This window comes from Microplitis demolitor, chromosome 10 (assembly GCF_026212275.2).
Source record: "Microplitis demolitor isolate Queensland-Clemson2020A chromosome 10, iyMicDemo2.1a, whole genome shotgun sequence".
Classification (NCBI taxonomy): Eukaryota; Metazoa; Arthropoda; class Insecta; order Hymenoptera; family Braconidae; genus Microplitis; species Microplitis demolitor.
Genome location: NC_068554.1, coordinates 7,523,399 through 7,667,577, shown reverse-complemented (window position 1 = coordinate 7,667,577; position 144,179 = coordinate 7,523,399). Strand labels below are relative to the sequence as shown.

Below are 144,179 nucleotides of genomic sequence, written 5' to 3'. Positions count from 1 at the left end.
CATTTTGAGGCGACTTTTTTTTTTCAACAAAAAAACAGGCTAAAAACTCGCAGGAAGGTGAGAAAACAAGCCTGTTAAAAGCGGGGCTCTTAATATTGACATTTAGAGGTGCCTATTTCTAATTTTCCATTTCCTATTTAAATAACATAGGAAAAAAAATATTTTATTTTTTTATTTTCTAGCTTGGCATTTGCACCTCAAATAAAGAAGTCCATAGCACAACCTTATAGAGAATTTTACGCTCTACAATAAAGGTCTCTTATCATTTTTTGATGAATCCATCCATTCAAAAGTTATTAGAGCTGAAATTCAAATCTGTAATAAATTTCCAGATCTTTTTTACTTTTCCAGCAAAACTATCAGACTTATTAAAAAATGTCATAGAATCGTTTTTATAGACAATTTTATTTCCTACAAATTATTTTCAATGAAGTTTTTTGAAATTCCGCATTGTTTTCTAGTTATTTTTATATTAAAGCCAAGCTCGTAAAAATAATAGCCTTCTAATCTATTCTGAGAACTCAACATGAAAATGAAAATAACTTATTTGAGGTGCGAATGCCGAGCTAGAAAAATAAAAAAATAAAATATTTTTTTTCCCATGTTATTTAAATGGGAAATGGAAAATTAGAAATAGGCACCTCTAAATATTAATATTAAGAGCTCCGCTTTTAACAGGTTTCTTTTCTCACCTTCCTGCGAGTTTTCAGCCTGTATTTTTGTTGTAAAAAAAAGTCGCCTCAAAATGGTACCCCCTAATATATATTCAAACAACCAGTTTATTTCAACCACCAGTTAATTTCAACTACTAAATGGTGAATGTTCAACCTATACAAATTATTATTTATAATTATACGTAAGTTTTCATTACGTCTATTTTAAATCGACCGCTCAAGTACCCCAGCGTCAAATCATCAACCAGGACGTAACAGCTGCACTGAAAGCGCTATATATAAGCTATAAATTTGAATTCAGAAAATTAAAAAAGAACTTCATACTTCCATTTAAAGAAAAAATTGATCACTATTCTATTAATCGCAAGATAATTTACTGAAAATAATAGGAATGAATAGAGTTCAATACACTGATAGAAGGATTTATTAATATGAAATAAGCCTTATTAATTATTAATAAATGATTTTTTAACATGAGATGATTTAATAAATATTTATTAACAGTTAATAAATCATTTATTAAATGCGATTTGTTAACAGTTAATAATTATTTATTAATATTTAACAAATATTTATTAACTGTTAATAAATTATTTATTAAGACAGTTGAAGAAAAAGTGAGCATAAAAGCTTTACTTTGACACTTTTTGTAACCTCAGAACTTCAATAAATAATAGCATTTAATTAGATGAGATAGATTTATAGTTTTCTTATAGAAAAAATAAAGAAAATGAAATGAATCATAAAAGAATAGTTGTAATAAATTACAGTTTTTTTTTGCGGTGGAAATTATTAGCGTAATATAAATCGAAAGAATTCAAAATGTAAATTAAAAATATTTATAATTAATATTCGTTTCATTAAAATTTCTTTATTTTTTTTCAACACTAAATATGCAAAAAATATAACATGTATGATAGTAAATTAATATTTACATCAATATATCTTAAATTAAGTCACGACGAGAAACAACATGAACTCTGCTTGATGTAACATGAATTTCATTTCATCTCTATTATTTTCTATGATTCTTTCGGAGTATCTAAATCAGTTATATCATGCTCTACAGAAAAATAAGAAAAACTATTTAACTCAAATGATAATTATTTTTATATTAATAAGTTTAAAGGTTTCCGATATGTTTGAAGACTTTAATCTTATTCGTTTGATTGTACTGACTCATCAACATTGGATATAGTTCACGTAGACCCCATGAATTTACCAACACATCCATTTTAGTCAATTTATAAAAAACTTGATGGGCCACTTTAAACTTTTTTTAATTAAAATTCGACACAAAAATATGTGTTAATATTCAGTATTCAGTATCATATTTTTATTAAGAAGGGTTATAGCGTTATTTGTTTATGAATGATCTTCACGGCGCACCGTAAAAAAAGACACATTCACTCCAACAATAATTTATTAACTGTTAATAAATGTACTTTTATTCCGAAGAAATATTTATTAAATGTTAACAAATATTTATTTGTATGTAATAAAAGAAATTATTGCATCCAAACAAATAAATTTATTGATACTTAATAAATTCTTCTATCAGTGTAAGACTTACTGTTTATGAAAAGTGATTCGGGGGCATCAAGATGTACAGGTTTATTGTATTATTCTTGATATTGGCAACGTGCTGTTGCTATTTCGGAATGCAATATCACAGAGAAATGTGTTGATGATTTTTAATACCAAAATACTTCTCGACTCTGTCCAGTGGATTAAAGAAAACTTTCTTGAGATTGTAATAGCAATTTTATTACTTCAATTAAATATTATAAATATTCGATCAAGACATCTAAAAAATACAGCTGTCAAATTATTATTAACTGCCGACATTTTTAAACAAAAGACACTAACTAAATAGTAAACAGAACATAAACTCTGGAACTTAGAATATTTTTTCTATACATAAATAAAATTATTACAAGTCCTTCTGTCCCAATAAAAAAAGATTTTATCTGATTATATATAAGTATATATGAGTATATATAAGATCGTATATAATTATATATAATCATACATGGAATTATATATGATTATACATGGTCATCCATGGAATTATATATAATCATATATGAACCTATATATAATTAGGCCTGATCAGACCTGGCTGATGAAGGCTAGGTATAATCATATATAAGCCTATATATGATCAAGTCTAATTATATGTAAGTCTATATATAATTAGATCTGATCAGATCTAACTGATGAAAGCAAGGTATAATCATACATAAGCCTATATATGATCAGGTCTAATTATATATAAGTCTATATATGATTAGATCTGATCAGGCTTCAATGACATGAAACCTATAAATATTTAATTACATAGGGGTAGGGAGGGGGGCAAAGCGGGGTACTTAAGGTAATACTATGGTTCCAAGGATTCAAATACGCTAAATCTTTTTGTTTTTAATGATATGCGAAGTAAATAAACAAAAATTTCAGTTGCCGTTGAGACAAAAAATTTTCACTTTGGCGGGCGAAATAGGGTATCTCCTAAAAAAGGTCCAAAAAAAAATTTTTGCATATTAAAAAAAATTGATCAACTTAAATTTTTTTGTGAGCAATTTCCATAACAAAACATTACATCTTACACGATTACTGGATGCAAGCAGAAAAAAAAACTTTTTACTGGTTTTTATCATAAATCAAAAGCCATCAACATTTTTTGACTGAAAGTCGATTTTTGAAAAAGTTTAACAAAAATATTTAAAATATTACTCAATTAGGTTTACAAAAGTGATTTTGGAATAATTAAAAAATAAAATGTTCTCTTATGAAATTTTGGGGGTACCCCGTTTTATCTACCCTACCCCTTTTGCGCCCCCTTTCTCTACATTGGTATATATATATATATATATATATATATATATATATATATATATATATATATATATATAACATAATGTGACAATTTTAATATTAAGGTTATTAAAGTTTTATTTTGTCAACTATCAATCAAACTTAAATCCCCATTACTTGAAAAATATTCAAAGGTTTCGGCAGCAATTCAAAAGTATAAATCGATATCGATTTATATATGGATGTTTATAAGTTTATAGATAAAAAGATTTGATTATATCTACCTGATGAATTCTATCGTAATTTATATACAAAACTAAATTCATCATTAGGTGCATTATTTAAGTAGGATGTATCAATTTGATTATTTGAGTTAAGTTATACCACAAACTCTTCTTTATTGTAAGTTCATAACAGACTAGAGGATCAGACGACCATCCAGCGATTCCCAAAGTTAAGCAGCATTGACGTGAATCAATAATTGGATGGGCGACCCTTTAGTACAAAAATAGTTAACCGATAGTAATTTTTTTTTTTTTTTTTCAATTTAAATTTAACCAACTTTATATTAATGAAGACAATAAATCCTAATTTAATTACTTCATTAATAATTTTCAGATATTTTCAATGAGCTTTTAGAAATGATTATATTCGTTCATGAATGATTATACCTAATCATATATGATTATATATGATCAGATATGACCAATTTTCAGATCTGATTATATATGGACTCATATATAATTATATATAATTATACAAAATCTTTTTTTATCGGGGTATTGCAATTGTTTTTTTAAAATAGCAGATCAAAAACAGCTTGAAATTTTTATAAAAGATTAAAAACAGATTAATTAGTTCAAATACAGACCAATTAGTCCAAATGCAGTCTAGTTAGACTAAAATCAGATCAAATTTTTCGACCCGGGATTTTTGACTCATATGATTTAATAAAAAGATGTGGCAACAGCGCGTTTTAACTTTTTCAACATCGATATTCAAATTAAAGCGGGAAAAGTTTATTTCTAATCTCGTCTCTTTTTTTAATGTATTTTTATCTTTGTTTTTTCTCTTAGCTGCTTCCGCGACGTTGCCAAACCCTCAATAATATGTATCTCTGTCGATGAACGAGATTAAAAAATAAAGTTTAACTTCAATTATTTAAATAACTACAACGGTAACACTATATTTCTCTAGATTTGCGAAAATCGAAATTCCAAAGGATGTCGAAGTTTTGAGCTCCTAGGAAGCTATCCTGACTAAATTCACGATGATGTCCGAGTGTATGTATGTATGTATGTATATATGTACGTACGTATGTAAATATTCTGTAACTTTTGGACGGATGAACCGATTTTGATCATCGAGGTGTCATTCGACGCGGCTTTTTATTTACTATAAGCACTGAAAATTTGAGCTTAATCGGTAAAGTAAGTTCAGAGATATTTCAAAAATAAAATTTTTTCAAAAATGTTTTTTTTGAATGACTTTTAATTAGCTCAATGGATTGATTCCAAAATCTAATCAGCTCTAAAACTTTATAAGCCACGTTGAATGCCACCTCAACCATCGAAATCGGTTCATTCGTTCAAGAGAAACAGTTAACGAAAGAATTTTAAAAAAAGTTTTTTTTTCAGTTTTTTTAAAATTTCTCAATCGGTGAATTTGTTCGAGAGATATCGTTGTAGAAAAAATGGTAACAAACGTTGTAAAGTGAGCGAATAATTCAGTCGGATCTGGTTTAGGCGAGGTGAATTAAACAATTAAAAATTACTCAAATTTTATCAATAAATAAATTATAGATTTATTTACACTTATTTACACTTAAAAATTATGAGAACTTATATTAAAGTGAATGCGACTAGAAAGTAATACGCGATAGCGAATGCAAACTCAGATATTTTAGTCACGTATAAATTGACACGTGGTCAGTAGCAGTTTTCACGGAAATTAATTCACAATTAATTACTAGCGAAAGAACAATTTATATATTCTCAATAAATAGCAGCCTTGATATACTGACTAAATATTGAGAATAATTCAGCGTAGCGGTTTAGTTTAATATCACAAAAGATTTAATTACTGAAGCGGTTTCAAGCACGAAGTTGCAAGTAGCGAAGCACGTTGTAGAATAATAATTGGTAGCGTCGTTGAGTTGTCGAGAAGCTTGGTGTCGACGTGGCAGCCTTGCTGCATATAACGAATTTTCCCATTTGCTTAAATGCGCGCCAACAGGTAGCAGTTGATAGCAAACTCTCTCATTGGCTGACCAATATAAAACGAATTATGTGATTGGCCAGCTTGTAGCGGGTTCTCAGGACTCTTGAAACGGTCCTGAGCTAGAAATTGTATGTGCCGGGCCCAACTAGCGAGTGACCCGGCACTATTCTGACCTTCAGTCAGTAGCGAGCTCGGCAACTCCCGAACCGAGCGGAAATGCACGAAGCTTGATTCAAATTAATCAAGCTCGTGACCGAACAAACGTTATATTTCAAAAACAAAGGCATACAAAACTATTTTCAAGCTCGAAGAGCTCAAAAATGTATTCTCAACAATTATTTTGAGCCCAAGGAGCTCGAAAGCAGCGGGAAGTTTTGGGGCTGGCCCGCAGGGTCAACTGACAGACCGATTTTTTTCTAAGAATCTAAACGGTGGATTATATTCAAAAGTTGAGAATACATAGATAAAGTATTTATTTATCTATATTCTAAGTTTCAAATCTTAAAGTTGGAAAATTCTTTTTACATTAGAACTCGAACTTCCTTAAGGCTAGACCGTGCTAACCGAATTTTCGAATTTGACTTATCTTTTAAGTTATCAATCAATTGTTATTATAGCAATTTTGATAGCTTCCGAAAAAATGGGTAAGACAAACTTTTTCGGAAGATTTTCATCATTCAAGTGACGTAATTATTCAAAACGCAATAAAAAAAGTAGAATTCAAAAATTCGGTTAGTACTGTCCACCCTTAAACATGATATTTTTTTTTTTTTTTTATTGAAAAAATAAATTAAAAAAATGTACAATATAGGCCTTAGAGATTCCAATCTAGCCAAAAACATAATAAAATTTTGGAGTATTAAAGTAACGACATCTAATGTATGTAACGAAATTGAAAACCTGTTTATTACTATGGGTATTAAAAATTGCTGGAAAATTGCCCTGATAGCCAAGTTGACGAGAAACTGGAGCCAAACTTACAGCTGCAACTAGACGCCAAGTTGGCTGCAAAAGCTGGTACTTCCAAAGTTGATAGACACTTTCTGAGAAAGTTGGTGGCAAAAGTTGGAAATCCAATAAGTTGACAGTCACTTTCTGAGAAAGTTGATGGCAAAAGTTGGTAATCTATAAGTTGACGGAAAGTTGTTTTCAATTTTCTCAGAAACCTGCTTTCATATTGCGGCTCTTCCCTGTCGTCAACTTTCTCAGAAAGTTGGCGGGGTAACTTGTAGCCAAAATTTGCAAAATCCAGAGTTGTCGACAATTTGTCGTCAAGTTACCGTGATAGCCACCCTAACCATAAGTTAACTACCAGCTACTGCCGTAATCTAAAGGTAACTTAAAAGATAGTGTTGGAGAGCAAGCAATTACCTTTAAGTTGACAGTAAATTGTCTGTAATTTGAATTTAAATTTGACCACAAGTGTTACTGTCAGATAATGACGTTAAGTTGATTGAAAGTTTCACTTCAAATTGACGGCAAGTTTTTCTGTCAAGTTACATTCAAGCTACTGCCGTATTCTGAAGCCAATTTAAAGGAAAGTATTATTAAGCCAGGCTTGCCAGAAATTTTCTCGTTAAGTTAGCCGAAAATATTTCACGACAGAACTTGTAGAGCAAGGTCTGGCTATCAGGGTAGTCGCAAGCTAATGAATACTTTTTGACGCGCAAATAGCGCTATCAGGGCACACTTCAAATATAATTGCTCAGCAAGTTCTACAGTGAAACATTTTTGGCTAATTCAACGACAAGTTTCTGGTAAGCTTTGGCTGGACAATACTTGCGTGCATATTGATGCAAATCAATTGCCGTCATGTGAAAGTAATTTGACAGAAAAACTTACCGTCAGATTGAAGTGAAACTTTCAATCAACTTAACGTTATTGGCTGACAGTAACATTTGTAGTCAAATTGAATTCGAGTTACAAACAATTTACTGTCAAATTAAAAGTAACTGCTGATAAATTGACATAAAATTTGCGTGTAAATTAAAGACAATTTTTTTCTAGTTAACTTTTGGAGTAAATTTGCATTCTAATTCGGGCAGTAAATTTACTTCAAATTCAATAGCAAGTTGCATACAAATTGTCGTAAAAATTGGAAAAGTCCGAAGTGAACGGAAATTTGACGAAACATTCAACGAAACTTTTGTACAGTAAACTTTTGCTCAAGCAAACTGTGCTACTACGGTGCTTACTCTCCCACACTTTCCTTTAAATTGGCTTCCGAATATGACCGTAGCTTGAAGTTAACTTACGGTTAAAATGGCTATCAGGGTAACTATCGCTCTGAAATGCTACAGAATATTATCATTCTATCCACTATCTGTTCTTTGTAGCCTTTTAAAAAATTATTCATTTTGTTACGGTACAGATTTACTTACCTTCTCAATAAATAGGCGTCGAATTTCGAGTTGTGTACAGCTATTCACTTATTGTACTATAATAATTTTTTTAATTACAACAGTGAATTAATAAAAAAAAAAATGATTCTAAATTCAAATTCATTCCATAAAATAAATTTACTACCAAAACGTTTTTTTTTTCGATGGTTAATTCCTGTTTTCAATAAGTAATTGATTTATTATATAAAACCGAATTAAAATTAACGCATAAATTATTTAAATAAATATTTGTAAAAACAGTAAAATAAAATTACTGCTCAAAATATTATTTAAATTTTTCATGTATTTATCTGTAAATAAATATTTTTCTTAGTGTATCAAAAAAAAAAATAGATGAATTGGGCTCTGACTTAGCATGCGCTGAGTGGCTGGTAAGAAATGGCGCTGCTGTAAAATGGAAAAAAATTTATAATAATACTGATCAAATTGACAACAATTACTCAAATAATTATGACAAATTACCATCGACATCTAGTGGAATGAAATATGTTATCTATGGTGTTGATGCAACTGATTCAGCAATAAGTCATGAGGGATTTCCTCATTTTGGTATATAATACTATTGATTAATTATTTAAAAAAAAAAAAGAAAACAGTAAAAAAATTATCCGATATTATTCTATCTTCATACCTTATATTTTTATTTTAATATATCTAATGATTACTAGTGATCACGCATGTTATCTATACATCAAAACATATTTTGAAAATGAATGAAAAATCGAGAAAAGTGTTTTATTTTTCTACCTTGGAATAATGCATTTTAAAAATATTCTCAATGAAGTACATTTATTAAAAAAAAAAAAATGTTTCTTTGATTACATTCATACATTATTTACTTTTTACTTTCATTACGACTACTAAAAAATTTATTTGTATAATTGACATTCTAATGATAATTGATAATTATTATATTTTTTTCAGATGGTTGTAAATATATAGCTGAAATGAAATTAATTAATTGTCTTTATGTTGGTAACCAAGCATTGAACTATTTAAATTTATTAAAAGATTCATTAGAATATTTAGAAATTAAAAATTGTGTCTTGATAACTGATGAAGGACTTGGCCATTTAACTCAATTAACGTAAATAATCATCAAATCTTTATTTTGTTGTGAAAATGAAACCCATGTAGGGTTTTTTTCAAGTTACTGCCTTCCAACAATCGTTCAAAAAGTTTTTAATTTTTTTGCTCTCGGATTCTTCATGAGTATATACTTATATATACTTATGTATTAGACTGGGCAAAAAAAATCGAGTATTTTTTTTAAAGTATGTCGAAAACATTATTTGGGATGACAAAAAATAATTATTGTGAAAATTTGAGCCCTTAATATTAATAGTAAGAGATTTATCATCGCAATTTTTTATATTTTTTACTGAGCGGGTCTCTGTCTCATAACTCCGAAGCCATCGAGATAAACGAAATTGACTTGAATGCATTGCTTGAAGGAAATTAAATACTCTACAAAATAGTTTTGATAGAAGTTTTTCGTCAGATGAACCATTTCCTTATAATCATGCCTTGAACAGTATCCGGAAAAAAGCCAATGAATGTCCTTAAAGAAAATTAAATACTCTGCAAAAAGAAGTCTCTTAACAATTTTGGCTAAATTCACTCCTACAAAAGTCATTCAAGGTTGAAGTTAAAGTTAAAACGACTTCAATATACTTATTTTTACAATTTTTATTCATTTCTGCCGCATTATAAGTTGAAATTTTTAATATACTTTTTAAAAAATCTACCTTTCATTCTAGCTATTAGATAGTGTTATTTATCAGATAATATAAGAACATTGACCCTCTAGAATCTTATGTGATTATATGTTATTATATATTGTCTTGTATGTTCATATATTGCTTAATATAATCATATATAATTTTATCATATTGTTTATGATCATATTTTTTTCCGGGTTGAGATAATTAAATTATAGGTTATTAGTTGTGATTAATTCATAATTTTTGTTTCAGAAATTTAAAAACTTTAGAGCTTGAAAATCTACCAGCAATTAAAAATAAAAATTTAATGAAGAAAACACTCAATAATGAATTAAAAAATTGTGCAATTATTTATAAATGATAATAAATATTTTTTTATTTCAATTCCCTTTTTAATTATTGAAATTATTAATGAAACATTAGTTTTGATTTTAATTTTTAACACATTCGCGCCTTGATTAAGCAAGGTGTATGTTTAACTGTTAAATTATACTCACTCGAAATATTTTACATTTTTATAAAATATCCCAATAAACACAGCTGCGTAACAGAGGCGTAACATTTATAGAACCAAAAACATTAGGTTACGTAAAACGTACGTATCATGTGAGTCACATATGTATATGGTTGCATGCAGTCATATAGAAAAGTGCACGATCGATTTTTTTCATCTTAGATACCATCTATAGCCATATTCGCTCCGTGCGCAACAACAGGGCTTATAGTCTAGTCAAAAAGTTGAAAAAACACGAAAAATAGATATAAAAATATGAGCGATAGCTTATTTGATTAAGAATGACATCTATAGAAAAATGTATGTCGAGGGTTCATTAGCATATAGAAAATTGTAATTGTTATTAACAAATTAAGAAAACAAAAAAATCGCATTTAGTTTTTCGTTAATAACTTAAAATCTATTAATTTTTTTTGAAATTTTGCAAAAACTTCCTTCAAAAGGAGGAAATTTCCAATAAAAAAGTCCTTACTCCCCGAATTCTACCTCTATTATTTATCGTTTTAATTTAACGCCGAAAATAGGGCTTTGCGCGGCCATTACCGTATGGGCGCACTGCCGCTAGAGACAGGGTACCACATAAAATAATTTTTTTATAGTAAAAATTATAAAGCGGCTGATGCAGCCGTTCGGCACGCGCGTGGCTCGGGCGATCACCGAAGTTATGCATCGAGCATGATCACTAGTTGGCTGGGTGACCGTTTAGCCACACGTCGGGTTCGAACGTAGGTCTCTGATCATTAGGCGCGGGATGAAGATCCAGTGATCGGTAAAATGGGAATTTTATCGATCACTGGAGCTTCACCCAAATCGAAACTGCACTGGCTACGTGTTCTCTATGGTTTTCCTAGCCAATGCACCTCCATTGCACAAGGAAGGTAGTAGGACATCACCGTAATTATCTAGTACAGTATATAAGCACAAGTCGAGCCACAGCCGCACAATGAAAAGCAGGAAAAAGTAAAACAGTTGCGATATAAAGGCAAAAAGTGTAAAAGGCCGTAATTGCGGCTATACAGTATACACTAGTAAACAATTAAAATTAAAAATTAGTATCAATTATAAATTTAAAAATTTTAATAAATTATGGTATTATCTAGACACTTGAAAGAATAAATCCCCGTTTTAGCCTTTCTTATAAATGTACTGAACAAGATCACGCGATAGAAGTTTATTCCGGAAGTACATAAGTTATCCGGAATTAAAACTATTTTTTTAATTCTATCCAAACTTTCAAGACTATCAAATTATTGGAAGAAATAGTCAAAACATAAAGTTTAAGGTCAAAAATTGAAACCTACTAAGCAAGTTTTAAGATATTTTTTACGGAAATTGTCTATGAGTATTAGTTTTAAAGTTTTATCAATTTTAACAGTAAATAAAAACTGATTTTTTGCGAAAAATCGTAAAAATTTCAATAGTAGTTACGCCCAGAAGCACAATAACTACTAAGGAGTCTAAAACATCTGAAAAATCTTCGACCTAGAGGAAGCAACCCCGTAACTACTGAAAACGAGCTAAGCATTGTGAGTGATAGAAGTCTGAGCATCTATAACAAAGCCGCAGAAGCTTCTAACACTCCAGATCACAGAAGGGAGACGGATCAATCGCTAAATACACAAAATAGAGGGCATGAACAGGTACGAGAAAGAATGAGACGTTCTTATGAAAAAAAACCCACTAGCAATTCCTTGGTGGTCCTGATTCACCGTGATATAGGGTGAATTACGGTGAATCACGGTAAATTACGCTAATAGGGTGAAATTACGGTGATTCACCGTGAATGTGTGCGTTATATCACGGTGAGCTTTCACGGTGATTCGGGGTAAAATCACGATGTTTTACGTCTATTCACGGTGAATCATGATGATATTCTATAATCGAACTATGGAGATTTACCGTGATTCACGGTGAATTTTTGTAAAATTCTGCTGCCCCATCGAGGTTTCATAATGTATTGCCTTTTTTTTTATACAATAACTGATTTTCGCGGAATCAACGTGACCTACGAAATCGCGGTAAGATCTCGCGTCGATTCACTGTGATTCACCGCAACATCATGGCGAACTCTCACGGTAAATCACCGTGATCCACCGTAATACACAGTGATTCAGGACCGCCAGGGAAATCCGTCGCACAGAAGAAGGTTTGGGACAATCAATATCAACGGACAAGTTGATAGACCAGGTAAGCTCAGGTCTGATGAACTAGAAAGTGAGAAAAAGATCAGACAGTCAAGGAGAAACAACATCGTAGTCAGTGGTCAACTAGACGAAGGCTGGAAGAATCCAACCTCATCCAACAGAGCTCAAGAGAATTCTTGGCACTCTTGAGAACTCTGTAACCGTGCGTTCTGATTTTTCGACTTGAAAATCGAGCGCAAAATCTAACTGATTCTACGGCCATCTATTAGAACAATTCTATGTTAATTAATACTCCTCAGTCATTCGGGGCTATGTCAGAGGCCCTCTAGATCGAATTCTATTCGAACTCTAGACGACAGTGGGGTAGTTCCACCCCTCGAAAATTAACATACAAAAGGGCCAGATACACTTGCTCGAGGACTTAGGCCCTGGCCAACACCTAGAGTGGACTGAGGACGCTTAGCGAGGTCTTTACTCTAGCATCAGGACTCATTACAATTTATTTGAGTCGGTCTAACGATAAGTTCGTAATATTTAGTCATTTAGTCCAGCACTCAGTTCTATTTCGGTCAGTCTGATACCTGAATACAGTCGAGTCTCGTTATGAACCCGCATAAAGGGGTGTAGGAGAATATAATTCTAAGAATGTGTACCCCCACTCTGTCAGCGCAGGTGACAGTCGTGAGTTGAACTTCCTCTACTTTTTAAGCGTGTGAGTGTGTACGTGATTGTTTCCAGTATCTCGTTATGAGTCCGTTTGACTTGAGTGTTATGTTTCTTATATGTAAATAGGACTAATATGATAAATAAACTCTTAATTTCTTTTCATGATTATACGGACTCATATCGAGACTCTGAAATTAATTTTTTTTTCACGTTGTGGAGGGGGAAGGTCTTCCGTGGAAATCCTGGTTCACGGACTCATAACGAGCGGACTCATAACGAGACTCGACTGTAATTTTATTTATTGAGACTTTTCTTTTTATATTAAACTAAATTATTAATTTTATTATAAGTGATATTTGCTTTATTCGGATTAATTAAATAAGGAGATTTTGCGACTCCTTCGTCTGGTTAAAGAAAAACCAAATTTGATTATTAAGTGAGTGTGGTGGTTTGGTGTACAACGTCTGCCCGTGAGGATTTCACGAAGAGAATCGACATCGAATCCAAGGAGCCCGTGAGGATTCACTGAAAAGGATCGACATCGAGTTCAAGGAACCTGTGATGAACCAGAGACCAGTATCACCAGTAAGCTCACGTACAACCAGATAAGTTTCGACAAATTATTCACAAACCTTTTCTCTCTCTCTTCAGCGTACCGTAATTTTTATTACAAATTTTACTTTCCATATCCAGTAATTCTCACGCATTTAAATAATCAATTAATTTTATCCTGGACGCTAAATCTTAATTAATAAAGTATAAAATAAAACTAATACAAGGGGAAATTATTGTGTAAATAAAATTCGGATTTGGTTAAATAAAATTAATAATTGAGTCTCTTTGATCAAATTTTCTTATTACCAGCGTCACTTAGAATAAGTTATATTTCAGCCGCGTGTCCGGTCAGAACGAGTCTACCTATTCCTGAGATCTATTTTCCCGTTTTCCGAACCAGCAACAGAAAATCTAACTTTATATTTACAATAAATAACTAATAATTTATCAAATTTGAATTTATTTGGGAAAATTTAGTTAACTGTGGTTCGTGGTTATTGGACACGCAATAGCCAGGGCCCACCGTTATAACTCCAAAGCTGCTGGAAAAGACAGTATAGTTGCAAAATTTATCAAGAACATACCACGAGAAAGACAACCAGAGCTCCTAAACATAATAAATCAAATATGGTTAACAGGTGACATACAGGAAGGCGGGAACACAGCAGTCATTATCCCAATATATAAAACAGGAGACGCTAATAACCCAGTAAATTACAGGCATATCTCTACTAGACGCTGGATATAAGATTCTTACGATCATGATAGGAAAAAGACTCAGTGCTTGGTTAGAAAATGAAGAAAGGATGAGAGAAAGCCAAGCAGGGTACAGAAGGAATAGAGGCACTAGAGATCATGTCTTTATACTTAACTCACTAATACATAACTAGATAAAAAAGAAAAGTGGTAAGCTATATGTGTGCTTTGTAGACTACAAAAATGCCTTTGACAGTGTAAACAGGAAGACCTTGATGGAAAAGATATATAAACTTGGAATATCAAGAGGGATGTACCAGATAATCGGTAAAATCTACAATAATACACTAACCCAGGTACGAGTAGGTACAAAGCTCACGGAGAAGTTTGAATCTACAAGTGGAGCGCGACAAGGATGTACTCTTAGCGCCATTCTTTACAATGTGTACACCGATGACGTCGACGAAATCCAGGGTAGGCATAATATTGATGACACCATCATGGGGAAGAGAAGGTTCCATGTGATTAAGTACGCAGATGATATGGAAATAGTTTCTGATACACCAGAAGGTCTCCAAAAAATGTTAAACACATTAGAAACATAAACTTTAAAGAATGACCTGGTGGTAAATAAGAAGAAGACAGTGATGATGATAGTTAAGAAAGGGCGCCGAGATAATGAGACCATGAAGTGGACCTATGGAACTTGTGTATTAGATACAGTAAGTGAGTTCAAATACCTAGGGTATTGGTTTACCTGCGGAGGAAGTTTCAAGAAACATACCAGGTAGCTAACAGACAAAACCCAAAAAGCCTTAAACACAACCTGGGGTATAGTCAAGAGGTCTAAACGATTAACACTAATAGAGCACTTCTATCTCTATAACTCACTGTCGAATGCAGGTGCTATGTATGGTGTGGAAATCTGGGGGTAGGCTCCTAATGATATATACAGGAGACTATGCTAAAGCTCACAGGCAGGCTCTGAGGGCTGCTAAAAACAAACCGGAATACTTGTGGAGCACAGAAGCCTCTTTGAGCTCGAAAATTTGTTAGGTCAGTAAAACATACTTTCACTGAAAAATTATAATTTTTGTCCGACGATATCTTTGGATGGAATGAACCGATTTAAACGTTTTTGGTAGCAATCGAAAGAGCTCAACAAGACTTAAAACTGATTACATTTCAAGGCGAATCGGGCAAGTAGTTAATAAGTTATACGTAAAAAAGAAAACAAAAAAAAATTTGAATTCTTATTCTTCGTATAAGTCGTAAACTACATGACCGGCCTACCCCAAAATCTAATCAATTCTAAGTTTTAGTGAGCCGTTTCGATTGTCACCAAGTACGTTCAAATCGATTGATTCGTTCCAAAGATATCGTCGGACAAAAAAAGTTTGCACACACACACACACACACACACACACACACACACACACACACACACACACACACACACACACACACACACACACACACACAGAGGGACGGGCGGACGGACGTCTATCCGGAAATAGTCAGAATAGCTTCTTAGGGTCTCAAAACGTCGACATCTGATGAAAACTCGATTTTCGAGATCGAGACCAAAACCAAAAACTTCCTTTTTTTTTTTAAATTTTCAATTTTCTTAGCGGAACGTTAAAATAAATATTTTTGAAAAAATTTTATTTTTGAAATATTTCCAAACGTGCCGTACTGATTATGCTTAATTTCTCAAAAATTGATGGAATTAATGAGCCGCTTTAAACACCACTTCAAAAAACCAAATCGGTTCATCCGTTCAAAAAGTTACAGAATATTTACCTTAATGCGTTCGTGCATACGTACGTACATACACACATACATACATACACTCGAACATCATCTTGAAAGTAGTCGAAATAGCTTCCTAGAGTCCCAAAACGTCAAGATCTGTTAGAAATTCGAATTTCGAAAATCAGACCGAAACCAATAACTTCTTTTTTTTGGACAATTTTCAATTTTCTTAGCGGGAAGTTAAAAAGCAAATTATATCTGAATAAATTTGCTAACTCTGAGCTTTACATTGCTTTTCTTCAGAAATTTTCTCAAGCCCGTGTGGACCTAAAAAACAAAACAAAAAAATTTAGAAAATTTTTGTCTTAAGCTACTTCCTATGATTACGCAAAAACCGTAGCTCAAAAAAATTTTTACTATGTCTCTAACACTGATTAAACAAAACGATTTGTGACGATTAAAACTGTTTTAATCGTTTTAAATCGTCAATTGATGATTAAAAACGATAAAATTTTTCAAATGAAGATTAAAGACGATTCATAACGATTTGAAATTTTAATCGTCATTAATCGTTTTTAATCGTAAAATAATAAATCGTTTTTTGATATTTTGGGATGATTAAATCTGAAAATTCATGACGATTAATAATGATTTAATTTTTAATCGCTTTTAATCGTCACAAATTGTTTTGTTTAATCAGGGAAATATCGAGCCAAACCTTTTCAAAATTTAATTGTAAACTTTTTTATAAATTTTTTTTCTCACCCTGTTTAGAAAATCTCATAGAATCAAATAGATTCTCATAAATTCCCTTAGAGATTTGATAAGAATGAATGAGTTCTTATATATTATATACAATTTCCATACACAGAAAAAAAAAATCTTGACTCGAGAAAATTTTTCTTCAACCAAGAAATTTTTCAGCGGGTGGAATGAAAACTGGAAATTTCTTGAACGAAGTAAAATAATTTCTTGAATTTTAAATCTTGAATTAAGAAAAAAAATTCTTAAGCCAATACATATTTCATACTTGGTCCAATAATAGAATTACTTGTTTTAAAAACTTGCTTTTCTTATTATAATAAATATTTTTCTTAACCTAAGTATGTTACTTACTTAAACCAAGAAATAAAAATATTTAGTTCAAGAAAGTTATACACTTAATTAAAGAACTATGATGTTTTGAAACAATAAACGGTACGAACTCGATCTAAAAATAAAGGGAGTTGGTTTAAAAAATTTAAACTCTTGGTTTGAGTATTGTGTACTTTCTTCGACCAATCACACGAAATCTCAAACCAAGATTACTAGAGTCTCAAGCCAAGAAAGTTTCTCTTGGATTCACTCGTAGGTGCTTCCTCCTTCGCACCCCAAGGAATGAATACTCCCCACTCTCTCTCTTTCTCATACTAGCACAGCAAATGGATTTTGAGTCCACATTTTTATTTTAAATAAATTAAAAATTAAATAGCTAAATTACATTATTATAATAAATTAATTAATTAATGTAATTAAACAATATCGAATAATTTCTCAATTTTTTTTGTAATTAATTTTTTTTTTTTAAACTTTTTTATTTTAATATTGAAATTCATTTATGAACGATTCATACGATCCGTTCAGTATTTCGGTAAAATGTCGGAACTAACATTTTTCTACATTATTGGCGATAATATTTGTAATATTAATTCTGTGTTTAGGATTTAAAAATGTGACTGACCATAAGGCCAGTGTGGCTCAGTATATGTGGGCAAAGTAAACGTAACCTGTCAAAGGCTGAGATGGCTTAGTTGGTAAAGCTCTCGCGTGACACTGAATCGATCTGGGTTCGATTCCGTCGTGAAGCGATAATTGTTTTTTCTCAAGTTGGTTTAAGTATTTAACTCATTGCGAAACTTGCCTATCCCTTATAAATGCTTCTGATTGTAACGTTTCAACTTAACTTACTGATAAACTTAAAATACACCCTTAATCCTAGTTATGGATCGGCTCGTCGGATGCCAGGCTTCTAGGATAGGATAAGGATGGTGACGTTACTAGTTATGATTAAAATTGACCAGAAGACCTTTTGTTCATTGAGATATGAATATATATGCGTGGTACCGTCCGTTCCTTCGTAGCACCGTCTATAGATACTTTTATGTTGCAGCAACCTCCACTGAAGAATATCTTTCAGACCGTAGCCCCGGGAATGTAGTGAGTGTGCAATATCGCAACCACCTCGCTGCTCTTTGATTCTTCTGTCTCTCGCTTCACCCAAATCTTCCCTCCGCAGTGGAACTGCCTTCGGGCTGCTTGGTCTGGAATGCACTCTCCGCCTGTTAACTGTAACATATGCTGACCGTGATACCCCACTGATTGTGAATAGGGCTGTAGGCTGCCTCTGTGACCAATATACCCCTTACATTGTCAGTTTACCCGTACACTGCTGCTGTGACCAATATACCCCGTATATTGTCAGTATACCCGTACACTGCCGCTGCTATCGTATGCTGCCGTTCCTAGTATACTTCGTGTATGGCACTGCCCTCTGCTCTCACTGCGAGTATCCTTCGTATCCTGTGTATCTCAGCTCCGCTTCACTTGGCTCCCGCTGCTAGTATATCTTGCAGGTCGCACACCTTGGCTCCACTATGCTTGGCTCCAGCTGCTAGTAGCTATTGTATGTTGCACGTCTGTCCTCACTGCGAGTATACCTCGTATACTGCGTATCTCTGCTCCCCCACTCCTGGCTCCAGCCGCCGCTGCCAGTATGTCTTGTACGTCACTGCTCTCTACTTTGACTGCAAGTATACCCCGTAGGCTGCGCCTCTCAGCTCCACTTCTCTTGGCTCCGGCTGCCACTGCTAGTACCCCCTGTATACTGTACGTTGCTGTTCTCTGCTCTCCTGTAGTGTTGATAGTGTACCCCATATGTTTTTCGTAGTACTGCCGTTCGACTAGTATACCCCGTATACTGTGGACTGCTCTGCTGGTATACCTCGTATGCTGTGGACTGCTCTGCTTTCGCTCTCTGCTACTGCTGCTAGCTAGGATTTCTCCTAGCTTCAATGCTTTCAATTGCCAGCTCCTGAGTATTTTCCCTGAAGGTACTTTTACTCTCTACTAGATATTCTCGAGTAGTGAGCTGATCTGATTTTGTGTGCATTTGAGTTGGTTTTTAACCCTTCTACTATAACCATCCTCGAACGAACACTGATCAGCGTCCTTTTCCGCCTGGCGGTGGCGCTTGGTACTAAGATTGCTTTTGCAAGCAATTGCGCCCATCTTCTCTCTCCCTCTCACGCTTCCTTTCTCTCTCTTCTTCTTCAACGTTTTCGCTTCCGAGAATTTATTGATTTTATTTCGTTTCCACGAAAATTTTTTCTCTTTTTTTTTCACTCGCACTTATATATATATATATATATATATATATAGTGGATTACCAATTTAATATAGTGGAAACCTAAAACATGCAAACCTTCTCAATAAGACAATTTATAGATAAATTGAGAAAAATATAGATAGCCCGAACTGGGAATCGAACCCAGACCATGTCGGTATCGCGCCGAGTGCTCTACCAGTTGAGCTATCCGGCACTATACTATATTCCGTTCAATTTGATCTATAACTTATTGAGCCACACCGTCCATCGTACGGTATTAACACCAATTTAATATAGTGGAAACCTAAAACAAAACTTATATACATATATATATATGCTTGGAAATTATTATTTATTTTTTTTCTTCTAAAAGTAATAAAGTAAAAAAAATTATATTTAATTATTTATTTTATTTAAAATTTAAAATTTTGTGACTCGTCACATGATAAAGTATTTATTTGTTTCACGGCATTGTTTGTAATATTTAAACAAAAAAACAATTGTTCAAAAAAAAAAAAAAAAAATTTTTTAGCTCGATAAATTTATTTGCTCAATTAAAGAAATTAATTTCTTAGCTGAAAAAATTTTTTTTGTTTGCGACAAAAAAAAAATTTCGTGGCCCAAGAAAGTTTGTTCTTGGTTTAAAATATTATTTTTCATGGCTTAAAAACTTTTTTGTTTTAGCTTAAGATATTTTTTTTTGACTCAAAAATGTAACAATCTTTAGCCAAGAAAAAAATTTGTTGAATTGAAAAAAAAATCTTCTTGAACTAAAAAAAAAAATTTGTGGGACCAAGAAAGTTTTTTCTTGCTTTAAAGAATTCATGTTTCAGACTAAGAAAATTATGTCTTCCGCGAAGGAAATAATTTCTTGATCCAAATAATTTTTTACTTCAGTAAAGTAAGAAATTTCGGTTTGGTTCAAGAAAAAAATTTCGAAGACATTTTATTTCTTGGTTCAAGATTTCCTTTTTTTCTGTGTAGAAGCGGCTAATAGTTGTATTAACGTCAGAAAGAAAACAGAAAAAAATTACTTCAATTTCATCACTACAAATCAACAAAGTAAAAAACATCAGCCTCTAAACAGATTCTACCTGTAAAAAAGGACGCCAATGATGCATCTATTGTAGTTAAATTATTAAAATCCAAATAACCACCAAATACCTAAACGACGCACAAAAATGTCATTTTGTTCCATTCAAATCATCAATTGATATTTTATTTTGGTATCTTATTCGATAAATTTAAATGAAAAGTTACAAATTTATTCTGATTGATACAGAAAAAAGTATTTCTTAGTGCAAGAAATATTTTGCACTATGAATAGAAGAAAAAAATTTTCTTAGGACTGGAAAAAAATTCAAGGCGTAAGAATTTTTTTCTCTCCTCAAAAAATTTTTTCTTGTTCCGAAAAAGTTTTTCTCATGCTACGGAAATTTTTGTTTTAAATTTATAATGCGAAAATTTCTTAGAGCAAGTAAAAATTTTCTCGGGACGAGTAAAATTTTTTTGCATCAAGAAATTCTTTTTTCTGTGTATTTTTTATGCAATATAAACAAACAAACAAAATTAGTAATATATAAACTTGGCGAATCAGTATCAGCTTCAATAAGTCATAAATTAATTTTTTTGACTCGCCAAGTTCATCCGTATTATTCAATAATTTTTTTGGCTGTTTTTGATTGTTGATGTTGTTACGTTTTGGGAAATTACCCAAAATTAATTGAAAATAAAAATAATTTTTAATTATTTAATTTTATCCAGGTTTGGCCTCGTTAGAGTGTCTATAGACCCCTGGTGGGCCGTGGTCGTCGATTATTTTATTAGTTATTAATTTTAATTGTTTTTCGCCATTTAAAGTATTTCCGTTGCCGGTTCCAACTCCATATAATTATTTTTACAATAACAGGTGAATGGTAGGAAAATTGGCAGGAAATTTGAGGGAAACCCGAACTGCTGTTGAGCGCTCAGGGTTATAGGACAGGGTGGAACAGCTGATAAGCGCTCGCCCCTGGGTGGTAATAATGTTATGGACAGGCCATGGTGTAGGTGAAAATATTGGGGTGCCAATTGGCACCCCACAATAAGGTTAAATTAATTTAGGATTAATTATAATTTATTAATTATGGCTGGAGAGCAGAGGTTTGAGCTCCATGAGCTCTCTCGTAAGACTGACTATTTAGTCGTTATAAAAATATAATAAAGCCAACAGAGTTGACAAAATGTTGACGCTGCATCTCAGGTTCCCAGTGAGAGAATCGTCGTGTCCCGGGTCTCATGCATCGTCATCTGTTTTGACTACCCGCGAGCCACGGCGACTCTCTTATCGTAACCGATTTCCGTTATATTGCGTAAAATTAATTTAATAAAAATAATAAATTTAATTTAATCAATAAAATATTACGGGAACGTAACAATGTTAGTAGATTTATTAGCTACTACGAAAAAAAATTTACAAAAAAGTTTGAAATTAAATTTTGAAAAAATTTCGCTCGATATTTTGTCGGAATTTTAATGTACCTGAAGATCGAAAAGTTTTTCGCGAAACGAAAATAAAAAAACAAAATAAAAAGTAAAAAATCTGCTGGATCTAAATTTCTGAAATGTTTCGCATAAGTGCTAGTATGTCAGTCAAAAATTGAGCCACCTCCAATCACCCTTTAAGTCACCTTTAAACAGTTAAATTACATAAAATTTTTTCTTATTCGTTGTGCGAAAAACGTTCCGATCTTCAGGTACATGAGTTTTAAATCAACAAATACTAAAAGCTCAATTCCACAAGAACTATCAGTCTAAGAGATTTGGCCAAGAGAACCTTATTTGTAAGGTAATTTTTTTCCTGCAAAGTTTGTCATTAACAATTTTGTTAGTTTAGTCATTCTTGAAAAAGTCGTGAAAATACAAGAATTACGTACAAAAATTAACTTAGGTGGGCTCTACAAATCCGACGCAATTAGAAAATTTCGTGTGGTATTCAATATTCGGTAAATGCGAGTTTAAACGTACGGATAGCATACTATGCATCTTAGTTATAGGAATTGAAAATGAAATGATCAAGATGAAGAGTTACGTGAACTTTGAATGAAGCCAGCGAGTCAATATATGAAACATCCGGAAAAAAATGTTAGAGCTAGTGATCTTTCGCAATTTTTGATGATAATATTTAAACTAATGAACCGACTGCAATAATTTATGTAACGATCATTAAACACTATGAACCCAAAAGGCCGATATAAGTTTTGAAATATATGAGGAAATACGATATATGCGTTATCCGAAAAATTGAGGCGGCATTCGAGGTAGTTTTTCAATCTTTAACGCTAAAAGAGTATTTGAATCAGTCAGTTTTGTGATTTTTGAGTTTATCAGAAAAAAAAAAAAAAAAAAAACACTTTTTGAAATTTTTTCGACGAAATCTCTTGAACAATTAATTCGATTTCGATGGTTGAGGCGGCATTCGACGCGGTTTATAGAGCTTCAGAGTTGATTAGATTTTGAAACCAATCCATCAGTATTCTAAAAGCTATTCAAAGAATTCATTTTTCAAAAAATTTTATTTTTAGAATAACTCAACACGTACTGTACCGATCAAGCTCAATTTCTTACAGCATCCAGGAATTAATAAGATGCTTCGAATGCAACATTAAAGATCTAAATCGGTTCATTTATTCAAAAGTTATATAATATTTACAGTCGTACATACACACATACATACATTCATTTAACACGGCATGTAAGCTTCTGGAAATTATTTTTATTGTAATCATTTTATTCGCTAATTTAAGAATAATTTTTGATATTCCTTTTTAAATGACGTCTGGAGATAAACAAATTTCAAAATTAGTGAAAATATTATATTACGCGTTGAGGAAGAACAGTAAGACATTTCAATCTGCGTGCAGAATTGCCTACCCAAGCTGAAGGCGAGGATATCAAACACGCAGATTTGGATGTCTTACTTTTATCAATGATTTGTATATTATTTTCACCAGATCTGTAACTGAAAGTTTAAATTTTTGCCTCTGTTTGTGGAAGAATGGCCCCCCTATTCAAAAATTTCCATAGAATCCACTCAAATGCGACAAAAACCGCATAGCATCCTATAGACTGTATTGGTTTCTATGCGGTTTTTATCGCATTTGATTGGATTCTATGGGAATTTTTGAATAGAGCCATGCGCTAATTTTCATCGTTTGATTTCTCATAGAAACGAATTACTCTCTTCCATCTAAACCGGGCAGGAATTGAAACTTAAATAAACTTTCCATGCAGGTATAATGCAAAAATTTTTTTGTAGCTACCCGAGTCGAAAAGTTTGATCTGTTTTTAATCAACTAAAAATTTTAAGTTATTTTTATTCAATTTTATTTTTTATTTATATTTAATTAATATGTGAATTTTAAGCTAGTTTTGCTCTTACTATTCCTTATTTAGACTATTTTCAGACTTATTTTCAATAATTTTTAGTCTGTTTTTGTTCTTATCTAGATCAAAATCCGACTTTTTCTGTTTATTTTTTTTTTAGTCTGATTTTGATCTATATTCGATCAAAAACAGATTACATTTTTTTTTTTATAATTATAATGATAAATAATAAAAACAAAAAATTAATGAAAGTTTGATATTTTTTTACACATTGGTATAAAATAATATTTATTTAATAAATAAATTAGCCTCAATTAACATATAGACATTACTTAAAAAAAATTTAACTTCATCCTCCTTCTTTCCTTCTGATAGTGCATCCTAGTAACTGAGACTTTCTTTGAACATACATTCTGAGAAAAATCAACTATTTTCCTCTGGCTTTTTCAACCTCCAACTCATTCAGTTCCGTATCATCATCTATTAGATATTTTTATAAATACAGAAATTTATTACTATAAGTTTATATTCACTATGAAAGAGAATCTTAATTTATAGAATAATTGGTGAAAAACCTTGCCACTAAAAAATAAATTATTCTAAGAAACTCAAAGATTGTGCGACACTGAGTAATCTTAATTTAAAAAAAAAAATTACGTGACAAAATTTTTTTTTTAATTCTTTGCTTCATTAAAAGCGTTATATAAAAGCAATAAATTTGAATTTAAAAAAAAATTAATATTTCCATTTATGAACAAAATTAATTACTACATGATTTATTAAAAATAACAAGAATGAATAAAGTTCAATTAAACTTACTGCTTATGGAAAGTGATTCGGGAACATCTAGATATAGAGGATTATTTAAATTTTCTTGATATTTAAAACGTGCTGTTACTATTTCATATTTCAATGTCACAGAGGAATATTTTGATATGGTTTTTAATGTCAGAATATTTTTCGACTTTATTCAGTGAATTGAAGAAATTTTTGTTGGGAATTTAACGGCAACTTTACTACTTTCGTTAAATATTATTAATATTCTATCAAGACAACTAAAAAATATAGCTGTCAGATAATCATTAACTGCCGACATTTTTAAACAAAAGATACTAAGAAAATAGTAAACAAAAAAAAATCCATTCTAGATCTTAGAATACTTTTTATAAATTTTTTCTAGACATAAATGAAATTATTATAAGTCCACGATTTAATCTAGTTTTGTCCTTGCACAATTTCAGAACCAAAATTTTTTTAAGTTCCAGAATTAATCTAGTTTTGTCCTTCTGTATCGCAATTGTTTTTTAAAACAGCAGATCTAAAACAGCTTAAAATTTTTATAAAAGATCAAAAACAGATCAACTAGTTCAAATACAGATCAATTAGTCCAAATGCAGTGCAGTTAGACTAAAATCCCCTCGCAAATTTGAATCACGGTGGAAACAGCGTGGAAGTGTGAACACAGTGGATCCACCGTAGTTACACGGTGGGTTTATTCCATTTTACCACCGTGTATACACAGTGTATCCACTGTGACTACGCTGTGTACCCACCGTGATTCCACGGTGGCTTTACCACCGTGTATACATCGTGTTTCCACTGTGATTACGCGAAGTATCTACCGTGATTCCACAATTACTCTGTGCGATTTCACCACCGTGGTTCCACGGTGTATCCACTGCCTAATCACAGTGGAAACCGTGTACACACGGTGGTAAAGCCACCGTGAAATCACGGTGGATACACCGCGTAATCACAGTGGTAAAATGGAACAAACCTACGGTGTTTCCACCGTGATTCAAATCTGCGAGGGTCAGACCAAATTTTTCGACCTGGGTAGAAGTGGTTTTGAGCTCATAAAATTTGTCCTTCTGAGAAAAAAGATATTGGTAAGAGTTTTTTTTGTCACATACCTCGTACGTTATAGCCCTTTCACAAATTAATTTTTTTGGAATAACTAAAAAACTAGTAAGAGAATAAGTTTCGAAATGGAGAGTTTAGTTACAAGGTAATTCTCTATTTGATGTAATGCGTATTAAAATCATAAACATTTAAAAACTATTACGGCATAGTTAATAAAGTTGATGCTCGAGATCAATGATCTCAAAAATTTTTATAAAATTATGAAAAAAAAAAAAAAAATGCAATAAAGAAATATTATTGTACATATTTCACGCTTCATAACGCGAAGCATTTGAGGTCGTGCATTACCCTCAACATGTCTAAGTCAAGCAATTTTCCGGGCTTTAATTGCCCGTGTTTCATTTATTTTTTTAGTATTTATGATTATTCAGAATTTACTCGGTTACTTAGCTTCAAAATCACATTAGTTACCAGCCTTGATAAAAATTTTCAATTGCACAGCCATCAAAATTAACTAATTTGTTAAAAAATTATCGTGGAACAAAATTTAGTTTTTCAATACATATAACATAGATCATAAATATTTCCCAAAATAATACCAATAAGATTTTTTACTTCAAAATGTACAAATTCGTTGAAGATATGATATTCGACAATTGAAATGATCGTTACTTCCCTTTCTGTGAAAATTAATAATTTTCTAAGCGGTAAGTTAGAAATTAAACACATTAATTTTTGTTAATTTATATTTATTTACCGTTTTTATTTAATTATTTTTTTTCAATATTAAATAATAGAGGACTGTGTGAAAGTCATTACTTATTAATTAATCCACTCATTATGGTTTTTTTTATCACTTCATTTTTCTTCTCAAGTCAATAATTTATATAATATATATTACATATATATTATGATTAGTTACTCATTTAATTTATGATTATTAGTAATTATCATTATTTTAATAATTATTAATATTTTAATGAATTCAATTATGACCGTAACCACCGACGAGACACGATTAACGATGGTAATTATTTAATTCATAAAATCATTGATTCCATGAATGATTATATTACCTTTTTATTTTTTAAATTTAATTTTCAAATTTAAAATTGAATAATTTTTTACGTTAAATTTTGTTGTGTAATTTAGTTGTTTCGACACGCACTAAATCACTAAATTTCAAAAGTTATCTATTTTATTTTATATTTTTTCTTTTAATTAAAGTGTTTTATTGTTAGAAGTAATGAAATCACGAAAGAAATTTTAATTATTTATTCAAAAATTTTTTTCTCGGAAAATTTCTAAGAAAAATATTTTCTTTCGTTTAATTTGAAAATTTTTTATTTTATTTTGATATTGCATAAAAAACATTTTTTCCCGAAATCCACAAAAACTTTTTTTCTTTTGAAAAAAAGTTTGATTAAAGAATAAAATTTTAATGGAAAATGAAAATAAAAATTTTTCGTAGCATTTTGTTAGTTCATGATTGGTTATAAATTTTTATTTCAATAATTAAATTTATTAATTGTAATGAAAAGTCAATTTCTTGGTACTATTTTTTTTCCATTCTTTAAACAGGACAAAAAGGGGAATGTAAAAAGGATTAATTTATTATCCATATTTTTGTTGTTAAATATTAAATATATCAATTAATTAATTTATTTAGTGTATTAAGACATTGATAGCGAGCTGCAAACGCTCATTTTATTTCATTTGTTTATTTTCAATTAATCACCTGAACTTCATGATTTATTCACTTTTTTTAGTATTTATTCATAATCTTTATTGAATAATTATTCTCACCCAACAATGAAGACCAAAAAATGTTTTTTTTTTTTCCAAATTATTTAATGCACTGTTTACAATGCAACTAATCAATAAACATTTTGATTAATAATTAGTTATAAAGAAAAAAAATAAACGAGTAAATATCGAAATTAAAAAAAAGCCAATTTAAATCTTAGGAAACTAATGTGGAAAAAATTCCACATGTATATATATATATATATATATATATATATATATATATATATATATATATATAATAGCTTTAAAAATCTAACTAATTTTAATTAAATTTTTTTTTTGTTTGTAATTTTTGCTATGTTATTAATTTTATTTCGTTCGCTATTGATTTTCTCAATTGACCCACAACTTTATTTCGTTGGATCAATTATTAAACGAAATGTTTATTTGTTAGTTAATTTATATTTATCTTTCTTTATGTTTACTTCCATTAATTTATTTAGTTTATTACTATTAATAGTTTTAATTAATTTTTTATTCTAGATAATAATTAATTTTGTTGATTAATTAATTGTAGTTAAAATTTAATTGTTTTATATCGAAATGCGTGTATTTAAGTTTATCTGATAATTTATTTCATCAAGTAATAAATGAAAAACAACATTTTAAATTCAAAGAAAAAATTTTTTCGTTAAGTATAAAAAAAAAAAAAATATGAATTAAATTGTTTATTTCTATTCGTGCAAATTTATTTATTTATAATTATCACCAATATCATGAAAAACGTGAGAAAATTATTCGAAATTAGACAGAAAAATAAATCAGATTATGAAAAAAAATCCGTTCAACTATTTATAGAAAAGCAAAATTCTTTCCGCATTTTTTTCCCGATAAATAATTCCATTTCCCTAACAGTTGAAACCCCACTGAATTACATATAAAAGAGTAGTCATAATAATTACAATTTAAAAAACTAAATTATCTATTGTAAACTAACGAAAAAAGTTCTTAATTAATATTGTATGTTTATTTACTAAATAATAATAATTAATAATTTAAATGGAAAAAAATTTTTTTATCTTTATGAGATAAGTAATAAAGGCTCCTTTTTTGATTAAGAATAGAATTATTATTAATTATTAGATTGTTTATGAACATAACTTTAAATAGTGTAGAAGAAAACAAAAAAAAAAACTTATTTCTGTTTCATCATTTTTTTATACTTAAAATTAATAATTATTAATTAATAATATTATTTATTTATTTTTTTTTTCAACTTTTATTTATTTCAATTTTTATTTTATTTGAATTTTTTTTATTTTTAATTATTATTAAACTTTTTCTGCCAACAGACAGACTTTTCATTTCATTAAAATCCTATTTCTTTTGTTACTTTTACTGTAGTTGTAGCTGTAGTTTTAGTTACTGCTAGATTTCTGCTTCATAACAATTCGCACCTGTAGATGTTCTTTTTTTTTAATATAATAATAATTATTCATTATTTATCTGTTTTAGTTTAATTATTTAAATTTTATTTTATTTTTTTGAATTCTCTTAATATGTCAATACCACTTTAAGTTGAAAATTATTCATACACGTAAGTTGTATTCACTTTGATGTCATCATTGTGACGAATTCTGTAGGAGAAAAACCAAATCATTATTAATAATTAAATTTTCTAAAAATAAATTGATGATGATAATTACCTTCATAATTAACTTGACCATCGCCATCGATATCTGCTTCTCTTATCATTTCATCGACTTCTTCATCAGTTAATTTCTCACCAAGATTTGTCATAACGTGTCTCAACTCAGCAGCTGATATGAAACCGTTTCCATCTTTATCAAATACCCTAAATGCCTCTCTAATTTCTTCTTCACTATCTGTATCCTTCATTTTACGTGCCATCATTGTTAAAAATTCCGGAAAATCAATCGTTCCATTACCTATTAAAATTAACATATCAATCAATTCAATTATATAAAAAATTTATTATTGAAAAAATTTCATCAATTTCAAAATAAAATAACTTAATTTTTGACTAAGTCGGGACACAATTATTATCTTGATTTATATAGTCTATTTTTTTTAAAAAGACTAATGGAAGAGCAGAATTTTTAAATCAGTGATGTGTTTGTTGGCAAAAATATTGTACATCTATAACAGCAAAATTTTAAGTTCGGACAGTAACAGCGATTCATTAGTCATGCAATCAATATTTTTATGTCTTGACGGTAGTAATTAACACTTATTTAGACTAAAAAGTTAAAAATTCATACGAGTTCAAATTTGACCAAAAAGTCATTATTATATAAAAACCACGACTAACAATTGAGATTATTAGTATGACAAAGAAAAATGAATAATACAAGCAGATAATTGTTTGGTAAAAATTACCAAAGAGTTGGGTACTGGAGGATGTCTAGTCTACATCGAAATTTTGGTTGTGAGCATTGAAAACTATACCATTTCATAAAACGCATGTAAATTGTCATTTTTTGTAAGCACATGGATAAACTTAAATATTGGCTATAGGTTCTCATAAAATCAAACTTCTAGGCAATTTTTACTTAGAAATTTCCTGTGTAAAGGTCTCAGGTAATGGTGCAACATTTTAATTATTTTTAGTTATTATTTAGTAGTTATTTTATGATAGAAATGTTATTAAGTACAGTTTTCATATGGTTATGATTTTTTGTTCGAAAGAGCTTATAATTTAGTTGAATCGTTTACATAATGCTAGTTATGATGGAGTCGAGTCGGGTTACTTATACGTAATTTAGTTCAACGGGTTCAGAATTTGATAACGGAATGGTTATTCTTATTTTTATTTGGTCATATGCATATAAGTTTTTTACTGCCAGTGTATTCAATTGTTATTTTAATTGACGCATGTTTATATACCATAATTTGTCGAGTTTTTATTTAATTTCGGCCCACAGGTCATATCGGTTTTTTTTTTTTTTTTTTTTCGTTTACTTAAAAAAGAAGAAATTCTATACATTCAATAAAAATCAATTAATTTAATGAAAACAACAATAAAAATAACCGCTGAAAAAATAATTTTCGCATTCAAAATAAACTTTTGATTTGTAATTATTTTTTCTATAACACAATGCCTAAATTGAATATTTTTATAACAAATTTACTACATTCTAATAAACTCAGATTTAATAAAACAATGAGAAATATAATTACCGTCGGCATCAACTTCATTAATCATATCTTGCAACTCAGCTTCCGTTGGATTTTGTCCCAACGAACGCATAACAGTACCCAATTCTTTTGTTGTAATAGTACCATCACCGTCTTTATCGAACAGCGAAAATGCCTCTTTAAATTCAGCAATCTGTTCTTCTGTTAATTGATCAGCCTTTAACATAAAAACAAGTCAAAAGATTAATAATTACATATCTTATTATTTTTCGTAAAAAATAAATAAATAAAAGAACATATATCCTTTGTAAAAATATTTTACCCAGATATCTAGGGTCTTGTTAACTATCTGACCTCGACCTCAATTTCTTTGCCCTCATCCCTTAAAAAAAATAACTTTTCCTCATTGAAAAGAAAGAAAAAAAAAAAAGGAATTGTATAAAATGTAAGTATCTACATCTTATGGGATCAAAATATTTTTGAAGTAGACCAGGATAAATTATAAAAAAAGAAATAAGAAACATAAAATAAAGAGGTGTTAGGTGTACGACGGGTGAACCGAACCGTTGAGCAGAAAGTATGTGAAGAGGGGAGGCAACGGTGATAAGAGGATAGGGGAGAAGTTGAAGAAAATCAATAGCTTGGTATATAGCACAATGGCTGATCGGCGAATGCCGCAACGCGCTAGTATCCCTTCCACCCTCTTTCAAACCCTCGTTTATTTTTTTTAAATTTTCCTTTCCTCTCTCTCTCTCTCTCTCTCTCTTTTGCGTTATAACAATTCCAACCCTCGGTTATGTTATACTAGAGTTTACAAAACATACAAATTCTTGTGGATCGTCTAACAAGACATTAATCGATTGACATACTTCTCACAAGTTGTCTAGTTTATTATTATTCTTCTTCTTCTTATTATTATTATTATTATTATTATTATTATTAATAATATTATTACGATTATTTGACCGAAAAAATTAAGTATTCATTTTACTAAAAAATTTAGAGCATTTAAAAAAAGCTAATTATATCGACATTCATAAAAAAAAATTTTAACCGCAAGTTTTTGAATTAAGTTTCATAATGTTCGTTGAAATTAAAAATTTAAAAAACGAGGAAACTTTTTAAATATGAATTTACGTAGCTCATTTATTGACTTAAATTAAAAATTAATGAATAAAAAATTACATTTTATTAGAATTTCCCTAGGTAAAATCTAGTTATTTACTACTGAAAAAAATCCCCATAAAAAAATGTAATAATCTAGTGAAATAGAATACTATTTTTTTGTTTCAACGCCATTTTCTAAAATTGTCAATTTAAAATAAATGTGTGGATATATTTACATAAATTTAAATATTGTGAGTGTCGCAGATAGGGCTTAAAAATAATAAATTATCGTATCCACGTGCTCGTTAAAAAGTTAAACGTGTCAGTTAAAAAAAAAAAAAAAAAAAAAACCACGCTGAAAAAACTGAAAAAAATTTTTCATCACGTCAAAAAAAAAAACCCTTAAAAAATTCCTAATAATAACTCCATAACTCATTAAATAATAATCATAATGATAATCAATACTTACCATGTTGGCTTGGTAAATTTACTTGATGTAAGTCAAATGGAAGAAAAATCCACGAATTAATGAATTAATAATAATAAATTATTCACAATAAATCACTGGAAAAATTTAACCAACAAAAGAATGAAACAGTCAATAATAACGTTGACAAAGAAAATAATTATCTAAATCCCGGTGCAAATTGGCAACACACTTCTGTACGCAATAAAATATACGTTAATATGTATTATTTAAAATAATAAAAAGTACGTTCTTTATTATTTAAAACTATTAATTTAATATTTTGATAATAATATGAGACTTAAATGAATATTTAAATTTTAAATAATTATTAATTAAATACGATATTTATACAGTAAAACAATTCGACGTTAAAAAACGCACTCGAACTCTTACTAAACTTGAGCAGAGAACAAGAACAGCAATGGAGGAGTCTACCGTTTCGTGTATGTTAACAGTACGAGGACTAGTTGTATTACTACGCGTTTAAAGCTTTAGCTGCTGATGTAGAAGCAGTAGAAACCGACCGGCAGAGCGGCACTCGGTTATTCTCGGTTATACGTCTTAGCCTACACTACAGACAGACGTGTATATTAAAGCCGATCACTGGCGGGGAAATTTTTGGTTAAAGTGGGGGAAATGACGGTTGATTTTGAACGACGCGCGCATTTTACTCCGCGTATATAAAATAGTACGTTGCGTTACTATACATTTTTATTATTATATTAATAATTTCATTGCTAGATACTTTATATTTATATTAATTTTATCGATTTTATTTATTTAATTAAGCCATTGGTGAATTGAGCCAGTAGTGGAAGTTAAAAGATCAAAACATGATTAACGGTTTTTTTTTGTACGTTTAAATTTTTACTGGGGTGCGGTTATTGTTTACAGGACAGGTCCGGGCGTATACTCAGGACACTTGTGATTGGCCCGCGCGCACCTGCAATGCGTCAGCCGCCGGCCGACGTTGACGCCGCCGCCGCGCTGACTCTGCCGGTGGCTACCGGGTCAAAGCCAGCGAGGCTCCCGAGCCGCAGCATTTTTACTTATAAACGCTATCTTTATAAATTTTTTTCAATTAATTATGAATTTTATTTTAATATATATATATATATATATATATATATATATATATATATATGTGGCGTATTTTTTCAATTATTATTTTTTTTTAAATTACGAAAAGGGTGTAGAAAATCTCTTATGGTCATTTTTCTCCAGTTTGGTATTGAATTGTTTTATTTTTATTTTTCTAATGAACTTTTTTTGATTAATTTAGTTCTTAATAGGGGGGTAAATTATGCACACATATAATTACATTTGTTGTTTTGAGTTTATCATTTGATTAAACAGATAGTAATATTTTTTATGTTTTTTTTTTTTTAATAAAGTATGAAAATTATATTTTGTAAAAATAATTTTTAAATAACAACAATTGAAAATAATTTAAACGATTTTTTTTTTAATTTATCATGACTTGTAAATTAAATTTCAAAAAATTCAAGAAGGTGAAAAAAATTTTAAATAAAATATGACAAAATTTTATTTTTGATTTCTCAGGAGGTAAACTCATGACAAAACAAATGAGCGTGCGCGAACGTACGCGCAATGCGACACGCTATGAAAGCGAGATGGAGATAGAGCTGTAATCTTGTTAAAGAAAAATCGAGAGAGAAAGAAAGTAAAAATACAAACACAGAGCAATAGAGGAAAAAGAAGGAGAGAAATAGCGTGTAATGAAGAGTGCACGGAGAAGTAGAGAAAAGGGAGAAAGAGAGAGAAAAAGAGTGTGTAACATGGGTGGAGAAAAGAAAATTTAATCTTGTTAAACGTTCAATTGAGTTAACAGACAGGCCTATATTATTATGCGTCTTTTCTGTCTCTCTTTTTTTTCTCATTTGATTTATAATTTGTTTTTTTTTACTCATTTATTTCATTTTCACCTTTTTCTTCGTTCATAATCTTAAATAAGTAGTTTATCAGATTGGAGATAAAAAATTCAATAAAAAAAAAAAAATTAAAGAATTTTTTTTATCAGAAAAATTATATATATATTAGAAAGAAAAAAAATGTGTAACGATCAAACATATAGAATTGACGTCAAGGTTTGATGATAAATAAATTGGGGAACGAAAAAAATAAGTAATAAATAAATAAATAGAAATATAAAAATACACATCTATGGTATAATGTAACGAGCGAGATAGAGAATGATAAGAGAAAATTTATTTTTATGTTAGCGCATATATATTTTTACGTGATACTTTAATAGGCAATAAATCATTTTTTATATTATATATTCGTGCATGTGCGACATATTTATTGATTATACAAATACAAATTTCATTTTTTTATTAAATTTGAACGTGCATTGTAATTTCGTTAATATAAACTAAATATAAAATTCACTATGTATTTAGATGTTTATGAAGCATAAGAACAACTTTTAATGATTGTCATTTTTTGCACGACTCTTAATGTAAAGCATTAGAGTGAGCTCTACGATCGAAAAATTGTTTTTTTCACTACGTTGAGCTAAGATACAAAAATTTGTTTATACCAAAAAAATTTTATAATTTAATTTGTAGAAAATTAATGTTTTGCATAATTTTTTTTTCCAACGAAATAAATTAAATTTTATTTTTTAATAAAAAACCTAATTATAATTGTATTAGTGATAATCGAGTAAGTTAACGTTATCGTCCGAGTTAAATCGTATGTCAATAATAAGTGTTCAATGTGAGAGATGAATTCTAGTCTGGTGACAAGATATATAATTTTATGTATAAAAATTTTTATGGCCACAAAATAATTTCCGTGACCAATAAAAAATTACCTAACAATTACAAACTATGGCTATCTTGCAGTATTAATAACGACTATTATTGCCGACGAAAAATTATTTCATAAAATTTGATAGGCTCAAGGTGCTTTAAACAAATAAAAGGGTTTGTCGGAACTTAAAATTTGACGAGGGTGATCAACTGATCGACTAATTTTTGAGTTATTAGAGAGGAAGAATTTTTTTTTCTAATTTTCAATTGTTAAAATCTTAAAATTGATCATTTATCATAAATAGTTGTTTAAAATTATAATGTTAATAATGACAAATTTTGCGCGTATGAAGTTAAAGAAATCGATTTTTCATTTTCGCTCATTGATATATTTTCACTCAGCCACGAATTTTCATATAACTTACATCAATGATATCACGAAAGAAAATTTTATATTGTACCAAAATATTAACTATTCCTATAAAAACTATGTCACCATAACTATTAAATAATTAAATGTTTTTACTATGTCTAATATAAAATTATAACTTAGTGAGTTACTAAAACATTTTATAAATTTCGGCCAAAGATTTTTACTCGCAATAATTTTATTGAAAAAAAAAAATGTTCTGGTCGAAAACAGGCTGGTTCAACTGTCGGCCAAATATTGGCCTATTTTCGGCCAAAGATTTTTACTTGCGATAATTTTATTGAAAAAAAATATATTCTGGCTGAAATAGGCCGATTCATTTGTCGACAAAATTTCGGCCTCTTTCAATAAAATTTTAGTTTCGGCGTCATTTAGGCCAAATTGAGCTGTTTCAGCCATTTTCGGCCAAATATTTTCACATGGGATGTTTTTTTTCTCTTCACGTTACTCTAAATCAACTCAATATATAAAGATATACATATCTCGAGCAAGGAACTGAACACGCTATTAATTTCTAAATCTTGCAATTTTCAGAATGGGAAGTTAAAAATATAACAATCATCTAACCTTGGCTTTGAAACTTCCCGCTCAAAGATAGTGTCTGAATGTATTGTTCCTCAAGTTCAAAAATACTATTCGTAGAACTGTTCTACTAACTTACATAATAAAATCTCCATTTTATTTTCATAAAATATGTTTTGTAGAATGTACGCAAAATTCACGTATAAAAAATGCTTTTTTATTGAGAAATATACATCTTTATCAGTATAAAATGAAGATAAAACAGTCTACTGCTGAATTGTGAAAAGATTTTTCACAATCGTATTGATTGAGTGTTTGCGTTTGCTTTTCTGAATAATTTTTAAATAAAAATCTAATCAAACCAATATCTAAATATATATTGTATGATACTTTTCTGCTGTGATGCATATCAACTACTGTCTTCTGAAAAAAACTTTCATTTTTGTAAAAAATTAAATTCGTTATCTTAGTTAAACGATAAATTTATTGGCGATAATTTGTGTATGAGACATAATTATTGACATCAACGTAGGAATATTGCTAAAAAAAGTAAAGGAAAATATTTGGAGGAAATTTTCAAAAAGGTTTTTAGTAATATCTCACAATGAAATATAATTACTTTCGAAATTTTTAATTTTCATAACGAAAAAAGTTATCAAATTATTTTTCTTGACAGGGGGTTGCAAATAATTTTGTACAAATTTCTCTTTTAAATGAAAAATTGTATCACCAGATACATAGCAAGGCTATATGCATTATTCTATAATTTATTGAAAGTTTCCGTTGTTGCGAACAAAATTCGGACAAAGCCTTCATTTACAGTACAAGCGCAACAAGGACAGCTCCTCCATTCGTCCACTTGACTGTGGCAGAGAAAAAAGTTAAAACCCTCATCTTATTTAATTAAAATCTTTAAACAGAATAGTATATTGTACAACTAGTGCGGTAAGTTGTCGATTGCCCACGAGAGCGAAGTTGAGGTAATTCATTCACTCGTGCAGGTAATCGACAACACCGCAAGAATTGAACATATTTTTTTTTATCATTAATGCGATATGAGTGTTATTTCAGTGCTCGCTGTTTTGTTCCCCAAGTAGCTTTTTGCTGATTCAACTGTTGCCGCGACATTTTTGTGGGTTAAACGATAATCTGCATGCGACTAGAAGTAAATTTGCGTGCGACAAGTAAACTTGTCGCACGCAGATAATCGTTTAATGCACACAAATGTCGTGGAAACAGTTGAATGGGCAAACAGCTATTTGGCGAACAAGCGTGCGCTAAGATAGCACTTATATTGCATGAATGATACAAAAATTATTTAGACAATTTTTTCTACTATCAATTTTCCCAGATACTATCGATATGAGTATATTTAATAATTAATACAATTAACTTTCTACAGATACATCTTTATTCACAATATAACAACAAATTCCCTTACGCCGGCATAAGAGTAATTTACAAATAATTAAAAAAAAATAATAAGTAGTTAGTTAACTTTAATAAAAAAAATTAATAATTATAATTAATGGATAAATTTTTTTCTTATTCAAATGTAATTGAAATTGATGATATTGGTAAAATAGGATTAGAATTTTCAACTTCTAATGCAGTGGCCATACAATCATTGGCCGTTTCCATTTCACCTAATGATTCCAAAACTTTTCCCAAATTATACCAAGTTTGATGTGAGTTTGGGTCTATTTTAGCTGCATCACGTAACGTTTTTTCTGCTAATCTTTGACACCCTAAGTAATGATAAATTAAACCCTGTAAATTAAACAATTGTTATTATAAAGTATACTTAAAAAAAATACACTAGTCACAAAAATTAAAGAATATAAAAAAAATGTAAATTTTTAGTGATTTTCAAAAAAACTCTAACTTAGTAAAAAATGATCGCAGAGCTATAAAAAAAAAGCAAAGTGAAAATGCAAGTCTCGAGTTTTTAAATTTTGAGTTTAAATATTTTTATCATTGAGAGTTTTTGGGTAATCATAAAAAAATTAGTGGTAAAAAAAAAAAAATTTGTTCATGCCTTTCAAAGAGTCCACATATTACAATGAATGTGTGTTAGTAATTTTACTTCAAAGTTCTATTAGCTTGATTTTTTACTGAGTTCACATCCAAAAATATATTTTTGACTTTGATAATTAATTACTCAGAAACTGACAATCGTACAAAAAATTTAAGTAAGGTTTTAAAAACTTCAAACTATCCTCTGTAAAACTTAACTAATGTTTTTTCATCAAAACATTTTTTTTAATGCGAAAAACGTCATTCAAAAAAGTTACAAAATTTTCTATTTTGGCATAATTGTTGAAATTCAGATAACTTTGCAAATAATAAATAGACCAAGGATAGTTTTAGTTTTTTTTCAACCGTGAGGTATCCCAATAAAACCTTCAAAAAATTTAATCACTACAATTTTTTGTTTTTTTTTTTCTTTTTTTGTTTTGAATGATTGAAATTATAATTTTTGTTAAAAAATAATTTAAGGTTAAATTTTCAATTTTTTAGTTGTTTTTCGAGTTTTAAAATGTTTCCTTAAGCATTAATTCAAATTATTTTATTAAAAAATGTTATTTAATGAAAACAAAATAAATATTTTTTTTTTACAAAAAAAAAAAAAAAAAAAAAAAAGCATTATTTGAAAAATATTTTTTTTTTATAATATCCACAATACTAGAAAATCGTAAAAAGTTAAATTTTTTTTTTTACCGCTTTATCCATCTTAGCCGTAGGATCTTGTGTTTTTAAACAATCATATTCTGATATTGTAGTCCCAGTGAGAGAATAGACCTCGGAAATTGCCCCCACTACCAAACATTTATGAACTGCGCATGCGCACAGAAAAGTAGGAGAACATTTAGCATATAAAACATCTAGGGTGGGAGTAAAAACCGACGACACCCGAGGTGCATTCTCTTGGTGGGATGACAATATACACACATACACACACACGCGCGCGCGCAGAGAAGGGTAAATCTAACCACGCAGCTTCTTCGTGCAATACTTTGAGTAACGCTAATGCCGGTATTGAAAAATGTTGACATGTGTCAAACAATGTCAAACGATTTTTTATATGATTGTGAGGTATTATGAATATTTAAAAAAAAATACATTCTCAATAACATTTTTTAATTGATTTTTCGCAAAATTGACAACTTTAAGCATTCGAAACTCAATGAATAAAAAATTGCAGTGGTTTGAATTTTTAAAGGTTCTGTTAGGATACTTTGAGGTTGAAAGACAAAAAAAAAACTAATATTATTGTTGAAATTTAGGTAATCAAAAAAAAACAACAAGGAATATTTTTATACCATGCAGTATGTTATTCCAAAATTGATAATTAATATTACTTAAAATTAAAAGTTTACGAAACAAAAGCTCGTACGCATGTTTATTGTAAAAATTTTAATTATAACTAATACAAGTTATCGAAACGCAAGAAAAGATATTAATTAAAAAAAGAAAAAAAATGCTGTACATAAAATAATATTCAAAAAATCGATATTCGATTATAAAGTACAAAAAGTTTTAATGTCAGTGATAATTACTATTAGTTACTCATTTTTTCACTGTAAAATATAGTTATCTGATTGTCAAATTGTATTAATTATTCGAAATTTATTATTTTATAAGAAAAAATTGAATTTTCTTAAACATATGGAAAATTGACGACTATGTAAAAGTTTAACACTTACGGTAGAAAATAATTAATTTGATTTTTCAAACTACTAGTTAATAGGTACATTAGGGTGACCCAAAAAAACTGACTATTTTTGTTTCCAATTCTTTGATGAAAATTTGATGGTTTAAGATGTTTTAAGAAGCCTCTCAAAAAATCAGCTGGATAAAAAATTTATAAAAGGTCGCTCAAGAATTTTGAATATTAACTAATAATATGTAAATAATACTTTGAATTAGTTTTTGTATTTTTTTATAACTTAATTATTGTCATTTTACTGAAATATAACTTTTGCATAACCAAAAATATACAGGACAGTTTTAAACAATAAAATTGGGTAAGTTTTGAATAAACAAAAAAACTTTAAAATTGAATTAAAAAATAAAAAAGTATGTTAAAAACTCATTATTTCTATTTCTCGGGTTATATTTTTATTCATAATGATACAAATTGATGGTGAGAAAATCAAGAAGATTTATTATTAATATTTAAGAGTCGCTTAAAAACACTCAAAAGACAGTACTTAGAAACAACCAAAATTCTTTAGTGACGTTTAAATATTTAAATTTTGGGCTGAAATTTTCAGCGTAATCATAATTTCACAAATATAAGTTATAGCTGCCACGAGAAAGAAGAAATTTAGAACAAAAATTCCGAATTCCGAACATTTTTGATATTTTCAAAATTCGTGAGCAAGCTCTTGAAAATTTTTTTTAATATTATTACTATCACCAATGACATTTTTTGTCCATATCATCTGAATTAAAACAACGAATTTAAAAACTTGTTTAGATAATTGAAGCAACCAAATTTACAGATCAACGTGATTTAGTGATTTATAAATCATCAGCTTCTGGTTTCTAAATTAGTTTCTGACTTTATTTCAACCCTACCAGAATTTCAATAGTTTATTGGAAATATCACAATAACTAATAAGTAATAAATCAAACATATTTTTACTATCACAACTCTTGAATAACACGTGAATAGTTTATTTGAAAGTTGCGCAGGTATGGAAACACTCTAAACATACCTACTTACGTATATAGATATGTGTTTGAATATTCGCTTTACACGAGATACTATCGTGTTTTAATTATTTAGTAGTTAATTAATAATAAAGTTTATCATCTATTTATTTATATTCTTACCAAATGTTGCAGACTTTTTATGTGATAAGGATTTATTGCAACAGCATTTTGATAGCATTGTTTAGCTTCATTGTACTCGGATTTGTATTCATGTAATAAGCCTTTCTGTAACAATTGAAATATAAAATTAAATTAATTATGTTTAAAAATAGTTTTGTTGTATAACAACTATGACAAGGTTGAGAATGAAAACTGTTATTATTTTTTTAAATTGGCTATCAAGTATCATACATATTATTGAAATTAATTATGTTTTTTAATTACTCATGTAGCTAAGAATGAATATGATACTGTGGTCGATAAATGTAAGATCATATTTTGGTGAAGTCGAAATTACTAAATTCGAAAAAAATTTTTCTTTCTACGTTTTAGATAAAAATTAATCTTTGTTGAGTATTTAAAATTTAAAACTCAATTATACTATTTTAGTTCACTCGACAAAAAAAAAAAACTAAAATAAAATAAATGAAGAATCTTGGATTTAAAAAAAAAAAAAAAAAACATTTGTAAATGAGAAAATAGAAAAATTCGAATACTTTCATTTATTTTCGAATTGACTCCTTTAAAAGAATACCTACTAGTCTAACTTTGAATTAAAAATTCATTCATATTTTGTTTCACTCAAAATTATTTAAATATATAAACTATTTTTATTTTTTTTCTATTTTTAGAAAAAACCTTTTCATTTTACTTTCATAAAAGATGTCATCTCGAAGTTTCCAAAAAAAAAAAAAAAAAAATAAAATAAAATGAAAATAAATCATACCGTATACATAATATGATGACTCATTGGAAAAATAATTGTAGCTTCTTGTAATGATAACGCTGCGGCATCTGGTTTATCAAGCATTAGAAAAACCTCAGTTAGCAGTAACCAAATCTGTAATTGCAGCAACCAAGCACGTTGTGGTCCGGGTTTGGGTGTAAATGAACTCAGTGATGAAGCAACTTCAGACAGCGCTTGTTCAATTTTTGATGCTGCCAACGATTGTGCATGCAATGAACTTGAATCTTTGTCTGATAATTCCGTCGTATAAAGTTGAAAAACACTACGTGTTTCACTGCGCTTTTCACTCTGCTGTTCATTGCAATCAACATTTATTTGATTTTCATATAAATCACGCCAAATTTTTAACATCTCTTTAATAGTAATAAGTGATTCTTCAGCACCCACGCTGTGAAGTTGTAAATGCGCTTTTATATACAAAAAATTTGAATTATCAGGATACTCAGCTAAAATTGAATTAACTAAATTTAATGCATCATTATATTGTTTATATGCCGATAACAACAATGCTAATAAATGCAATGATGGGATATGTTCAGCTCGTAAATTCAAAGCTATTTTTACATGAATCATAGCTTCATTTAGTTGTCGATTGATTGCATATTCATATGCTAAATAATATTCAGCTAGATGATCATTTGGATCGTATTGTTGAGCTCTAAAAATTAAAATATAATTAATTTTTGAAAAAAAAAAAAAAAAATAATAATAATAATAATAATAAAATTCATGAGCTATTGGAAAATACTTAATTCACAAAAACTGAAAATTTGAGTATCGTAAAAAATTATGAATCACGTGGAATATAAATGGTGATATTGTACACTATAGGTTTCAGTTTTAAACACTATCAGAATTTTCATTTGACTTGATATTTTTAAAGTTTAAATCGATATCTACATACTTTCTGATAGATGAAATTAGTCACGTTTAGTTTTCTCAAATTTTGATAAAAAATCAGTAAGATTATTTTACTTCGTAGTAGCTCATGATATATAGTTAAAATTAAAATACCAACTTATGGAATGCTTCAAGCGCCTGAGTACTGTGTGCTGCCTTGTCTACTTTTACCATACAACTTCTTGCCAAAATACTATTTCCAATACCAACGTACAAATGACAACGTGATATTAAACCTGATGGATTATTATTTTCTCTTGTAACAGCTTTTTTTGCCCACTCAATTCCCGTAGATATTTTCTCTAAATGCTCGAAACAAATCCGTGCTGCGAGTAAACAAGGCATAACTTTATTTGGCGCTAAACGTGCAACTATCTCCAGTACTGCATATGCATGTGCATACTGTCCTAATTGTATTAAACAAAGTGCATACTGCATCCAAACGTGAGTTTCTTCATGTGAAAATTTCATAGCACGTTTAAATGATTCGTACAATAATTCAACTTGATTCCACTTTACTGTGACAATCGTCAATAAATCATAAACATTAGTTGCTATTTCATGAGCACGAGATTTAGCTTCTTTAAATTCTGGCGATTGACTTAAGACTGCGTCACGCACAGCCATTGCTTCACCAATTAATAAAAGCAAAATTATTTCTTCATTAATATTTCGAGGTACAAACATATTGATGCCCTGATATTTTCGTGGTTTCCATGGAGATTTTTGGGTCTCCATTATGCCATTAGATGTCACATAATTATTCAATTTACGTGTTAATGTATTTGACGTAACCGTGGTGGTGGTGGTTTCAACGACTTCAGGTGCTTTGTAATCTGAATTTGTAATACGTCGTAAAAGTAATTCTGCTAGCTGACGAATTAGGGTTAAGCGTAGACTTTGAGTTGTTGTGGTTTCAACAGCAGATAAAATTGCACGCCAACGATTTATTGAACGTTCAATATTCCCAGATTGAAGATGTAGTAATGGGGCACGTAGTAAAGCAGTTTCAAGAATAGGGCCCATTATTTTTAATGTTATTGGGGGTTGGGGCGAATAGCCACCATTTTGTATTATCTGAGATTTTTCAAGTTCTTGAAAGTAGACTAGAGACAAGTCACCTGAGGTTTCAAAACATTTAGAGATGCGGTCATGATATTCAGATAATTTGTACTTGGATTTCACAGTTGGTAATTGTTTTTCAAGACATAAGCCTTGAATGGCATAAGACTCAGCGATTATACGAAGGCTCCGAGGGGGTAGAGGTTTTTCAGTTAGAGTATGAAGCTCAGCAAGGTCATAGTGGTTCAAGGCCTCAGGGTAAAGTCCCATTGCATAGTGGAGTTTACCGAGAAGAAGGTGTGCATCGAGGACTACTACTGCCTGAAATATAATGATATTTTAGTGATTTAATGTTGTTTTAGATTATTTAGATTTTCGTATTCCACTATAAATTATATAGTATCATCTATTTAATGAATTATTATTTTATGCATATTATAGAAAAAAAAATCAGGGCGTCGGTTGACCCTGCGGGCCAGCCCCAAAACTTCCCGCTGTTTTCGACCTCAAAGAGCTCGAAAATATTAGTGTAAATATATTTTCGAGCTCTTCGAGCTCGAAAATGCTATCACATGCGATTGTTTTTTTATGATCTTTTCAAGCTCTAACAAGTAACCTGTTATGCTGAAGTTTGAAAATTTAAGAATCGAAAATCATCAATGAAGCGGTTTTTAAAATTTAGTTCCTGATTGTGTTCAGTAAAATAAGTGTATTGAGGCAGAAATCAATGTCAGTGATCAAAATCAAGATTTAAATAAGTTTTGACTCATGTAAGAAACAATAAAATATGAAATATCCGATAAAAATATTAAAAACTACGTTTTATCGATTTTTTTGTTGATAATATGATTTAAACTAAAAACCAAGTTCGATGACATTATATCATCAAAAGAAACCATAAAAAAGATGAGTTGGTATGATATCAGGCACATTTTAGTACGTTATATTATGATTTATCCGGAAAAAATAACATAAAATGTTATTTTTTTAACATTTCAACGCCGATATCTTTTGAACTAATCAATCGATTTTGATAGTTGACGTGGCAATCGGCGCGTTTTAGTGAATTCTAGAGCTGATTAAAATTTGAAATCGATCGCGTCAGTCGTTTCGAAAATATTTAGAAAAAACCGTTTTTCACCATTTCTTTCTCCCGCGATAACTCTCGAACGAATTATCCGATTTTGATGTTTGAGGTGACAATCAACGCGTTTTATTGAGTTCTAGAGCTGATTAGATTTTGAAGTCGATCGTATAAGTCGTTTTTGAGAAATCAATAAAAAACTAAAAAAAAAAAATTTTTTTTTTTTCGTAATTCGCAAATATTTTCGAGTCTATTCGATCAAATAATCTGAAATTTTCAGGAAAGTTGATGGCCAACAAGCTTTTTCAATTGCCACCTCAACCGTCCAAATCAATTCATTAGTTCAAAAGTGACAAAGAGTTTACACACACACACACACACACACACACACACACACACACACACACACACACACACACACACACACACACACACACACACACACACACACACACACACACACACACACACACACACACACACACACACACACACACACACACACACACACACACACACACACACACGGACATCATTCTGAAAATAGTCAGAATAGCTTCCTAGGACCTCAAAACGTCGACATCTGATGAAAACTCGATTTTCGAAAATCGGGGTGAAAACAATAACTTCCCGAAATTTTTTAAAATCGTCGATTTTCTTAGCGGGAAGTTAAAAAGAGTGTTTTTTAGACATAATAGAAAAGGCTCACAAATATTAATAATAACAGGCATAAATCGTATACTTGACCGAGTTAAAATTATTCATTTTAATTCTTGTAATGGTACATAAAAATAGCTAAAACTTGATTATAACATTCAAAACTAATAAGAAAATAACATGTATATGGCACAATTATATAATTTATTAATCTGATTCAGCCACATTAGTTTTTAATAGATAGAAGATGTAGTAAAAAAATTATTTCAAGAGACTAAGTGAACTGGATGTAAATTTTTTTTTTAAACATCATAGTTTAATGTGAATTGTTTGAATAGGACTAGTTATATTATGAAAATAAGAAAAATGAATTGTGACATGTCACTCTTAGTAGATAGTTAATAGTAATATAACATTAATATAAGTATACATAATTATATGTACCTGTTTATCTTTTTCATTAGCAGCTAAAACTAAATCATTTTTTGCTTCAATTAATCCTGTTTTAGCTTTTGTGATATTAGCATCAATTGGTGGAATTTCATCCAGAAAACTTTCAAGTTTTCCTTCTCCACTTAAAAAATTTGCTAAACATTCTACAAAAGAGAAGATTACAATAAAATTAATAATAATTAACTAATTAACAGAAACAGACAATTTTTTTTTACTGGGTTAAAAAATATAGATTTATTGTCAATAGAATTTTTTGTGAGATGAATTCTTAGATAGTTGTTTTTTTTTTATTTCAAAATGTTACAATACAAATTTTAATTTTTTTAAGATAATAATGTTCATTTTTCCATTATTACTTCAATAAAGTATTTTTATGTTGCTGCTACAATTATTATTGAAAATAGCTTTTACATAAGTTGAAAAATCATTTTTTATAACTTTATTTACTATTTTTCTAGTTACCATTATCAATAAATATTTATAAAATAACATAGATAATATAAACAAATTATTATTATTATTAACACACTATTTGCTTCTACGAAATTTTTAATAAAGATTACCACAATATGCCTGATTAATTATGACATAATTTTAGTAACTCCAACTCTGATCATTTTTAATTCAAAGACAAATCAAATTAAATTGTATGTTGGTAAATTTGTTTAAAAATAATTGATCAACAGATATATAAAATGTTGCAGCATCATAAAATTGATTTATCTCAATGATCAGTGTATAATTTTTAGTCGACAATAATTTACTCATATAATTAATAACAAATTAATAATTTTATTTCATTGACAACAAAAAAAAAAAAGTACGTACCATTAGATGGATATAATTCTTTTAAATTATTTGCTAACTCTATAACCTTTTTCCAATTCCCTTCACCACGATATTTATCAATCTCACTCTCGATTCTCAAAGTTTGACCTTTTTTACTCGTCATTATTAATAGAATTTGTCAATACCTCACAATAATTGTCGTCGTTTTAAATAAATAGAATAATTTAAATATTACTTTGATATTTCATCGCAATAATTTGACATTGCTAGCTTGACACATAAACTAGAAATGTAACATATAATATGGCGATACTAGAAAAGGATAGGAAAACTATATTCGTGTAATAGAAAAAGATACCAAAATAAGTTGTATATATATTATAATTGTTACGAAATAGGTGGTGGGATTTATGCGCATGTACCAACCTTCTACGCATGTTTTTAAAAGAGCGGGAAATTGAAGTTTTTATGTTAAATATGGAACTGAAACATTAGTAGGGGTAGATATTGATTATATAATAAAAACACCTGGTCACAAAATGAAACTATATTGTTTTTAGATGTTTACTCTATTTCTGTATACAAAACATTACCTAAATAAATTTATCGAGCAACTTAAAAAAAAAATTTTTTTATTGGTATTTATCGTCGACTGTTTTTGTTTAAGCTGTTAATTTTTTTTATTTGTTTTTGAATAATGCAAGGTTATACGATAACTGGAAGAATTGGTGAAGGTGCTCATGGTTTAGTTTTACGAGGTATACATTGTGAGAGTGGTAAAGAAGTGGCATTAAAACGTATTATGATGAAAAAAATTGATGATGAAATACCTGTATCGATAATTCGTGAAATAAAAAGCTTACAAGAATTAAATCACCCATATGTAATTAATTATTATCGTTATTTTTAAACTATTATTTTTATGAGCATATATACAAATGCATATTTCATATGATAAACTAACTATAAAATCATATTTTGTAAATTTCAGATAATAAAGTTACTAGATGCATTTCCATCGGGTTATGATTTTATAATGATATTTGATTATATGCCATCTGGATTATGGGAATTATTAAGGGACAATGATAGGCCATTGACGGTGCCACAAATTAAAATTTATTTTAAAATGCTCTTAGAGGGCACACGTTATATGCACAAAAATAATTTTATGCATCGGGTAAAAGATATGAAAGGAATCAACTTTAAAAAAACAAAAGAAATTTAGAGTTCAAAACCGTAATTTTTTTTACAATAGGATCTTAAACCAGCAAATTTATTAATAAATAATGATGGAATATTAAAAATAGCTGATTTTGGATTAACAAGATTGATGTATGATGACAGTACACATCCATATTCACATCAAGTGGCTACAAGATGGTATCGTGCCCCAGAATTATTGTATGGATCGAAAATTTATACGTCTGCCATTGATATGTGGTCAGTTGGTTGTATATTTGCAGAAATGATTAATAGCTCGCCGTTATTTCCGGTAAGAAAACATGTAGGGATACATTCAAAAATCTTTACAACAAAAAAACTAATTTGATTCAAAAAGAATTTTCATGAGGGTATCATTATGGAGAAAATAAAATTTTTTGGATCAAGAATATTTTTTTCTTAAAATTCCTATTTTTGGTTAAGGAAAATTTTTTTTTGATTGATACATTTAAATTCTTGATCCAAGTATATAATTAGGTTAAATTAAAAAAAAAAAAAAACAAAATTGCTTGGAAATCCTCAAATTCTTGTTCCAACTGTATTGTTGACTTAAATCAAGAGTGGTAAGAACTCAGTCCAAGAATATCAGTCTCTTTCCTGCTTGAAAAAACGATAGCTATTTATAACTGTATGCATAAAGCATATACTTGACTACAACATTTTTTCATAGAACCCATTCATTTTCATAAAATCTCTATGAGCATTCATGAGAATCTATTAGATTCTATGAGATTTTTTTAACAGAGTTTGTTTTTAGATACCCCCACCTGACTTGGCACAAGAATATCGTGACTTTAGCTAAATATTGATATAATTTCGTTCAAAATATTATAACTCTTGATTAGAGGATAAGTTTTCTTCGACTAAGATTAAAATACTTAAATGAAGAATTTTTAATTTTTGATGCAAGTGAACATTTTTTCGAATTAAAAAAACAGAACACTAAAAAAATGATATATTTATAGTTAAGATATTTTCTTTAATACAAATAAATGGTAGAATTAATTATGGAGAATTAGATTTTCGTTCATTATGAATAAACAATACATTCATTTCAAATAATCAAATATTCTTGGCACAACTCAACATATATTAATAGTTAAGATACCAGTATTTAAGCCTAACATTAACTTATTAATTACTAATATCCTTCACTGTTAGCGCAACATTAAATACATTAATAGTTAAGATATTGATACTTGAATGAAGAAGTAGAAATCTTAAATTGCATAATATGGTACACTGATAGAAAAAATATCTTGATTCAAGAGAAATTTTTTCTTTAAAATATGATTATTGTTTCGAAATTTTTAATTGTTTTAATTCAAGAAATAAGTTCTTGAACCAAAAAATTGAAATTCTCAAATAGAGAAAAAAAATTCTTTATTTGAGAATTTTATTCGTCCATGAAACCTTTTTTGTTTTAAAACAAAATACTGATATATTTCGCTTAATATCCCGGATTAAAAACTCCGATTGAATCTGATTGAAACTCAATCAGAATTCTATCAGTTTCAATCGGAAACGAATTTCCAATCAGAAATGTTCGGGAGCGTTTGAGGCCTCCGATTGAATTTCAATCAGATTCAATCAGAAAATAATAATTTTAATTTTCAATTATTTTCCGATTGAATCTGATTAAATCCGATTGAAATATCTCAATCAGTTTCAATCAGATTCAATCGGAAAATAATAATTTTTTTAAAATTATTTTCCGATTGAAACCGATTAAAACTGATTGAAAAAAATTCAATCAGATTCAATCGGAAAATAATAATTTATTTCTCGATTTTATCCCGATTGACCAATTTTTGATTTCTCCGTGTAGAATGTTCTAATTGATTTTAAACTATCTTCCTGATGAGCTAGATATATAGCTAAAGTCCTTAGTAAAAATGAAACGAGGCACTGGCTAGCGTCTCGCTAGCGTCGCTAGAATCAATGCTAACGGTAGATGACAAACGAAGCGGCCCTCGTTTATTTTTAATAGGGGTGTGCGTATTATCTATGAGATACGAGTAGTTTAACATTAGACAGTATAAAAATTGTAAGCTTAATATAGTATAAATCCTTTTTACTCTAGAATGTTCTACTGATTGTATCTTATAAACAGTGCACTTTAGCAATAACACCCTGTTTAAAAAATCTCATAGATTCTCATACATTCCCATAGAGATTTTATGAGAATGAATGAGTTCTATGAGGAGTGCTATATGGTTAAGTATAGGGCCTTATACATACAGCGATAAGAATCTCTCAGATTTTTTTAGCAGGGAAGTATAATAAACAATTCCGTAGAGGACTAAATTTTCTAAAAGATGGACGCTATGCATCTTTTTCGTACGATGAGCCGTTTTTTTTCACTATTAACAAAATTATATGAAACAAGTGAAAAATAGACTTTCGGAGCAGATAGAATCGACATAGACCGAGTTAGAGCAATTTCTTTTATAGACTTTCAAATTCAACAAATTCTCTGCAAATTGAAACTGATTTCAAAACGATAGCTTAAAATTTGGCTAAGTTATAGCAATTTAAAAAAAATGTTATTCAATTAACATACTTTTTAAATGGAAAAATTTGATACTCGAGAGAAAGTACTTTAAATTAAATTTAAGAGTAGAAATTTTTAGGGAATTTTTTTCTCAATATAAACAACAAAATTTTCTTGTGTCGGCTAGAAAAAAAAAATTTCGTTTCAAACGAAGCGGATTCAATTAGAAAATAATAATTCATTTATCGAATATTTTCTGATTAAATTCGACAGACAATTTTCAATCAGTTTCAATCGGATTCAATCGGAAAATAATAATTCAGATAGTATTGATAATTATTAAAATTTGGGCAGATATGAATTTCATTTATCATTAATTCAGCAATTTTTAAAATATCCGAATATAGAATTTTATCTGTCTTTCCAATTTAATCAATTTTATAAAAAGTTAAAACAAGGATTTTTCAGGATTATATAAAAACTTTTTTTGAAAAAACTGTATTGATTGAGTTTAAAACTATCACGAAAATAAAAGGAAACATCAATAAAAAATTATATATATAATAAGTTGGTTAAAAAAAAAAAAATTTTTTTTTTTGGTATCCAAAAATTGAAAGTCTACCTAAAAATAAAAATTTCGGTACCAATCCAAGCTCTTAATAATAATACTACGGTTTGCGTCAATCAATTTTTCTATTTTCTATTTAAATAACACGGGAAAAAAACGTTTTATTTTTTAGAATTTTCTAACTTACAAGCCAATTAACGAATTATTATGCACGATAGATATTTTTGTAGGATATTGAATGCTCTACAACAAAAGTCTTATCATTTTTTGATAAATCTAACTGTTCAAAAGTTATTTGAGCTTAAAGTCAAATTTATAGAAAATTTTGAGATCTTCTTACTTTTCCGGCGAAACTATCAGTTTTATCAGAAAATCTCATAGAAACTTTTTTGTAGGTAATTTCATTTCTCAAACATTATTATAAATAAAGTTTTTCAAAATTTCGCTTTTTTTTTCTAGTTATTTTCATTTCAATGTCAAGCTCTTAAAAAAATATTTTTCTGATTGACTTTTTATAAATTCTAAAATATATTTTTTGTATTTTAACTTATATTTTTTAAATAAATTTTTTTCATGGGGGTGTTTAACGCAAGGATTTTCATATGCTACAAGTAATAGAAAAAAAAGTTGCTTGAACCAAGAGAAAAATTTCTTAGGAGAAAAGATATATATAGAGGAGAGGAAATTTACCAGTCCTAGGCAATAGCAGTGGGAGTAGTTCGGTGCTCGCCTCTAGATAGCGCCTACCACTTGTGAAGTGTCCCTGGTAAGAAACGTAGTTCAGACATATTATATTCCAGACTTGGAAGCAATTCTGACACGAGCACTCCTCTGTTCTTTGACAGAGTGACAAGTGCCATTTTTGGTGGTAATATAGTATATCCTATATTACTTCATGACATGAAATCTAATTATTAACATAGATTCAACGTAGATTTTAATATATTTGATTTTTTAATTTTTTACCATTTAATAATATATAAAATTATTTTTTCCCGGGAATCGGTAATTTTTGATTAATTTACAATCGAAACCTTCTGGAAGTATCTGATTAAATCCGATTAAAACTGATTGAAAGTCAATCAGAAATTTCCGATTGAATCCGATTGAAACTGATTGAATGTCAATCAGAAATTTCCGATTAAATCTGATAGGACGTTTTCAATCAGTTTCAATCGGAGTTTTTAATCAGGGAAGAATTTCTCGCTCTTGAATTAAGATAGGCAAAATGTAGGTTTAAGACATTACCGACTTGTTTCGAAAATGGCGTGATTTTTAAATCAACCCTGATAGCCACCCTAACCATAAGTTAACTACAAGCTACTGCCGTATTCTAAAAGATAACTTAAAGGTAAGTGTTGGAGAGCAAGCAGTTACCTTTAAGTTGATAGTAAATTGTCTGGAACTTTCTATTCAATTTGACTACACGTATTAACATCAGATAATGACGTTAAGTTGATTGAAAGTTTGACTTCAAATTGACGGCAAGTTTTTCTAGTAAGGTACGTTCGAGCTACTGCCGTATTCTGAAGCCAACTTAAAAGAAAATATTATCCAGCCAAGATTTGCCAGAAACTTTCTCGTTAAGTTGGCCGTAAATGTTCACTGCAAAACTTGTAGAGCAGTGCTGCCAGAACTTGCGATATTTTTACCCCCTCCTGAGGTGAAATAGCATTGAGTGTAATGGCAGGAGGGGGTAAAAATATCGCACGTTCTGGCAGTACTCTTGTAGAGCAATGTCTGGTTATCAGGGAAGATATCAATTTACTCAGCTTGAAAAAAAACTTTCTTTTAACTTCCCGCTTAGAAGATCGATGATTTTCAAAAATTTCGGGAAGTTATTGTTTTCACCCCGATTGTCGAAAATCGAGTTTTCATCAGATGTCGACGTTTTGAGGCCCTAGGAAGCTGTCCTGACTATTTTCAGAATGATGTCCGAGTGTCTGTATGTATGTGTGTGTGTGTGCATGTATGTGTGTGAATGGTTTATAACTTTTTAACTAATGAATCGGTTTGGATGTTTAAGGCGGCAATCGAAAGAGCTTGTTGACCGTCAACTTTCCTGAAAATTTCAGATCATTTGATCAAGTAGACTCGAAAATATTGGCGAATTACGAAAAAATACAAATTTTTTTTTTAGTTTTTTATTGATTTCTCAGAAACGAATTGAACGATCGACTTCAAAATCTAATCAGCTCTGGAACTCAATAAAACGCGTCGAATGCCGCCTTAACCATCTCAATCAGTTAATGTGTTCGAGAGATATCGTTGGAGAAAGAAATGGTAAAAAACGTTTTTTTTTTTTTTTTTTTTTCAAATATCTTCAAGATGGCTGAATCGATCGCATTCAAATTCTAATCAGCTCTAGAATTTAATAAAACGCGCCTATTGCAACGTCGAAATCGGTTAATTAGTTCAAAAGATATCAGCGTTGAAAAGTTAAAAAAATAACATTCTGTTATTTTTTCCAGATAAATCAAAATGTACTGTACTAGAATGCTAAAATCTTACAATCTTTCCCTATTTATGGTCTCTTTTGATCATCATGTAATGTCATCAAACTTGTTCTTCAGTTTAAACTGTATTATCAACGCGAAAAAATCGAAAAAACACAGTTTTTAATAATTTTCTCGGATATTTTATATATTATTGCTCTCACCTAAGTCAAAACTCATTCAAATCTTGATTTCGATCACTGATATTGATTTATGACTCAACACATTTAGTTTATTGAACATAATCGGAAATTAAAATTTAAAAACCGCTTGTTCATTAATGATTTTTGATTCTTAAACTTTTAAACTTTAGCATAAAACGTAACTTGTTAGAGTTTGAAGAGCTCACAAAAAAACAATTGCATGCAATAGGATTTTTGAGCTCGAAAATATAGTCACATTAATAATTTCGAGCTCCTTGAGCAATAAGTTATTAATCAATGTTTAGGCAAGTTGAGTTGAGTTTGAGCAGCCTGAAGAGCATCAGTAGCTATATTGGAGTGCTTGAAGTGTCCTACGATAGCATTCACTTTATGGAGACATTCACTAATATTACACGACTCATGATGCGAAGCATCAGAGAGTGCTTTACGATCGAAACATTTTTTTCGTCTCACTTCGGCAACTATTTGAATTATTATACCTTTATTGATTTACGGAATTAAGATAAGTTGCACACCATTTTGAAAATAATTTAATGGAGATTAATTCCATACTTTTCAAAAATTTATTTAGTTCAATAAAAACGGAAAAAACATCAAAATAGTTTAAAAAAATTTCCTGTTCGTCAAGTATGAAATCTGTAGACACGATAACTTGCGAAAAAATCCAGTAATTGAAAGAAATTTTTTTTTTTTTAATTCTTTGAAAGAATTGTAGATCACCTATTGAAAATGGCTAGGTAATTCAGTCTCGTTTAATTACAATTAAGAAAAGAATAAAAAGGCTGTATAACTATACACATATATATCTATGTAAAATTAACATGGATAGTGATATATCTATACATTATACGTACATTTATTCCACTAGGGGCGCTTGCACATTACCGTCCTAGTACAGCTTTTTTTTTTGTGTTATTGCTAATTGGTAAGCCTGAATTTTTTCGATTCAATTATTTTTTAACTTCCCGCTAAGAAAATCGACGATTTTAAAAAATTTCGGGAAGTTATTGTTTTCACCCCGATTTTCGAAAATCGAGTTTTCATCAGATGTCGACGTTTTGAGGTCCTAGGAAGCTATTCTGACTATTTTCAGAATGATGTCCGTGTGTGTGTGTGTGTGTGTGTGTGTGTGTGTGTGTGTGTGTGTGTGTGTGTGTGTGTGTGTGTGTGTGTGTGTGTAAACTCTTTGTCACTTTTGAACTAATGAATTGATTTGGACGGTTGAGGTGGCAATTGAAAAAGCTTGTTGGCCATCAACTTTCCTGAAAATTTCAGATTATTTGATCGAATAGACTCGAAAATATTTGCGAATTACGAAAAAAAAAAAATTTTTTTTTTTAGTTTTTTATTGATTTCTCAAAAACGACTTATACGATCGACTTCAAAATCTAATCAGCTCTAGAACTCAATAAAACGCGTTGATTGTCACCTCAAACATCAAAATCGGATAATTCGTTCGAGAGTTATCGCGGGAGAAAGAAATGGTGAAAAACGGTTTTTTCTAAATATTTTCGAAACGACTGACGCGATCGATTTCAAATTTTAATCAGCTCTAGAATTCACTAAAACGCGCCGATTGCCACGTCAACTATCAAAATCGATTGATTAGTTCAAAAGATATCGGCGTTGAAATGTTAAAAAAATAACATTTTATGTTATTTTTTCCGGGTAAATCATAATATAACGTACTAAAATGTGCCTGATATCATACCAACTCATCTTTTTTATGGTTTCTTTTGATGATATAATGTCATCGAACTTGGTTTTTAGTTTAAATCATATTATCAACAAAAAAATCGATAAAACGTAGTTTTTAATATTTTTATCGGATATTTCATATTTTATTGTTTCTTACATGAGTCAAAACTTATTTAAATCTTGATTTTGATCACTGACATTGATTTCTGCCTCAATACACTTATTTTACTGAACATAATCAGGAACTAAATTTTAATAACCGCTTCATTGATGATTTTCGATTCTTAAATTTTCAAACTTTATCAAATTTATTTTATTAAAATAAAAATATCATATTTCAAATATAAACTAATGTGAAAAATTCTATAAAATATTAAAACTAGACAAGTTTTTGAAAGTTAGTGAATTAAAAAAATACAATGAGTGTGTAAACTTTATTTAAAGTATACTCCTTTTTTACTCTCATTAAATATAAACTTTAATTTATTTAATGAATTTTAGTGGTAAAAAAAAAAATTTATTAATTAAATTACCTGTTCACTAATATTGACTTTTTCAAATTTTTGTCTTATATAAACTTTATAGTCAGTTTCCATAGGGGATTTTGAGTAGGATCGGTTCTATTTTTAATATTTATAAGAAAAAAATTAAAAAATTGCGTACTCTCTTGCTGTAATATGGCTTTTTGGACACTCGGGCTCGTTTTCTTCGAATCGGAGAAGAATCTGAATTTGAATCGTCTCCACTTCTTGAAGTAAATTTCAAAATAATTAACACAATATTTTAATAATATTAAATTATAAATCAAAAAGTATTATCCGAACTGATTCAAATAATTTTAGCGTATTCAATTTAAACAATGTAAAATCAAGTATACCTAGAATCAGAATCACCGGAGTCGAGGTGTTCAGTTTGATTACTTGATTCTAATTTATCTGCATGTTTATTTTTTAGATGGTATAGCGCAATGCTGAAGTTTTTCTTGTATTATAACGATTTGGACAGTATTTACATTCAGCTTCAAAACTACTAATCGGGGTAAAATGTTTTCAAACATATGACATATTTTTTTGATTCATTATAATAACAAAAAATAATTATGAACTATCTACTTCAAATATGTACATATAATTTAAATCAAAGTAAATAAGAAAGCGATGCTAGCGTACTCTGCTGCCAGAAGAGTTCATTTTTTTATTTAAAAAAATCGCGCGTAATTTAAAACAAGAAAATTAAAATATTTGAATTCAGATTTTAGAATAATGAATTTATTAAAACTATATAATTATTTTCATTGTGATGAAATATTATGAAGAGAAAACTTTAATTTAGTAATTTAAATAAATTTAATCAATTGATAAATATTGACCGATTAACCAGTTAATTGGTTAATTGGTTAACCAGTTAACTAATTTAACCGATTAACCGGTTATCTAAGTTAGCCGATTAATTTAAATTAGCTAGCTAGCTGATGAACTAATTAACCTGGTTAAACTTTCTGGCCGGTTTAATCGGCCAAATTGTACAGCACTACTATTTGAAGAAAGTGAACGTATTTTAATCAATAATAAAACTGTCACATTTATTATATTGCACACCTCAAGCGCGAAAGCGCTGAGGGTGCTTTATGATCGCTTTAAATTTTTTTATTATTTTTATAATTTTAATAAAATAATATAAAAGACATTTATTAATGTAAAATAACTATAGAAAAGGATATAATCATATAGTAAAATTAAAACTAATAACCATAGTTTTTTAATCATTATTTAATATCAGATTCGTATTTCACTCTGATTCTCTTTTTGAAATCATTGCGTATCCTTTTCGCGAAAGGTGGGCTTTTTTTATTGGTCTCAATATATTATTAAGATTCACTTTTCGTATTTTTTTATTTAACTGAAAACACTATAGTATACAATTATAAATAATTATCGCACTGGCACTGATTAATAAAAATGAATGCTGATATACGCAACCCTAGCGGTTTCACTGCGACGGTGAAAACACGGTCGAATCACGGTGTTTTTACCGTGAAAACACGCCTTCCGTGTTCTGACAGTGAACCGGCGGAGATTTGACGGTGAATTTACGCTAAAACCACGGTGATTTCTGTGCAGTCACGCTACTATGTTCGTCCGTGTCCCCACTATGTTTTCACGGTATTTTAAGGGTGTTTCGAAAGCGAGTTCACAGTTTTCTGACCGTAAATTTCCAGTATTCTCATGGTGGCTTCACAGTGGTTTGCAGTAATTTTCACGGTGAGCTCATGGTGGGCCCACGGTGGCCTCACAGTATTTTCGCGTCGATTTTTCAGCGTTTTCACTGTGGTAGTTCGGTATTTCCTCGTTGTTTTCACGATGATTTCATGGTTTCTCCATCATTCATATATATTTTTGCCCCACTTCTATATAATTACCATATTTTTTTCTTATAGTTTCCAAATCTCTGTCAATCATATTTTCTTATTTACTCAGTATTTTTGATAATTATCTTTTCTAAAATGTATTGTTATTTTATTAAAATGAACAAAGCCTATCATTTTAAGTTATCTTATCAATATAAGTACACAGAAAAACGGAATTTCTTGGCGCCAAAAAGTTGCACTTACCCTAAGAAAATTTTGATTTGCCCTAAAAAAATTTTTGCATAATAAATTGAAAACAAAAATTTTCTTGGGCGAGAAAGAATTTTCTTAATTCAAGAAAAAATTTTTTTCGGCGAAAACAAATTGTTTTTGCGTCAAAAAAATTTTCCAGTCCCAAAGTAAATTTTGTTTATATTCTATAATGCAAAATTTTATATAATTGAGTTCTAGCAAATTCTAATTAATAACAATTTCTGAGTAAATATGCTGTGCAGGTATGTGAATCGTTACATTTTGTAATATACTTTAGATATGACTAAATAATGTAGCATTATTCGAAAAAAATGATTTTACAATGATTCATAAATCTTATAAAGTCTATGAAATTTTTCAATTGACCGCATCCATAAATGTTATAAAGTACACAAACTTTTTTAAAATTTTTGAAAATAAGCTAACAAGACCATTAGTGAGATAGTTAAGGGCATTTTGATGTATCAATAATGAATTTAGTTATAAAAAACTGAGATATTAATTTTAAAATATTGTATGGTTAAGTTTGAAAAATTTTAACTTCTCATTTACATGATTTACCAAAAAAAGTATTTATTGCCCCGCTACTACTGGGTATACCGTTATTGGTCTCGTTACACTATAAACAATTATATAATTGAATGTAATACAAATCAGAAAGTCAATCATTTATTAGATATTTTAAATTTTCTAAAGTTCATTTGTGTTTATATGAATACAATTAATCCGTATTCTCAAGTTTGTGATTCGGCACAGTGGATAGCAGATCAGACTTTGAATGCGCAGGCGATGGACTCGATCCTCCGAGTCGGCTTTATTTTTTTTTCGCTATAAAATTTATGGACACACCATGGAACGATGGACTCACCATGGATATACGGTGAATTCACGGTTAAAACACTGTCAAGCCATCGGAAAGCCATTGTAAACTCACCATGAAGATCGCTGAAAACCACTGTGGAGCCACCGTAAAACCACCGTGAGATTACTATGACCTCACGGTTGAAACACCGTGGAAACACTCTTTAAATGCAATGGAAACGCGGTCGGAATACAGTGGCGTGACTGCACGAAAAATACTGTAATTCCACTGCATTAGAACCACATTTTTACAGTCGTTCCACGGTGTTTTTACTGTGAGGTCACCGTGGCGCTAAAACCGCAAGGGTTAATCTTTTAGATGGGTGGGCAGTTTCTTTTTGTTTTAATTTCATTATTTTCTGCTGGCGTGTGTGAGCGTCCTTGGGATATCTTAACAATAAGTTTGATATTTTAACTATTAAGATATTATATTTGCGGGAAATTTAGGTAGTTTTATTATTTAAAAACATTGGTTTTAATATACTGTAAAAAGAGCGGTGTTAAAAATGGACTCATTTTAACTCCTCCCGGTGTAAAAGTGAAACTACACCGGTATAGGAGGAGTAATTCACCGGTGTTAAAAATACCAGTGTAAAAGCGGGGTAACTGGTGTAAAAGCGTCCGCTTGGAGTTTTAATTTTAAAGATTATAAAACACAACAAATGTCAGTTCTTTATGAAAGTTAATAAAAAATATGATTCATTAACAAGTATAAGTGGTCGAGTAAGTAAAAATATTCACAAAGTAAAATATTTTTTCTCGCCTCCGGGCGGAAAGCGTCAACTTTCGTCCCTCGATGCAAAACGAAGTTGCCGCTTTCCGCCTCCGTCGACGAGAAAAATAGTATACACTCCTCGGGAAGTAAATAAGAAAGCCTCAGATCGCATGTAATTGGGTGTCTTCTCAGGGAGGCAGGGGAAGAAACCACGTCCCCTCTTGACCAACTGTGGTATGTCGACCAATACATGGAATTGGTACGATGGGGGGCCCATTCCAAGCCCCACTTCGACCAAGAGTTTCTTTATTTCCTGAGAAGGTAGGAGTGCATGGGCCCATTTGAGGTCGGACTCGTAGTGGCTGTTGGTTCGGTACCCACATGCAAAGGATCTCTGATCCTAAGGGTTATAACATCCGCCAATATTGAGCTTGCTCAATGTTTCGCTTTTATAATACTATGGTGGAAGATAGGGGATTTGCGCAGCGCGAGTATGCCCAAAAGGGCGAGGTCTCGGCTTCCGGTTGGCGGAGGTGAACTTAGGTTCCGTTACATGTGATCTGAGACATTTCTTACTTTACTTCCCTAGGTGTGTAATATACTATAATATCGGTAAAGAATATCTACACCGGTGGCGGCGTTATCTTTCACATCGCTTTCGGTGTTGAAATTTAACACCGCCGATTTTAACGCCTGCACTGCTTGGACTTACCCCGGTGATTTTTTACAGCGTGGTATCGCAGTTCTTATTGAAAGTAACCAAAATATCTATTCAATATTAAATGATACTTAATTGAATAGAATCGATTACTCAAATATATAATCTATTTGTATTCAATACTCTAAAATTTTGTCACTGTTTAAATGCTGACTATATATATTTATTATTAATAATATATCTTCAACATAAATAAGATCTTATTTAAAAGCATTAAATTCATCAATAAATTTAATATAAAGAAGTTGTGTTTCCACGAATGACTTAAAAAAAGAATTTAATTACGAAGAAAACAAATTTCTTCATTCATGTTAAATTTTTTTTTCGTGTAATTTTAGGGTGAAACAGATATTGAACAATTAGCAATTGTTCTAAAACAGTTGGGTTCACCGACACCAGAATCATGGCCTGAATTAACATCCTTACCTGATTACAATAAAATTACTTTTCCGTATCAAACAAGTATTCCATGGGAACAAATTGTTCCTGAGGCATCATCTGAAGCCTTAGATATTATACGTTCCCTTCTGATCTACAATTCATCCAAACGGTTAACTGCTGAAGAGGTAATATTATGAACTTACCCTTCTTTCATTTTTTTTTTTTAATTAAATGCGTGTATATTTTCTTTTTCTTCTAGATATTAAAACATAACTATTTTTATGTATCTCCTTTTCCTTGTGATGTTAAACAGTTATCAAAGCCAACATATAATCATAGAAATCAATTTAAAACAGAAGAAATTGATTGTAATATTAAGTCAACTGAATTATTTGCTGATTTGATAAAAATTATGTGATAAAAAGAAGTTTTTTTGGTAGAAAATATAAATTTCTCAACGCCATATGCTATAAAAAATACAGACTTGAATTCGTCCGACGTTAGATTTTATGTCGTTTAATTTAACTATAAAAAATGTCATCTGTCAGCGAGTTTTCCTCATAAAAAATAAAGTTATTTTAAAATAAGAAAAATTTAATAAAGTGTGTAAACATTTTCGTATAAAAAAATCTGAAAACCGCCTGATCCTGCGGGCCAGCCCCAAAACTTTCCGCTGTTTTCGAGCTCAGGGAACTCGAAAATATTATAATTTATAAATTTTTGAGCTCGAAGGGCTCAAAAATCAGTTAGACCGGTAAAACAAGCCTTCACTGAAAAATAAATAATTTTTGTCCGACGATATCTTTGGAACGAAGCACTCGATTTCAACGTTCTTGGTGGCAATCGAGAGGGCTCACCAATACTTAAAACTGATTACATTTTGAGGCGAATCGGGCAAGTGGTTTATAAGTTATACGCAAAAAACCTAAAAGAAAAAAGATTTTTCAATTTTTATTTTTTGTATAGCTTGTAAACTACATCACCGATCGACTCCAAAATCTAACCAATATTAAGACTTGGTGATCCCGTCGGATTGCCACCAAAAAAGCTCAAATCGGTTGATTCGTTCCAAAGATATCGTCGGACATACAGAGTTTACACACAGACATACACGCACGCGCGGGCGCGCGATATCTGATAAAAATACGATTTTCGAAAATTGGGGTGAAAACAATAACTTCCTGAATTTTTTGAAAATCATCGATTTTCTTAGCGGGAAATTAAAAATTTTTTCAATTTTTATTTTTTGCATAACTTGTAAACTACATGACCGATCGACTCCAAAATCTAACCAATTTTAAGTCTTGGTGAGCCCTTTCGATTGCCACAAAGAACGTTCAAATCGTACATACATACATACACTCGGACGTCCATCCAGAAATAGTCAGAATAGCTTCCTAGGACCTTGAAACGTCGACATCTGATGAAAACTCGATTTTCGAAAATCGGACCGAAACCAATTACTTTCCTATTTTTGAAAATTTGCAATTTTCATAGCGGGAAATTGAAAAAATAAATTAAAGTTTATTTAACAATAAGCTTTAACATGATTGTAATTAAATCCTATGATAATAAATTTTTTTTATTCAAAAGTTATTTAATGATAAATTAATGAAACTGAATTTTATTCATTTATAAATTTCGGAATGGTTACTAATTTGAACCTATTAGTTACTCTAAAAATTAATTAGCGAAATTCACTGCGAATCACTGGATAATTACTATTTCTTCAGCTATAAATATACCATTAATTCAACCAGTGGTATGCTTGTAGCTCGTTCCCAGTGTATATTCACTAATTCGCAGTGAATTTTACTAATTCATTTTTAGAGAGTAACTGAATCTTAGAATTCAAAATTAACTAAAAGAGCGAGTGGGAAGAAGTATTCTCCCCGAAAATAAATTTTTTCAGGTCAAGAAAAATTTGAAATTTTTTCACAGAGAAAAAAATATATCTCAGAACTATATTGTATAATTACAGTAACAATGCTCATTACTTATCTACTAGATTGTTACTTCAACGATGTACTGTATCTTTCTGACAACAATCAAAAATAGTCAAACCGGGTTTTTTTTTCCAGTAACATTTTTTGTCCTCGTTATTTATATTATTTCGAACAACTACAATATTTTAAAACGTTTCAAATTTGTACACCTCAGCATGTATCTGAAATTCTTATTTTGGACTAAGTGTATAGTTATTTTCAAAAATAGGATTTTTTCTCCCACTACTTGGCTATGATGAAGTTCATGGATTTGCAATACAACTAACTTGCATACGCAGTGATGACTTGATTGTACAAAACTGGTGGGACAAAAGATCATTCTTTTACGGACTCCAATATAGCTATATACACACCTAATGTCATTAACATTAATATAATTTAATCATGACTAATTGTAATTACTCACAATCTCAGCTTTTTATTGTGGATTTGGTATGTAATTATGTATGTACAATTTTTTATTCATATTAATTTAGTTCATAAGATTAATTATTTTTGCAATTATATTTTTAGGTTAGGATTTCATTAAACTGTTTCTCAACATCTGTGGCTGTCAGGATTAATGATAATGATAAAAGAATTCAAATAATCGATAACAGTAAGGGTATTAATTATCAAGATTTAGAAAATTTTGGAATAAATTATAAAAAAATTCATAATATCGACGCTAATATTAATGAAATTGTTTTTAAAATGCATCAAATACCTTTAATAATTTTTATGACGAAGTCCGAAAATTCACAATACTCATATGCAAAAGTATGAAAAAAATATGATTCCTAATATTAATTAAAGAAACGATTTGTTACTTGATTACAAATGTTTTGATTTCTAAATCCATCACTTGTGTTTTTTTGTCTACAGATTTTTAAATTTGGTCGCGCGTTGAAAGTCAAAAAAATTTTGGATCGTCCTATAAATGGAACAACTACAACGATTTATTTTGGCAAGAATGTATACGAACGTGGATTTTTAAATCGACAAAATTTTAAAGAAATACTTGAAAATTTTGCTTTAGATTATCCTCAGGTGATTAAAATATATTTTTTTTTTCGCCTCCGGGCGAAAACCGTCAACTTTCGCCCCGCTGTGCAAAACTAAGTTGCCGCTTTCCACCTCCGTCGAGGAGAAAAATAGTATACGCACCTTGGGTAGTAAATGAGAAAGCCTCAGATCATACGTTTGTTGACCTCGGCTTCACTTCGGCCAACAATTACATACACATACAATCTAAGACATTTCTTACTCTACTGCCCTAGGTGTGTAATATACTATTAATCTTTTAAACGATATTTTCCGTATAGGTTTCATTCACCATGCGTGATGATGTTAGACAAAAAATTATTATGGGCATAAAAAAAAAATCCTCGGATCAATTGCAGAAATATAAAATTGTTAAAAAATCCAAAAATTCCACAGCAAATTTGTTTAATTTTAAATTGAATAACACTTATCCTAAAAACAATATAAATGCAATTATTGATGCGTTGTTCCATAAAAAAATAACTGAGAGTACAGAGATTGATATGGATAAGCAAACAATACCGTCATCTGAAGATGATCAATTGAAATTTGACAATCAAATTAACTATAATAAAAAAATGACTATTCCGATGGAAGTGTCATGTGATTTAAATAATATTAGTGGTGAATGGTCTGACTGGATTTTAAATTCTCCCAATGATTATTCATATTCGATTAATAATGATGAAAAATATCTTAAAAATTATTGTAATTCAGAAAAACAATGTTATAGTTTTTTGCCACAAAAATTAAATAAAATATTACGAGCTGGTGGCCAACGTCTATTCAATCATCAGTTGAGCAATGGATACGACAATGAACATAACTTCAGTTTTCATTCATGTCATCGAAAAAATTTCGATAATGTAAGGATTTGTAAAAATAAAAGGATATTTTCCGAAATAACTATAGACAAACATTCATTACAACAAATTAAGGTAATTAAATTTATAAAAATATATTTTCACGTTAAATTTATAATGAACTAAAAGTCAACTAAGTATTAGTTGATAAAATAAGATCAGCAATCGGCAAAATTTGCCGAAGATAAAGAATCAGCGAAAAAAAAAAAATTTGAATGAGGCCGAACAACGGAAAATACGTTATTTACAGTAAAGTTACTGTAGACACTGTACTTTTTACAAGTAAAGTACAGTAGAAATATAAAAAAACACGCTTTCTATGGTATAACATCGTATTTCACAGCATTTCCTTAATTTCCTTTTCATCATAAGATACCAGAATAAGCACCATAAAATCGTCCTATCACTGTATTTTGCATAGTTTTTAAAAAGTCAACTTTTGAAAATTTTGTATCACAAAATTGAAATTCAAATGAAAAACTGATATTAATTATTTTCTAGGTGTTGAGGCAAGTTAATTTTGAGTATATTGCTGGCGTAGTTGAGCAAAATAATGAAAGATTGCTGATTTTAATTGATCAACATGCTATGGATGAACGTATTCGTTATGAGAATCTATTGGAAGGTATGATATATGAATCGGTGTAATCACAATTTTTAATCTTAAAAAAAATCAAAGATTTTCGAAAAATTCGGGAAGTCATTGTTTTCATCCTGACTTGCGAAAATCGAGTTTTCATTAGGTGTCCGCGTTTCGAGGTTCTACACGGAGAAAAAAAACGGTCTATCAGTTGACTCTGCGGGCCAGCCCCAAAACTTCTCGCTGTTTTCAAGCTCCTTGAGTTCGGAAAATTATGGTGAATACATTTTCGAGCTCTTCGAGCTCGAAAATACTTTTGTATGCCTACGTTTTTGAAAAAAAAAAACGTTTTTTACCATTTTTTCTCCAACGTATCTCTTCGAACGAATTAACCATTGAAACGGTTAAGGTGAAAATCGACGCGTTTTATTCAGTTCTACAGCTGATCAGATTTTTAAATTGATTTATGTAGTCGTTTTTGAGAAATTTCGAAAATACTAAAAAAAAAATTTTTTTAATTTTTTCGACAACGGTTTCCCATGAACGAATGAACCGATTTTGATGGTTCCCGGGTAAACTATCTATCGGTTGACCCTGCGGGACATCCCCAAACTTCCCGCAGTTTTCGAGCTCCTTGAGCTCGAAAACATTGTTGTGAATACATTTTCAAGCTCTTCGAGTTCGAAAATACTGTTGTATGCTATTATTTTAGGAAAAAACGTTTTTTAGCATTTCTTTCTCCCACGATATCTTACGAACGAATTAACCGATTGAGATAATTGAGGCGGAAATCGACGCGTTTTATTGAGTTCTAGAGCTGATTCAATTTTGGAATGGATCGGATGAGTCGCTTCGAAGATAATCGAAGAAAACCGTTTTACACCATTTCTTTCTCAATCAATTTCTCTCGAACGAATAAACCGATTGAGATAGTTGAGGCGGCAATCGACGCGTTTTATTGAACTCTTGTGCTGATTAGATTTTGGAATTGATCGATCGAGCCATTTCTGAAAAATTTAAAAACAAACTGAAAAGAAAAAAATTTTTTTTTTGTTTTTCTTCCATATCTTAGAGTCTATTTGATCGATCGATTTTAAATTTTCAGAAAAGTTGACGGCCAACAAACTCTTTTGATTGCCATCTCAAATATGTTAATCGGTCAGTTCATTAGAAAGATATTAAAAGTTTACACACACACACGCGCGCGCGCGCGCGCGCGCGTACATACTGACACTCGGGCATCCTTCTGAAAATAGTCAAAATAGCTTCCTAGGACCTTGAAACGTCGACATCTGATGAAAACTCGATTTTCGAAAATCGGGGTGAAACCAATAACTTCCCGAATTTTTGAAAATTAATAATTCTCTTAGCGGGAAGTTAAAAATTATATATAATTTGTAACATATTTTTTTTTAATAACTCGATTAAACTTAACAAAATTACACATAACTTTTACTCAATAAACTTACTCAATGACTCGAACTCAAAATCCACAAATCGGGCTACGTTACACTTCGCCTACCGATCACTCCTCTCATTTCCTCCAGATCCTGACAGGCGCCAGCCGACTTTTATTTCCCTGGTATCGGCAACCGGTCTAAACGTACTCATAAATTAAAACTAAGATCTAAATCCTTCAGAAATGAAAGAGATGAACGGTGGTAGCAGCATGTCCTGGTGCGCTCAGTATGCTAGGTTGTGGAGAGAGGGTCGCGGTTCTTTTTACGCAGAAGAAGCCGATTAATTACAAATTAAATTGAAATAAAATAATGAAAAGAAAACTAATTAAAATATCGTAAAGATGACGTGAGAGTGATGCGAAAGGCCCAAGCGACCCGCGGTCGAGTACTCTCGGGCCATCAGGCAAATAAATACCTGAGTAAGACATCGGGAACCTCTCGTAGACGACGAATCACAAAACTTAACACAATTCTAGATAAATAATAAAATAAAATAAAATAAATAATGTGGTAAATCAGGACGACAAAAATCACGACAAAACGACTCCAAGAACTCAATACTCAGAGCCTCCAGCTCCAAAACGAAATCAGTCAAGAGTGTGGTTGAGGCCTACCTTTGGGGCTCTCCGACTCACCACCACTCGCTCCAAAAGTTCAAACTCGACTAATGGGTCTGCTCGTACCCGAGCGACTCCAAAATCCAACTCTCTTATTCCGTGGTCTGCTCCCAACTGCTTTTCTCTTGTCTCCTACTCCATTATTTTGCACCCTCTACTACTTCCAGTCACTCTCACATTCTCGCTTCTCCATCCATTCTTTCCCCACCACATACAAGCCGTGTACTCACGGGTCTTCCCGCAATGTCACTCCTCGTGATATCCGAAGTTAGCGAATTTTTGGCTTCCTCGAGCATCACAAACGAGGTTTGCCATTCCCAAATAAACGTACATATACCCCAGCTAACTCCGGGTACCAACACGAAGGGGTAGCGACATTTCAGCCGCTCCTCCGTGATCACCACGTTAACCCCGAGGGCTAAGTCTAGGCCTAGTCGTCATCACTAGTCGGGAGGCACATTATCTTGGCCACTATCCGCGTCACAGCTAGACATCCCCCGTTAAATCCACGCTTAACCACACAGACACTCCCAAAACAGATAACATACTGTACACGTAATACTCTCAACGCACTTATCTCACCGCTCACGTACTTCATACTTACCTCTTTTAATATAGTGGAAACCTAAAACATGCAAACCTCAATAAGACAATTTATAGATAAATTGAGAAAAATATAGATAGCCCAAACTGGGAATCGAACCCAGACCATGTCGGTATCGCGCCGAGTGCTCTACCAGTTGAGCTATCCGGCACTATACTATATTCCGTTCAATTTGATCTATAACTTATTGAGCCACACCGTCCATCGTACTTCATACTTTCTATTCACTATCTCCTACACTTAACTCGACACACGTACGAACTCCATCTCTCTCTAGCACACAGACACACGCTTACTCTACTTCTAACCCCATCACCTTGGCAATGTAACGTCACAAATTATACATGAAAAATGGCCCTAAGATAGTCTTTATGCGGTGAGGTCAATGTTTTCAGCACGTGTCGTAGGGTTACATACTCGGGCTGACGGCAAATTACAATAGATCATCGACTTTAAGGTAGTTCACTCGCAAAACGACTTTTTTTAGGAATGCGATGAAATTAAAACATAAGATTAACAACAATGTCTGATATTCAATGGGAAAAAAATGAATTTTTTTACCGATTGTAAAACGAGATATTAACAATCAAAAAGTGCATAATTAACATGCCGGAGATCTACCAAGTATAAAAAGAAACATATATTTTCCTGAATATCTTGAAAATGGTTCTTACGATTTTTTTAAAAAAATTATTTACTGTTAAACGAAAAAATTAGAAATTTTTTGAACAAAAATCTGAATTTCTTGACCGATTAATTGAAAAAATATTGATTTTTAAAATATACATAATTTTAAAATTCTTGACGTGTGGTGGGGTACAGTAATCATAACTCGACAACGTTACAGTCGTCATACACAACCTGCGGAAATTCAAATGTCAGTTTGTTAGGTTAATTTTTGAACATGAAAGTATTTCAGGTTGAAAAATCATTTGAAAATTTTTTGAAATAATTTTTATGAATATTAAACATTTATTCAATGATATTAAACAAACAACGAACTTATTGTTTAATAATAACTTATATTAATGATGGCTTTTCTAATAGCTTTAGAATTCTAAACAATTATGATATCGAAAGTAGTACACATCGGACAATTTTATTCTTTTAAATGCGATTTACTTGTAAGTAGAAAAAAAATTATTAAAGTATGCACAAAAATTTATTTTATCCAAAATTTGTGATTGACAACAATAACAAATTATATGTATACTAAACTCCCACTATATATAAAGATTGCTACCTATACGTTTAATCTATTGACTATTCAATATTAATGTTTGCAGCGTTGCCACATTTATTATACTCATCAGAAAGATTGTATTAGTGTGTATCTGTATATTTAATGTATGGGATACAGTCTCTCACAAAAATAAAGTATTCTAGCATTGAGTATCTCCAACTTTTTGTAGTTACGATTACACTATACTTTTGGCTGCGGATGTCGCAAGTGAACTACCTTAAAATTCAGAATTCATATGATATTGATTTAAATTTTACTCGGATGTTTTAATTATTAATTTTAATATTTATTATCAAAATAAATACAACACAACCACGCGGTATAACCTACTCCTCTTATGATGAATTGAAGTAACCATATTTAATGTGGCGGTACTGTCAACTCGGTCACGCCTCTGATGGCAGACTCGCAACTAAAAACGCCTCGACGCCACCAAACGCCTAGAACTTCAACGGACCAAAATATATCTATATATACTGATCTAGAGACGCCTACGGCTCTGGCAACCAAAGTTTGCACTAAAAGTTTATTTAATAATAATAAAGTGTTTATTAATTGTGTAAGCCGCTGATTAAATATACAAGTATAACTGTCATCACTTGGTGTTTTATTTATTGTGAATTACCCCTTGAATCCACAATTGGTGACCCCGACGTGATCCAAGTGATCGAAAAGTGGTTATGCATGGCATCTCGCCAAAAATATCACCGTGAATTATACTGACTCGTAGTTAATTACGACACCAAAAAATTGCTCATTATAAAAAAAAAAACGGCAAAATACTGGAATATGACTTCCAAGGTGTGCCAATATACGACAACGGTAACTCTCTCCTCTTGGACAACGCAGCCTCCCTCGAGATCCTCTAAGGCCTGAATATCGATGAAAAACAAAACATCAACACTGAGAAGGGTGCAATACCAAAACATCAACTACCACCAGGTAACCAAACGGAAACATACCCACTTAATCCAATTCTACGGCAATATGTTGCACACCGACCAACGATACAACGTCGCGCGACCAACGCTGCGAGCATTCTCTAAAACTCGCCCTGATTTCTGGTTCGTCATGGCGGAAGCAGAATTTATCACTTGCAACATCAATGACGATCGAATCAAATATTTCACTGTCATCAAGGCTCTGGATGCCGAGACAATCGAGCAGTTATCAGACTTGGTTCGACAAGAGCCACTGGCAGATAAGTATGAAACTCTTAAAAAAGCCGTTATTGCGCGACTTTTTGACTCTAGGCAGAAGCAGGTCAACAAACTATTAAGAGAAGTCAAACTGGACGGAAAAAAACCAACCCAACTTCTTCGACAAATGTGGGCATTAGCAGACGGATCAATCGACGATACCATTCTGCAACAATTATAGCTGAAGCGGCTTCCAGTGCAGATACAACTGCACTCGATAATTTCGAGCACATTACCGCTCGATGCAATCGCCAAATTCGCCGACCGTTCCTGCGAAATGCTGCTGAAAACCCACATAATGGCCACATCAGGTAAAAATTACACTCACGACCCTCCTCTTGATGATAGCCAATCGCAGAAAATTCAGCAAGCGATTGATAAAGCGTCAAACGACATCATCGAACTGAAAATCCAGCAACAAAAATCGTAGCAGCAACTCGCACCAAACTATACAACAACAGCAGATCCAACAGCAACTCTTCCAGATACTACAGATTTTGCGAACACTCCAACTAGGACATCGGTCAAGATCAAGGTCAACTACGCCTAACCGAAGTGGCATTTGCTATTTCCACGCCAAATTCGGGTCAGAAGCTCGTAAATGCACTATGCCCTGCAAGCCCTCTGGGAACTTAAAACCTCCAATGCTACCTCAAGGAATTCAAGAAAAACGACAAAACAAAGATCATCTGGAACAGTGAGGCGGAAGAAGCGTTCGGAAAATGCAAAGAACAACTCGCGACAACAACATTGCTGACATTTCCATCGTCCAAAGACCCACTAGTACTAATGACGGATGCATCTTTAACAGCCATCAGTGCAAAATTGGAACAGCTCGAAGACAACACGTGGAAACGCATCGAGTTCTTCTCACGCAAGGTTAGCGCAACCGAACAACGGTATAGCACTTACGATCGAGAACTTCTCGCTATCTTTGCAGCCACGAAACACTTTCAACATCTCCTTGAATGCAAGCGTGTTATCGTCAAGACAGACCCCAAATCGCTAACATACGCGTTCAAACAAAAACTCGACAAAGCGTCGGAACGTCAAGTTCGTCAACTCGACTTCATCTCACAATTGACAACTGACATAGTCTACGTCAAAGGTGACGAAAACATCGTAGCAAACGCACTCTCTCGAATTAATGCAATCGACATGCCATCAACACTCACTCATCAGGTTATACATCAAGCACAACAAGACGGTGACGAGTGAAAAGACCTAGTCCAATATTCAACATCGCTCGAACTTCAAAAACTTAAAATTGATGGAATCAACGTATTCTGCGACATAACCTCTGGCATCGTGATACCTTATCTACCTCGAACACTACGTAAAACGGCATCCAACGTCGTCCACAACCTGTCCCATTCCAGCGGGAGAACCACGTCTAGAAACCTACGGGAAAAATTCATCTGGACCGGACTACGCAAAGACGCAACTACCTGGTGACGAGAATGTCTTGCATGCCAACGTGCCAAAGTTCATCGTCACAATAAACTCAAACCACACCACATCGATGTCCCTGATAACCGATTTAACCACATCCACCTGGACATTATCTTCTTACCAAAGGTAAATAATCACGCTTACTGCTTAACAATAAGCGATCGGATTTCCAGAAAGCCAGTAGCAGTGCCGATATAAGACATGACTGCTGAAATAGTCACCAACGCGCTTTACGAACATTGGGTTTGTCATTACGGTACTCCAGTAACAATCATAACGGACCAGGGCACGCAATTCGAGTTAGCCCTATTCCAAGCTCTAGCATAACTTGTCAGGGCAAACAAAACACGAACAACTCCGTATCACCCGCAATCGAACGGAATCGGCAAAAGAATGCACAGAACACTCAAAGCTGCTCTAATGTGTTCTCCCAAACCATGGACTGAGATACTGCCATCAGTATTACTAGGATTAAGGACTAGCTTTAAAGAGGACATCCAAGCCACACCAGCAAAAATGCTATACGGGACATGTCTTAGAATCTCTGGTGAATTTTTCCTTACCACCGAGATGCCACCGGAACCACAAATCTTCGTAGAGAAATTCTGCGAGCACATGCGAGGCATACGACCGAGACCCACTGCGCACCACAATAAAGCCAGAATCTTCATTTTGAAAGACTTGACTACATTCTCACATGTGTTTATACGTTGTGACCACGTAAAAGCACCCTACATCGGCCCATATCCGGTCATTCAACGAATTTCGGATGTTGTTTACAAAATCAATGTCGATGGCACCGAAAAACAACGTTTCAATCGAACGATTCAAACCAGCTTTCATAAGCAAAAACGATGACACTCATCCAGAAGAACCGGCAACAGAAGCAGCAGCAGGACCAATGCAACAGCATCATGGGAGTTCTCCAATAGACAAGCCGAAACGCACATACACTCGCAAAGTTACATTCAAACTTCCCATCGAAACTAACTCAGGGGGGAGTGGATGTGGTGGCACTGTCAACTCGGTCACGCCTCTGATGGCAGACTCGCAACTAAAAACGCCTCGACGCCACCAAACGCCTAGAACTTCAACCGACCATAATATATCTATATATACTGATCTAGAGACACCTACAGCTGTGTTAACCAAAGTTTGCACTAAAAGTTTATTTAATAATAATAAAGTGTTTATTAATTGTGTAAGCCGCTGATTAAATATACAAGTATAACTGTCATCACTTGGTGTTTTATTTATTGTGAATTACCCCTTGAATCCACATTAATGTGGGGTATTTACCACTACTTATAAAATAACGTGTTCACATGTACACAACAACAATAATTTTTTTATTTATTGAAACACTTAATAATTAAGTACAGAATAGAATTATAAAAATAATAACAATGCTTGTTGAGAGTTATCTCTGAGTATCGAGAATATATATCTTAGTATATTTTTTGCAATGTTATCTCTGTTGTACGGCAAAGGCTAAGTTGTCAGCTTAGTTGCTGAGTATAGTGAATGACTTGAGTATGATATGAGTATATGCAAGAATATGTGTGAGAGTGTATGTGTTTAGATGTGTGTGTAAGCCCCCACACCACTCCTCCTCCCCCCAGATAAGGTGGTCATGGTGTTGGCGCGTTATTTGAATGTGTTGTTCTGTTCTGTGTTTATTCGTACACTCTTTTTGATCTTCTTGGCTGGATACGTACGGAGAGATCCGGAAAATGTAGTAAATACTGGTTGGAATCCCGACGACGAAGATGCTTGCTGCTGTGTTGCAGCTGATTGCGATGTCAATCGGTTTTGAACCGAAGAAGACGTGCCTGGTTTAGCTGTTGTTGTGATGGCGTAACAGGTGTTGTTACAGCAGCTAATGCATTTTTTCGAGCAACAGGTACAGTATCGGGCACAGTATCAAGTACAGTATTAGGTACAGGTACATTATGCTGACTAGCGTTATTTTCAGATTGCTTAAAAACTTCCGAGGAAGCCAGGTGAGCGGGTTTCAGTCTCTCTATACTGACGACTGTTTCTCTTTCTTCCACATTGATCGCAAAGGTTCTATCATCAATTCTCTTGATGACTTGATGAGGCCCTAAGGTTGTTCCAGCGGACGTTTGACGTAATCTAGCCTCAGGAAAACGTGCGAGCATGTGGCTAGGTTTTTATAGCAGAATGTTCTTTGACGGCAGTGATGTGCAGCGGGTGCTGGTTTTACGTTCCTCATGTGCACGCGGAAATCTTCCAAGAAAAAGTTGGGATCCTGCGGCGGATCTTCGTGTGTGAAGAACTCTCCTGGCACTCTGAGTGTTGTGCCATATAAATATTCAGCCGGTGATGCTTTAAGGTCTTCTTTATAGCAAGATCTTAATCCCAAGAGAACCGTAGGTAGTACCTTGGTCCACTGGTTGTTCTGGTGACACATGATGGCAGCTTTCATTGTCTTATGCCATCTTTCAACTAACCCGTTGGCCGCAGGATGATATGCCGTGGTGCGGATTCATTTTCCGCCCACTAGATGAAGGAGTGCAGTATATAGAGCACTTTAGAATTGTGATTCCTGACCCGTGGTCGCGATTTTTGGACATCCAAATCTTGCGATTCAATTGGCATAGAATGTTTCCGCCACTGTAGCTGCTGTTATGTCCTTGATAGCGACTGCTTCTGGCCATCTTGAAAATCTGTCCACCATCGTCATACAGTATCTGAAACCTCCTGACTCTGGTAGCAGGCCAACCAGGTTGATGTGGACATGATCAAATCTCTGATCCGGATTAGTGAAAGATGCTGGTTGTGTGTGAACATATCGGCCACTTTTAGATCTTTGACAAGGGATACAGGTACGTGCCCATTGCGTAATATCTTTGTTCATGGATGGCCAGACATAGCGTTGAGCGATTATCTTACTTGTTACCCGGCCAGTAGGATGAGACATATTATGAAACGCGTCGAAGACTTGATGTCGAAACGGTTGAGGCATAAACGGTCGAATATCATTGGTGGACACGTCGCAGTAAATGGCCTGATGATTCTGGCCGTATGTTAGTTTCTGAAATTTCAATGACGTATTGTTACTTTGTAATATCTGAGCTAGCTCCCGATCTTCAGCTTGGCGTTGAGACAACTCATTGAAGTCAATGACTGTGGGAAGTCTGATGGCGTCCACACGAGACAAGACGTCAGCTACGTTATTGCCCATGTCGTTGATGTATTGAATATTGGTAGTAAATTCACTGAGGAATCCGAGCTGATTAATTTGACGTGGAATTAAGGATTCGTCGCTGCGACGTTCGAATGCAAAGGTCAATGGCTTAGGGTCGGTGTGAATACTGAAGTCTCGAGCCGCGAGCCAATGACGAAAATATTTAACAGCTTCATGGATAGCCGTGAGTTCACGATCATAGGTACTGTAGTTACATTGAGTTGGTGAGAATTTTCTTGAAAAAAATTCGAGTGGTTGCCACTCGTCGTTGACTTTTTGTTCCAGGACTGCGCCCATGGCTGTACTTGAAGCATCTGTGGTAAATCGAAGATCTGCATACGGTACTGGGTGTGCTAGCAGTGTCGACTCAGCCAGTTGTCGCTTGATCTTTTCAAACGTTTAGAGTGATTCTTCTGATCACGAAACTGCACGTTTATCATTCTTTTTCGAGTCCTTAAGCATTTCATTCAAAGGTGCTTGAATTGCTGCTGCATCTTTCATGTGGCGCCTGTAAAAGTTGACGGCACCGAGGAATCGTCTGAGATCTACCAGAGTTTCAGGTTTCTTGTAGTCCAACAGGGATTGAACTCTGTCCGGCAGAGGTGAGGATCCTTCAGGAGTGATGCGGTAGTCCAAGAAGTCAATTGAGTTGGCTCCAAAAACGCATTTATCTGCATTGATGCAGAGACCGTATTTTTTTAGGTGTTCAAAAACGACCCGCAGATGTTTTTTATGCTGCTCATCATCTTCTGACGCTACGAGGACATCGTCAACATAGAAATACACAAAGTAGTCGAGACCTTGCAGGACTTCACACATGAGACGTTGTAAGGTCTGTGCTGCATTCCGAAGTCCAAAGGGCATACAGACGCATTCAAAAAGACCAAACGGCATTATTATGGCCATTTTAGGAATATCTTCTTCTGCCACTAACACGTGCCACAAAACGAGCACTTGATATCAATTTTTGAGTATACTTTTTTTCCAGTGAGGAAGGCCGTACAGTTTTGCAGCAGAGATATCGAGTCACAATCTGCTTCCGTTTTGTCATTTAGCTTTTGAAAGTCTCCGCAAGGACGCCAGTCCCCATTCTTCTTAGGTACCATGTGCAATGGGCTAGCCCAAGAACTGGTAGACCGTCTAATGTATCCCAGGTCTAGCATGAGTTGGAATTCTTCTTTAGCTTTTTTGAGCCGATCTGGACGTAGTGGCCTAACTCTTTGACCGAGTGCTTAGCAGCCGAATGATTGGATGGGCTTCCTAGTAACTCTGGATAATATTTAAGCAAGTTTGTGTATTCTGAATCAGCTGATATGGTTGTAATTGAATTGATAGGAGCATGAGCAAACGTACCTGAGGATTTGCATCCGGTGTCTGGGTCCACCAGCTGACCTTCCCGAAGGTTTACGATGAGACCATATTTGTGAATGAGATCCGCTCCAATCATTGGGTACGGCACATCAGCTACGCAGAAAATCCATTTGATTGGCCAACGTAGACCAAGATTTAAAGGATGAGCTCGTTCTCCAAAAGTTTTGGTGGTACCATAGTTGGCTGCGTACAGTAGTAGACTGGTGGTTCTTTGTTTATCTGCGTTAGTCGGAGGAATGACCGAAATGTCGGCACCAGTGTCAACGAAAAACTTGGCTCCTGAGGCTGAGTCATGGAGAAATAAGCGGCGAGAGTCTGACGAACCACCAATAGTTGCCACGTCTATTGATGGCGTTGTTCGTTTCCCTACTGCGTAGGCGCGTGACCTGCCGAGATGCATGGGCTGCTACACTTATTAGCTTTTGGGCCAAACTTTTGGTGATAAAAGCAGGTTTTCGAGTTACCGTTCCTTGAATTAGGTCCTGGAGATCGAGGACGAGATGCATTGCTAAGCGACCTTCCACGTGACTGCCGTGAGCTGAATTGACTGATGAACTCATCCACCTTGGTAGAAAGATTCTGGATTTGTTGTGCCAGAGTTTGGATTTGATCCTCGCAATTTTTGTACGAATAGGTTTTTGTGATGGCTGCTACGTAGTGATCCTGACTTTGATGACGCTTTTCCATAACTTCCATAACTTTATCGGCTAGTTGTGTCAGTTTGTCGCTGCCCATCGATCCTGTTGCCGCCAACAGCATTTGAAGTTCTTGTGGTAGTCAGTCCATCCATAAGGTTCTGATGAATGACTTGTCCAGGTTGTTTCCATAGCGACGCATTTGTGCATATAATTCTGACGGTTTTCCTGTGAGCGTGAGTCTTGATATGAGCGTGCGGATCAAAAGAGCGTGCGCCAAGATAGTACTTATATCGCATGAATAATAAAAAATGATTTTTAATATCGTTGTATAGTAACAAATACTATATTGGTTTAGAAAACATAATTTTTTAAATTTGTATTTATTAAAAATACTTATAGTAAGATTTACTATACAAATAGTAAAAAATATAACCGTCCCGTTAAAAAATGATTTTATCTTATATGTGAGTATATATGATTATTAGGGTGATTCAAAAAATAACAAATTTTTTTTCTCCGCTCAAACAGGTTCAAAAGTTTCATTTAGATATAAAAAGACGCCTGTGAAAATTAGAGCTCTTCATATTAACATTAAGAGGTTCCGCATTGCACTTTTCTATTTTCCATAAGAATAACATGGAAAAAATTTTTTTTGCATGTTCTGATTTGTATAACTAGCTAACGGTGCATCATAGAAAAAATCATCAAACATGTTTTTATAGGAAATTGAATGCTCTACAAAAAAAGTCTCCTATCATTTTTTGATTGATCCATTTGTTCAAAAGTTATTCGAGGTTGAAGTTAAATTTATATTAAATTTTGAGATCTTCTTATTTTTCCGGTGAAACTATCAGGCTTATCACAAAATATCATAGTACTTTTTTTGTAGACAATTTTATTTTCTACGAAATTAGTATTGATTGATTTTTTCAAAATTCTGCATTGTTTTCTAGTTATTTCCATTTTAATGCCAAGTTCTTAAAATCGATCAGAAGATTATTTTTTTATGAGCTTGAGATTAAAATGAAAATAACTAGAAAACAATGCGGAATCCAAAAAAACTTTATTGCGACTAATGTTGGAAATAAAAATGTCTATAAAAAAAGTTCTATGATATTTTGTGATAAGCCTGATAGTTTCACCGAAAAAGTTAAAAGATCTCAAAATTTAATATAAATTTAACTTTAACCTCGAATAACTTTTGAACAAATGGATTTATCGAAAAATGATAAGAGACTTTTTTTGTGGAGCATTCAATTTCCTACAAAAATATGCTTGTTGATTCTTTATATGATGTATCGTTAGCTAGTTATAATAATCAGAACATGCAAAAAAAAAATTTTTCCATGTTGTTCTTATGGAAAATAGAAAAGTGCAATGCGGAACCTCTTAATGTTAATATTAAGGGCTCTAATTTTAAGAGGCGTCTTTTTATATCTAAATGAATCATTTAAACCTGTTTGAGGGAAGAAAAAAAATTGTTATTTTTTGAATCACCCTAATGATTATATATGAGATCATATATAATTATATATATAATCATGTATGGAATTATATATGATTATATATGGATTTATATATAATTATATATGAATCTATATATAATTAGATCTGATCAGACCTGGCTGATGGAGGCTAGGTATAATCATATAAAAGCCTATATATGATCAGATCTAAGTATATATAAGTCTATATTAGACTGGGCCAAAAAAACCGACTATTTTTTTTTCTTTCGATACTGTGAAAACATTATTCCTGATGTCAAAAAAAAATGATTGTGCAAGTTTGAGCCCTTAATATTGATATTAAGAGGTGTATCGTTACGACTATTTGTTTTTTGACAGAAATTTCATTTTTTACCTGAAACTCGTTAATTATCTTTCTACAAAATTTGAGCAATATATATTCTTAAAGGAAATTGAGTTGTCTACAAAAAATCTCTCTTAGTAAATTGACGTAAAACGAGCCGTTTCTTTGTAACCGTGCCTTGAATATTGATTTGTTTTTTAAATTCTTTGTATCTATTTTGGATTTTTGTAACTACTAGAAATATTAAAATTTTTTTTAATCAAATACATATTTTATAAGGAAATTTAATGCTCTACAAAAAAGGCTTCTTATCATTTTTCGCTAAATTCACTCCTTCAAAAGTTATTCAAGGTTGAAGTTGAGTCAAAACGACTTAAATAACCTGAATAACTTTCGAAGGAGTGAATTTAGCAAAAAATGTTAAGAGACCTTTTTTGTAGAGCATTAAATTTCTTCTAAAAATATATATCTTGACTAGAAAAAATTTTTATATTTCTAGTAGCTACAAAAATCCAAAATAGAACAATGAATTTAAAAAACAAATCAATATTTAAAGCACGGTTATAAGGAAACGGCTCGTTTTACGTCAATTTACTAAGAGAGATTTTTTGTAGAGAATTCAATTTCCTTTAAGAATATATATTGCTCAAATTTTTCAGATTGATGATTTACGCATTTTGGGTAAGAAATGAAATTTCTGTCAAAAAACAAATCGTCGTAACGATACACCTCTTAATATCAATATTAAGGGCTCAAAGTTGCACAATAATTTTTTTTGGTCATCAGGAATAATATTTTTGCAGTATTGAAAGAAAAAAAAAATAGTCAATTTTTTTGCCCCAGTCTAGTCTATATATAATTAGATTTAACTGATGAAGATAAGGTATAATCACATATAAACCTATATGTGATCAGGTCTAATTATATATAGACTCAAGTATAGTTAGATCTGATTATACATAGACTTATATATGATTATACCTAGCCTTCATCAGCCAGGTTTGATCAGATCTAATTATATATAGACTTATAGCTCCAAGAGCTCGAAAATATCGGGAAGTTTTGGGGCTGGCCTGCAGGGTCAACCGACAGACCGATTGTTTTCTTAAGTTTGTTGTTTATATAAATATCTCATTCATTGTCATTATTATAATATATATATAATTGTGTCTATTTTTTTTTAGATTATAAATATCAAAATAAATTTATATCGGCACTTTTAAAACATCCATTAAAAATTATTACTCTGCCAAAAAACTATTGCAATTTATTGTTAAATAAACATGATGATATAAAAATTTTTGGATTGAATATCGTAAACTCAAATGAAAACAGTGACAATGGTGGTCATAATAATGCTGCATTAATGGTAACGGCTGTTCCAAAATGTTTTTTATTTAAAAAATTGTATGCTGAGATTAGTTTAATAGAGTTAACGGAAAAGCTTTTGATAGAAATAGCAGAAAAGATGATAAATCGAATTGGTATCAATACATTACCATTGACGATACATAACGTTATTGCATCAGAAGCTTGTCATGGTAATTTATTATTTTTTTTTTTTTTGTAATACTTTCCCCTCTGACTATGAATGCCTCTGATCTAATTTTGTCCTAATTTCTTATATTATAATTTATTATCAATAATATGATATAAATTTGAGTATCTATAGTCATATGTAACGAATAGACATGAAGATAAAATTCAAATTTAAATTTAAATTACACGCGGAACATAATAATCGGTAGTGAATACTGAAAAATAATTAGTAGCTTCTACTGACTATTTCGGTATCGGCTACTGAACTAATCGTTAGCTGCCACTGATTGGTTTTTTCCATGTATTATGACTTTATACAGATCATTTTCTATAGTTTTGTATATTAAGAAATACTTCAATTGTATTCTGCAAATAAAATCATAAAGAAACAAATATACTGATTATTTTTAAATTGAGTTGGGTGCAGTTATAATTTGATATAGCATTGTATGTTTATATCTCATCTGATATACTTATTTGTAAATAGATGTAATCGTCATGAATATTATTCAAAGTATTATCATGTATTAGTAAGGTGTTTGACATTTTACTTTATTTTAGGGGTGTGCGAATATTCGAATTTACGAATTATTCGACACGAATCGAATCGAATAGCTCAAATAATTATTCTTTGCTCTTAAACTGATCGATTTCGATGAAAAAATTATCCTGTTCGAGTTATTTGAGTTAATTGGAATTTTTTTTTTCATAACTCTTTATAAAAAGTTACGAAATAGAAGATTATACCTCGTTGCGTGTGAGTTTTATAAAGTATTGTGTCTTGGGAAACCTAGTTTATTTAATTATCAGCTAAAACTTAGATCTAAAGTAATTTCACGTAGAAATCCATTGCGAACTGATACACTTCAGGTCCCTTTTGCACATACAGCTTGCTATCAAGTCTTTTATTATAGTAGGTTGTACTTTTTGGAACTCACTTCCATTTGAGATTACGTTAATAGAATCACTAGATTTATTTTGTCAAAGATGCTTTAATTATTTAATCGATTTGGAAGAATCAAATGAACTATTGATAATAATAATTATGAGTTTGGAACTGTTAAAAGTCTGTTGGACTGATTTGAGTTGAGTCTGAGTTTTGAGTTGAGTTTGGGTTATGTGTCATGAGATATAAACTATAAATTACAAATTATAAATTTAAGCTTTTTCTCTACATGTAATAATTATTTTGTATATGATCGGAAGAGGTCAAATCTTACGACTGAAAATAAATCAATAAATGAAAATAAATAATAAAAATTTGATTGAAAAACCATTGTTGTGAAAAAAGTTCCATTTGGCCATGCTCAGAATGTAAAGATATATTTTTTAGATTGGTTCGAAAATTCCCTTTGACATAAATTTAACAAGCTTCAATTTCCATTATTAATCTTCTAGTTTTGATCATTTTTTTTTTTTTTTTTTTGAAAATTTTTTAACCTGAAAAATTGTGAAAGTGTCGACAAGAAGTTAAATGTGAGTCTAACTCTGGATATCTTTTAAATTAACAATCGTATATGTAAAATCTAACGTATTTATCTTTTACCTTTTTGAATAAGCTTTAATTTTGACTGCCATAAGATTGTTCAATTATGTGTGTCTTTCATTTACTACCCGGGTCGAAAATAAAACTTGATTCAAGCTCACTTCGCCGTGTTTTCTTTTGAATTTATCGATTTGCCGAGGATTTTTCGATAAGATCTCGACTTTTTCAACTTAAATTAAATTTTTTTCAACTTTTTGAACTTTTTTCATCTTAGTTTCAACTTATTTGTATGTTTTGGTCTTAGTTTGAACTTATTTGTCTTCACTTCGAGTACGACAGTCATTTTTTACCTTACTTTTGACTTGCTAAACGAAGTCGAAAAAAAGTTATTTATTCGCCTTACTTTTGCCTTAATATATAAAAATGATTTCACCATAGTTTTGACTTTTTCGCCTTATAATTTAAGCTGAATAAGTTTAAACCAAGGCGAAAACTCAATGTATTTCATATCTCCGTAAGAAAAAGTCGAATTTGTCGTGTGAAAAACGGCTCCGAATTTCGAGTTGGTAAACCAAGTCTAAATCGAGTTTTATTTTTGACCCGGGTACAAGGTTTGAACCATATCTGTATAATTCAGATAATTTTGGTACAAATTTCACGGGGTAAATACTTATTGCAGAAGGTTATATATTAGATATTTGAGAAAATTTTACCATAAGATGTTTTATGTAATTTATGGAAACAGGAATTTTCGAATCAAAATAAGAAATATATCTTTTCGTTCCAGGTAAGCTCAGATGTCACTTTTTTTCACAACAATGGTTTTTCAGTCAAATTTTTATCATTTTAGTAATGAGTTATGAAGAAATGATTCCAACTAAGTCAAGTAACTCGAACAAGATAACTGTTTCATCAAAATCAATTAGTTTAAGAGCAAAGGATAATTATTCGAGTAGTTCGAATATTCTATTCAAATTTCGAGTTGAATATCACTATTCGATTCGAATACTATTCGCACACCCATACGTTATTTATAACTTAATTTACATTTTTTTATTTTCCACAAAGCTGAACGATTTATATTCATTAGACTAGGCCAAAAAAATCGATTATTATTTTTTTTTAAAGTATAAGGTAAAAGAAGAGACCCAGTACCTGACCAGGAAATTAATACCCTCAAGATTAAGTTTAAGTCAAAACGACTCCAACAACCTTGAATAACTGTTGAAGGAGTGAATTTATCAAAAAAAAAAAAAAAAAAAAAAAAGTAATATTTGAATCAATAAATAAGAAATTTACTACTTTCAAGTACGATATTTGAACCATTTACTAAGAATTTCCTTGAAGAATTTCTATTGGCTCTTTTCGGATACTGATTTTTACATGAATTACAAAAATCCAAACTTGAAAAATCAAATTGTAAAATCATACCAATGTTCGAAGCATTATTATAAGAAAACGGACCATTTGACGAAAAATTTTAATTAGACCTTTTTTGTAGAACATTCAGTTGCCTATAAGAAATGTAATTGGGTTAATTCCATTTATCTCGATGGCTGTGAAAAAATTTTCACAATAATTTTTTTTTGTCATCCCAAATAATATTTTCGATACACAAAAAAAAAAAAAAAAAATAGTCAATATTTTTGGCCGAGTCGACATTTATTAATGAATTAAGGATCTTTAAGCTTGAGAACAGCAAAGTTATTGGGCCACACTGTAGTTCTAACTGTTTTCCAATTTTTTTATTTTTTGAAAATATGAAACACCTTAATCTCATAAAGATTATTAAATAAATTATAATCTTTCAATTGATGTTATGAATGAAAACGATTGAAGTTTTAGTTTAAAGCATTATATAAGGTTATTACCGAGTAAATTATGCATAATTTAATACAATTATTTAGCACAATTTTAGTGATTTGTATGTATTTATATTTTTGTTAAGTATATATAATCATATCAGACTATTTTTCATATACAATCATATGTCATATTATAAATAAATTATATGGGACCGTTTTTACTTGGGTCCTCATAAAATTTGTTGATCTTAGCTGCATAATGATTATTTATTAAAATTATGAATACAGATTAATGAATGAGTAATAGATGATTTCTTAAATTGTATTTAGGTGCGATCAAATTTGGAGACCCATTAAACATGAATCAATGTAACGATTTATTAAACTATTGGATAAAAACAGATCTACCCAATCGCTGTGCACATGGGAGACCAGCGATTATTCCATTATTAACATTTAAATATAAATATTTTAATAACAATATTTAATATTATACAAGTTGATAATAATATATGTAACTATTTTGTTTTCACGGATAATTTTTTATTATAAATAAAATAAAATTCATGGACATATAAAGTATTGATTTTTCAGTGAGAATTCTTCGGTATATAAATTATTAATTATTATATTTAAATTTCTGGATATGCGGATATCAAAATATCTTTACCAAAGTAATTAACTCGATTTGCGATAATTATAAAATTTTGATTAGCTAGTTTTATTGGGCACGCATAATTAGGACGTGTGTAAAAACACATTGTATAGAGTGCAATTTCTAATTCCGGAGACGTGCCGACGAATATCGTTGTAATGGGTTGGACAGTGTCCTCGAGACTGGATCGTAATTTAATGATGGCTCCTTTCTGTAATAGAATAAAATTATCAATTAGACATTTCTATTTTTTGAAAATAATTTCCAATCATAATCTAGTTGTGATAACTTTTTTTCTTATTTAACATATAATTATTCTAAATTTTTTATTGTAAAATAACATCTCTAAAACACTTTCATACAAAAATACAGACTATGTTATTGTTGTTAACTAGTTCATCTTAAAATAATTTTCCATTTTTATAATCACTGATTAAAAACTCCGATTAAATCCGAGTAGAAATTGAGGGCGCCTCATAAGCGCTCCAATTGGTTCGATTGTGTTAAGTGAGCGAATAAATCAGTTGGATCTGGTTTAGGCGAGGTGAATTAAACAATTAAAAATTACTCAGATTTTATCAATAAATAAATTATAGATTTATTTACACTTATTTACACTTAAAAATTATGAGAACTTATACTCAAGAGCGATACTTACACACGATAGCGAATGCAAACTCCGATATTTAATTCACGTATAAAGTGACACGTTGTCACTAGCGGTTAAGTCAACGGAAATTAATTTACAATTAATTACTAGCGAAAGAACAACTTATATATTCTCAATAAATAGCAGCCTTGATATACTGACTAAATATTGAGGATAATTCAGCGACGCGGTTTAGTTTAATATCTCAAAAGTTATTAATTACTGAAGCGGTTCAAGCACGAGGTTGCAAGTAGCAAAGACACGTTGTAGCAAGAATAATGGTAGCGTCGTTGAATCTTCGAGAAGCTTGGTGTCGACGTGGCAGTCTTGCTGCTTATAACGAATTTTCCCATTGGCTTAAAAGCGCGCCAACAGGTAGCAGTTGATAGCGAACTCTCTCATTGGCTGACCAATATAAACCGAATTATGTGATTGGCCAGCCTGTAGCGGGTTCTCAAGGCGTCCTGACACGGTCCTGAGTTAGAAATTGTATGTGCCGGGCCCAAATAGCGAGCGACCCGGCACTATTCTGACCTTCAGTCAGTAGCGAGCTCGGCAACTCCCGAACCGAGCGGAAATGCACGAAGCTTGATTCAAACTAATCAAGCTCGTGACTGAACAGATTGGAACTAATTTATTCCGATTGATTTGTCATTAGAATTAACCGGAATTATATGAAGTTTTTAATGAGAGATTAGTTTTTCACTCGAACAACGTAGAATTTTTATTAAGTGAAAGTAATCGCAATTAGGTAGGCTTTAAAAAAAATGTACTTTCAACGATCCCTTCAATTATATATATATATATATATATATATATATATATATATATATATATATATATATATATATATATATATATTTATTTACTTAATTTTACATGTGTTTTTAGGAAGCAATCCTTGATACACGATACATAGATTCGGTGAAGATAAAAAGATAAAGAAATGTAGTTATAGGCAGATGAGCAATTGGAGCACAGCAGAAACACATTAGACTAAAATAGTTAGATTTAGGTTTGGAAATGGGGGAGACGCATTTATATTGCTAAAGAGGAAACATAACTGCTTTTTAAAGCAACGGCATCACAAAAATAAGAGTATAGAGCCTTCGAGCTATTTAGATTATTTTCTGCAATTACTGAGAGCAGACCGGTTGGAGGAGAGCCATCTTGAATCCAGTATCGTAGATGCTTTTGCTGGAATTGGTTGTGCACTGGGAATTCCGTTAGCATATGTGTTAACGATTCTTCTTTGAAGAGATGACATTGAGTACACATCTGGTTGGGTCTCAGCTTATAGATGCCCGGGAAAAACGAATTATATATGGCCATATATAAATGCAAAATATATTGCCATATATGGAAATTGGCGATATATGGGTAAATATAGCTTGATATGACTATATATAGCTTTATATGGCCATATATGATTTGATATGACTATGTACAGAAATTTTAACTATAATTAAAAAAAATTTTTTTTTTAATTATTTTGGCAACGCAGAGATTATCAGATCTGTGAATAATTAAATTCCTAATCGAATTGGAATCTTTTAATTCAGAGAAAAAACGCTAGACTTATTAATAACGGCACCCGCTTCAGTAGGATTCGAACCCGGGACCTTTCGTACGAGAGACCGACGCTTCGACGACTAGGCTATGCGACCGACAGTTATAACGAAGATTAGTTGTACTACGAAAGATTGCAAGAGTATAATTACTTTCGAAAAAGCAAAATATAATGATATTGGTTGAATGATTATTGTTATTACAGTATAAATTGGTTGGTTGATATTCGATGTATATGATATCGAGATGCATAAAATTTTTATGTTCACTTTTATGTGTAACCATACATTATTATACATACCTTTATATAGTTATATATGGTCATAAATAGAATTCGAGATGCATAAAATTTTTAAGTTCACTTTTATGTATGCCCATTGTTACGTTCCCGTAATATTTTATTGATTAAATTAAATTAATTATTTTTAATTAAATAATTTTATACAATGAAACGGAAATCGGTTATGATAAGAGAGTCGCCGTGGCTCGCGGGTAGGTAAAACAGATGACGATGCATGAGACCCGGGCTACGACGATTCTCTCACAGGGAACCTGAGATGCAGCGTCAACATTTTGTCAACTCTGTTGGCTTTATTATATTTTTATAATGACGAAATAGTCAGTCCTTCGAGAGAGCTCATGGAGCTCGAACCTCTGCTCTCTAGCCTTAATAAATTACAATTAATCTTAAATTAATCCAACCTTATTTTGGGCTGCCATTAGGCAGCCCAATACCCTACGACTCCATTGTTATTTTGGGCGCTGCTACCGGCAACCCAATAATCCAAAAATCATCAATTAAATATTGGGCGCTGATACCGGCTGCCCAATAATTTATCCAGTCTTGGACACTGCCATCGGCTGTCCAGAATTCCTCAAATCCTGCATCCTCATAAATAATATGGAGACCAGATCGCGAACATATTTTAAAATCGCGAAAATCAAATAAAATTAATAATTAATAAAATAATCGACGACCACGGCCCACCAGGGGTCTATAGACACTCTAACGAGGCCAAACATGGATAAAATTAAATAATTAAAAATTATTTTGATTTTTAATCAATTTTGGGTAATTTCCCAAAACGTAACACCCATATATTATTATATATACTTATATATAGTTATATATATATCCATATATAGAAACAATCGAAAATAATATATTCTCATGCATTGTTATATATGTCCCATATATGGACATATATCATCTATATATGACCACATATAATTTGTTTTTCCCGGGTGGTGCTATTAATGGTTTTGTTGGCCGCAAAGGCATTTGCCAGCCTTAGTTGGATTTTTAGTTTCGCATAGCGGTACGGGCAAATGTACAGCAAACGGGCCTTTGGAGTAAATTCAAATCTGGGGTAGATTAGTTGCAATGTCCTGGATTCCGCGTACCTGTTGCGATCGATGTTTATGAGGTTCTTGTCTATCATGCTTTTTAGTTGCCTCATCCAGAGGAGGAGTGACAAGTTGTTGAGTATAGAGTCTTCGTTTATCGGCTTTAGCAGCGTTCTTAGGCGTGATATCCAGTTAAATAGTTCAGAGCCAGGCTGACTCGACTCTATCAGTCTGGATAGACACTTTTTCGTTAGACGAAAATCATCCATTTTCAAGGCGCGTATTATCCAGTTGACTGCAAGCTTGATGATTCTAGTAGAGATGTAGTCGATTCCAAGTTCGAGTCGTAAAGCGTAGTTAGGCGTGCACATAGGTAGAAAGAACAGTCGCTTAAAGAAGTAGAGATGCGCCGTCTCAAGCTTTTCCAGGAGGTTGTCATTCAGGCCCTCAATATGAGCTTGGTACAAGAGTGTGGCCATGACCATACTGTCAAAGATATTTTTCTTGCTCGACCAAGTGTCCGATTCAAGCTTAGCTAAAGTAGCTAGTACAACTCCACCAGCGATTTTCGCCTTCTTTGTAGCTGCTTCGGCTGCCAAGGAGCTGGAGACGGTGCTGTTAAAAGGGATGCCCAAGTAAACGTAGGACTTGACAGCTTCTACTTTCTGACCTTTGTAAAGAAATATGTGTGGCTTGCGACCTAGCTTACCAGTGTTTTTACAGATTAGGATTTTCGTTTTTTGTACATTGACTTTCAACCCGTTCCTGTCGCAGTAAGCCTCTAGCGCGGTAAGTATCTTCGTAAGGTTATTAGCAGAGTAGGTTACTGTGGCCGAATCATCGGCAGATCCTACCGTTAAGGTTTCAATGACCCCATTTAAATTTAAGCCTCTGCAACCACGGTCTTCAAAAAAAACTACCATGTCGCTGATGTACAGTATGAACAGTAGCGGACTGAATACCTATCCTTGCAGCACTCCCTCTGTTATATCTACGGCGTCAGATATGGAGTCATTGGTCTTGATGTACATTTTGATAGAAGCATATAATTTAATTAGGATATTGATGAGTTTTGGGCACAAGCCAATTTTACGGAGTTTACTCCACAGTTTGTCATGTGGCACCGAGTCGAAGACTCTCTGAAAGTCGATAAACAAGACCCAGGCTATGGCCCCTTTGTGTCTTAATAGCAGTTGCAGAATTGCTTGCAGAATGAAGACATTGTCCTCGCAGCTTCTACCCTCTAAAACCTTCTTGTTCTTCAGGAAGCAGCCCGTTCTCTTCGGCCCATTTCCTCAGCCTTTCATTTATGATGTGGGTGAAGATTTTTGTGACGCTGTTTACTAGCGCAATATCCCGATAGTTGTGCGGGTCGTTTAAGTTCCTCTTTTTATCATACACATACAGACCTTGGACCAATCGTCTAGGATGTCAACGGTGTCCAGTATTCTGTTAAATAGTGCTAGCAAGTACATTATCTAATTGTTGGGGAGGTGTTTCAGGAAATCGTTAGTTATCCCATTCAATCCTGGAGCTTTACCACTTTTAGCCTTGTTTAAACTTTTCTGGAGTTAGGTACTAGAGATTACTCTTGTTAGAGCATTTATAGAAAACGGAATATTGAAATATGTTGGGGCAACGTTGCGAGATGGGTATATGTTTTTGAAGAAATTTAACCAAGTATTAGGTTTAATATTTGAGGTACGATTATTTGAGGGCATCACAGACTTCATGACCCGCCAAAATTCGGATGGGTTTCCGGGACTGGCAAACCGTCTAGGGAGTATCTTTTGGTATTCACTTTTTTTGGACCTAATTAAGGCATAGTATTGGTTCTTAGTTGCATAGTAGTATTCCCATAATAGAGAATTTGTATCCTCTTTCTTACAGTGCTGTAGATAATGTGTGACCAGGCGCTTTATGATTTTGCAATATTCATCAAACCATCTGGTGCCATGCTGCTTGGGTGTTGAAGAGGTCAAACGTATCATCCATGTATCATGGGCCGCTTGGTAAATAGCCCTTTCAAGTGTCGAGTACAGGCCATTAAGGGGAGTAGAGTCAAAGTTTTGGCCTACAAGGAGGAACCATAGCAGATTATTTCTGTAGAGGCCCACGCAATCCTGGTTCCATTTGAGAGAAGTCTGGGCGGTCATATCAGCTTGGCATGGGTCTTTAGCAAGAGGTAGGTTTAATGATAGAGTTACAGGAAAATGATCTTAGTGGGTGACAATGTGGTTGACCTTCAGTGAATTTGTAAGGTTTAATCCCGAAAAGCGGACCCAGACTAGGTCGATCGTGCTTCTGCCTACTGCATTGGTTCATTCAACAATAAGTCTTTTGCATTAGAGTATAAGTCTTGCGAGGTCCGGACGGCTTCTAGTGAGGAGCCATCAGCAATGTGTGGGTCGGAGTGTTGTAATTGTCGTAGTCGCTCATTGAAATTGCCTCCAATGATAAAGATGTCATAGCTGAAGGAATCAAGGATGTCGCTTATGCTGGCAAGCAGATCGTCACAGGCTTCTCTGAAGTTGATCGATGGTTTCCAACAGACTAACCCTATCACGATTGATAGGCCATTTCTGGAGAGTCTGTTAAAGATCCAGCATTCCCCTGATTAAAAAAAATGATTCGAAACGATTTGCAATGTTAAACTTCCATAAGAATGGCGATTCAAAAGTACTCAACGTATTCAAAAGCATTAAAAAGTATTTAAAATTTTTTTTTTTCAAATCTTTTCAAATCGTTTCTTTTAATAAGGGTCAGTCGACCTAATGGTATCCAAGCACGTCTTTAATTGGTTAAAAATGATACTCCAAAGAATAAATATCGCGAAAAATGTCCACATTGTTCTTGAAAAATATGACAAGTCTACACTTTTTAGATACGTATATATTGTAACGGGTTTTTCACCACCGAGGATCTACCGGAGTGAAGTTCGAGTACACTTACTATGTGGCAACCTTGCTCAAAGATTTAAATGTTGGGCGCCAGGTGATTTTAGACTCACCAATAAACAAGTTTCGAAATGTCGGCTCAGGATGGCGGATCGGGGAAAGGTCAGGCACTTAAGATTGAACAGTCAGTTCATTGCTAAAAAAAAAATAACAGTCAGTTGTCGAAATAGAAATACACTTATTTCTATTCACAAACACACACGACGTAGTTCTTAACGAAATACTCGTCCGGTGACGTCAGAGTATTTTACATGGCAATACTCGGCTGCCGCAACGAATGAGAAAGAGATAATCTGTAATTCTCAGAATTGCTCGATTGAAATAATATAAAATATAAAATAATATGTTATTTCGGTAACGCGTAATTTCACTATCATACGGTTGCCACGGGTAATTAATTATTTAATTAATACTTATTACACGACCACGGTTCACTCGTTCACTATAAATCGGTTGCACACTTTGTTCAGGTTTCGCGCCGAGGCTTCGGCTTGTTCACAGTCGTCGGGCAATTGTTCATTCGGAATTTATTTGTCGGCCAATTTAATTAATCGTTGATCAATAATCGAATTGTTCAGAACTCGGAATCGAAATTGGTCGTTTGGTCGGAGTCGAATTGTTCAAAGTACCTAAACGCGGCCGTTTAGTACAACGTCTTTCCCGGATCTCCCTTTTTTTCAATCTATGCGTTGGATCGTTTGCTCGGTCGAAGTCGACATTTTTGATTCTAGATGTCACTAGAAATCGCTTATCCGGTAACTATTGATGATTTCAAATAAATTCAAACCACGAGTCGATGTCGAATTTTTCATCATGGTACAATATATATATATAGGTAGCGTCGACTCTTTAGGTTTCGATTGAAGCAATCTCTGCCCAAATCGCTACATACCAAAGAGGGCAACGTTGTGAATGATAATGAGGAGAGGAGCGATGGAAAAATGTATTTGTAGGGTGAGAAGCGTTTTGTCTAAGTACACGATAGCTGAGACTCCTCAGTTAGGCGTGTCTATCGTATACCCCACCTAAGACGCCGAGTTGGAAGTTACATGTTGGAAATGTTATATATTGAAATAGGTGTAGGGACGATGTATTGCGAGAGGCACGTTGTCCAATGCCATCTCGTAGAGTGAAGCCGAACCACCACATACATATATATACATATACTATTTATTAGTCACTAAATGATCCAACAGAAAACCTAATGAACAGCCGTCTCAAGTTATAACAACGAAAAGTCTCAGACTATAGAAAATCATCCTACTGTACTTAATCTGTGCCAATTCAACACAATTGTTAACTACCAAGAAAAATGTCTTGATCTTGTTTTTTCAAATGTAGATTGCGCAGTGAGTGGATCTGACTGGCCACTAGTTGATATTGATGGATGCCATCCTGTTCTTTTAACTGAATTTGATCTTACGGTCAGTATGGGGTGTTCACAGGTGTCCAATAATACTTCGTATTGTTTCAACTTTAAAAAATATAATAAAGTAACCCTTCAAACTGAACTGGTGGCTATTTACTGGTCAGAACTCCACGCATTGTCCAATCCTAACAGTATGTGTGACATTACGTATGATAAACTTAACGTAGCTTTTAATATTTTAGTTCCAAAATTGGTTCAACATAGAGAGGCTCGATTTCCGTCTTGGTTTACAGTGGATATAATTAGAGACCTTAAGGTAAAGGAGGGCCTTCGAGTCACTGCGCACCGCTTGAGCAGTAGTTATCACTGGCATAAATACAAATATTTACGACTATCTATCAAAAAACAAAAAACTACCTATCAAGTGGTCTGCAGGGATAGACGGCATTTCTTGCTGTATTGCCCGTGACTGTGTTAATTATTTTATTGAGCCGGTATTGACTATTATTAAGGCCTCAATTGCTAATGGTATTTATTCTGACAAATGGAAGCAGGCGAAAATCTGCCCGTTACCGAAAACGGGTAGACTTACGAACGTCGCTAACTCAAGGCCGATTGCAGTGCTCTGTGCATTCTCAAAAGTGTTAGAAATATATTTAACTGACATCCTGTTTGCCTACTACAGGCCTCATATATCTCCTATGCAGCATGGATTCCTACCTGGTCGCTCTACAACAACGAATCTTCTCTGTTTTACCCAAATTATCAATCAAGCTGTTGCTGCGGGTGACCAGGTGGATGTTATTGAAACAGATCTTGCTAAAGCATTTGATAAAGTTGACTTCTTGAAACTATTAGATAGATTAGCTGAGCTTGGGCTTCCGGGTCTAATACTCGCATTGCTAAGGTCGTATCTTACAAATAGACTAAACTATGTTATATTTAAAGACTGCAAGTCTACTCAATATGTAGCTACATCAGGGGCCCCTCAAGGCTCCAATTTGGGTCCTCTTTTATTCAATATATTTATAAATACATTGCCGAATCAAATCACGTGTTACCTAGGTATTTTTGCTGATGATACAAAAACCCTCGCGGTTTTGAGAATGCCGTAAAAATGCCGTAAATTTACCGTAATAATTTGGTATTAATATAGTTATATTGGTCAGTTTTTTTCCTGTAATTATGCCACATACTTACTGTACTTATGCTGTAGAGCTACTAGATTACTACAGTAATATTACTATAAAAATGCCGAATTTTTACCGAAAAAATGCTGTAAAAAAACTATAACAATACCGAACTTTTACTGAAAAAATGCTGTAAAAAAACTGTAAAAATGCCGAACTTTTACTAATAAAATGCTGTATGAAAACTATAATACGATAATGTTCCCTGACGGTTTTAAATCAGCCTGGAAACACCCTGGGAGTGGAAACACGGTGGAATCACGGTGGATCCAGAGTGGTTACAGGGTGGGTTTGTGCCATTTTATCACCGTGTATACACGGTGGTTACATGGTGTTTCCACTATGGTAACACGGTGTACCCACCCTGATTCCACGGTGTATTCACCGAGATTCCACAGTGTATCCACGGTGATTACGCGGTGTACGTGGAATCACGGTGGGTACACCGTGTAACCACCGTGGATTCACGGTGGGTACACCATGTAATCATCGTGGAATCACGGTGAATACACCGTGTAATCACCGTGGAATCACGGTGATAAAATGACAAAAAACCCACCGTGTAACCGCCGTGGATCCAACGTGATTCCATCGTGTTTCCGGGGTGTTTCCAGGGTGAATCAAAACCGCGAGGGTTATAGTAATAAAATCGTTGTTTTTGTGATAATAATACTGTCAGTAAGCTGCAATTTTACCAGATTTACGCTGATAAAATAGAAAATTGTAAAAAATATGATTTTATTTTTAACACAGGTTCACTTATTAAAATAATTTCGAATTTTTCGAATACTTCTATCTCTCTCGCACCAAAGTAAAACTTACTGTCCTTTTCAAAAGGTCAATCAAAGGTCGGGCTATAAGAAAGTACCTGATGTAAAACTTACAGAAATATCCCATTAAACCCAAAAACCTTTGTACTACCTTAACTGTACTCGGAGTGGGAAAATTTCGAACAGCTAACGTTTTCAACTCCGACGGTCTTACTGTACCCTTCGATATAATATGCCCAAGGTATTCGACGGGGTCTTTTAGAAATTGACATTTCTCTCGCCTTATTACTAACCCGTGTTCGGCCACGACCTTAATGACCCGCTTTAATCTCTCAAAGGCTTCCTCTATCGTTTTGGCTACAATGATTAAGTCATCCATGTAAATAACTAAAATTTTTGGTAGCAATAACTCTTGAAAAACTGAATTAATGTATTGTGGAAATACAGAAGGCGAAATACATAATCCAAATGCTAACTTAAGAAATTTAAATTGACTATCAGGTGTTACAAAAGCTGTGTACTTACGACTATCTTCATCGACTAGCACGTGAAAAAATCCGTTTCTTAGATCAAGCACTGTGAAAATTATCTCTTCGGCTAACACGTCTATCTGGTCTTCTATTAACGGTAAAGGAGAGAAAGAGGTCTTAAAATCAGCGGATTTAATTTCCGATAGTCTACGCACACTCTAATAGTGCTATCTTTCTTTTTAACCAGAACAATAGGACTCACGTATTTTGAATTGGATGGTCGGATAACTCCCTCCTCTATCCAAAAATTCATTAAATCATTAACCTCTTTACACTCTGAAGGATCCAGTCTACGCGGCCGTAATGTTACCAATTTATCGAATTTGAAAATAATTTTAGCCCTTATTGCTTATCCCGAAATCACGTGTTGTTTCTGGCTTATGATTTGTAACAATCTTTTTGATTTTTTTTCTATAATGTTCTTCTTTAATGTGCGTTAAATCGATCTCTTTAACTTCGTCAATGACATTAATTTTAAAAATGTGTGGCTGTTAAGTTTCGTCTCCGTCAGGAATTTCATCATCATCTGGCTTAAAAAAAGTCATTTCACCCCGTCGAATGCGAAGCTCAACGCGGTCTAAAAAGTATGTCCCAAGAATAATCGAATGCTTTAGGCTGTTCGGATAGTACCCCGTAAATCAAAATAAAATTTAAATTTTTTTCCCCAAAAATTGAAAATGTAATTATATAATTATATATATTCATTATTTAAATTTGGACTGTACTTATCATTATTTTCGAACGAATTAATTCATTAATTTAATGAATATAAATAAAAAATAAAATACTCTTGACTCAAGTATTTTTTTTCATAATGTAAATCTGACAACGTCGCTTCGACCAGCTGTTCACGTCGATCTAGCTGGAAAGTGTTCTGTTGAATTTTATTTATTCCGAAGAGTAAAAAATATTTTATTGAATTTAAAAAATTTATAATAAATTTTAAAATGAGTCATAGAAATTATTTTTACTAACTCAAAATTATTTCAATCCTGCTTATTATGTATAATATTTTAATTAAATATTTTAAAAATTATTTGTTTAATTTTTTCAGATTACCGCAATTACAAATTTGAAAATAAAACTAAAAATTGTCATAAAATATGATATGCATCTGCAAAAATAATCAGTTATGTTTTTAATTTTAAAAGTTAGCGCGTTTCATTTCTTGCGACGTTGCCGCAGTCATCTGAGTCACGTGAATAGATTATTTTTCATCATGGCGGATAAATATTTTTATGAATTTTCTGTGCTTCTCATTAAAATATTTTTAAAATCATTCGTCAGAACAATTTTTAATTATTTTTAACGTATTCTATGATAGTTAATTATTAAAGAGAAATTTTTTTTTATCTTTATAGGGAGCAACTACATAACTCAAAACAAGAGCATTTAGTCTACGTTTTCTATAATCTGTACGTTAAATTACGATATTTCAATAATTGATAACGTGAAAACTATTTGTCAGAAGTACCTGAAAAAATTAATTTATACGTATTTGATATCAATTAATAACATAATAAAAATTCAGATTTTTATCTAAATGTCGCAGTAATGTCCGAACAACCTTAATATCATCGTATTTGATACAACATGAAATTTAACCGTAAACTCATCATACCCCATTTCCATACTAGAGGTAAACAAACCTACATCTGATCCTAAGCCTTGAAAACATACCTGATCTTTCTACAGTGGAGGCGATTCTAATCTTTCATACTCATTTGCACTCATCAAGGTCGCTACCCGTATCTACTAAAGCTAGAATCTTACACGGAAAGATTTTTTTTTTTAAATTACCGTTAAATTCACTGTAATCGTGGGACATAATTCGGTGCCTTTATTTATTACCATTTTTGAAATAAAAATTACGAAAAAACTTATTTATTTTGCGATAAACTTCAAAAAATTTACTGAAAACCGAATAACGTTCTCGCACATCTTTCATATTCAACGAATAATTTTGCTGATCCGTATTACAGTCTTTTAGTGTACGCAATTTTCTGAACGTCACTCCAACCACAAAACAGTGCCATTTCCTCAAAATCATCCAACTATCGTTGTACGTTAGAGTGGGCGTCACCACTAAACTTTTCGAGTGAGCTCTCAACATTCTTGAACGTTAGTACACTGTGAAAAATTTCCAACAAATTTTACTATAGGTGCATTGTAACACCGGACCATAAGAAAACTGGCACAAAATTTACAAGTGTCCCATAGTAAACGGTATGCGCAGACGACACGATTGGGACCTATGCGCATACATTTACTATAGGGCGCTTGTAAATTTTGTACCAGTTTTCTTATGGTCCAGGGTTACAATGCACCCATAGTAAAATTTAATGGAAATTTTTCACAGTGTAATATACGTTGTGATACGTTACGTCTGCAAATAACTGGTGTACCATTACGAGCTCGCTTATTATCGCCGTCGTCGTCATTATTTCTACGGTTGCCAATAATAGGGTTCAGGTAACGTACGTCGTTTTGTCCGCCTGAATTTCCAAGTCCAAGGGTATTAGCATGTTCCGCATTTTCGTCTTCTTCATCTTCTTCGTTTCATCTGCTTCATTGTCTGCTTCTTCTTCATCGTCAGCTATGCATTCCCATTCCAGTAGAAGTGCCGCTCTTAGCCTCGCCAACAATTCAGGTTTACGACTTGCCACCCGGTGATGTCGTCATTTGAGCTCCTTCTTGAGCTTTGGAGCTCTCACTCGCGGAAGCTGGTCATCTTTCAGCACTACCGCATTCACACCTCCTACGAGCTAGGCAACTACACCACCCATGACTCACTACTTCGCGCACTTTAACAAAATTTCGACACACAACACTGATACGTCATAATGCACACTTATAATTTTCCTGCTCGCTGCGATCCTGAACGAGCCCCTAAAATGTAGTATTGGGATATTACGATACAAGAAAAAGAAATTACAGCGCAGGGAATTAAAATAAATATGTAGAATCTTTATTGATGAAACGAGGTCTGTCTTACACCAACTCTTGCTTAGAAATACTTTTTAAAACATCATACAACCAGACATATCGTCTTTATCTGCGTCCTTCACGCTTGTTAAGGATAGGGGGGGGGGGGGGTTGAAGGCTAAATCGTGAAAAAAAACTCGTTTTTTATGAATTTTTATTTAGGCGTATGGATTGAGCTAATTTATTGCAACCATTTGAACATTATTAAGTATAGATTCAACAACATTACTTAATTCTTTTATGTAAAAGTATCCACAAACAAGCCGGTGACGGAGCTTTTCCCAGGATATCTTTCAAAATTAACGATTTGCGGTGAGCACTGTATCTCAGCTGGAAATTATTTAAATTGAAAGATCACTGAAATTTAGTCAAAGCATTATTAAATCCTCCCCTCAACGTTCTCTGATTATTTTTTTTTTTGACATTTTTAATTTTTTGTGGTCATTTAAATCAAAAACTTCTTTTTTTTACGAAAATTTGCGCCATTTTGGAGGTGAAAAACCCCCTTGATGTAAAAAAAAATTCTAAAAGTCAACGATGGGGAGGAGGTATTTTATACGTAAAAAGTGTGTACCAAGTTTGAAATAAATCGATAATGTAGTTTTTAAAAAGCAGTGCTCACGGACTTTGAAAAGTAGTTTCGACAAAAATGCGTTTATAGTTTTAAATGCTAAAAATGGAAAAAAAAAAAATTTTTTTTCAACTTGCACAAAAATTTTTTAAAACAAAACAGTATAGGTGATAACGATCATCGAGTGAATAAACCGTTTACCTGTACTTCTTTTCCGACTGCCTGCATCTATCGAAGCTACAGTTTTAAAGAAGACCAACTATTTAATAACTTTGAGAGTTTTGCTCTGATCGACTTCAAATTTAGAGACTATATATATTCTTAAAATGTGTCACTATAAGAAAACCAAAAAAATCTGATTTTTAGCCTTTACCCCCCCCCCCCCCCCCCCGTAATTACTTGCAGGTATACTCCTAACACTATCTTACAAAGTACTACAATTTTACAACTACAGTTCCCACGCTAATGGACATTCTTGAACTATTTACTACCCAGTCAGCATTCATTATATTGAGGTATATTAAGCTAAAAAAGTCCCTGGCAACATTAGTCTTTTCATCAATATTTACAGAGTAGTGGTTGATGTCCTTTTTTTAAAGTCCTTTTTTTGTACTTACTTCTAATGGATATTAAAAATAAAAAAACTTTTTTTTTTCAGAAAAATGATAAAAGGGTCCCAACTAGAATTTTTCGTAAGGACCTGACGAGGTCCTTATTAGGTTAACCTTATTTCAAATAAGGTCCTAATTAGGATATCCTGGCGAGGAACTGATGTGGATGTAACGCTTAAGACCCATGAGGTCGTTATCAGGATTGCCTTATCAGGTCCTTACCACGATATCCTCATCGAATCCTCGTCAGGATTACCTTATCAGGTCCTTACCAGGATATCCTCATCAAATCCTTATCAAGGTTGCCTCATTAGTAATTATTTAAAAAAAAATATTGGATTGCGAAAAAAAATATGAGAATTATAATTCGATCGGGAATGTTATCTATTGTATTAAGAGCATTAATTAGAGGGAATAAATATGTTTTTTGTTGATGAGAAAATCCCGATGACTGCTGGGCTCGACTGCGTCTTTCCAATTCAAAGTCCTCGATGCTATCCACTGCGCTGGCATACACATGTGATCTTGTAAGTGCTAATATTATATTCACTATGATGTCAAAGAAAAGCTGATGAAGAAGTAAAAAATCCGTGCTGCAATGATTGACGTGATTTTTATATAATATTCTTTTGTACTTTGTTTAATTTTTAGTCTGTAAATAAAATACTTGAAGGGATGGGATAACTTTTTAATGAATAAGGATATTCTGATGAGGTCCTGACAAGGTACTCGTCAGGTTGACCGGATGGCAAATTACTTTTTTTTAAATAAGGAGTTCCTGACGAGTTCCTGATCAGGAACTCGTCAGGTTTGCCCTAATAAGGCAAACCTTATATTAACCTGACAAGGTCCTTATGGTACTTCAGGCAAATCAGGAAAAAATTCTAGTCGGGGTCTTGTAGGGATTTTATTTAAGTTTTTAACGCCGCCCTTAAATTTACTGTGCGATCATTGGTACCTGAAATATCGATGACCAAGTCAAAAGGATCATTTTTTGTTTGAAGGCTGATAAATCTGCGAGAAATCATCCTACGAGGTTAAAAAAAAACCAAATTAAAACTGAATGAATTTGCTAAACGAGCTATGCATTGGTTTAGTTGAAAGAATTTTTCCACAGTCCGTGGGCTCTTCGGATAAAAAAAAATAGTATATTGTGTGACAAGGGATGAAACAAGACGATTTCAGACTAGGGTGAGGTTGGCTGACATCACCCGCAGTCTGAAATCGTATTTTATCCTGAGTCACACACTATATTTTTCATGATTACCTGCATCGGAACTTGAAGATTCAGTGTCAGCAGCCAGTAAAAAACAAGTTAATTTCAAGCCGATGATGCGGAAAACTGTTAGAGAATGAGATGCATGTGATTTACAGCCACTGATTAAAAAGTAAATGATACAAAAATATTATTTTCACTTATTTTTTAGTAATTTTATTTGGTTAATGAAAACTGTCACTTAAAAAATGAAATGAGTGAACTGAAGTGACAAATAAACAAATGAAAGTAATAAGGCTGCAAATGAACATTAAATATAACTAGCACAGGGCAGAAACAATTGTGTTTCTTCCCAAGGGATGAAACACGCATGTTTCTGCCTGCTGTGAAAGGATTTGTGAATTACGAATTTGCTAGCAGTTGTTTGCAGCATCGACTTGAAATTAGCTTGTTTCGACTGGCTGTAGAGACATTGAAACTTAAAGTTTCGATGCTGGTATCATGGAAAAAATTTAGAAATTTTTCGTCTCGCTCTTAAAAATCTTTTAACAAAAATGCAGCGAAACTAGAGATTTCAAGCTATGAGATGCTTTTTTTTATTTTGTTACGATTATTTTTCACAAAGTTACAGCCTTCCAAAAATCATTAAATAATTTATAAATTTTTTTGTTCCTTTAATTTTTTTCGTTAGTGTATGAACATATATGAAGATACATTAAAAGTTTTTAATCGATATACAGGCCATATAAGATCATATTGATCATGTATGATCATATATAAACAAATATGAAAAAATATAAAAAAAATTTTAACCGATATACAATCCATATAAGATTATATATGGATGATCATATATGAAGGACCATAAAAATTTTTAAATGATGTTCAACTCGTATAAGATCAGATATGGTCAGGTATAAACATATATGATAATACATTCAAAAATTTATTAGTAACTAATTAAAATTAATTCTTCGTTTTTTTAATTAATTTATTTAATTCATAAGAAATCTTCTACGATATCTCAAATAAGAACTTGAAAAGAAGTCTAATTTATGAGTTCTTGGAAAGAATATCCTGTTGATGTCTCTTTTATGACTTCAGAAATCGGAGCGCCTCAAGAACTCACTTTAATAAGTCAAAAAAAAGAGCTCTATGAGAACTCTTTTTAAAAACGTCTTACTATTCGCTGGGTGGCTCATTCGAAATTTTGAGAACTTCTTAAAGACTTCTTTAAGATGTTTAATGAGACGTCCAAATCATAAATAGTAACTCATTTAGAACTCATCAAGATGTCATTTTGCTATTTGGGTACCTTTAGAAAAAATACTTAAACTTACAAATATTGATAAACATTTGTTTGCAAGATGTTTAGAAAGTGCTCGCAATCGAAGTTTTACAATTTTTTGAATCCTGCCATAAATTACACCAATACGAAAAGCCCATGAAAGCGCCTCCAAACTATTTTTCCAATTTCACATTAATTATATATCTTTTAAGGCTGTTCGTTTTAAGTGTTTGGAGTATCACCTCAGTTTCTTAATTTGTGATCAATTTAATTCATAAAAACAAAATTATCTATTCGAAATCGTTCTCAATATGTATGAGATTGAAAAATATCAGTAAAAATAAATAGAAAAGTTTACTTACATCTCCAAGTGGAGTTTGTTTAATATATCCAAGATAATTTAACTTCTTATCTTCTTCACGTTTTGCATAGTAAATCCAATTATGCATTCCAATAATTTCTGCATCGAATTTTTCTGCCAAAAATACTGTTTCAAATCCCGAGCTACCAGGTTCTCCATCAATTCTTTTAAATTGTGAAAACCAAATTCTCTTTAATATATCTTTAAATTCATACTCATCATTTGGTACATATCCTTTCTCAGCTAAAAATTTCATCGTTGTCTTCATTACATCTGTTTCAAGTATTGCATCGATAAAATCACTTTCCTCTTTTCTTTCTTCTGAAGTTACTACTTCTTTAACTTTAATATCTAAATCATAATTATCATGAAGTGCAATAATAGTTTTAATCGTCGGTATTTCGTAAGCCTCAGCTTTAACTGTCAATAGTGGCTCACTAGCATCATCTTTTGTACTGTCATCCATCTTCTGTCCTTGAAGATTCATCGTGATAAATTTAAATGCATTATTTGTATCCTTTTCAAATAAATCTTCAGTTAATTTTTCTACATCATTTTTTGTAATTATGCTACCAAGTGGACTTGGGAACATTTCATCCTCATTTTTAGGCGTTACAATAGCGGGTTCTGTGTTTGGAACATCAGAATTGTTTCGAAGATTTGAATCAGTTTCAAGTGGTACTATTGGAGGTGGTGTTGCCGAAGCTTGAGCTGGAGCTGCCGCTACGGGAGCTTGAGCTACTGCTGGTGCTACTGGATTTTCAGGAATACTCCCATTGTTGTAATAATTATTATAGGTGATCTGTGTGTGAGTTACAGGTGGAACAGCTGCATTTCCAGCGGTGGCAGGATGACTAGAATATCCATGGCCACCATAAATTCCTCCGGGAATAATTCGATTAGCTACAGCATTGACACCAGCACTTACACCAGCAAAAACAAGTGCTTCTTTGGCTAATTGACCGATTCCGGGCCTGGAAGACTGTCCAGCTGACTGGACCAATATTGTTTGAGGAGCATGACCAACTGGTGGATTATATCCAGTTCCTGGAGTATATGAGTGCCCATAAGATGGATTGTACGGATTGTATGGCTGATGAGGCTGATTGTATGATGGGTGATAACCATTATTCATTCCTGGTGATGGGTGATAACCACTGTTCATGCCTGGTGATGGATAATAACCGGGTGAATTGTATCCATTGTAGCTTCCAGGATTATTTTGACTTTGACTGGGATTATAGTGGGTATTTTGGTGGAGATTGTGTTGATTCGAACCTACAGATGGATTATAACCGTGGTTTAAATTATGCTGACGGTTTGATTGTCCTGAATTTGCATATGGTGTTCCTGTCTGTGAGTTATAGCCACCAGATGGTTTCCAGCTGGATTGAACGTTGGTAGCGCTACTTTTGGAAATAGTTTCAGATGGTGCTGATGCTTTTGTGTTTATAGGTTGTGATTGTTTTGGTGGTACGTTCCAACCATATGTTCCTGGGCTTGAATTACCTGAAAGATATAGTAAATTATTGATAAAGTTTCTTTCGTACTTTGTTAACTCATTGTTCCGATATTTATGGCGATCAGTCTTGATTAGAAAATACTAGTGCTGTACAATTTGGTCGACTAAACCGGCCAGAAAGTTTAACCAGGTTAATTAGTTCATCAGCCAGCTAGCTAATTTAAATTAATCGGTTAACTCAGTTAACCGGTTAATCGGTTAAATTAGTTAACTGGTTAAACAATTAACCAGTTAACTGGTTAATTGGTCAAACAGTGAAAATGATATTTGAAAACTCTGCATTGCGATAAAATCGCATATCCTTAACGTATGTTGAAAAAAAAAAATATTCATCAAGTGATTAAATTTACTTAAATTATTAAATTAAAACTTTTTATTATAGATAAATACTTTAACAACAGGTAATAATTCTATTGATTATTTACTACTAAAAAATGTTGTTCTTAAGTCATTATACTTAAGAGCTAACTATTATATTTTGCGGTTATTGTTCAATTCTGATATAAAAATATAAGTAAATTAGCTGAATTCGATGAGAAACAGCTTCTTTTTGCTGTAATAATGTTTTCTGCCGTAGAGAAGATGCGCTCAGACGGAGTACTTGATGAGGGAATACATTAAAATTTTTTGGCAATCTCGCCAGTGATGGAAATTTATGTTTTTTTGAACCCCACAAAACAAGAGGATTATCATTTCTGGGAATGATTGGTTCAGCTTGATAATCATCTACTTCTTTCCGAAGTCTGTTCTCAGTATCATCTTCAAAACTAAAACTTCTCTCGAAACTTTGAGAAAGTGATTCAAGGTTAAAAAGATAATCTAAATCTTTTTCTCTCTTATCTTTTTTCGAGAATGATTGGCTGTTAGCTTGAATACCTTCCTTACTTATCATGTCTACTATAGTTGATTTAATTTCCAAGCGATACTTAGTTGTTTCTTCTTTCATATCTTTATATCTATAATTTGAATATAAAATATGAATTAAAAAATGTTAAATTTTAAACTTTACTCTCTAAAAGGAGAATAATGAGAAATACTATGAGTCAGTAAATATTCACTATTTCTTTTTCAGAAAATATAAATATTAATTACCTCAAATCTATGAAGCAAGCAATTTCAAACACTTGCTGTGACTATTCACTCAAAAATCGCGTTTGTAACTGTTCTTCAAGAGTTTCTTTCAACAATAAAATTGTCATTAAATTAAATTGTCGGCCAAATTGTACAGCACTAAAAAATACGATTAATGAGGATTCAAAATTTTTTAACTGTTTCAAATATTTATTAATCGTACATTGGCGACTGAAGAGTATTTAAAGCGGTTAAGAATTTTAATCGTTTTGAAAAATCTTTAATCATTGATTTATTTTACGACTATTAAGTATTCATGAGGTTTAGATTTTCTTTATACTCATGAATTGTTTCGAATCCCCACGCCTCATCAGAAATTGTAATATCATTTTAGGATTAACGAGTATTAAATAAGATAAATATTTTTAATACTTTTAATATAGTTTTTAAAAATACCTGATTGTTGACGCGGTCTTGATGTTGTCCTTGTTGAGTATCGGGAGCCTGAACTGCTTCCGCTACGTCTACTACTACTACTACTACTCTTACGACCGTCAATGTCTACATGAAAAAATAATTATAAATGTATACATAAACTCATCAAAACATTTAAGTTAACATATTTAAGCTCAAAGTTTATTTGTTCATTTATTGTCCCTCATTATAGGTAGCAAAGCCAGCCCCAAAACTTCCCGCTGTTTTCGAGCTTTTTGAGCTCCAAAACATTGTTGTGAATAGATTTTTGAGCTCTTCGAGCTCGAAAATAGTTTTGTATGTTGTTGTTTTCGAAAAAAATCGTTTTTTAGCATTTCTTTCTTTTACATACAGACACACACGGACATCATTCTGAAAATAGTCAAAAGCTTCCTAGGACCTCAAAACGTCGACATCTGATGAAATTTTGATTTTCGCGAATCGGGGTGAAAACAATAACTTCTCGAATTTTTTTGAAATCATCGATTTTCTTAGCGGCAAGTTAAAAATTTTTTTTTTTTTAATTTATTCGACAACGGTTCCGCTTGAACGAATGAACCAATTTCGATGATTGAGGTGGCATTCGACGTGGCTTATAAAGTTTTAGAGCTGATTAGATTTTTGAATTAATCCATCGAGCATATCACAAGTTATCCAAAAAAACATTTTTAAAAAAATTTTATTTTTGGAATATCTCCGAACACACTCTTCCGATCAAGCTCAATTTTCTATAGCATGTTAAAATTAACAAGCCACATCGAATACCACCTTGGACATCAAAATCAGTTCATCCATTCAAAAGTTACAGGATATTGATGTAATATCAAAAGAGTTTAAACTGTCATTACATTTTCTTTGTCATCCTAATAATATTTTCGGTATATGATTTAAAAAAATAAATCTAATTTTTTTATGTTCACGCTAATGATTTATCTAAGCCGTCTGAAATCTATTATTAAGTTTATCGATTACATTGGCCCCAAAAATGTTCGACATTTAGTTGTTATTTTTACACATTTACACATTTTGAAAATTCAGTCTATAATTGTTTTATTTTAATAAATAGATGATAAAAAACTATGACTCGGAAATTACATCAGCATTGTGTAAAATACTGACTTGTCATTGATGTAAAGATTTGATTTAAGAGTGACATCCATATTACGTATAACCTTGCATTTACTACTGACATAAATGTATGAATTTAAAGTACGTCATTATGATATACAATAATGACTTTATTACTACGTAACAATGTGATGTAGATTTTATGTCAAGCGTACCTAACAAATAAGTCATGACTGTGACGTCATACAAGAGTCATGCTTACATCAATATAATGTCAAGCTTTTACATCATATTAAAGTCATGTAGAACGTCAGATTGACATCAAATTTACATAAGATGCCGTGACATTTCTATGACCTACGTATGAGGTCAAAACAAGGTCATGTGTTCACAGGGATGTAATCCATGCATGTTAAAATATTTTTTAGGGTTAAAAAAAATGAGTTTATGAGTGTGTTGCGTTTTTTAAAAATTATAAAACTAATCAAGAAGTTTTTTTACTGAGGTCATTGATTTATAACACTTCAGGATTAAGCACATTTTTAAAAGATGAGTAGCAAATTATTGCTATCATTGAAGCAGTCAATTTTCATTCTCTAACACTATAAGTTTTATTCGAGAAAAATGTTACATAGAATTAAAAACAAATTAAATTACTTTTCATTGATATAAATATGTCACATATATGTATGAATGCATACATAGCGTATATATCTGTAATTTATCATTTAATTTAAATTGGATAATATGTATACAAGATAGTAGTAAACTACTTGCTATTTAAAGCGTTGATTTAAGTACCATAAAATACAAATTGAATGCAATTGTTCACTTTATATCTGTAGGTATAATGCTCGTTGATTTATAAAATTTTATAAAGCTTGATTTAATAATGATAAATGATGCATTAAATTCTTGGAAAAATTTTATTAGATGTACAATTTTTCACTTCCCGCTACAAACTTGATAATTTTCAGGAAAGGAAAGGAACATGTTGGGAAAACTAAACATGAAATTTATAAAAAAAAAAAAATTTTTAATTTTAAAAATTAAAAATAATTTTTTAATGCGAAATATTTACATTTTATTATGTGTTTTTACATATAAAAAAAAATGATTAAACCTTAAAAATAAAGAAAAAAAAACTCAACAACAGTAAAACATATGTTTGATCTCTTGCAGATTATAAATTTAATTATAAACTTAACAAAAAAAAACTAAAACTTTAAGGGGAAAATAATCCATATGAAGTGTCTACTACTTTTATATGCTTATATATTATTATATGTAAAAATAAAAATCGAATAAGTAGTTGATACCAGTGATGCACGTGGTGACGAAATCTTGTGACTATAATACAAGCGTAGACAAGTTAAGACAGGTCTACGCAAAAACAAATAACTAGTGGATGAAAACCCATATACACGTGACTCTTGCATTGAAAAACGTTCTAAGTAACTCATCAAGGGGTAATTTTTTGAATCCTTTACATAATACCGTGCAATATAATTGATCTAAATAATAATAAAAAAAGTGCTAGTGCAGTGCAATATAATTGATAATAACAATAACGAAGTGCTAGTATTTTTATAACCTATATTCACTATACTTAGTGAATACAGGTTATAAAAATTATGTCTCGTGAGAATTCGTAAAATAATTAATTTTTTTCTGTTAGTTAATCCCAATATAAATTAACAGTAACAACGAAAATTAAATAAATAAAAAAAATTTGTACTGAAATGAGAGGATTTAAATTAAAAATTTATTTGAGCAAACTTTTTTTATATTGGGATTTTAGTGGGATTTTATTCGGTAAGCCTAGTGATGTAAAGCTAAGCATGTGCTCGTCAAATGCTCATCAATTACTCGTCATTTGACGTCAATTGACCAACTAAAAAAAAATGACCGCCGGTCATTTTTTGAATTTAATGTCGATTACCGCAAAATAAGAATAAAAATTTTTTTAAAGTTTGACCAAAAAATGACCGACAAATTTTTGACGGTCATTTTCCATCTAAGTAGTTAAGCAAGCCAAATTTGTTTATTATCCTTAGAATTTTTGGATAAATTTTATTTTGAATATTTAAAATATTTAGGTTGCTTTTTTTTTTAACTTCCCGCTAAGAAAATCGACGATTTTCAAAAATTTCGGGAAGTTATTGTTTTCACCCCGATTTTCGAAAATCGAGTTTTCATCAGATGTCGACGTTTTGAGGTCCTAGGAAGCTACTCTGACTATTTTCAGAATGATGTGTGTGTGTGTGTGTGTGTGTGTGTGTGTGTGTGTGTGTGTGTGTGTGTGTGTGTGTGTGTGTATAAACTCTTTGTAACTTTTGAACTAATGAATCGATTTGGATGGTTGAGGTGGCAATCGAAAGAGCTTGTTGGCCATCAACTTTCCTGAAAATTTCAGATTATTTGATCGAATAGACTCGAAAATATTTGCGAATTACGAAAAAAAAAAAATTTTTTTTTTAGTTTTTTATTGATTTCTCAAAAACGACTTATACGATCGACTTCAAACTCTAATCAGCTCTAGTACTCAATAAAACGCGTCGATTGCTACCTCAAACATCAAAATCGGATAATTCGTTCGAGAGTTATCGCGGGAGAAAGAAATGGTGAAAAACAGTTTTTTCTAAATATTTTCGAAACGACTGACGCGATCGATTTCAAATTTTAATCAGCTCTAGAATTCAATAAAACGCGCCGATTGCCACGTCAACTATCAAAATCGATTGATTAGTTCAAAAGATATCGGCGTTGAAAAGTTAAAAAAATAACATTTTATGTTATTTTTTCCGGATAAATCATAATATAACGTACTAAAATGTGCCTGATATCATACCAACTCATCTTTTTTATGGTTTCTTTTGATCATATAATGTCGTCGAACTTGGTTTTTAGTTTAAATCATATTATCAACAAAAAAATCGATAAAACGTAGTTTTTAATATTTTTATCGGATATTTCATATTTTATTGTTTCTTACATGAGTCAAAACTTATTTAAATCTTGATTTTGATCACTGACATTGATTTCTGCCTCAATACACTTATTTTACTGAACATAATCAGGAACTAAATTTTAAAAACCGCTTCATTGATGATTTTCGATTCTTAAATTTTCAAACTTCAGCATAACAGGTAACTTGTTAAAGCTTGAAAAGATCGTAAAAAAACAATTGCATGTGATAGCATTTTCGAGCTCGAAGAGCTCGAAAATATATCTACACTAATGTTTTCGAGCTCTTTGAGTTCGAAAACAGCGGGAAGTTTTGGGGCTGGCCTGCAGGGTCGACCGACGCCCAGATTTTTTTCAGAGAAATTTTTGTAAAAAGAAAAAAAAATGCTCATGAATTTTTGTGACTGACCAAAAAAAAAATGACGTCAATTGACGAGCATTTTCTCGTCAATTGCTCGTGATTTGACCAAAGTTAAAAATGACCGTCATTCCGCATCACTAGGTAAGCCTAATGTTTCTGTAGGGTGGACCCAATTGAAACCCTATAGGGGGTATACCTGATTGGGAAACAGTTGGGACCCAATAGGGATGACCCGATTGGGATTATCTTGGGCTATGCGTTACATCCCAACAGATCCAATTGAAACCCTATAGGGGGTATACCTGATTGGGAAACAGTTGGGACCCAATAGGGATGACCCGATTGAGATAATCTTGAGCTATGCGTTACATCTCAACAGATCCAAATTGGATACCAATAGGTCTTATAACTTTTTTTCTAGTTGGGATAGCAAAAGTCTATTGCGCAAACATCTATTATACAAGGTATTGACTTCAAATGTTTTTTTACTAAAAAAACATGTTGCTTTATTTAATAATATAACTGTATTAATAAAGAATATATAATTATGTATGATTATTAGGGTGTTTCAGAAAAACATTTTTTTTTTCTTATGGTCTCAAAAGTTAGTCTTAGATATAAAAAAAAATCCTCCCAAGAGAGCAGCTCGAAATCTTAATTCTACTCAGAGCTCAACAAATAGGGGAGAGTGGGGTCAATTATACCAAAAATACTTTGACGTTTTTTTTTATATGAATAAAAGCAAAAAGATATTTTTTTTTGACGAAATTAAAATTCATTATATAGACTATCATTTCTCGGAAGCACATAACTTGACAAACGATAAAAATTTTCAATAAATACGAAATTGTACAACTGCATCAAATGGTTCAATCGTCCCCTTTGCGGGGGCAATTGAACCACTAGTCGGGGACAATTGAACCAAGAGTATTAGAACCACAAACGAATGACTTTAATCAATAATTTACTATTCATTACAGCTTAAAACTAAAATTACAACACTTCTAATAATATTTATTATTTTATATAACATTATATGTTAAAACAATCACTTTAAAAACTTCTGTCAATAGAATTATTTTTTTTTTTTTGGTTAGTTTAGCATGTTTTCACATTCTGTCAAGATGCGCGCGCATGTCTGATGTTCACAGTGTGATTCGTGTGGTTCAACCGTCCCCGAGAGTACTGGTTCAATTGACCCCACATGATTTTATTGAAATAATTAGTTTAAAAAAAAAATATTCAAGAACTATTTTACTAGAAGTAAAGTTTGAAAATTATGACTAATATATGTAAGAAGCTATTACAAATAAAGTTTTAAGATTACATTTGAAAATTAAAAAATTATTAAACAATTTGTCAAGAGCTGAAAAACAAAGTTCAGATGCCTAAAAACACAAAAACTTGAATTTTTTAAAAGTAAATCATCATATTGGTTCAAAATTTTAGTCAGACTGAGGTTTAGTATATTGAAATATAATTCCATGAGGACCACTTATTTTAATATTTTTTTCGATTTTTTAAGCTTACTGGTTCAATTGCCCCGTGGTTCAATTGACCCCACTCTCCCCTACTTATTTTCCCATTCAAATTGCATGTTAAAAAATTTTTTTTTTGTTTTTTAAAAATAAAAGTATTAAAAAAATTTTTTTTCAAAAATCGAAGCACACAGTCTTGTAGGAAATTAAATTCTCTACAGAAAAGCTCCTAATTGTTTTCTCCGGAGAACTAACAGAAAAAAAGTTATGAAGCTTTAAACTATAATAAATAGTATAACTTCATGTTTCCATTATATTAAACAGTTTTTTAATAAAAAATTTAGGTTTTTTCATCTGAACTAATGTTATCTGTTAATTTTTTTTTGAACACATCGGAAAAATTTTCCTGACTTTCAAAACAGAACTTTTTTTTTAAATTAAAAATACAGAAAGAAAAAAAATTTTAATTCTTAAAAACAATATTTTTCTTTCGAAATTAATACGGAAAATAAGTAAGATTTCAGAAATCTTTTTAAAATACCTTACTGATTATACATAGCATTTAGATTCACCATATAAACTTGTACACGTAATAAAATCCGGAAATTATCTTTACGTTAAGTTTTTCAATTCACTATTGTTGCAGTCTTCATACCTTTTTTTCTGTTAGTTGTACGAAGAAAACGCTTAAGGGCTTTTTTGTAGAGAATTTAACTTGCTACAAGACCACGTACTTTGATTTTCGAAAAAAATTTTTTTAAATACTTTTATATATAAAAAATAAAAAAAAATTTTTTTTACACGTAATTCGAATGAGAAAATTAATATTGATTGAGCTCTTAGCAGGATTGAGCTTTCAAGCTACTCTTTTGGGAGGATTTTTCTAATATCTAAGACTAACTTTTAAGACAATAAGACTTTAAAAAAAAAAAATGTTTATTTTGAAACACCCTAATGATTACATATAATCATATCTACCTCCATGTATAATTATGCATGAAGTTATATATAATTTGATCTGATCATGTCTGACCAATACATTATGTCTCGGACTATGTATCAAGCTATATATAGGCCTATATATATAATTAGATCTGACCAGGCATGGCTAATATAAATTCATGTATAGTCGTGCATAAGTTTATATATGATTGGATCTGATCAGACTTCATTGATATAAAACCTATAAATATTTAATTATGTACATAGGTCCTATATATATATATATATATATATATATATCATCTCGAACAATGTTTTTGATATAAGTTTTGAAAAAATTGACTATTTGTTTTTTTTCAGAACTTATATCAAAAATAGTGTTCGAGATGACGAAAAAAAATTACTGTCAAAGTTTGAGCTCTTAATATTAATAACTGCCTCATCGCAATTTTCGATTTCCCATTTAAATAACATGGGAAAAATTTTTTTTAAACTTTGGAATTTTATAACTTATCAGCAGATCAATTTATCAGAAAGATCAATATACAATTTTGTAGGAGATTGGATGCTCTACGAAAAAGGTCTCTCATAATTTTCCGATAAATTTCATTTCATCAAAAGTTATTCAAGATCAAAGTTGGATTCATAGTAAATTTTAGTATTTTTTTACTTTTTCGGCGAAATTATCAGACATCTTAAAATGTTATAGGACCTTTCTAGTAGATCATTCCATTTACTACAAATTATTTAATATAAAGTTTTTCAAATTTCTGATAGGTCTAGTTATTCGCATTTAGATTTTAATTCGATCCAAGAAATCGTATTTTGGTCGATTTTATTTACTTACTTTGAAAAGTGAATAACTAAAGAACTTGCAAGAATGTCAAAAACAGTATATGAGATAATTTGTAAAAAATTAAATGATCTATAAAAAGGTTCTATAACATTTTAAAATGAGTCTGATAATTTCGTCGAAAAAGTCAGATAATACTAAAATTTCAAAGCCGAGCTCGAAAAAAATAATAGTCTTTTAATCTATTCTGAGAACTTATTAAAATGAAAATAACTAGAAAACAATGCGGAATTTCAAAAAACTTCATTCAAAATAATTTGCAGGAAATAAAATTGTCTATAGAAAATATTCTATGATATTTTTGATAAGTCTGATAGTTTTGCTGGAAAAGTAAAAAGATCTGGAAATTTATTATAGATTTGAATTCCAACTCTAATAACTTTTGAATGGATGGCTTTATCAAAAAATGATAAGAGAACTTTTTTGTAGAGCGTTAAATACACTATACGATTGTGCTATGGACTTATTTATATGAGGTGCGAATTCCGAGCTAGAAAAATAAAAAAATAAAATATTTTTTTTCCCATGTTATTTAAATGGGAAATCGAAAATTAGAAATAGGCACCTCTAAATAATAATATTAAGAGCTCCGCTTTTAACAGGCTTCTTTACTCACCTTCCTGCGAGTTTTCAGCCTGTTTTTTTGTTGAAAAATAAAGTTGCCTCAAAATGACACACCCTAATATATATATATATATATATATATATATATATATATATATATATATATATATATATATATATATATATTAGGGTAATTAAAAAAAATAACAATTTTTTTTTTCTTCTCGGAAACAGGTTCAAAAATTCCATTCAGATATAAGAAGACGCCTATGAAAATTAGAGCTCTTAATAATAACAATAAGAGGTCCCGCATTGCACTTTTCTATTTTCCATAAGAATAACATGGAAACATTTTTTTTCGCATCTTCTGATTTTTATAACTATCTAACGATGCATTATAGAAAAAATCAGGAGGCATTAATTTATAGGGAATTGAATGCTCTACAATAAAAGTTTCTTATCATTTTTTGATAAATCTATTTGTTCAACAGTTATTGGAGGTTGAAGTTAAATCGATATTTAATTTTGAGATCTTTTTACTTTTCCGGTGAAACTATCAGACTAATCACAAAATATCATAGGACCTTTTTTGTAGACATTTTTATTTCCTATAAATTATTACCTGCAAAGTTTTTTTGAATTCCGCATTGTTTTCTAGTTATTTTCGGTTTAATGTCAAGCTATTAAAAAAAATAATCTTCTGATCGATTTTAAGAGCTTGAAATTAAAATGGAAATAACTAGAAAACAATCAGGAATTCGAAAAAACTTTGCGGGTAATAATTTATAGGAAATCAAAATTTCTATAAAAAAAGTCCTATGATATTTTGTGATAAGTCTGATAGTTTCACCGGAAAATTAAAAAGATCTCAAAATTTAAGATCAACTTAACTTCAACCTCAAATAACTTTTGAACAAATGCTCTAATTTTCATAGGCGTCTTGTTATATCTGAATAGAACTTTTGAACCTGTTTTCCCAGAAGAAAAAAAAAATTGTTATTTTTTTAATCACCCTAATATATATATACATATATATTAGGGTGTGTTATTTCAGAGCAACATTTTTTTTTAGATGCATGGAAAAAAAAATCATAGTTCAACAGAAAAAAAAGTTTTTGCGCAAGAAAAAAAAATTCTATGTTGATTACAGACCTAGCTCATTGAAAAAATCGATTTCCCGTTTAAATAACACGGGAAAATTTTATTTTCAACTTTGAGTATTTTTAACTCGTTAAGTAATCAATAGATCGAATAGACTAACACCCATTTTTGTAGGAAATCGTACGCGCTACAAAAAAGGTCTCTTATCATTTTTTGATAAATCTATCTGTTCAACAGTTATTGGAGTTCGAAGTTAAGCTCTAGTAAATTTCGAGATCTTTTTACTTTTCCGATGAAACTATCAGACTTATCACAAAATGTCATAGGATCTTTTATATTGAAAATTTTATTGCCTACAAATTATTATCAGCAATGTTTTTTCAAATAACGCATTGTTTTGTAGTTATTTTTATTTTAATTGTTAGACATAATACAACATTGTACACGTCTCACACTCACTTACACATAAACAGATAAACACACCCCTACTTAGCTTAAATATACTACTAAAGATTGGGACTATATATCTATTGTATTACTGTATACTTATTTAGTCTTGATAATAAATCTCAAGTAAACGCATCTACCTCTGTTACTTGCCGCGTATCAATCCTCCCTTATACCATTTTTATCAGGTTATGGGCCCAGGGGGTTATTGAGGTCACAGCGGCAGCTTAAGTTCAATAAAAGAGTTGTGTTGTTTAAAAGTAGAGTGTCTAAGACGAAGGATATTAGTTATGGCGGATAGTCTATCAGTTACAAAGTTAAATAGTGATAATTATGCTATGTGGAAGTTCAAGCTACAAATGCTTCTTATGAAAGACGATCTGTGGACGGTAATCGTGGGTACAAAGCCAACAGACGTCACTAAACACGAGCAGTGGAACAGGAAAGACGATAAGACACGGGCACTTATTGGGTTAACGGTAGAGGATAGCCAGGTAAATTTAATGAAAAGCGCAACCACAGCGAAACAAGTTTGGGAAGAATTGCAGCAGTATTATGAGAAGGCGACGCTCACCAACGAAGTAATGCTATTGAAACAGCTATGTCTAATGAGGTACGAAGATGATCAGAACATGGAAGAGCATCTAGTTCAGATGGATAATTTAGTTGATAAAGTCACTGCTTTGGGACTAGAAATTCCTAAACGTTTAAGAATTGTCCTGATGTTGTGCAGTTTACCGGACTCTTACAGTTCTTTGGTAACTGCACTTGAAGTACGGCCTTCACAGGACTTAACGTTTAATCTTGTCAAGAATGCAATAATTGCTGAATATAAGCGACGTGAAGGGCAATTAAGAATGAACGATAATAGTGAAATAGCTATGAGAGTAAACAGTAATAGAAAAGAAGTGATATGCTATTTTTGTCACAGAAAAGTTCATTTAAAGCAAAACTGTCGAAGATACTTGGAATGGAAAAGGAAAGTCGAAAATTTAAGGGCTCATACTGTCAAATCGGATAACGACGACTCAGATAGTAATAATGAGTCATCCTTCCTGGATTTTGCTTTTGTGGCTTATAATAATAAACAGAAAGACAAATGGTTTTTTGATTCAGGAGCTACAAAACATATGACTAACGAAATTAATTTTTTCACAGCATTAAACACAAATTACAAATCAACTGTACGGGTAGCAAAAAGGGAACGAGTCAAGTCTACGGCATAGGCTCTGGAAAGCTACAGTGTGTCAACAGCAAGGGAGAGGAAAGTTGTCTAGAACTAATCGATGTACTATATGTACCTGATTTTAATAGTAATCTAATATCAATGAGTATGTTAGATAAAAAGGATTACAGCGCCACAATACAACATGGTTTGATGAAAATCTTTAAAAATTCAAGGGAAGTAGCAGTTGGAGACGCTAATAATGGAATGTACGAACTACGACTACCACAGAAAGCCCTAGTCGCTGGCGGTTCCCACAATGACAACTGCATTCACCAGTGGCACAAAAGGTTGGCTCACCGTGACCCTGAAGCAATCAAGCGCCTGGAAACTGAAGAACTAGCTACCGGAATACATATTCAAAACTGTAACATTTCATCAAGATGCGAAAGTTGTATTAAAGGAAAGATGCCCCGAACAAGCTTCCCAAAACACTCAATACACTTAACTACGGCACCAAGACAGCTTGTCCACACAGACCTATGCGGACCTTTTTTTGTAGCGCGTACAATTTCCTACAAAAATATGTGTTAGTATATTCGATCTATAGATTACTTAACGGGTTAAAAATACTCAAAGTTGAAAATAAAATTTTCCCGTGTTATTTAAACGGGAAATCGATTTTTTCAATGAGCTAGGTCTGTAATCAACATAGAATTTTTTTCTTGCGCGACAATTTTTTTTTTGTGTTGAACTATGACTTTTTTTTCCATGCACTTAAAAAAAAATGTTGCTCTGAAATGACACACCTTAATATATGTACATATATATATTATATATATCTATGTATAATGTATTTATATTGATATTTATAAATATATATGGGTCATTCCATCAAATAAAGTTATTTATACGGGGCGAGCTTCATCGATTTGATTTAAACTTTGTGGAGTCTTTCCATATATTTAAAAAACAATTCTTTGAAAATTTGAACCTTTAATATGCAGCAGTTTCAAAGTTATGACTTTTTTTAAATTTTTGTTTTCAACTTTTTCATTACTTTTTTTGAAGGAAACCATTTTTTTTTTAAAATTAGCACATAACATTTTTTCGTAGGAAAAAATCCCAGCTTTCTAACGAAAATATCCATTCTTTATTTTAAATTACAGAAGACCCTTTAAAATTGGTTTTAAATAGGAAAAACGATTTTTATGACTGTGCGGCGCTTGATACATCTAATTTGATATTTTTTTCTGAAAGCTGAGACCTTTTCCCATAAAATATTTAATTTTCACAATGTGCATATTTTTTGTTTGAACAAAATTAAATGAAATATAAACTCTCTATGATTAAAAAACTTTAATTCTTAACTTTTTTGAGGATCTTGATACATTTTTAACACAAATATATCCTAGGCTATCAACAATAGATAAGAAAAGGTGTACTGCTTGTGTTTCTTTCACCGTATTTGACTCTAAGTATCGTACGTCTAAAACATTGATTTTCTATAAAAAGTCAGTATTCCTTGGTTAAAAGAAACGATTCGAAACGATTCGTAGTGTTAAATGCCCATAAAAAGGGTGATTAAAAAGTATTCAAAGTGTTCAAAAGCATTAAAACGTATTAAAATTTTTTTTTCAATAGTTTTAAATCGTTTCTTTTAATAAGAGTTGGTTATAAAAGTGAAATCAACGCCGGTAAAATTTTGAATAGCCTGTATGCATCAATCTTGCGGTGTGAGGATATGTTTTCTGATATGTGTCTGCAGTAAAGCTCTGACAACAAAAATTATAAAACTATTTTTCATGATACCAGCATCAAGCTTTAACATAGTTGATCATTAACTTTTTATCAATTATTAAACGTTTTGATAATGCAAAATTCAAAAAGGAACAAAAAATTAGCTCTTCGAAAGCTAATTATGATTCTAAAAAATATATAGGAATTTGTTAAATTGAACTCACTCAAGAAATTCTGATAATTATTACTCAAAATCACAAAGTTTTTACTTACAAGATATTAAAAGTAAAATATACAAAAATCCAGTTAATATATTCAATTTCATGATTGTAATCAATAACTAATTTTTAAAATAACTAGTTAAAATTCAATATTAAAACAAACTTCTTTAAAGTTAAAATTTAAATTACAGTAGAGAGCCGACGAAAAAGTTATGGAAGCGTGTATCACGTCGTAACGTTTGGATAAAACTAGTTTCTATAGTCTTGTCAGCTGCAATATATAAAGCAATTGGATGAATCACACGTAATAAAGCCTTTCTCTTTTCACGGTCAACATAAATATATAGTAAAAACAAGGTAATTATAGATGTATTGTATTTATTTTCATTGTATTTATTAATACAATGTTGCCATAAAGATAAATACAGGAAGTATATATACGGGTTTAACGTTGAAATTAATTATACCAACTGGTTGCGTGAAATTTAATTCAAATTTTTAAGTTACTTTGAAATTTTTTATAATTTTCAAAAATTTATTTTTTTTTTGTTGGGAATTTTATGTAATTATGTATAAAAAATATTTGGTTTAATATTTTGTGTTCATTACTTAACTCAGTGGAGTGTAAGCTATACCAAAGTATTGTGTTATCTGATAACAACGCATTCTTAGTTACCCGATGAAAAAAGATTTTGTATAATTATATATAATTATATATGAGTCCATATATAATCAGATCTGAAAATTGGCCAGATCTGATCATATATAATCATATATGATTAGATATAATCATGCATGAACGAATATAGTCATTTTTGCAGGCTCATTGAAAATATCTAAAAATTATTAATTAAGTAATTAAATTAGCATTTATCGTTTTCATTAATATAAATGTTGGTTAAATTTAAATTGAAAGAAAAAAAAATACTATAGGTTAACTATTTTTGTACTAATTCCCTCGCGGTTTTGAGAATGCCGTAAAAATGCCGTATATTTTCGGCATTTATGCACATGCCGTAAATTTACCGTAATAATTTGGTATTAATATGGTTATATTGGCCAGTTTTTTTCCTGTAGTTATGCCGTATGCTTTCTGTACTTATGCTGGAGAGTTACCAGATTACTACAGTAATATTACTATAAAAATGCTGAACTTTTACTGAAAAAATGCTGCGAAAAAACTATAACAATACCGAACTTTTACAAAAAAAATGCTGTAAAAAAACTGTAAAAATGCCGAACTTTTACCAATAAAATGCTGTATAAAAACTATTATACGATAATGTTACAATAATGAAATCGTTATTTTTGTGATAATAATACTGTCAGTATCCTGCAATTTTGCCAGATTTACGCTGATGAAATAGAAAATTGTAAAAAATATGATTTTATTTTTTGTTCGCTTCTGCATTTAACATCATCGAAAATGTGCAAAATGTAATATTTTTTATTTTATTTTATTGGTTCACACAATTCTTACTCAAACAAAAAAATGTAAGTGAAAATAACTATCTATGAAAATTGATGTTTTCAATTTTTTAAAGTTCGTTTGTATCTATCTGAATACAATTAGTAACATCTTTCAAGTAAGTGATTTGGCATAATGGCTACCAGATCAGAATTTGAATAATTAGGTCTCGGGATCGAGTCCACGAGTAGACGGGTTTTTTTTTTTTTTTTTTTTCATGACAGTTATTGCATATAATTTTATAAGGTTATATATAATTATATAAAATTAGATATAACTGCATAAAATTTTATACGATTATATATAAATTTTTTTCTGGGTAGAACGGTTAGATGCTGCAGAAATGCCGAAAATATACTATAAATATGCTGTATAATTACGGTTTTAATGCTGTAAAAATACCGTATTTTTTCTGATTTATTGCCGTAAATATTCTGAATTTATTTCGTAAATTTTTGGCAATAATACGGCAAAAAAACTGGCCAAAATAACTCGAGTAATACCATATTTATGCAATATTTATACCGTACAATTCCGGTATTATTTCGGTATTTCCAAAACCGCGAGGGAAGGGGTCACCCATCCAATTATTGATCCACGCTGATGTTGCTTAACTTTGGTAATCGCTGGATGGTAGTCTGATCCACTCGTCTGTTATGAACTTACAATAAAGAAAAGTTTATGGTATAACTTAACTCAAATAATCAAATTGATACATCCTACTTAAATAATGCACCTAATGATGAATTGAGTTTTGTATATAAATTACGATAGAATTCATCGGATAGATATAATCAAATCTTTTTATCTATAAACTTATAAATATTCATATATAAATCAATATCGATTTTAAACTTTTGAATTGCTGCCGAAACCTTTGAGTATTTTTCAAGTAATGGGGATTTAAGTTTGATTGGTAGTTGACAAAATAAAATTTAATAACATTAATATTAAAATTGTCACATTATGTTATATATATATATATATATATATATATATATATATATATATATATATATACCCATGTAGGGAAAAAGGGCACAAAAGGGGTAGGGTAGGTCGAACGGGGTACCCCCAAAATTTCATAAGAGAAAATTTTATTTTTTAATTATTCCAAAATCACTTTTGTAAACCTAATTGAGTAATATTTTAAATATTTTTGTTTAACTTTTTTAAAAATCGACTTTCAGTCAAAAAATGTGGATGGCTTTTGATTTATGATAAAAACCAGTAAAAAGTTTTTTTTCTGCTTTTGCATCCAGTAATCGTGTAAGATGTAATGTTTCGTTATGGAAATTGCTCGCAAAAAAATTTAATTTGATTGATTTTTTTTAATATGCAGAAATTTTTTTTTGGGCCTTTTTTAGGGGATACCCTATTTGCCCGCCAAAGTGAAAATTTTTTGTTTCAACGGCAACTGAAATTTTTGTTTATTTACTTCGCATATCATAAAAAACTAAAAGATTTAGCGTATTTGAATCCTTAGAACCATAGTATTTCCTTAAGTACCCCGCTTTGCCCCCCCCTCCCTACCCCTACGTAATTAAATATTTATAGATTTCATATCAAGCCTGATCAGATTTAATTATATATAGGCTTATACATAATCAAACATGATCATATATAGGCTTATATATAATTATACCTAGCCTTCATCAGCGAGGTCTGATCGGATCTAATTATATATAGGTTCATATATGATTATATATAATTTCATGTATGACCATGTATAATCATATATAATTCCATACATATTATATATAATTATATATGATCTTATATATAATCATATAAACTCATATATACTTATATATAATCAGATAAAATCTTTTTTTATCGGGTAGTCACTTAAAATTTAACACAAAATAACGGTAAACTGTATTCCAAGAATTCGAGCGATCACTCAAAAAAAAAAAAAAAAAAGTTCAAAATATTTTTATGTAAACCTTTACTATAGTATTATAGTACATTTTGTTGGAAATTCAAGTATAGGATAATCGTGAATCAAATCAAATAAATTTATTTAAATATGAAACTGAAAATTCTCGTTATTAAAAAGGCGCGCTCTAGGATATGTCTACTCTTGAAGAGATTTAGCTTAAGACTAACTTATTCTTTTAATATTATTTAACACTGTGGTTTAACAACCTCTCCCCTTTTCGTACAAAAAATGTCTAAGTTCAAAATATATATATGAGTGCAATACGAAAGAAAAACACATTGCCTAGCGTTTACTTGGAACATGGGCCTCAATCTCTCGTCGACCCAAGTACCTAAGGTCATGAAATTTGATCCATACTAGCTTTCTTTTTCTTAAGTAAACATATCCACATCTTGAACTAAACACAAATAATAAATACTATAACTTAAATGGAACGCCATGCAAAGATTATATTTTGAACAGAATATTTTACTATTTATAATTTATATTTATACGCAACAAACAAAAAAATAATTGTTATTTTTCGTATAACTTGTAAACTATATGACCTATCGACTTAAAAATCTAATCAATTTCAAGTCTTGGTAAGCCCTTTCGATTGCCGCCAAGAACATTCAAGTCGATTGATTCCTTCCAAGGATATCGTCTGACTAAAAAAGTTTACATACATACAAATTCACACATACACACGTGGGCGTCTATTAGAAAATAGCTTCCAAGGAGTTCAAGCTTCAAAACGTCAACATCTGATGGAAAATCGATTTTCAAAAATTGGAAAGAAATCAATGGTTTTTTTTTTTTTTTGAAAATTTTCAATTTTCATAGCGGAAAGTTAAAAAAAATAATGCATTTTAGATCGGGTTCAAGAATATGAAAGAAACCCGGGAAGCGTTGAACAAGCTCAAGCTAATGACCATAATATCGATGCACCTCCGTTACATAATGTCTACAATGTTGATCACCAACTTAATGTTCAAAATAATCCTGCTCAGCGGATGATCCTTTGTAGATGTCGTGGTCCTGGTAGACGTCGTGTTCTTGGTAGACGTCGTGCTCTTATTTCTAATCCCATTAATAATCATCAAGATGTTGATTATGCTGATGCAAATAACATTAATAACATAATTATTTCTAACAACCTTGATCAGAATAATCAAGATTAATTAAACGTACCTGAGATTGAAAATGACAACAATTCTAGTGCCCCCAATAACTCGATTTATGGCGATTTGTATGATCCGCTTTTACCATACCAAGATTCTGTAATGGATAACAACAACAATATTTTTGTTCTTCCGGTACGGAATCGCAAAGACGATTTAGAAGAAATGACTCCAGCTCCTATACAAGATCATGATCCTTTTAATAACGTTAACAATGACATAAATCCTCGGAATATTGTTAATAAACAACATCCTCTATGTTCTATCTGCTTCACTGAAGAGGCAGTTAATGCCATAGTTTCATGTGGGCATAAAGTTTATTGTGAAAGTGTGGAACAAGCTCGACAGCTATTAAGTACATGCCCAATATGCAGAAATGAGATTCTCATGATTATTCGAATTTGGGATTAATAATTTATAATTTATATATTAATAGTCTAAGATCCGAATTAAAATCGACCTCGACCGAGCCTATAATAGAATAAAACTTATTTTATAATAAATTTAGTATGTTAAAAAATATATATTAAAAATGAGTTGGCTAAAAAAATCCTGGACAGAATATTTTTCATTATTTTATGAAAAATGACTTTTTATAAAATATTACAACATCAAGATAATGGAAGAAATTTTGTCCTGACTTAAAGTATGAAACATATAGAATGTGCCGACGTTGGGTTGTCTATTATAAACTTGGACAAACTACTCGGTTGGCTGGTATAAACAGGTATGTCGATGCTAGTTACTCTCACTGGTTAGGATAATAGAAAAAATCTTATATCAATTTAAGCGCTGTTTTATTGTGAAAACGTTGATATAGGGTTGTCTGCAAAAAATTTGGTCCTGATAGAGGTTAGCAAATTTTAAAGATTTAAATTTTAACGCGTGTGGACATGAGTGATAGAGAGATCCGAGGTAAGTATACTGTGTAATAATAAAGGACTCAACATTGCACTCGTGTCTGATGGGATCCTGAATATGAGAAAGTGCGCATGCTCCGTACGCAAACTATGGAGGGTAAAGGTACCTCTACTACCCTCCATATAGTAAACAAGCAGCGGTGTTGGGTCCTTTATTATTACACAATATACTTACCTCAGATCTCTCTGTCACTCATGTCCACACGCGTTAAAATTAAAATTTTTCAAATTCGCCAACCTCTATCAGGACCAAATTTTTTGCAGACAACCCTATATCAACGTGTTCGTAATAAAACAGCGCTTATGATGACATAAGATGTTTTCTATCATCCTAACCAGTGAGAGTAACTAGCATCGACATACCTGCTTAAACCTGCCAAATTTCAAACAAGCCATTATACACACTTGCCCTAATCCATCACCTAGTGTTCTCTTATCTCCGAGTTTTTTTGAGGACGCCATGATGTTTTGAGACACAAAAATGGCGGCGTTAGGTCCACTCGGGATAATCGAGTATAAATAAATATTAAGTTACAGTATATAGGTCCATAATACATATATATATATATATATATATATATATATATATATATATATATATATATATATATATATATAATTAATTAATTAATGTAACCGGTCCTAAGTCTATCTCTGCCGACCAGAGATCAAGAGCTTACCCTTTTGAATATACTCGCCCTGCGAAATCTTTTCTTTTTTACCATAGTAGTATAGAGCGAAACACTGAGTGAGCTCAATATTGGCGGATGTTATAACCCTTAGGATCAGAGATTCTTAGCGTGTGGGTGCCAAACCAACAGCCACTACGAGTTAATACCCAGAGTATCCTAACATTCGGTTCCTCATACGATGCTGTCTTGTATGAAGACGTCATCGTAATCAGGGCTCGCCGTTGCAGGGCCCTAAGAGCCTTCTAGTCCTTTACTCCACTTAGGTCACTCCAACCTGCCGCCACATAAGTGACAATAGGCAGGAATTAGCCTTTTAATATGTTTTGAGTATGTCTTGTAAAGTGTTATGTCTTTTTAAGTTCTGTCTTTTTACCTTCTTCCGTCTCCCTCTAGTATCTCCTTCTAGCTTTGTAAATTACTCTTTTTTCTTTAGTTAGCTCTCTGGTCCACCAAGGGTATGATTTTGTGTGTGAATTTTTCCGCAGGATAGCAAATTCGCATGACTCTACTATGGCTTTAGTGAGTGCATCGGCATACCGTTCCACGTCCTCGACCATTTCCAGCGCTAGACCTTCAAGATTTACTCTTGCAAGTTCCGGTAGTTTTTCGCGGAACTTCTCCCAGTCGGCCAACGCAAGGTTGAACAGCTTGGGATCCGCCCCCTCGAGACCCTCTCTCAAGAATTAATTATTAATGAAACAATTAAAGGCAATATTCACTCGATTCAGATTACTATTTTTTTTGGGGTCAATGCAGTACAGCAATTTCAAATAATTCGATTTTTTATTGAATCAATTGCAATGACAGTTTCTACGGACCTAAAAACATATTACTTTCAACACTAAAATTCATTTGCTTTAATAAAATTTTGACTTAACTGAAAATGCATATCTTCAATTACCTTACAATTTACTTTGAGTGAAATTTTTAATTAATTCACATAAAACAAAAATCATTATTGTATCAACCGCATCATGACTTGAACTAGTTTATTTTATTTTTTTTTAATGAAAATAGTATATTGTACAACTAGTGCGGTAAGTTGTCGATTGCCCACAAACGATGTAAGTACGCTTATTTGCTCCTGTGGGTAATCGGCAACACCGCACGAATTGAACATATTTTTTTTTTATTATTAATGCGATACGAGTACTATTTTAGTGCTCGCTGTTCTACTCCTCATGCAGATAATCGTATAGCGCACACAAATGTCGTGGAAATAGTTGAATGGGCAAACAGCTATTTGGCGAACAAAAGAGCATGCGCTAAGATAGCATTTATATCACATGAATAACAAAAAAGCAATTGAGTTATATCAAATACGATAGAGTCAGTTCAAACGACTCGGTACCTTCCCTTAAAAAACTCTCACTTGGAGCAAAAGATACTGTCAAACGTAAAGGGCGGTATACTCGAACGCTTTACGCGTTTGGTTGTATTCAAACGCACGGAGTACTTGAGCCAAACGAATCTGGTTTGACGTAACTAATCTTTTTTTACAGTGTAAAAGCCTGGCGAGACTGTTGATAAATAAATTGTCTCCATGAAGCTCAAGTGATTATTGTTTATTTTATAAAATATGCACCACATATCACCTGATAGCTTAAGGCAATTTTCGCAAAAGATTAAACCTTGCAATTAAAATATAATGGTTATTTTATATTTTCTCAGTTATCAGTGATATCTTATCACTTATATACGACATAATATGAGATGGATAATAAACATTTAACCGAGAGTTAGTTATTGCTTAAAAGAATCATCTTTTAAAAAATCTTAATATATTAAAGTACATACATTTCTCTTGAAACAACATACAGGCATTGTGTTTTTATCCTCAACAAAAAACTGCAGTGTTATAAATTAAAACGTTTGCGACAAGATTATACATACTGATTTCTTAAAATATAATTCCAATAAACGTTTATAAAAGTAGTTCTTTTTCTGAAGACATATATAAGTTCATCGTGTCTACATATTCTTGGAAGGGTTCTTCGGACATGAATAATTTATAAGCCAGGATATTATAGTCACCCCTATTTTTATATGAATAAATAATGTTTTTCTAATGATCCTCTTTGAATACGAAGAAAATCATCGATTGTAGATGAAAACCTATCGTTGTATCTAAGAATATTATTCTCCGTAAAACTATCAATATGAAACTTTTTTAATACGTGACATCATACGAATATTAGTATGCAAATCTCAGAAAGAAAAAATAGTCTAGCGAAAAAAGCATTTTACTTGTATGAATTCTTAACATCAAATATCGGCCTTTGGGCATTACAAAAGGACAATATGATTCGTAAATTCCGTATTTTTTACGCATCTATACAAATGGTAAATTAATTTGAAAATCGTATATAACGATATACCATAATAATTATTTAGCCTATCGGTAAAATAGCAATTCTTTGTTTTAACTGAGTAAAGTTGACGCTAAGTCTAGTTGAAGCTGAGTAAAGATATGAGTAGAGTTGAAGCTGAGTTAAAATATATTTGAGTAAAGTTGAGGCTGAGTAAAGAAGTAAATGATTAGAGTTAGAACCATTTTGCTGAGTAGAGATGTTGTGAGCAGACATGTAACATTGTCAAAGAAGTTTTATTCGGTAAAGTACATATGTATTTAGGAAAAATAACTATAATATTTGTAGGTTAGTAAAATAAAAGTATATCATGATATAATATTGTACACCCTGAGTGTGAAGCGAAGAGGTTGAACTTTACTCACGACTTGTTAAGATCGTGCGGCTTACATTAAATCGTATTGGTTATTTTCATATCTCACTGACAATTTATAAAAAACACATTAATATTGCGTGCAATACGTATCCCCCTATAACAATCTTTTTCAATTCTTGAGCAAGTCTGCTCCCAGAATCGGTAGGTGCTAGTGTCTTTTTCTACGGATATATGTCTTACTGCAGATATTTGTGACCACATTTAAATTACAAGCCTAATGCAAGCCTTACACAAGAAATTCGTGCCAGATTATAACTAAATCGTCGTTCATTTGCGAAACCCCATAAGTCAAAAAAACAAAGTTTTTCAGGAAACACAAAAAATATTTTTCTGGAAAAACTTGCCATTAAAATAAAAAATAAATGATTGAAGACAATAATATTAGCGTCTCTAAGAAAGATTTAAGCAAGAAAAATTGCATTTTTTAATTAAAACTACTTAAAAAATTATTCATAGTTGATTGACTTACGGGGTTTTCTCAAACAAACGGAAGAAACAGTTATAAAATCATTAATGTTTTAAGTTTTTTCCGTTCAAAAAATTCATTAGACTGATAAAATGTAGTATATAATATGTATTTAAACTTTGAGAGAATTTACAAAAGATAATAATTAATTTAAGCATTTTAATTAGACATATTCTTTTTTTTTTTTCCAAAAAAAGTGCGAATTTTTGATAAAAAAGAAAAAATTATTTCTATAAAACTAAAACTGCATAAGTTATGGGGTTTCTCAAGTAAACGATTCAACTCAATTCTAAAGGAAGACTATGGTTGAAAATAGTTGCGCATGGCTTGCTCAAGATCTGCTCAAGGTTCAAAATTGATACACACATACAGTCAAGGGTGCTTCTTTTGAAACGAACATTATTTTTTTTAGTGGACCTTCATTTCAATATTTTACACTAAAAAAAAATTGTAAGCTTACTATAGTACTAATCTTTTTTACTGTAAAATGTTAAAATGCATGTATCTCATGAACAGTGCCATTTAGCAACATAAGTGTAATAAGCAATTTTGTAGAGGATAAAATTTCCTAAAAGATTGGTCCTATGCATATTTTTCGTAAGTTAAGGCGTTTCCTCACTATTATCAAAAATAAATGAAAAAAGTGTAAAATTGACTTTCGGAGCTGATACTATCGACATGAATCGAGCTAGAGCAAAACCATTCTGTACACTTTTAAAAAGTAATAAATACTCTACAAATAAAAACTGGTTTCAAAGCGATAGTTTAAAATCGGGCTTATTTATAGTAACAAAAATCGGTCTGTCAGTTGACCCTGCGGGCCAGCCCCAAAACTCCCCGCTACTTTCAAGCTCCTTGAGCTCGAAACTATTGTTGAGAATACATTTCCGAGCTCTTCGAGCTCGAAAATACTTTTGTATGCCTTTGTTTTCGGAAAATAACGTTTTTTACCATTATTTCTACAATGATATCTCTCGAACGAATTCACCGATTGAGACGGCTGAGGTGGCAATTGACGCGTTTTATTGAGTTTCAGAGCTGATAAAATTTTAAAATTGATTTATCAAGACGTTTTTGAGAAATTTCAAAAAAACTAAAAAAAAACGTTTTTTTTAATTCTTTCGCTAACGGTTTCTCTTGAACGAATAATCCGATTTTTATGGTTGAGGTGGCATTTGAAGCGGCTTACAAAGCTTTAGAGTTGATTAGATTTTGGAATCAATCGATCGAGCGAATTAAAAGTTATTAAAAATAAACATTTTTGAAAAAATTATATTTTTGAATATCTCCAAACGCACTCTGACGATTGAGCTCAAATTTTTAGTGCTTATAGTATTTAACAAGCCGCTTTGAATGACACCTCGAACATCAAAATCGGTTCATCCGTTCAAAAGTTGCAGAATATTTTCATACGTACTTACGTACGTACATACATTCGGGTGGGTTGAAGAGAAAATTTATTTTCTTTTTCTTAGCATGGGGGTAGAATTTGTACCTTATAAAAAAAAAAATTTTCAAGAATAAAAAAAGTTTTTTCTCAACATTTTGAGGTCGCCCACTCGTTTTTTAAATAAATAATTGATTAAACGGGGTAGTTCCAACTAAAAAATTTATAAGAAATCTATGAAAAAAATTTTCTTTGTCCAAAATCGTGAAAAACATCTAATAATTGTCGAATGTGATTTTGTTTTTACCCCACTTTCATTTTAATTCAAAAGAAAATGCTTGTCATTTTTGGATTTTTTTACTTAAAATACAAAAATAATAGGAAAAAAATTCTTCCAACTTCTGACTTTCAACTAGCTTTTGAAGGGACACCCTACAGATTCTAGAACACCATTTATATATTTTTTACTACCACCCTTTCTCAAGTTATTGATAAGGGAGAAATTAATTAGTAACTCTGAAGTGTTTAATCGAAAATTTTATGAAAATTAGTAATAACATTGTAGAGTTTTGAATATGTTTTTATTTATTTTTTACCTTTGAAAAATTAAAAACCGTTTAGTTATTTTTAGTTGCTATATAACGCTTAATACCACGCTACGCATCTGATTTTACAGAAATCACTAAACAGATGGTATTTTTTGCATACTATAGAGTATTTAATGTATATTGTTAGTTAATATTTATATTTTTACAGAATAAAAATCGTTAAATTATATAATGAAATGTATTACTCAACGTTGAGTAATAATTTACTATAAATAAAAACTGCTGTTTATTAATAAAAAATACGAATGGATTAGTGATACAGCTAACAATATATCGATATTTCAGATAAAAATACAGTAATAATTACCATTTTGTGATTCTTACTATACATTTAGTAATAAACAGTAAAAGTAATGCATTTATTGATGTGATTAGTACTTTTTACTGAAATATAGTGAATATTATAATATTTTCGAGACTCGTTTTCTCCGTGTGAGTTAACCAAACATTAATATTAAATAAAATTTTATTTTTTTCAGATTATAGCTATTCTAGCTACATTAGCTGGATTTTTAATTGGCTGCGGTGATACCGAAGAATATCTCGATTGTTATTTAATGGTTGTATTTGGTGTTTTGGTACTTAGTAAAATTTATTATGTTTACACTTATCGACATCACCTTAGATACATTTTGGATTCAGCATTTAGAGACTGGAAGTGTATCAAAGAAAAAGATGAAATGACAATAATGATAGATTCTTCACGAACATGTAATAACATGGCAGCTATGTTCTATGTTTCAGGAATGATATCATTAATATCTTACGTTTTGAAAACAATGATTTTCAATGATCCACGAAAGATAATCGTTACAAATTCGTTAAATATAACTTATAAATATGGTCATAGTTTCATACTTCCTGGAGGTTGTGTTTATGATGGTGTCAATCAGTATTTGTATTATTCTTTATTGATTAACCAGTGTGTGCAGATGACTATTATGTGTTTTACAACTTTAGGAAATGATACTATGTATGCCGCAATTACTGGTCATATTTGTGTACAATTTGATATTTTAATAAAACGTATGAAAAAATTCGGTAAAGTTGAAGATGATATAAGTATAAATTCTCACGAATTAGGAAAAATCGTGAAAAGACATCAACATTTGATATCGCTGACGGAGAATTTGGAAAAAGTTTATAATAGAATTATTTTTGTACAGATGTTAATTACTGTATCAGTACTTAGTGTTGGAGGTAAATACTAATGATTATCATGAATAAGTAAATTGTGTTCCAATCATTCAACATTAACGAACAGTCTAAAGTTAATAACACATGTCTGACTGATTGTAATTGACTTATTTTACTTAAATTTGAGAATGCTTCGGAGATAAACCGATTGAAAATTTTTATTGGTATTTGAGGAGTGAAGCTTCAGAACAATCAATTTTAATTATATTAACTTAATTAGTAATTATCCCAATACACGGATAAAACGTAGCTCAAAATTACTTAATAATTACAGTCTTTAATTAACATATACTTTCAGAAACAAAATTTACTATCCAAACCAAAAATTACTATTAATAATAAAAAGTGCCCTTGCTTTGTTGATTATTGCTATCATTACAGAATAGTAGTAATAAAACAGAAATTGAACAATTAATAATTGTTTTATAAAGTTTGTTCTGTAAAAAACAATATTCAAAAATCTGATAATAGCCCGGGAAAAAATCGTCATGCACGATCATTCATGATTCAGGCATGATTGTGTATGGTCCAGGCATGGCTTTGCACGATTCATGCAAAGGCATGTATGATTATGTATGACGAGGCAAGAATAGTCATGCATGACCAAGTTCAGTCATGAATGATCATTCATTACACTGCACGAATTATGCATCGTCGTGTATGACCATGTAAAATCATGTTCAATCGTGCATAATCATGCAAGGCGAGAAAAAACTAGTCACACATGATCCGGGCAATGTCATACATGACCAAGTTCATCATAAATGATCATTCATGACACTGCACAAATTATGCAATGTCATACATATCATATAAAATCGGATTTTATCATGTATGATCATGAATGAGAATATATGATACGGAGAGAATGGTTATGCACAATTGAGAGTAACTTGGCATGAACATCTATGACTGTAGATAACTCATGTGAAGTCATGCTTCGTCATGCATCATTACCCTCATCAAAAAATCTGTGAAGAATTGTATGGAAACCCATAGGCATGATCTAAAAAAGTATGAATTTATTCAAGAATCCTTAGGAATTAATATAGAAGAGTATGGTTTTATATAAGAATTCATGTAGAAAACTATGAGTATTATAACCAAGACTTTTCCGTGTCTGGGTGACCTACACGTCCAAGCCACAAGTTACAATTGACAGCTGCAAAGATTTATTTACAGACGGCACCAAGCGATTCAAAATATAGATCTTGGTTACTTGGCCTCCTGGTACCAAGTATGATTTTTCTAGCTCAGGTCTCAGGCTGGGATAATTCGCTTCCTGGTCACAAGGAGAGTCTTGGTGATTGAGAGTAAGGTATTGAGAAAGCAACTGTTTGCTATTAGTTTAGTTGTAAGAAATTTTATTTATTTATTTACCCGACAAGCAACGAGACGACTTTACAGTCATGGAACTGTAATACTTGATAATAAAACTTTTTATTGTGACTCCATATAATACTAAAATTTTTTATGAATTACTTAACTAGAATATTAAATTAAGCTTCAACAACTGTTTAGTACAGACGTCGCCCAAAATGGTGGACGCTGACGTGACTCAACCACGTTTTCTTAGTTTTAATAATTCAAATTAATGTAATTTGATTTTAAATCTATTTATAAAACAATAATGACGAATTTAATTATTTAGTAAGTCTCACTCTTACTGTAGAACTCGCAAACACACAGGTTTTGTTGAGTACCACTCGTGAACAAAATGTATGATGAAATTTATGCTGAACAGTACAAATTTATCGTTCAATGACGAATAAATGTTAAACACCTACGTTTCGTGAGTTCTTGGCGTAGTCCACCATACCCAGGAAGCTCCAGCCTGTCAATTTCTCCTGATGTTTTCCCGTAGCCTCAATTAGTCTGGGTCCAGGTGTAGTTAATTAATAGTAATTCTCAAGCAGCTTCCGTCGTCCAAGTTAATTAATTAATTGAATTCTCCTCCACTTAGCTCTCGTAAGACAAACCTTACTTGCGCCTGGAACAACTCTCCAACCGACCGTAGGAACCCAGAATTAATTTTCTTCTTAACCATCTGGAGATAAACTCGCACAAGTGACACCAGTCTCCAACTCCTCGAGCGCGTAGTTTAAATTACCAAATTACCCCGTTACAGTATCCGGGTCCCTATATGGGGAATCCACATAGGAAACTAAGTAGGTACTTAGATTTCCATTTTGACATGGTGAACATTTCCACAGAAAATTGACGCGAAAATCCACATGAGATTCCATACGGTATTCATATGACTTTATAACGTAAACCGTTTTTATTTTCACGACGGAGACGTGAAACAAACCCGGAGTCGTATGTGGTCACCTAAGTGTATTAAAAAAATTATAAATAACGATAATAATTATAACTAAAAATAATAAATAATTATAAATAAATTAAAGGTGTGCCTGGACCAGCTCTTCAGGCTGGGTTAGTGCACGAGGGCGCCAGCCCGTTTTTACGAAACGGACGAAAATTCTAACCAATCAGGGGAGAGATCACGGGACAAAATCTTGAACGAGAATGTATGCACCAAGCGGAATGACAACCAAACAAATATATAATGGATAAAAATAATAATAAAGAATAATTACTGCTAAATATATCTAGGAAACAAACAAAGGAATATTGGCTATCACTGGGTTCCTTTTACGAAATTATTTAATTCAAAATATATTTAAATAAACTCAACAAATGGTTACAATAATAATCAATTCAATTTAAATAATATTATTAAATTATCCACTGGGGAAACCAAATTACAAATCACAAATTTTTACCCAATATAATTAATATAGATTGTAACAAATAAAATAATACTAATCTTTTTCTTTATTTTATATTATTTTCTCTGGGGAGAGAAAGACGCGGGTACTCAATATATATTTGGCAACACTGGGTTGCATACCATTAAACTATAAAATAAATTTTACCCAGAAAAATAATATTTTAAGTACTGTTGTAAGACAAGGAGCTACATACACTATCCTTGTCTAATCTAAGGAATTTACTCGACGCGTCTTCGTACATATGCACCCAAATGCCGTGACGGACGCTGAATATATTTAACTTATTATAACAATAACTAAGGTTCAATTATTTATGAAACAAATACCGCGATCAATTCTACTGAAGGACCAGCGATAGTCGATGCAACAAATGACGATACAATTGACTTACCGGCGTTGATAAAAATTTACTTCTGGAACTTTTGGATAATAAATATCACATGAACTATATTTTTACTTTAGTATAACAAAATACTAATTATCCAAATTAGATGAACTTTAACTATTTAATAACTTTGTTACGGCAACTGGGCCAGAACAACTTACTCAAAAATGATTACGGACAACAGCACGTCCTACCTTTACAAAATCCCGGTCCTCTCTGATTATTTTTCGTTGATTTTTCCGAGGGATGGGTATCACTCCCGTGTTATCCCCTCTCATGACCTCGGACCCGAAATTTTCAATTAAAATAAAATGTTTAAAATCATTAAACGACCTGGGTTATCTTATAATCATAAATTAAATAATATTTCCTATTTATCAACATAAACATAATAATTATTAACCCTTTAAACGATAACATAATAATTGTTTCAGTGCACCACGTGGCTGGAGGAAAATATTCAATTTTATCCCCACTATATCGACTTACTCTCACTTCGGTCGATATTTTTATGTATACTCTACACACACGCGTGCTACTGACTGAAATGAAAATATCGATTAAGTACATAAATTCAAAATAATTATCAAAATGTTTATATAAACATGATAACCAATAATATCAATAAATGCATAATTAAATCATACTAAAATAATCTATCAAAATAATATAAATATTTAAATAATAATAAATTATAATAAATAAATGCGCTTGATTTGAGCTAGGAGGTGTTGTTAAATTCACGACGAGATGGAAAAGCGCGCGCAGCGATTCACGTTTGAATCGCTACGTGACAACTTTAGCATCGGGTGGATTCCCATAGGAGTCCATGTGGGAGTTTATATCGGTATCTATGCTGGATTGCTGTATAGGAAACCATCTGAAAACGCCTTGTGGAAACTTACATAAAAATCTAGGCTGGATTCTCATATGGACTTTTTTGAAACCCCGGGACAAAATCAGCATGCATGATCATGCTTGATTTAGGCATGGTCATGCATGGGTCTTGCGCGGTTAAGCATGACTTATACATTTCATGCCTGATCATGCAAAAAATACAATCGAAGTCCGATTAAGCTTCAATCGAATTTAATCAAAGTTTTTTAACCAAGAATAATCAAATATTTTTATGAAAAATTTTCCTTAATTAAACATTCATTTAGAGTTAAAGTTACAGTTATTATTTTTTATTCTATCGATGATTAAAGTAAATTTAATTTATAATTTCTGGTTCAATTAATAATTAAAATTAATCTTCTTCTTTCCCCAAAATAACTAAAATAGAACTGATTACAAAATTTTTTTTTTTCATTGATTAAAGAATTGAATTACTAAATTCCTGCGAAATTGATGATGATAGTCAATACAAGTGCATATATATATTTTTTTTTTCAATTAATAATTAAGATTAATTTAATTTATAATTTGCTTGTAACTCATAACTAGAATGCTTTTTATTTATTATTAAGAAAAATACCTAATAACCAAATCAAGATTGAATTCAAATAATAATTTATTTTTTACAACCCTGAGTTTTCAAAAGATGTTAAGAATCGTCGTAAATTGAACGCGATCCGTCACGGGTAAATTTTCAATAGTAATTTTCAGCCAGTAAACATTAACTAGGCATCAATACTAACAAAATAAGTTAATTTAAAATTGAATTATTATTATATTTATTTTTTCTTTTAAATAATTCTAGGGATTGTGCTTGATCAGGACTGATCATGCTTGGTCAAACATGATTATGCCTGCTCAAGCATGGTCATGCCTTAATATTTGCCAGCCATGAGCATGCGTGATCTTGCTGGAGAAAGCATAATCATGCCTGACCGAGCATGATCACGCATGCTCATGGCTGGCAAATATTCAGTCATGATCATGCATGAGACTAACGCGTGATCAGGTCTGATGATTTTTTCCCGGGATTATAATTTTGAGTTGACAACATTTGTGGCAATAAAACTTGCATGTTACGAGTTATTGAAAATAAATTACTAATAAACTCATTTATATTGTTATCTATTCTATAAAATTTAGTAGATAAAATATAAACATCAGTGTAGATTAGATAGTGATTTTCATTTGAAAACTCTTGGAAAAAATTTTTGTGCATGATCGTGCCTACTTGTTCCTGATCTAGCCTGGAAGGTTTAAGACCTCCAGCTTTGATCAGGCTTGATATGTTGGTTTATGCCTGACTATGCCTGTTTAAGCTGATCCAAGCCTGATATGTTAGATTAAATTTTGAAAACTTCAGTAGCTATAATTATAGATGAATTAATTCTACAGTAGGTTTTCAATTATGGCCACAATAATTTTATAAATTGAATAATACAATATACCGTATAAATGAATATACCGTAATATATTTCATAATTGTGATAAATGTACTCACAAAACATTCAAAAAATTTTTCGTAACATATTTGATCATTTACATAGATAACTGCCTACTACAAACTTCGTATAATACTTTATTTTATAATTTATATCATAATCGATTTACATTATAGAATATTTAAATGTTCTAATGGATGTATATTTAGAACTTTCAGTATTGCCTTATATGGACACAAAACATGGAATAAATATTAAAGTTATCATGTCGTTATTGAATGTAAAAATCAACGTAGTCTAAGATTTGAGTATATCATTTTTTTATAGAGGGCCCTTGTTTCTAGAATATCTCATGGCACTGTAAAATTGAAAAAATATTTTTAATTTACGTCAGTTTAGTGATGAAAATGAACATAAATTGTTGCAGCTAATTTTTATTTAAAGTGAGCGTTGTGCCCCGGAAATTCAATCATGGACAGGGAAAATACCCTAGTAGCAATATCGATCGATGCTTGCACAAGAATTGTTCACAATATTGTAAAAATACGATAAACAATATTGACAGAAATTTTGTACAAGACTCTCGAAACAGATTTCTTGCGCAAGAATTGAACAATTATTGCTTCAGAAACTTGTGCCAGACTGCGCGAGAGTATAGCCAAAATCCATTGAGCTCTTCTATTCTCTTCTATCTTTTTATGCTACAACGTTAAGAGCATAGCGGTTTCAAAGGTTCTCATTTTATTTCAGATTACAAACCGAACACTCTTTTAAAATTTACTTTCACCGGTAATGATAGTATCAATAGATTGGATATCAAATAAATTGAACAATAACTTGACTTTATAGATAGAACAATTTTCTAAATAATTTATTTTCGTCTTAGTTAATAGCTGACATGGTTCAAAAAATATTTACAATTTTTAACTTCCTGCTAAAAAATTGCAAATTTTCAAAGAAAGGGAAGTTATTGGTTTCGGTCCGATTTTCGTAAATCAAGTTTTCATCAGATGTGGACATTTTCAGATCTTAGGACGCTAGTTTAACTGTTCCCGGTTGGACGTCCGCGCGCGCGCGCGTGTGTGTGTGTATGAACGTTTTTTTTTGCCTGAGGATATCTTTGGAACGAATCAACCGATTTGAATGTACTTGGTGCAATCGAAAGAGCTCACCAAAACTTAAAATTGGTTAGATTTTGGGGTAGATCAGTCATGTAGTTTACGAGTTATACGAAAAATAAAAATAAAAATTTTCTTGTTTTTGGTTTTTTGCGTGTGGCTTATAAACCACTTGCCTGATTCACCTCAAAATGTAATCAGTTTTGAGTCTTGTTGAGCCCTTTCAATTGCCACCAAGAACGCTTATATCGGTGTATTTGTTCCACAGATATGTTATGTGTGAAGGTATGTTTTACCGGCTTAATAAAATTTTGAGCTCCAAGAGCTCAAAAATTCACAAATAATAATGTTTTCTGCTCCCTGAGCTCGAAAACAGCGGGAAATTTCGGAGCTATGTAATATTTAATTTAATTTTTCATGTTTCTATTACTTATATCTATGAAACTTTTAAAAGTACGAAAATTCTAGTCCCCAATAATTTTATAGAAAAGGAAATTTATTTTTGAATAACTATTTGTCCCGGTCTGCAGATTTTGTTAAACACTTACAATAAGATTTTTTTGTCGAAAGTGTTACATTCTGGCTTCTGCACTTACGAGACAAAATAATTTTTAGATTGCCAGGTTGACTTCGTTAGGGTATTTATAGATCCCACTTGCGGTAGCTGTTGATTGTTGTTTCTTTTATGCAATAAATTTTATCGACTTACCGTGATGGAGATTATGGGCCCTATAATTTGGTCCAAATAATCCCTTTCTGACGTAACTTTTTCACCTTTGCTGGTGCGTACTCATCCCTGCCAGTGGCCTTGAAGTAAGCCTCGGAGTAGTACCAGTAGCAAGGGTTGTGGAACGGGATGTTTCCCCTAGGTGTATGGATGGATGGGACGTCCACAGGAACCAGCTGCCAACCTTAACTGACGCCGGTATAGAAGACCGAATTTTTCCTGGATGCCTCCTCTGAACAGGACGAGCTTTGAAAGCCCGGTTTCTCCGAAAGGGCAAGTGATTCCAACTCTTGGATCACACCACCAGAGCCTAATGGCCCAACAACACACGAGTTCGACGGCTCATGAACTTTACTGAACGCGATACCCGAATTTGGTAACTCGTTAATCACATTTCGAATGACCAATTGGTTAACGTCACCAGATCAGCAGATCAAGAAGGATTTTCTCGGCAGCGATCTCTAGGCGGGGATGTTACTGAACTGAGCGATCGAGATCCTCGTTGATCGTTCGGATAATGCGGCGTAATTAGGCCTTTTTGCTCCCTCGTTTCTTTTTTGACATAAGCTCGAGATGAGGCTTAGGGATTACCTATACAGCCGGTAACAGTGCTTAGGTAGATTACTAGGTCGCCGGTGACAGCGTTCCCAATAGCAAGGCAGGAGGTGAGGATTGCTGGTGTCAGCGTTCCTCAAGGTAAAGGTGGTTTTTAATGATAACTACTACGTATTTTCGTGTGTAGTAGCGACAGTTTTATTGCTTAAAAACGAATGAAGAGGCGGGACCAAGTCAACGTAATTTTGATCAGAGTTCTTGGCTCTCTTAGATCTCGCGATCGACTGACTTGGTGCTGCCCATGCAGGAGCTGTCAGAGCTAAACGATGAGGCTCTACTTAGCCCAATTTCGGGGAACCTAGCTTTGGCACACCTATACTGGCCAGTGCTTAGCTCAAAATTGGGTACTCAGTTCTGGCCATCCCAATCATTATCCGAGTCTGAGCCAGGACTGGGTAACCTCGCCTTGGCCGTTACAATGATTATCTGGGCTTGGGCAAAAATAGAATTACCCGAGTTTGGCTATACCTATGGTATAATTAGTAGATCATATAATAGTATCGGTTCAATATTAGTAGGTTCGTCCAGTAGCTAATGTTCAGACCCAGCAATCAGAAGGACGGCAGTTCACGCCCAGAGCCCAGCAGAATTTTCACCGAGTTTTTTTCACATCATTTACCTCCCTTAGATAGTTTAAACGTTAATGATCATGAACTCTACGAAGTTAAAAATAATAACATTTTTTAACTTCCCGCTAAGAAAATTGCAAATTTTCAAAAATTCGGGAAGTTATTGGTTTCACCCCGATTTGTGAAAATTGAAATTCCAACAAATGTCGACGTTTTGAGGTTCTCGGAAGCTATTCTGACTAAATTCAAGATGATGTCCAAGTGTATGTATGTATGTACGTACGTACGTATGTAAATATTCTGTAACTTTTGAACGGATGAACCGATTTTGATTTTCGAGGTGTCATTCGACGCTGCTTGTTATTAGGAGTACAAATAAGTTTCCGCCGTTTTTTTGTAAATGGCGCGGCACGAAGTTTCGGTTAGCTTTCGCAGATGATAACCGGCTTGAAAAATAGTTTGGACATTCAAGAACAACATAACCTATTAATATAACACAATATTATTGATTTTATATTGGTAAAATATTATTTTTATAAGTAGAAAATGTCAAAACTTGAGCTAAGTAAGCGTCATTTGCGGGAAATATTAGTTTACTTCTTTAATTTAAAGAAATCTGCTGCTGAGGCGCATCAATTGCTCGTAGAAGCATATGGTGAGGGTGCTTTGAGTGAGAGAACGTGTCGAGAGTGGATTCAAAAGTTTAAAAACGGTGATTTCGACGTAGAAGACAAAGATCGCAGTGGAAGGCCAAAAATTTACGAGGATGCAGAATTGGAGGAATTATTGGAGGAAGATTCATCTCAAACACAAAAAGAACTTGCTCTAACATTAGAAGTCACTCAGCAAGCAGTCTCACATCGTTTAAAATCATTAGGAATGATTCATAAACAAGGAAATTGGGTTCCGTACGAATTAAAGCCGAGAGATATTGAACGCCGATTATGTTTAACTGAAATGCTACTAGCTAGACATAAAAAAAAGGGTTTTTTACATCGTATCGTAACTGCTGATAAGAAGTGGATACATTATGACAATCCAAAAAGAAGAAAATCATGGGGATTACCTGGCCACGCGTCAACATCAACAGCAAAACCGAATATTCACGGAAAAAACTTATGCTGTGTATTTGGTGGGATCAGCTAGGTGTAGTGTATTATGAGTTGCTTAATCCGAGCGAAATAATTACTGGAGCCCTCTATCGAACACAATTGATGAGATTGAGCCGAGCTCTGAAGGAAAAACGCCCTCAATACTATTCTAGACACGAAAAAATTATTCTTCTTCATGACAATGCTCGTTCACATGTTGCGGCTCCCGTGAAAAAGTACTTGGAAACACTTGATTGGGAAGTGTTACCACACCCGCCGTATTCACCAGACATTGCACCGTCCGATTATCACCTGTTCCGGTCCATGGCACATGCTCTGACGGCGCAGCGGTTCACATCTTATGAGGATACCAAAAATTGGGTTGATTCGTGGATAGCCTTAAAAGACAAGGAGTTCTTCAGACGTGGGATTCGAATGCTGCCTGTGAGATGAGAAAAAGTGGTTGCAAGTGATGGGCAATATTTTAAATAAATTTATATTACCGTTCTTCTATAATAAATATTTAATTTGTGTTAACAAAAAGCGGAAACTTATTTGTACTCCTAATATTTACTATAAACACTGAAAATTTGAGCTTAATCGGTACGGTACGTTCGGAGATATTTCAAAAATAAAATTTTTCCAAAAATGTTTTTTTTTAATAACTTTTGATTCGCTCAATGGATTGATTCCAAAATCTAATCAGCACTAAAACTTTGTAAGCCGCGTTGAATGCTGCCTCAACAATTAAAATCGGTTCATTCGTTCAAGAGAAACCGTTAATGAAAGAATTGAAAAAAAAAAATTTTTTTAGTATTTTGGAAATTTCTCAAAAAACCACTCGATAAATCAATTTCAAAATTTGATCAGTCGTAGAACTCAATAAAACGCGTCGATTGCCACCTCAACCGTCCCAATCGATTTATTCGTTCGAGAGATATCGTTGTAGAAAAAATGTTGAAAAACGTTATTTTTCGAAAACAAAGGCATACAAAAGTATTTTCGAGCTCCCTGAGCTCGAAAATGTATCCACAACAATTTTGTGAGCTCAAGGAGCTCGAAATGGGGGGGGGGGAAGTTTTGGGGCTGGTCCACAGGGTCAACCGACAGACCGATTTTTCTAATTAAATTCATTTGTTATGTCGATGTATAGGCCAGGTCTGGCAGCAACGGATGGGCCAGGCTTGGCAACGAAGCCTTGGTCAGAACTGACAAAAAGCATGGACCAGATTTGGCAACCAAGCATGGGCCAAGACTAGCATCCAGAACTGGCCCTGTGTTATCATTCCAGGCTTCTACCAAGGCTGGTTTACAAGCTTGGCTCAAGGTTCTACATACTTGGGTCAAGCCTCGGCCCGTCTTACGTTCCTCTCTGGGTGTTCTTCTTTGGTACTATACATTCATCAAAATCTCAACGTTGCATCTCAGGTTTCTTAGGAAAGAATCATCTGTTTAGACTATCAGCGAGCCACGGTGACTCTCTTATCGCGAGAGATAACCGTTACATTGTTGGCAGTGAAAAAAATAATCTTATCAACAAAATAACGATTTATAGATTTATTAATTATTCCAAGAAGTGTTGAACCGTTTATTCACCCACCGTAGTGAATAAATAATTCGAGACTTAAAAAAAAATTTTTTTGAATATAATTAAAGCCAGAACGTAATAAAAGTATAAGTCACTTTTGAATTTCAATCATGACGCCCCCTTAAACTTTTCCAAATAATTAAAAAAAAAATTAACCGAGCCCCTAAGAAAGCGCAAGTTTTGAATGGGAAAACACATATATTTTTTCAAATTAAACTTTGAATATTTATATCTCTGCCCGGGTCAAAAATAAAACTTAATTTAGACTCGGTTTACCAAGTCGAAGTTTGGAGTCGTTTTTCATAAACTCGACTTTTTTTTTTAAGGAGATATGAAATACATCAAGTTTTCGCCTTGGTTTAGACTTAACTGGCTTACCTAAAAGAAAACATTCCCATGTGCCTCCCTCCGATTTCTATATAAATGAGATATGTTACTTTCTATTGAAATCTAAGAGATACGTATTTTTTTTATCGGCGGAAAAACATATCTAGGATTCGAAATCACCCGTCAAAGTTCAGGCCCCAAAGGGATGTTTTGTATGTTCCGCATACTTGAAGTTTAAATAATCGAATAGAACCAATGTCATCATTTCCGGGGTGAAAAATGAACGTTCTATCTATTTTTTAATTATAAGAGAGTGTAACATATCTCAGTTATTTACAAATCGGAGGAAGCACCTGTGAATGTTCCCTTGCGACTAAAGAGTGCCAGTTTCGAATAGGAGATCCTAGTAAATATGTGGTCGTGCTTTTCCTTAATCGTGATGTTATATTCAGCAAGTGCTGAGAATGATATGACATAAATGTCACGAAGATGGCATAGTTTTATCGAAAAGTACACTATCATGTTTGTTGTGGTCAATCTCCAAGTTGTTGCGAATGCCACGTTCCAATAAATACGGCAACGGTTATTCTCATGCGGAATATGTCTTGGCAGATAAGGCAGCACTAGAGTCTTATCACTACAGGGCGTGTGTTGAAGGAGGAAATAAAGTACTTGCAGAGCAGCATTATGACGCTGAATATATGCACTTTTAGTTAGCACGGGACATGCTATCAAGATATGTATAAGCGTCTCTGGATGTTCCTTACATACCCTACGCAATGTGTCAGGCAGCTGCATCTAGAGCACTTAAGCACAGTATTCGAGAGAGTTGATTACACCATCTTAGCAAGCAAATATATACCCTTCAGTCTCAGACATCAGGGCAGCTGCCTTCAGGAAAGAAAACGTCAGCTGGTCGGGCAAGCCATGATCACGCACGTGTTTGAATAACACGTTGTCTACGGGCTTGTCCGTGTGTGTACTGAGCAGTTTTTGCTGCTCAGCATTCCTGATGACACTTTCATATTCCTCCTTATGGAGTTCCATAAAGGGGTTTATTCTTCCAAGACCAAGGGTTTTTTGCTGCGTAGATTGCTGCCTTATATAAAAACCCTCCCTTCCCAGTAAGCACATGACCTTATTTTGACGTCATACTACGGTCATAAAAATGTTATGGCATCTTATGTAAATTTGATGTCAATCTAACGTTCGACATGACTTTAATATGATAAAAACTTGTCATCACATTGATGTAAGTATGAATCTTGTATGAGGTCACAGTTATAACTTATGTTTTACGTACGCTTGACATAAAATATACATCACATTGTTACTTAGTAATAAAGTAATTATCATATATCATAATGACGTAATTTAAAAATCATGCATTTATGTCAGTAGCAAAGTCAAGGTTAAATGTCATAATATGGATGTCACTTTTAAATCATATCTTTACGTCAGTAGTAACTCAGTATTTTACGCAATACTGATGTAATTTCCGAGTCAAAGTTTTTTATCATCTATTTATTGAAATAAAACAATCATAGAATGAATTTTAAAAAATGTGTAAATGTGTAGAAATAACAACTAAACCTTGAACATTTTTGAGGCCAAAGAAATCGATAAACTCGGTAATCCCTGATTAAAAACTCCGATTGAATTCGATTGAATCTGATTGAAATATCTCAATCAGTTTCAATCAGATTCAATCGGAAAATAATAATTTTTTAAAAATTATTTTCCGATTGAAACCGATTAAAACTGATTCAGAAAAATTCAATCAGTTTCAATCAGAAAATAATAATTTTAATTTTCGATTATTTTCCAATTGAATCTGATTAAATCCGATTGAAATATCTCAATCAGTTTCAATCAGATTCAATCAGAAAATAATAATTTATTTATCGATTTTATACTGATTGATCAATTTTTTATTTCTCCGTGTAGAATGTTCTAATTGATTTTAAACTATCTTCCAGATGAGCTAGATATATAGCTAAAGTTCTTAGTAAAAATGAAACGAGTCACTGGCTAGCGTCGCTAGAATCAATGCTAATGGTAGATGACAAACGAGGCGGCCCTCGTTTATTTTTAATAGGGGTGTGCGTATTATCTATGAGATACGAGTAGTTTAACATTAGACAGTATAAAAATTGTAAGCTTAATATAGTATAAATCCTTTTTACTGTAGAATGTTCTACTGATTGTATCTCATAAACAGTGTACTTTAGCAATATCACCCTGTTTAGAAAATCTTATAGATTCTCATACATTCCCATAGAGATTTTATGAGAATGAATGAGTTCTATGAGAAGTGCTATATGGTTAAGTATAGGGCCTTATACATACAGCTATAAGAATCTCTCGGATTTTTTTAGCAGGGAAGTATAATAAACAATTCCGTAGAGGATGAAATTTTCTAAAAGATGGGTGCTATGCATCTTTTTCGTACGATGAGCCATTTTTTTTTTCATTATTAACAAATTTATATGAAACAAGTGAAAAATAGACTTTTGGAGCAGATAGAATCGACATAGATCGAGTTAGACCGATTTGCTTTATAGATTTTCAAATTCAACAAATTCTCTGCAAATAAAAACTGGTT

The 144,179-nt window shown here is 31.8% G+C and overlaps 6 protein-coding genes across 11 annotated transcripts; 3 read left to right on the top strand and 3 right to left on the bottom strand.

Moving 5' to 3' along the window:
• The first annotated feature begins 7,991 nt into the window (after window positions 1–7,991).
• Window positions 7,992–10,303, top strand: LOC103570585 (ATP synthase subunit s, mitochondrial). Its single transcript, XM_008548374.2, has 4 exons — window positions 7,992–8,280; window positions 8,427–8,662; window positions 9,038–9,200; window positions 10,090–10,303. The coding sequence occupies exons 1-4, from the start codon at window positions 8,195–8,197 to the stop codon at window positions 10,196–10,198; spliced, it is 594 nt and encodes a 197-aa protein (XP_008546596.2). The 5' UTR covers window positions 7,992–8,194; the 3' UTR covers window positions 10,199–10,303.
• A 17,964-nt stretch (window positions 10,304–28,267) lies between these two features.
• Window positions 28,268–32,812, bottom strand: LOC103570581 (calmodulin). The gene is made up of 4 exons (XM_008548367.2): window positions 32,244–32,812; window positions 30,710–30,884; window positions 29,215–29,457; window positions 28,268–29,145 (listed from the first exon to the last, which is right to left on the bottom strand). Exons 1-4 carry the CDS (start codon window positions 32,244–32,246, stop codon window positions 29,117–29,119), a joined length of 450 nt encoding a protein of 149 aa, XP_008546589.1. The 5' UTR covers window positions 32,247–32,812; the 3' UTR covers window positions 28,268–29,116.
• Window positions 32,813–37,360: 4,548 nt separating this feature from the next.
• Window positions 37,361–46,890, bottom strand: LOC103570582 (tetratricopeptide repeat protein 7B). The gene is made up of 6 exons (XM_014442365.2): window positions 46,586–46,890; window positions 45,749–45,900; window positions 42,620–43,884; window positions 41,581–42,259; window positions 40,815–40,919; window positions 37,361–37,742 (listed from the first exon to the last, which is right to left on the bottom strand). Exons 1-6 carry the CDS (start codon window positions 46,707–46,709, stop codon window positions 37,518–37,520), a joined length of 2,550 nt encoding a protein of 849 aa, XP_014297851.1. The 5' UTR covers window positions 46,710–46,890; the 3' UTR covers window positions 37,361–37,517.
• Window positions 46,891–46,975: 85 nt separating this feature from the next.
• Window positions 46,976–61,014, top strand: LOC103570583 (cyclin-dependent kinase 20). Of its 2 annotated transcripts, XM_008548372.2 has the most exons (6): window positions 46,976–47,184; window positions 47,251–47,429; window positions 47,538–47,726; window positions 47,805–48,041; window positions 60,442–60,669; window positions 60,744–61,014. In XM_008548372.2, exons 2-6 carry the CDS (start codon window positions 47,349–47,351, stop codon window positions 60,900–60,902), a joined length of 894 nt encoding a protein of 297 aa, XP_008546594.1. In that variant the 5' UTR covers window positions 46,976–47,184; window positions 47,251–47,348; the 3' UTR covers window positions 60,903–61,014. The 2 variants fall into 2 exon arrangements, with proteins under 2 accessions (XP_008546594.1, XP_008546593.1); XM_008548371.2 differs by having other exon boundaries at window positions 46,976–47,429.
• A 1,691-nt stretch (window positions 61,015–62,705) lies between these two features.
• On the top strand, window positions 62,706–129,459 carry LOC103570584 (DNA mismatch repair protein Mlh3). Of its 4 annotated transcripts, none has more exons than XM_053742403.1 (7): window positions 62,706–62,922; window positions 63,004–63,249; window positions 63,355–63,519; window positions 63,795–64,451; window positions 64,878–65,001; window positions 79,745–80,101; window positions 83,721–83,882. In XM_053742403.1, exons 1-7 carry the CDS (start codon window positions 62,875–62,877, stop codon window positions 83,876–83,878), a joined length of 1,755 nt encoding a protein of 584 aa, XP_053598378.1. In that variant the 5' UTR covers window positions 62,706–62,874; the 3' UTR covers window positions 83,879–83,882. The 4 variants fall into 4 exon arrangements, with proteins under 4 accessions (XP_053598378.1, XP_053598377.1, XP_053598379.1 ...); XM_053742402.1 differs by having other exon boundaries at window positions 62,706–62,934; XM_053742404.1 differs by lacking the exons at window positions 79,745–80,101; window positions 83,721–83,882 and adding an exon at window positions 129,303–129,459 and having other exon boundaries at window positions 62,706–62,934.
• LOC103570588 (endoribonuclease CG2145-like) lies at window positions 83,963–117,659 on the bottom strand. Of its 2 annotated transcripts, XM_053742400.1 has the most exons (4): window positions 117,485–117,659; window positions 104,508–104,612; window positions 101,460–102,967; window positions 83,966–84,256 (listed from the first exon to the last, which is right to left on the bottom strand). In XM_053742400.1, exons 1-4 carry the CDS (start codon window positions 117,534–117,536, stop codon window positions 84,023–84,025), a joined length of 1,899 nt encoding a protein of 632 aa, XP_053598375.1. In that variant the 5' UTR covers window positions 117,537–117,659; the 3' UTR covers window positions 83,966–84,022. The 2 variants fall into 2 exon arrangements, with proteins under 2 accessions (XP_053598376.1, XP_053598375.1); XM_053742401.1 differs by lacking the exon at window positions 104,508–104,612 and having other exon boundaries at window positions 83,963–84,256.
• Window positions 129,460–144,179: the final 14,720 nt, after the last annotated feature.

Bases quoted from the DNA above. Each gene is read 5' to 3' on its own strand.
- LOC103570588 (XM_053742400.1), bottom strand. From the start codon at position 117,536: ATGAAATTGAATATATTAACTGGATTTTTGTATATTTTACTTTTAATA. The intron at 102,968-104,507 runs GTATTTTTAAAA...TATATCTTTCAG, and splicing joins AAGACCGCGTCAACAATCAG to GTAATTCAAGCCCAGGAACA. The intron at 84,257-101,459 runs GTAAGTAAACTT...ATTCTATTACAG, and splicing joins AACAAACTCCACTTGGAGAT to AAAGGAGCCATCATTAAATT.
- LOC103570581 (XM_008548367.2), bottom strand. The intron at 29,458-30,709 runs GTAATTATATTT...TAATTTTAATAG, and splicing joins TAATGAAGTTGATGCCGACG to GTAATGGAACGATTGATTTT. The intron at 29,146-29,214 runs GTAATTATCATC...TTTCTCCTACAG, and splicing joins TGGTCAAGTTAATTATGAAG to AATTCGTCACAATGATGACA.
- LOC103570582 (XM_014442365.2), bottom strand. From the start codon at position 46,709: ATGACGAGTAAAAAAGGTCAAACTTTGAGAATCGAGAGTGAGATTGAT. The intron at 43,885-45,748 runs GTACATATAATT...ATTATATTTCAG, and splicing joins CTAATGAAAAAGATAAACAG to GCAGTAGTAGTCCTCGATGC. The intron at 40,920-41,580 runs GTATGATTTATT...CAATTGTTACAG, and splicing joins GTCATCATATTATGTATACG to AAAGGCTTATTACATGAATA.
- LOC103570585 (XM_008548374.2), top strand. From the start codon at position 8,195: ATGATTCTAAATTCAAATTCATTCCATAAAATAAATTTACTACCAAAA. The intron at 8,281-8,426 runs GTAATTGATTTA...TATTTTTCTTAG, and splicing joins TTAATTCCTGTTTTCAATAA to TGTATCAAAAAAAAAAATAG. The intron at 8,663-9,037 runs GTATATAATACT...TATTTTTTTCAG, and splicing joins TGAGGGATTTCCTCATTTTG to ATGGTTGTAAATATATAGCT.
- LOC103570583 (XM_008548371.2), top strand. From the start codon at position 47,244: ATGCAAGGTTATACGATAACTGGAAGAATTGGTGAAGGTGCTCATGGT. The intron at 48,042-60,441 runs GTAAGAAAACAT...GTGTAATTTTAG, and splicing joins ATAGCTCGCCGTTATTTCCG to GGTGAAACAGATATTGAACA. The intron at 60,670-60,743 runs GTAATATTATGA...TTTTTCTTCTAG, and splicing joins AACGGTTAACTGCTGAAGAG to ATATTAAAACATAACTATTT.
- LOC103570584 (XM_053742402.1), top strand. From the start codon at position 62,875: ATGACTAATTGTAATTACTCACAATCTCAGCTTTTTATTGTGGATTTG. The intron at 63,250-63,354 runs GTATGAAAAAAA...TTTTGTCTACAG, and splicing joins CACAATACTCATATGCAAAA to ATTTTTAAATTTGGTCGCGC. The intron at 64,452-64,877 runs GTAATTAAATTT...ATTATTTTCTAG, and splicing joins ATTCATTACAACAAATTAAG to GTGTTGAGGCAAGTTAATTT.